Here is a 135,242-nt window from a genome sequence, read left to right as displayed (position 1 = left end):
GATTTATTGATAGTTCTTTTGCTTCTGTCCATCTCATGTTTCCAAATCTTGATTTTTCTTTCACCTTTTTTATGCCTACTAAGTGGGTGAGTATAGCCAATAAAGACCAGTCTCTCCCTTTAGATGGAGTTCAGTGTTCCAGCCTACATCTTGTAAGTGCTTATTAATACTAAAAAACTGACCCAGCCACATAAACTTCAGAATACTTTGGTGTACATAATTTCAAGTTATCAGAGACCAAGCCCGTATTGATATTTTTCTCGCCGTGTTTTAGGATAATGAGCAATCCAGAAACCTGGGATATTGGCTTAACACTAGCAGAAGAAAACAAACCTACCGCCCCACTCTCTGGATCTCCACTCCCAGGAAAGATCGACATGGACACATTCCCTGTTCTATTGGAGCATCCTTATTCAATACAAGAGCAGGGTAAGCTAAATGAACATAAGAACTTAACATCCCAGCCATTATAACTTTGGAAAAAAGTCCAACATGGGCCCACACATTCCTAAGTGGAATTTCAATAAACTAGCGTGTATGATTTTATAAAGTTGGTGCCACCACAGTGAGGAGAGTAAGTACTTTGAATGTGTTTCTGAAACTATGGATAGTGTTGTGCTGACCCATTGCCACTCTTTTTCTCTTAGCCTCAAGTCCACAGATACAAAATATCTCAGGGGACAAAGGGGTAGCTTTTAACCATGGGACATACGTGAGAAGTTGTATAATGTGAAAGAAAGAACCTAGGTTTTGAAGTCTGGTCAACTTGGATTGGATTATATCTGTGACCTTGGGAGAGTCACTGAACATCCCTGGTTTATAAAATGGTGTAACAATAATGCCCTTCTATGGTTGATATGGGGTTGTAGAATTTAATGGTTAAGAGAGAAAGCTCACTGGAAACTGATTGGAAGCAAATTCTGGAGACAAGTTGGTTCAAATCTCAGTAATGTACTCAATTTCTTAAAGTCCCAGTTTCTTCGTGTAATGCATCTTAATTTCTTAATGTATTGATGAGAACAATACAAGCATAATTAAATTTTTAGTTTCTGAGATTAGAATAAGGTAGAGTTGTTGGCAGAGTATCTGATGTATGGAATATGCTTAATTTATTTATTTAGCTGTTAATTAACTTAGCTGTCACTGAGTATTATGTAAGATGATGCATATAAATATCTGGAAAAGGGTAGGAAATAAAAAAATTATCCACTGTGAACTGAACCCATCATTTGCCCTGAAGATACTATACTTTTCCTGATCTTTTGGTATCTCTTGTGTTAGTGTAGGAAGAGTTGGGATGCATGGCAAGTGAGGTTCTGAGGGTTGTCTAGACAGAGAGACAGTGGAAGTCCGAACCAGAACCAGAAGCAGCTTCAGGAATGGATCACAACTCTTTCAATGTATGAAACTCTACAGTTAAAATGGTCATGCCTTACTCATTAAGGGGATGGGGAGGGGGAGAAAGACAGTTTAAAAAAAAATTAAAACCCTAAAACGTCACTTGGGTGATGTTAAGTTGTTGTTAAGTTAAAACAAGAACTGGAGTAAAAGAAAGAGGATTGCAGAGGGGTAAAGGCAAAGCTAGGTTTGGACATCTGAGACTTGACAAAGTGTCCAGGCAGCAAAGTCCAGTGCACAGTGAGATATGGGGAGCTCAACTTTTGCAGAGAAAGTAGGACAAAACAGATATGGGAAGCATCTGTTTCAACCCAATAGCAGGAATCAAGGAAGTTGATGACTTGCAAGAAGGAGAACAAAGAGGTGGAAAGAGCCTGGATGGCAATCTTGTGGGCAACACATATTTTTCAGTAAAGGAGAGGAGAAGGAGGACCAGAAAATATTATCACTAAGAAGAACAATTAGGAGAATTCAGAGAATAGGAAGAGAGAACTCTAAGAAGGTCAGTTTATAAAGGTTGTAGAGGTACTAAAATGGTTAAAGGATTGAGGTAAACCTTTAATACTTAAGAGTGAGCAATTTCTGAAGGATGTAGAAGGCATATGCAAGAGAGAGTGTGGTTCCCTGCTGGGCTGGTGGGATGTGGCAGAGGGAGTTAGTGGCTATTCCTTATCTACTCTCCCCTCCCTAGTCTCCCTAGCCCCTAGAGTTTCCCCCTGGGGCTCCATTTCTCAGCCTGAGTGTACCCCAGCACTGGATCTGGCAGCTGGAATAACCATCTGACTAATTAAGTTCTCTTCAGGGGGATGAGAGACATGATACATTCTATTTTCCCACCTGCCGTCAGAACAGAGAGCCATACACTCCCCTGTCCAGCTCCCTTCCTAGTAGCTGGGTAACAGACATGGCCCCCAGAGCCGGAACAGCCATCTCGAGCCCAGGGATGGAAGCTCCATGTCAAGGATGGCCATCCTATAAAAGGTGCCTGGGTCCTTGCCAGTCCCCGATAGTCAAATCATTCCTTGACTGCTTCATTTCAGATGATTAAGTGAGGGGGAAATAAAACACCCATCTCACCTTTTGCTATTCACGGTCGTTGTTAGAACAGCAGAAGCCTTTATTCTAACTACTATACTGATTGTAGTCTCTACAAACAAAAGCTACGGTTGACACACTTTCTTCTACTGTGTCTAGGACAAAAATCAACATATTTACGTAAAATCAGAGAGCAGATCTTTACTAACTGACCTGGGGAAAGTAGTATGGTGACCTCCTTCTATTTTTTGACTCTCTGGCTATTATGGGTTGAATCATGTCCCCTAAAACAGTGTGTTGAAGTCCTAACCCCTAGTATGTCAAATGGGACCTTATTTGGAGATGAGGTCATTCACTGCAAATGTAATTAGCTAAGGTGAGGTCATAGTAGAATAGAGTAGGTCCCTAACCCAATATGACTTGTATCTTTATTTAAAAAATGCTGTGTAAAGAGATGCACACAAGGATAACGCAATGTGAGCAGGAAAGCAGAGACCTACGAGCCAAGGAATCCCAAAGACTGCCAGTAAACCACCAGAATCAAGTAGAGAGGCACGGAGCAGATTCTCCCTCGCAGCCCTCAGAACAAACGAACCTATTTATTCTTTGGTCTTGGGCTTCTAGCCTTCAGAACAGAGAGCCAACAGATTACTGTTGTTTAAACCACCCAATGTGTGGCATTTGTTATGGCAGTCCTGGGTAATAATACACTGGCCAATGGATTAGTTTCCAGACCCATAGACACCCACCAAAAGAGATTCTTGGGTGCCATCCAGTTTAGATGACACAGTAATTATGTCTGTTCTTTACTCTTTTGGACAACATGGTCATTTTATGGCAAGTGGTCTCATCCGTCTTTGGTTGCCTATGAGTGTCATCTATCACTGTCAAGGACTATTGTAAATTCTAAAACTAATTTACATATCATAAAAAGCCAAATGAATCAGCAATGATGTAGCTCTAACTAAAATTTTATGGAGAATAAACATTCCATAATTTTGGGAATTGATCTTTTATGGGTTGTGGGTGAGACTATCTTTATCTATTATATATATCTATAAGATGACAGAATCAGGACAACAAATGTAATTATGCATGTTTATTCTCTGTTCTTATTGAACTAAATTGGTTTTTTCCCCCTCTCCAGTGTATTATGCAAGTATTATAAGCTCTGCAGCAAATGAAGTACATGTCAGTATGGGGTCTATCTTGCTGCTTACATGGAGGCAAAGATAGAAAGGAGTCCTAATATACTTTAGGAATTTGGCAGTGCCAGTTTTAAATCAAGACTGGAGATGCTTGCTTCCGTGTATTAGAGAGGTATTGCAAGAAGTACTAGCAGTGAGTTTTTTCTCTCTATGAATAATTAATGTTTACGTAAATGAATATTTTCTAGTTCAAGAAATGCTTTTGCGAGTAAGAGAAGGCTTTAAAGGTTATTGAAGAGAAATCTCATTTTGGGAGGGTTGTTATTTTCTTTGAATTAACTAAGTATATCTCAATGTCTATTTTTTGCATAAAATTTATGGGGGTCTTGTGGGAAATATGCTGTTTCCTCCTGGTTGGGTGCCGTGAAGCCCACCCAGAGGAGTCTGATAATCTTCTCCTATAGGTATCATCCATCCTGTGTCTCCACCATGGTAGGGACGTCATGAAAATGCCATTGTGATTCCAAGCTTAGACTGTCATTGAACTTCTTGAGACCTTAGAAAGAAAATTATTATGAAAAATGTGAAACTTACAAATATGCAGGATAGTACAATAATTGCTGTATATTTTGTCATTCAGCTTCAGAAAGTATAAACAGCTTGCCAATTGTGTGTCATCTCTTCCTTTACATTCTATGGGGTGGAGGTGGGGTTGAGCCGGACTATTTCTCTTATAAAACTTTTTAGCATATTTCTCTGACACATGGAAATGTTTTTTCTTCTATGTAACCAGAAGTTCACTCTCATATCTAACAAAATTTACCATAACCTCTTAATTTCATCTAATACTCAATCCATGTTCCTGATTGTCTAAAAAGTACCTTTTCACCATGAGTTTGTTGAATCTTGAATCAGGGTCCAAACAAATTCTGTACATAGCATTTGGTTTATTAACCTCTTTAAAAAAAAAGATTTTATTTACATACGAGAGAGAAAGAGCTGTGGGAGGGGAGGGGCAAAGGAAGAGGGAGAAGGAGAAGCAGACCCCCCACTGAGCAGGGCGCTCGCTGTGGTGCTGGATCTTAGGACCCCGGGATCATGACCTGAGCTGAAGGCAGACATTTAACTGACTGAGCTGCCCTCGTGCCCCTGGTTTATTAACCTCTTAGTTACACTTAATATGTAACAGTTCTCCTCAAATCACACCCCTTTCCAGGATGGATATCTGTTTAAGAAACCATGGATCTGATAGATTTTCCTACCTACGACCTTTGCTTCTTCAGGACGGGCTTTTATTTATTCTTCTACCCTTACCGTTTCTTGGAAACATTAGCTCTAAACCCTTGATTAGATTCAGGTTAATGTTTTTTTTTTTCTTTTGGCAAGAATACTTTGTCCTTTGTTTTCTATTTCATAAAACAGGAAATACATAATAACTGGTTGCCTCATTTCGGTTAAGATTGACCTGACATTCAGGGGTCATCAACCTGATGCATTCATTAGAAAAGTTCCTGTCAACCTTTGATCTTTGGTTTTCGCAGCCAAAATGACTGTTAATTAGGCTCATCATTTCTTTTTAATCACTATTAAAAAATAGTGATTTTCTTTTTTCAGCTTTATTGAGGTATAATTGACAAATACTTTTATAATGTCTGTATATTTTGAAAGAATTCCCACCGTTGAGTTCATTTACACACCCATCACCTCACACTTGTATATATTTTTCTCTTTTTTGGTGAAGATACTTACATTATACTCTGAGCAGATTTCAACCCTGCAACACAGTACTATCAACTATCATCACCATGTTATTCATTAGATCCTCAGACTTTGTTTATAACTTGTAACTACCATCCTATAGTCTGTTTCTGTGTTTTTTTTCTTTTTAAGATTCCATGTATAAGTGATACCATGTGGTATTTGTCTTTCTGTGTCTGACTTATTTCACTTGGAGCAATGCTCTCCAAGTCCATCCTTGTCAACAATGGCAGGATTTCCTTCTTTTTCGTGGTTGAATAATATTCCATTGTATATTTATACCACATCTTATTTATCCCTTCATCCATTGATGATGGACACTTGGGTTTTTTCCATATCTTAGTTATTGTGAGTAATGTCACAATGAACATGAGAGTGCACTTATCTTTGTGATATGTTTTCACTTCTTTCGGACATATACTCAGAAGTATGATTGCAGGACCATATGGTAGTTCTATTTTTAATTTTTTGAGGATCCCCTCATACTAGGATCCACAGTGGCTGTACTGGTTTGTATTCCTACCAACAGTGCACACAGGTTCCCTCTTCTGTACATCTTTGTTACCACATTATCTATTGTTTTTTTGATGGTAGCCATTCTGACTGGTGTGAGATGATATCTTGTGTGTGTATGTGTGTGTGTAGATTTTATTTATTTACTTGAGAGAGAGAGAGAGAGAGAGTATATGTGGGAAGGAGAGGTAGAGGGAGAGTAAGAAGCAGACTTCCTGATGAGCTGGGAGCCTGACATGGGACTCAGTCTCAGGATCCTAAGATCATGACCTGAGCCAAAGGCAGATGCCCAAATGACTGAGCCACCCAGGTGCCCCTTTGTCGTGGTTTTGATTTGCATTTCCTTGGTAATTAGTGATGGTGAGTATCTTTTCATGTATCTCTTGGCCATCTGTATGTCTTCTTTGGAAAAATGTCTACTCAGTTCCTCTACCCGTTTTTAAATTAAATTGTTTTTGTTGTTGATGATGAGTTATATGAGTGTCTATATATTTTGGATATTAACCCTTTATCGGATACATGGTTTGTAAATATATCCCATTCTGGAGGTTGCCTTTTCATTTTCTTGATGGCTTATTTTGCTGTCTAGAAGCCGTTTGATTTAGTCCCATATATTTGTTTTTACTTTTGTACCTTATGCTTTTGGTGTCAGAACTAAATAATCATTGTCAAGACTAATGTCAAAGAGCTTATTGTCAATGTGTTACATTTCTGTACATCAATAATGAAAACAGCAGAAAGAGAAGTTAAGAAAGAAGTTAAGAAAACAGTCCCATTTACAATCGCACCATATATAATCAGATCCCTAAGAATAAACCTAACCAAAGTGGTGATGAAAGACCTGTACTCTGAAAACTACAAAACACTGATGAAAGACATTGAAGACAACACAAACAAATGGAAAGACATTCTATACTCATGGATTGGAAGAACAAATATTGTTAAAATGTCTCTACTACTCAAAGCAACCTGCCCGTTTAATGCAATCTCTATCAAAATACCCACAGCATCTTTCACAGAACAAGAACAAACAATCCTAAAATTTGTATGAACAACAGAAGACCCTGAATGTCAAAGCAATCTTGAAAAAGAAAAGCTAGGCTGAAGGCTTCCAAACATCAAGGTATAGTACAAATCTATAGTAATCAAAACAGTATGATACTGGCACAAAAATGGACACATAAATGGATGGAACAGAATAGAAAGCCCAGAAATTAACCCACAATTATATGGTCATCTAATCTTTGATAAACCAGGAAAAAATATGCAATGGGGAGAGGATAGTCTTTTCAACAAATGGTGTTAGGAAAACTAGACAGCAACATGCAAAAGAATGAAACAGAACCACTTTTTTTACATCACACAAAAATAAATTCGAAATGCATGAAAGACCTAAAATCATAAAAATCCTAGAAGAGACACAGGTAGTGACTTCTCTGACATTGGCCTTAGTGATTTTTCCTATATATGTCTCTTGGGGCAAGGGTTATAAAAAAATAAACTATTGGGACTTCATCAAAATATAAAGCTTCTGCACAACAAAGAAAATAATCAACAAAACTGAAAGGCAACCAATGGGATGAGAGAGATACTGCAAATGACATATGAGATAGAGGGTTAGTATCCAAAATGTATAAGGAACTCTTACAACTCAACATTCCGAAAATGAATAATCCAATTATAAATGGGCAGAAGACACGGATAGACATTTCTCCAAACAAGACATACAGATGGCCAGTGGGCACACGAAAAGAGGTTCATCATCACTTACCTTCAGGGAAACGCAAATCAAAATCACAATCACCTCACACCTGTCAAAGTGGCTAAATTCAACGACACAAGAAACAACGGGTACTGGCAAGGATGTAGAGGAAAAGGAACCCTCGTGCACTGTTGGTGCACTGCAAACTGGTGCAGCCACTCTGGAGAACAGTATGGAGGGTCCTCAAAAAGTTAAAAATAGAGCTACAATCAGCTACTAGGATCCAATAATCGCACTACTGACTATTTATCCAAAGAAGACAAGAACACTAAATCAAGGGGATTACACGCACCCTTAGGCTTATAAGCAGGATTATTTACAAAAGCCAAGATCTGGAAGCAACCCAAGTGTCCATTAATAGATGGATGGATAAAGAAGATGTGGTGTACATATACAATGGAATATTATTCAATCATAAGAATATGATTGTCGTTTGCAACAACATGGATATATCTAGAGGGCATAATGCTAAGTGAAATAAGTCAGTCAGAGAGAGACAAATATTATTTCACTTGAATGTGGAACTTAAACAAATGAAGAGAAGAAGAGACAAAAACCAGGCTCTTATCTATAGAGAACAAGCTGATGGGTACAGAGAGAGGGTCAGTGGAGAGATGGGGGAAGTAAGTGAAGGGGGTTATGAGTTCACTTGTCATACTGAGCACTGAGTAATGCACAGACTTGCCGAATCACTATTGTACACTAATGTAACATTACTGAGGTGAATATGACACTATATGTTGACTACACAGAAGTTAAAATAAAAATTAAAAAGTTAAAGTTTATTTTAAAATAAAAAATAGAAACACCTGCAGTAATAATGGGAAAACACGACTTGCTAGAGGTCAATGGTGGATACATGGCGGTCCCTTATGTTGTTATACTTTTGGTCTCTCCCATATGACTGACATCCTGCACTGACATTTGTAAAAGGAGTGGATGCAGAACAGATGGGGGTGAGCAGGACTGTGAGCATGGGCTGAGAGAAGGAGGAGGTTGAGAAGGGCTGAGATTTCAGGGTGTCAGGAGAATCGCAGTGCCTTGAAGAGCTGCACTTGCCACGTAGAAGTCAGGAATGAGCCGGAGGCTGATAGCACCACTTTGGGTGCATGATAGTTTAAAACTCTGGCTGGATTTCATCTCCAAGTGCCCCCGAGCCCACTAGAGATGCTCATTCTGCATCGTCAGTGGTTTTGAGAAGTAGCAGGATGTAGTTTACATGCTTCATACTCAACTTCCCAAAGCACTTTATTTTTTTAGCTGTTGAATATGTTATTTATTTATTTGAGAGAGAGAGAGAGAGAGAAAAAGTAAGCACAAGTGAGTGGAGGGGCAGAGGGAGAAGCAGGGAGCCCGATGCAGGACTTGATCCCAGGACCCCGCGATCATGACCTGGGCCATGGCAGACGCTTCACCAACTGGGCCACCTGGTCACCCCTTCTGTAAGCACTTTAGAGCAACAAATTCAAAGCTGAAAAACCATAGAGAAAAAAACATACAAAACCGTACAAGATTCCTAAGAAAACAATATTAATGAAGGGACTGGCCATTGAGCTCAAGATTGGACCTGACTGCCTTCAAAGCCAAGGGGTAAGGTGCCTGGGCAGGTGGAGGTGGTGGGCTCGGGGCAGGAGCATCCAGAGGGCTGGGCCGTTCTGGGCCCGCAGAGCAGGCCTTGCTTCTCCAAGGTAAGGCCGGCCTGCTGGGCGACGTGCGCTAACAGCACAGCCCCTCACGGGCAGTTCTGGACTGAACTTGTGCCTCCCCTGCCCCTGCCCCTTCTCCAAATGAGGAAGGGGACACTTGACCGCAGCCGGACCCCTGGTGCTCCCTCGTCTGGGCCTGTCCTCAGGCTTTCTGCTTAGATAATCCGACTCCCAGCAGTAGAGGCTTGGTCTCCCTCGGGAGGCAGAAGGCCTGGGTCCCTGGCCTGGTACCATCATTTATGATGGTCTGGTGAGTCTGGGATACGTTTGTCACCACCTCCGATTCTTGTCAAGGGCTTGACCTTCCAAGTCTCAGAACCATGTGGACTTCATGGGGCATCGCCGTCGACTAGGAGCCACACGGGAGCGGCCGGAGGAGCGTGTGGGAAGATGGAGAGCTGTGCTCTGGTTCACTAGCTCTGGCCAACGCGGGGGGGCCAGCGGCTGACTGACGGCCCTGCCTCTGCCCTTCCTACCCTCTGGAGCTCTACAGGCCCACCTCTTCTTACTCTTTCTTCCTCTCTTTCTTTTTTGATCTTATTTATTCGTGAGACACACAGAGGGAGGCAGAGACCCAGGCAGAGGGAGAAGCAGGCTCCATGCAGGGAGCCCGACATGGGACTCGATCCCAGGACCCCGGGGTCACACCCTGGGCTGAAAGCAGATGCTCAACCACTGAGCCACCAGGTGCCCCATATCCCCCCTTTGCAGGGGGATTAGATCCACAGGTAGAGTTTGGCTGGGAGGAGGGCAGGGGGACAGAGACCATTCTGGGTGCTTCACCCTCTTGTCCTTCCAGCAAAATAGACAAGTTGCTCTGGGTTGACGGGACATCAGAGGTGACAGGGGGGAAGGAACAGACGGGTCCTTCACGGCTGGAATGAATCCACCTGGACGCGGGGATTTTCTCTACGCTGAATCTGCAGCGCCACCTGTCGCAGCGGCTGGGAAACCACGTCAGGCCTGCAGGGTGCCGAGGGGCCACCTGAGAGGAAGTCTTTGCTTTTTCACATGGTTTAGTCTCAAGACTGGGCTGCGAGGATGTCGCAGTATTTTACTAGAGGAGTCCTTCGGAGAAGCTTAGAGCGCTGTGAATCCAGTACGATCGATTGTCAGTAGGTTGTCAATACAGGAGGGATTGTTGATTCATGTTTAAAAACGATGATTTTAGGTGATTAATTGAAGATTTAAAACTCCAATCCCTTGGGGGGGGGGGCGCTGGGTGTCTCAGTCGGTGAAGCATCTGCCTTTGGCTCAGGTCATGATCTCAGGGTCCTGGGGTCGAGCCCTGTGTTGGGCTCTGCACTCTGCACGGAGTCTGCTTCTCCTTCTCCCTCTCCCCCTGCTTGTGCTCTCTCTCTCAAACAAATAAATAACATCTTTAATCCCCCCCCCCCAAACTCCTTTTGTACACTTCTGATGTCCTTATAATCTTACGGACATTGGTTTTAGGAGGTAAATAAGCCTGGGAAGAAGAAGCAAAAGGCAAGTGATGTTTGCCAAGCGTCTACTATATTTTTCTCCAAACCACTATTCCCAGGGATGAGAACTACTATGTACTAGTCCCTTTCTCACCGACTCACAACACACTAGCATAGTAGAGGTTTTTAGATTCCCTGATGGCAAGAAATCTATTTCTAATTCAACGTTCCCTAAATTTAGTGAAAAATGACTTATTTTAAATGATTTCAGCTATGGGGCCCTCACACGCCAGACACAGGGGTAGGGGCCTGGCATAGGTGAGCTGGTTTAGCCTCATTACAGCCTGTGATTGTTTTGCAGAGGAAGTTGCGGAGGGCTGAGGGGACTTTTGCAGTGCACATCGTGAGCGGCAGTGCTGCAATGGGAGGCCAGGCCTGCCTGACTCAGCTTCGACTGCCCCCAACTGCGCCACAGCTTCTTGACAGGCCACTGCACTTTCCACATGGCTGAGGGCCGTGTCTGCTGCTTGGCCAGGCGAGGGGTGGTCCCAAGAACTCCCATTTTTCAGTTGGCCTGTCCCTGGGATAGAGACGCTTCAAAGGCTCCTCTTGGAGAAGAAGCAAGCGATCTGCTTCTGCACGTTAGACGGTGCGGCCCGCCTGCGACAGATTCCCTGTGGCCCTCTTCGTGAACTCAGCGGTCTCCTTCCAGAGCTGGCCTTGTTTTGCAGGGTGTCTGGAGAGAGGCGGTGCCTCTGGGGAATGCGGCATTTGTGCAACACACACCAGGCCTGCAGGAGGCTTGGGTTTCTTAGCCTGGAAAGCAGGGTTTACAGGCAGGTAAACCTGCGTGTCTCACCCACATTGCAAGAAATATTCTAGATCCCCCTGCCACTTCATTTTTTTATTTTTTATTTTTTAAAATATTTTACTTATTTATTCATGAGAGACACACACACACACACACACACACACACACACAGAGAAAGAGAGAGAGAGAGGCAGAGAGAGAAGCAGAGAGAGAAGCAGGCTCCACGCAGGGAGCCCGACATGGGACTCGATCCTGGGACCCAAGGATCACACCCTGGGTCGAAGGCAGGCGCCAGACCACTGAGCCACCCAGGGATCCCCCCCCCCCCTTTTAAAGACCCTGCCACTTCTCTAAATGGTGGAGTAAAAAGGAGGTGAATTTAAGAAGTTCAAGGAGACAGGAGGAAATCCAGACTTCACGTGGGTCAGACATACGATGATGGCACATCACGGAAAGGAATTTGTATCCCATGAGTGATGCATGTGTATTGTGTTCTGTCCTGAATTTTTTTTCTTCCCCTCCCTCTGCCCCTTCCACTGGGCTCGCTCTCTGACTCTCTCTCTCTCAATCTTAAATAAATAAATAAATAAATAAATATTTTAAAAAGTCACCTATTACATGTGATGGCATATTATGCAACCCAAACACAAAGAAAAGCAGGAAACCCTGCTGTTTGCAACAATGTAGATGGACCTTGAAGGCTTTACCCTTAAGTGAAATAAGCCAGACAGAGAAAGACAAATCCCGTCGGATCTCATTCACATATGGAACTCACAGACACGAGAACAGATGGGCGGTGGCCAGAGGTGGAGGGTGGGCGTGGTGGGCTTGAACGACCCCCTCCAGGTATAAGACGGACGAGGTCTAGGGGGTCCCAAGTACAGCAGAGTGACTCTGGTTAGTAATATTGTTTTGTGTGTTCGAAAGTTGCTAAGACATTGGCTCGCAAAAGTTCCCATCGCGAGAAAAGATTATAATGACACGAGGTGATGGATGGTAACGAGACCTACCGCGGTGATGATTTCACAATATACACATGCGCCAAGTCATTGGATTGTACGCCTTGCACTCATGTCACCTTATAGGTCAAAAAAAAAAAAGGTCATCTGGATGATGCCCTCCCCACCCCCAAGGACGTCGGTGTCCTGGTCCCTGGAACCTGCCCACAGTTACCTTCCTTGGCAAAGGGGAGTCCCAGCCAAGGCTGAGGGCCCGAGTTTAAGGCCAAGGCTGGGGAGAGGGAGTCCTCAGGGTGGGCCCGGGGGTCCCTGCTAGAGGGAAGTGCTGCGAGGCTCCCGAGGCTCGGAGGCCCACGCAGGGGGTGCAAGCCCTCTGGAAGCTGGCCAAGCCAAGGCAACGGTGTGCCCCTGGTCCCTAGAGGGAAGGGGGCGGTGCCGAGGCCTTGGTTCCTGCCTGCAAGCTCCCCTCTGCGCTTCGGCTCTCTGCGGCCGTACCCCCTGAGAGTTGGGGTGTTTGGGCCGCTACCCTTTGCATGATGTGCTACAGCAGCGGAGAGCATGCAGCCACCGCCGTGAGTTGGCCCCTTCCTTAGGGACCTGTGCCAGGCCACCAGGGCGCCAGGGTGCCAAGGCCTCCGTGGTGCCCTCTGCCCTCCCCAGCCTCACACTGGCCCCTGGAAGCAGCGCTCACACAGTCCGACCCCAGGGGTTCTCCTCCCGCTTCTGCTCCTGTTTACTGGTAGTTTAGGTTTTTTGTTTTCAATATTTTCTTTATTATTCATGAGAGCCCCAGAGAGAGGCAGAGACCCAGGCAGAGGGAGAAGCAGGATCCCTGGGGGAGCCCGACACAGGACTCGATCCCAGGACCCCGGGGTCACGCCCTGGGCTGAAGGCAGATGCTCAACCCCTGATCCTCCCTGGGCACCCCTGTGCAGGGCAATTTTTGCCATTCCTTCTGGGGGTATAACGTTCCTCCCCTTTCAGCCCCAGCGTGGCCAAAGCTGAGTTCTGCTGGATTTGAGGCTTTCTGTTGGCCTGGCCGCCAGGAGAGGAGGTGGGAGCGTGGCCTTAGGGGGACGTCCATTGCCTTGTGCAAGAGAAGCTTCCCAGTATCTCCCCACAGAGGGGGAAACGCTCATACTTCTGTGGAGGTGGGGGGCACTTCTGCAAGCTTTTGGTGCTGGGCAGCGGCGAGGGGATCTGTAGAGCCAACCTTGGGGGTATCCACCCAGATGTCTTCATCCCATATTCCGGGGTCCCATCCAGAGACATGGCTTTTACTCAACTGACCTATTTGGGGTGAGGATTTGAATGTAGGATTCCAAGGACGGCACCGCACAAGCCAGCAAAATGGTGTAGTGGGCGTAGTGGACTCACTAAGCATCTGAGGTGAAGGGGACGAGGGGACGCCCTACAACATTCCGTGAGCAGTAGATACTCTCAGAGAAAAGATGAGGGCAGATTATTCTGGAGCCACCAATCCTGCTTTATTATTGAGATGTCTCCGGAGTTGTGCAACTCTAAGAATGGGGTTCAGAATACTCCCCTCCATGGTTTGCTTTTCCCCTGCAAGAGACACGATACTGATGAGGCCCTCGGGTTCCCTCAGCCCCTGGCTGTCTGTCCACCACCCTCAGATGCACACCGTCCTTCTGTGCAGCGTTAATACGACCTGGTGATGACCAACCCACTCCCCTGTCTTCATAAGACGTGTTCCCCAATATCCTTCAAATGCCCAAGTCGTTGTACTGTTGAAGGCATTGCCTCCCACCACGGCATTTCCCCCGAGGGGTAATGCCAGGGAAATCTCCCTCGAGTAGGCCACCACCTGTGCCAGCGGCGCTCCAGGCCCTACGTTCCATCAAGGATGGAGTCGTCCCCACCCGTTGGGTCACGATCGCACCAGTGCTGAAACCTCACGGTGTTGGCACGCGGAAGGGGCACCCAAATGGCAGGCAAGCACATCCACAGAGCAGTGATCTTTCTTGGACCCCTTCTGGGATCACCTGCGTCACCCAAGAAGCAGATGCCCGAGGAGATTAGACGCACAAGAGATCATCTGCTGGGGTTAGAAAAGCTTCAGACTGCACTTGTGGAAGGAGAGGCGGGGAAGGAACGATGGCATCCGAGATCCTCGGGCTGATGGCGACTCTCTGAACGAAGCTTGCTTGACGGGTGACTCCCATGACTTTCCTAGGCCCGTGGCCTTCGATCACCATCTGGGAGCAGCCCAAGGAGAGTGTGGCCCCGCCGTGCGCCCCGTGGTAGATCCGGCCTGGCCGCCGCTCCCTTCCAGGAGGTCTGAGTGGCATCCCTCCGTGGCCCCCCTGTGCTTAACACCCTCCATTCGGGAGTGAAGCTGCAGGGCTTGAAACCTGACAGTGCCACTGAGGAGCCACGGGATGGGTTTCTGTAGGCCCTACCGTCACCCGCTGGACCGCGAGGGTCAGAGCACCTGTCTCTCAGGCACGCGGTGAGGCTGACAGGAGTGCATAGGTGTAAAAGGTGCAGAAGCAGCTGGGCACACAGAGGGTAGTGTAAGAGTAGCTGTCGTAAGTTGTGGCTGAACCAGTCAAACAAACAGGGTCGGTAGCTCGAGAACCTGTGTTTTTGCTTTGCGTCTACCTACCTAGCGCTCTAGGAAATTCAGTAGGGTGTCCGCTCTATTCCTCTTTGTGTATTTGACAGATAATTTTGCAGAGTCCCCTGTGCAGGTCACAGGACTTTGCTGATCCTGTGGTGCCATCTCAAAGTTCACTCGGAAGAGTTCTGTGAATTCTCCGAAACCCTCATAAACTCAAAATGTGTGGCTACTGCGGGGTCGCTTTCATCTCATTCCCCTTGTTTCAGGGAACTCCGGTTCTAACTGGGAGATACATTTATAAGACAAATAATTGAAATATAAGGAGAATCTCTGGCCGGAGGTGGAGAGAGATGTCGCATGGCTCTATTCCCAGACTCAGTTCCAGGGTTGAGAATGAGGCAAACCCAAGCCAGCCCTCAACACAAGCTATTTACACAGAAAATGTTACTCTCATCGTTTTGGATGTTAAATCTTTCTAAACTAGATGACACATTTCCCGATTTGATTAAGCCTAGGACTATAAGAAAAATTTAATTGTTCTTTTTTTTTTTTAATTTAATTGTTCTTAATGCTCGGGGTCATCTTTACGGACATTAATCATCAAGCCGGGTTATATAGAGTGAAACATCTGGACTTTAACGTGTGTCAGACCTTTTGCCCCTGCGCTAAGGGGATTACCTACCCATTCCAGTTTCTTAAAATGGTTGTTATTGATTCTCGTTCGTGTCCTCTCTGCCGCCAGCTCTTGATATGAAGTGGTTGGTAAGCTTGCTGCTCAGGCCACCTGGCAGGGCGGGGGTTCGTCTTTGAAGTAAAGTAAAGGGTCTTTGTGGTCAGTCTGTGCTTCAGAAGCCTGGGTGGAGCTAAAGGATGTTTCCCATATGAACAGTTGATTATGGGAAAATTAATAGGTGGATCTTCTGCAAGATCTGGTTTCTAGGCTCAGCCCTCTCCCCAAGTAGATGATATCTTGGCATCACTTCACCTTTGTCAGACTAATTGCCACATTTCAAAACTGGACATTTGGAAACCAGAAGTCCCAGAGTGATGGATGCAGCGCGATGGATTTGGGCAGCAGGCCGTGTTTATGATCTCCGTGTTGTGAATTGGCAAGGTAGCTGGGCAAGTTACTTAACTCCTTTGCATCTTTTCTGTCTCCTTATCCGTTTCGGTGGCTAGCGACATAGGTGTCACAGTTGCGGTGGAGTGTGGGTAGGACTCACATGGGAGGCTTTGCTCACAGGGTCTGGCCAGCAAGTAGAGAACACTTCCTTTGAATTCAGTGCCTGCAAGGTCAGAATTCCCTAGGCTGGTCCAAAGTCTCTGAGTGTCATTAGCCAAGCAGACCACTGGATGTCACACTTGATCTAAGTTAGCACACACCCACTGTCCCCCGCACCTTGGCTTGGACCCTCGCAGGCTTGTAGAGGTGGAGTAAGCCATAGGGATCTTTGAAACCAGGCTCGACTGCAGGGCCACAGCCAACGTTTCGTCTCACGTGCATTTTATTCTTTTCAGTTTCCATGAACCTTGAATGCATCGAGGCTCCGTCCTATTCCCCCACGGTCCTCCTTGGGTCCTTCCCTCGTGTGGGTTACCCACCGGGTTCCCCGAGGCGATCAGGTGAGGAGCACCCAATCTCATTTTACAGAGGTGGAGACTCACTACCTGACACTGTCGCAGGTTAACCAAGGACACAGGCTCCAAGTTCAGAGTAAATGTGGGACTAGAAGTCCTGTCCCTGGACTCCCAGGTTGGCCCCTGGCATAGAGCCAGGCACTTTAGACAGAAATCGAGATTAGGTATGCTTAGGACGTTTCCGTCGTGCAGAAGCAGATGCGAAGCATCACTATCTGACCGAAGCTCTGTCCTAGGCTCTGTCCCATGACAAGCTTCGGAATATTTTGGCTGTCACGTTGGCTTTGGATTGAACGCTTCATCTCAGGAATTTGGTTGGGGCGACGGGGGAGATGGACATTGCAGCAGGTTTTGGCTGTTGCAGTGTGTTTCCCAAGGCACTTAGCAGAGATACTTTAGGCTAACAATAAAGTCCACAACCTCTAACAGGAAACCAGTAAAACAAGGCAAGGGTCATGAATTATCCCAGCTCTTATCAGAAAAAGCAAGCCGTCGGAGCTCAGTACAGGCACTAATAAGTTACAGTGTAACCACACACGCACGTTTACATTTTCCCAACTGCCAGATGGAGGATAAGCCAAGGGTGCACACGCCACCCGCTGCGTTTGGAGAGAGCAGGTCGGGGAGGGTAATTCTCTCTCGGCGTTAGGTTTCCCTGGCTGTGGAGGGCCGCAGAAGGTTATTTCTGGGTTTATGTCAGCAGAATCGCCTGCAGGAGCTACGAGATAAGAGCAAATCAGGCTTCCATTGAGGACGTTTTTACTGGTTTTACTGTGGGGGGCCCTGGGCCCACACGGCGTGGGGAGCTAGAGTCTCTTCCCTGGGGATCGGAAATGCGGGGGGTGAGCCACCCCTGGCTTGTTAGTCCACGGGAATTTTGGAGGTTCGGAGGGAAAGCACACAGGCCGCGTCTTTAAAGCCTGTTTTGGAGAATCCTGAGGTCAGGGAGTCAAGATAGCAGAGCCTCTAGAACAGTTATTAAAGAGCATCGCGTCCCTTCACGTTGCAGAACCAGAAATGCGGGGCCCAGAGGTGATAGGTTGCAATTCGCTGAACCAATATTTTTCCTTTTTTTTCTTTTTCTGCTAATATACTTTCTTGTACCCAGATCACCAGAGTCGTCACCCCTTGACCTCTGTAGTGACTCTGTCCCTTGTACTCTTTTACTATTTATACACATTTGTTTGTTATTTTTTCTGTTTATTTTTATATTGAGTCTTGCTGACACCCTAAACCACACATCACAAAACCGTACAAGTGTTGATGTTTTGATATGTCTATACTCACGAAGTCCCCACTGCAGCTAAGATGCTGAGCGCAGCCCCCCGCCCCAGAGGGTGCCGCTGCTGCTGGGGGACCCCTCCCTCTGCCCTCTGCCCCACACCCCTGCTCTGCTTTCCCTCCCTGGAGGAGGCTCTGCATACTCTGGGATTTTACATAAAGGGAATCACACAGTGGGCACTCTCCTTGTCTGCCTTCCTTCATGTAGGGTCCTTATTTTGAGATTCATCTATGTCCCAGCACGCATGGAGAGTTCATTTTACCTACTGCTGAGCAGCATTCCTTGGATAAAGGTATTGCAATTTATTTGTTTATTCAACTGTTGATAAATGTTTGGGGTTTTCCCAGTTATTGGCTATTTCGAATAGAGCAGCTGTGAACATTCACGTTCGGGTCTTGTATTTCTGTCTTAATGTACTGGCGGGAAACCCCAGCTCAGCATTGAAGGGACATGGAGACTGGATCTGTCCTCATGAGGAAAGCCGAGAGAGTTTCACCATTAGCATGAGAGTTAGCTGTCGGGAGCCTGGGTGGCTCAGTTGGTTAAACCTGTGCCTTTGGTTGTGATCTCACGGTCCTGGGATCCGGTCCCATGTCGGGGTCCCTGCTTCTCCCTCTCCCTCTGCCTGCTGCTCCCTATGCTTGTGCCCTCTCTCTGTCAAATAAATAAATAAAATCTTTAATATATCCTAAATATATATTTCATATTAATGTTCTAATTATTAATTTATTAATATTTTAATTAATTATAATTATATATAATTAATATTAATTATTATTAAATATAAACATATAATTACATATAAAATCTATAAATAATATTATATGAATTACACAATTTAATTAAATATAAATTATAATTATATTAACATACAATTAATTATAATTAATATTTTAATTAATATCAATATATTTTAATATTACTATATTTTATATTGATAGAAATATTAAATATATAACCACACACACATATAGATGGTTATATATAAATATGGTTAGCTGTAGATTTTTTGGTAGCTGCCCTTCATCATTTTGAGGAAGTTCTCTTTAATCCAATGGGGTTACACATTATTATAATCATAAGGGTCTGAAGTTTCTTTGTTTGATATTGGGGTAAAGCTGGCTTCATAGAATAAGCAGGAAAATATTCCTTCCTTTTCAATTTTCCAGAAGAGTTTGCATAGAATTGGTATTTCTCACTTAAATATCTGATAGACTTCACCAGCGAAGCCATGTAGACATGAAGTTTTCTTTGTGGGGATGTTTTTATCTTCAAGCTTAATCTCTTTAATAGCCGGTGGACTAGGAGCTCCTGGGTGGCTCAGTGGTTGAGCATCTGCCTTCGGCTCAGGGTGTGACCCCGGGGACCCGGGATCTAGTCCCACATTGGCTCCCTGTACGGAGCCTGCTTCTCCCTCTGCCTGTGTCTCTGCCTCTCTGTGTCTCTTATGAATAAATAAATAAAATCTTAAAAGAATAAAGTAGCCGTTGGACTACTCACGTTCTCTATTTCTTCTTGATTAGGCTTTTGTAATCTGTGCCTTTCAAGGAATTTGCACATTTTTTAAACTGTGGAATTTCTTTTTTTTTTTTTTTTTTTGGAATTTCTTTTAACACATTTGTTCATAACACATTCCTCTATTACCTTTTTAGTATCTGCAGAATCTGTGGTGTCTTAGTTAATTTGCTGTCTTTTCTTCTCTTTTTCCTGATCAGTTTGGCTACCGGCTTACAAATATTATCGATCTTATCAAAGAACTACCTTTTGGTTTCATTGATTTCCTTTATTGTTTTCCTGGTTTTTATTTTATCGATTCCCATTCTCATCTTTATTATTTATTTCCTTCCGCATGCTTTAGTTTGCCCTTTTTCTACATTAAGAAATAATTGGAGACCTTCTTTCTAATATATGTGTGTAGGGCTCTACCTTCCTCCCTAAGTACTTTGGTGGTATCTCAGATACGTTGGTATGTTGAATTTTCGTTTTCATTCAGTTCAACATATATTCTAATTTTTTCCTTTGGATCTTTTATTTTTAATAAAAATTAAAGTATATTACTTAGCATCCAAATATTTGGGTATTTTCTAGATACCTTTCTTTTTTTGACGGGGGTGGGGGGGTGGGGGGAGTGGTTTGGTGCTTTTTTTTGTTGTTCTGTTTGTTTTTAAACCAGGCTCCACACCCTATGTGGGGCTTGAACTCCCAACCTTGAGATCAAGGATCACATGCTCTACTGAGTGAACGAGCCAGGTGCCCCTTCCAGATATCTTTCTTTCACCGATTTTAAGTTTTGATTCTATTGATCAGAATCTGTATGACTGGAAATCTTTGAAATTCACTGAGATTTCTTTTACAGCCTCACATATGGTCTATCCAGGTGAATACTCTCTGTGCATTTGAAAAGAATATATATTCTGCTGTTGGCCGGTGGAGCAGTCTATGACTGTTACATCTAATTAGCAGGTGGTATTTGTCAAATCTTTCATGTTTTCACGGATTTTCCTATTTGTCCCATAGATCACTGAGAGTGATATTTCAATCTGCAACACAATCGTGCATTTCTCTAGTCCTCCTGTCAATCTCCTCGGTCTTTGCTTCCCGTGCTGTGAGGCTCAACTAGTGAAGTTGTCAACATTTAGGATTGTTCTGTCTTCTTTAAACAAACTCTTTTATCATTCTGGAATAGACGTCTTTATTCCTGGCCATAATCTTTAATGTGTCTTTTTAATTTTTTTCTGAGTATGTGTAGCCTGGTGGGGTGAACCTGGAATTATGTACATTAATACACAGATTGAGGAATTTCCCCTCCCCAGGATCCCTTTCTGGGATTTTTCTTATGTTCTGTCTCCAGGGACTCCTTTGCCTCTTCCCTTTGGCTAAGAGGACGTGCTTCTGAGTGTTGTCTTCCCGTGTGTCCTCCTGAAGCTCTACACTACAGGCTCTGACCTCCGGGCACGGAGGCAAGAGAACATGGTTCAAATGAGGGTTGACTCCAGACTCTTGCTCCTCTGCAGGAAGGAGGAGGCTTCTCTGGGTTGGGGTGGGGTGGGGGCATCTCTGTGCTGCTTCATCCTGGCAAGGAGCTCAGGGGTGGGCAGGACTGGGAGAGGAGGAAAAAAAAAGAAAAGAAAACACAAAGACAACGCTGCCCCCTCGCCTGCACTGCTTGGTTCTTCCTTTCCTGGGCCTCTGGTTGCAAAGGGGGCCTTCTCTTGGAGGTTTTAGTGCTCTTACTTGTAAAATTTTGTGACTCAGGTCACCCTCAGGTTACATCCCAAGGAAATAAAGGAGAAAATAACAACAATAACAGAAAAGTCACTACCATTATGGATCAGTCTTCAAGTTTTGCCTTTCGCTCTCGAGCTCTTGCTAGAATTTCTTGCTGTAATCCGTGGGGGCAAGAGACAGTTGGATTACTTGTATGGACAGCATTGGGAGCCCCGGAGCCTGATTTCCCCTTGTTTCTTAGAGAAGTGAGCCTGGAAGTTTCCATCAGAACCCGACATCCTCTCTATAGCACTTTGTGTAAAACGTTTTTTAATGTGCATTTGGTGCCAACTTTTTTCTAGAGCTGTATCAAAAACGAGAAACCTGTACTCACATCACAATGTAGTTTTGATAGGGGTGTTTTGTTTTTACAAGATAGGATTGGGTATAACCATTGAATTAAACGTAGCAAATATGTCCTCAAAAAAAAAAAAAAAGACATCTCTTTATTTGGTTTTCGCCACGTCCGACGCTGGGCAGAGCGCTCTAATGTGCACGATCTCCACGCATTCTTACCCCAGCCCTCTGGAAGAGATATTACAATTTCTCTTTAATAGATGAGGAAACAGAATCACATAGTTCAGGTTTCTCCCAGGCTTCCAGCAGTTAGTAATTGGCCGCCGGGTGCCCTCTGGCCGGCTCGCAGGCCTGTGCTCTGGCCCCTCCATGGGGTCGCGTGGGATTCCATAGAACCATTGGAACCATGTCGAGGTGGACCTTAGATGCCATTTTTCCATAATTGAGTTAAAAAAATTTTTTTTTTCGTAACTGATTTTTGACTGAGCTCCCATCCAATGGGGCAGGGACGGGCAAAAACTTGCCAAGCTTGGTGGCCCCCTTCTTGAGGCGGTGCTGCAGTCTTCGGCACCCTACACAGCAGTGGGAGGGGATCCAGATCTCCTGTGTTCTTGGATCTTTGGGTCTCTTTCTCCTCTCTCCCCTCCCCGTTCTGTCTGGGGGACGAGGTGCAGGCATTCTTCCCCTTGCTTTTCCATGATACTCAGTCTCTACCATCAATCACTCTCTCCTGCTCTTTGACCTCCTCCAGAAACCCCGTAAATTCTTTGAATTGCTAAAGTGTTTGGAAAACCAGAGCCAGGAAGGCTGCACACAGTCTGTCTGATGTTTGGCCAGATGCCTTCACTGCAGCAGTGATAGATGGGCTCGCTGGGAACCGGGGCGAATGCGGCGAGGACTAAGTTAGCCTCTTCCCTCCCCTCCCTCTTCTCTGCTCCCCTGCATCCCTTCCTTTCTCATTCATCCCTCCCTTCCTTTCTTCTTTCTCCTCAGTCAGCATTTTTGAGCAACTCCTACGAGGTATATACAACTTCCCTAGCTTTTATTCTTCTTAGTACTGGGCCTATGCTCCTGGATCCTGACAATAACAGGTCATTCAGAAATTTGGAAATTGGGTTGGCTTCACAGGGTAACGTATAGAAGTGTTGGGTGACTCCGTTGTGCACCTGACACTAATGTAACACAGGATGTTAACTAAGTAGTGGGATGAAAATAAAAACTTAAAAAAAAATTAAATTAGGGCAGCCCCGGTGGCGCAGTGGTTTAGCACTGCCTTTGGCCCAGGGCATGATCCTGGAGACCCAGGATTGAGCCCCATGTCGGGCTCCCTGCATGGAGCCTGCTTCTTCCTCTGCCTGTTTCTCTCTCTCTCTCTCTCTCTCTCTCTCTCTCTGTCTGTCTCTTATGAATAAATAAATAAAATCTTTTAAAAAACCTTAAAAAAAATTGGGTTGGTTTCTGTGATTCTGCAGAATAGCTCCGGTGACTCTGCTGCTAAACCCACTTGTGTTCACTGTAACTTTATAACTTTTTACTCTTGTATCCGTTCGTTATCCATTGTTCACAGCAAATTATCCCCAAACCCAGTAATTGAAAACACTTATGATGCCACAGCTTCATAGGGTGGACATCCGAGTGTCCCAGAGCTCTGTCCTGTGCTCCAGGCCCTCTCCTCCTCTCAGCCACCGTGTGGACCCAGGCTGTGGTCCATCAAGGCTCCACTGAGACCGCACCTGCTTCCAGAGCTCGGTCACCTGGCTGGGGGCAGCCCTGGGTTCCTCACAGGCCGTCGGCTGTCGGCTGCCTTGGGGTCCTTGTCCCACGTGCCTTTGCACAGCACAGGTCACGCCCCAGCAGCTGGCTTCATCACAGTGAGGGAGCAAGGCCAGAGAGCTGGGAAGCATACTCTGTTATAACCTCATCTCAGACGTGCTATCCGATTCTATCCATCAGAGGCCAGCCCCCAGACGCAGCCTGCCTTCGGGGGAGGAGGTTATGCAGCGGGGTCAAGACCAGGCGGTGGGACCCAGGGCACTGTCCCTACCACAAATGTGCCTTCAACGGGTGACTAGACTCCGAGAAATTCTGAGACAAACTGACAGCTTCCTTCTAGTTGGGGAAGGAAGGGGGTGCCACGCCCAGGGCCTGCTGACCTCAGGTGCTTTGGTTCATCTCACCCTCATGTCTTTCCTGGGGCAGGGGTTGTGACAGGCACTGTTGTTGCCCTGCAGTACCCATTATTCCATTCCTCCCCAGCAGAAGTGTTCCTTATGGTCACCCAGATGAGGACCACCTTCCACATCTTGTCCCTGGGCATGGCCCTTGCTGGGCTCTGCCGGGAGAGGGGATGGAAGCCCCTGGGAAGTGTGGCACCTGGTGGTCGGTCTCCTTAAGGGAGAGCTAGCTAAGGCTCCTTCCCTCTCCCCTCTTACCCTTCCTCTGTCCTTGTATTTGGAATGCACAGGCCATCATCTTAGCCCTGAGGTCAGATCCTACAGGGAAGGAAGACCTTCTGTTCCTAACGCCCTGAAGCGTTATACCCGCATCCTACTACCTTTTGGGACTTTTGGGGGCCAGCGAATAGCTACCTTATGCAAGCCACTGCCACTGCTGTCCCTGGCAGCCAGACCCAGTCCTAGCTAACTCGGAATTTAGTACTTAGAAGTGGGGGGTTACCTGCAATAGAAGCAGAAATATGCGGGGTTGGCCTGGTGCAGGGTTTGGGGGAACTTGTTGCAAAAGGCCAGGTGGTAAATATTTTAGACCTCATGGGCCACCTAGGGTCTTGTCACAGATTTTTCCTTTATGTTTAAAGCTTTTTTTTTTTTGTTTGTTTGTTCTTATTGAAGTTCGATTTGTCAACATATAGTATAACACCCAGTGCTCATCCCATCAATTGCCCTCCTCAGTGCCCGTCACCCACCCAGTCACCCCTTAAGCTTGCCCACCTCCCCTTCCAGGACCCTTTGTTTCCCAGAGTTAGGAGTCTCTCCTGGTTTGTCTTCCTTTATGTTTAAATGACCTTTTAAAATGTAAAAGATGTCTTGGCTCAGTCCTTTGAAAAGATCACAACCATTCCTTGCTCAAGGACCAACAGAACACATAGCAGTGGGTTCAGGGGCTGGAGGGCTGGTTTCTGATCTGGGTTCTTGTCCATTAGGGATGGGCCAATGTTGGCCTCAGAGCCCACAGACCTTGCTGGAGTCATGCTTTCTCACTATCTGCACTTTCTGAGTACTTCTCTTGTTTTCTTTATTGACTGGGAAATAATGCGCCTGATTATTAAACGTTACCTCTACCCTCAGGAGAGGCACAGAGGGCACTTTCATAAAAGATGCAAATGTAAAGAAATGGCCAAAAAAATACCTGCAATGTTAGGTCATTAATATTTAAGTATTTACTCCAAAGGAGTAAAACTATAGCACTCAGGAAAGAAGAAAAAGAAATCAGCAACTCACATTGGTACTTTTAAAACTTTATAATGTTACTTGAAAATTCAACTGAAACCACTTTGTCATCTTGAAATTACACGAGTCATCACAATACTGCATTACCTTTCATTTCATGTGATTTATGATCCTGTGGTACCATTATGTTTACATCTTCCAAACCAATGATCATTTTCCCAATGAACGGATGTTGTAATTTTACTTAGTACATTTAGACCGACCAGAGTTCTATAAAATACTGTACTCAGAGTACAAAAATAAGTGCCTTTTGCACCTTCTTTAATACTGTTTTTAATCTCTCTCTCTCTTTTGGTACCTCAGCTAACTAATGTCACATAAATAAAGTCATTAATAACAAAAAAGGACAAGAAGCAAGAGATGGTTAAACACCTGGAAAAGAGAAATGCATATTGCCGACAGTATTATTTTAGTTGGCAGGGAATAATGATACCTGGCTCTACTGCAGGCAGAAAAGTAGGAAAAAAAAAAAGTCATGAAGGAATAGAAACAAAATTACCAATAATCACATCAAACATTTAAACCCCTGATAACGATAGATTGATTTCAATACACTTATCTGTGGCTCTTATCCTACCATCCCCCAAATCTCTTAGGAATTACAGTGGAAAGTGCCAAATTTCAAAATAAAATGTACATCTGAATAGAACATGTATACTTCATTGCAGGTCATTTATTGCAAAACATATAGATGAGGCTTGTTAAGAAGATTTTTGAATTTTATAAACACGAGTATATTTAGAAAACAAAAAAAGAAAAAAAAAACGAAAAAAGACCCCCAAATAATTAATAACCAAAATGTGTTCAAGAGAACAGCCAAGCTTGAGTACCTGGTCTTTAACATCACGAATCAGCATGCGAACTTGTCAGTCGCGTGTTTTAAAGCTTCTGGACCTCTAATAAAAATCGTTCCTTCTTTTTTTTATTTTTTACACTACCTTTTGTATTTCTCCTGGGGAACATACTTGAAGACTCATTTTACTTGAACAGCAGTAATAATAGGTGAAGAGTTAAAATGAATCTCTAAAAGGACTTACAGTGTCCAGCTAGTATTTGGCAATAATAATTGAATCTTAAAATTTAGAACAGAGTTTGATTTCATGGTGGGGATTCTAAGTGAAACGAGCTGCCAACTGGTGAACCTAAGTGCAATCATATTCAGTTTATAAAAACGCAGACCGCAGACCGGTCTGGATCGCCAGACCGCGTACCCCGTTGTGGAAATAGGTGCACACCGCACACACGTTCATAGTTCCTGGCGTTAGAGAAGGTGCGTAGTGAATACAGAATAATCATACACCCTAGGGGGTAGAGCTTGTGGGTTTATAGCAATAGAAGATTAGGATTCGCTTAGTTCTTAATATTAGCGAAGAAAATAAAAGAGTAAGAAAAGAAGTACAGAAACAGGAAGATACCTGGCAGTATTATTTTCCATTAAGAAATATTTGAAACTTCATATGAGATCATCTGAGGATTTGGTCAAGTTCATGGGCAAGCGTAATGGAAGGGGAGAACAAGTGTCGGAGCAAATCTGCAAAACACGGAAGGGAAATGACAATGTGCCTTGTAAGATGAAGGTTTAGGTTGCGAGTCCTTTCTGGCGTGCGGTGTGAGGGGCTTGGTTTACGGAGGAAGCAAATCCTCTGAAGACCCTCCTTAGGCCCTGGCTCTCTGGGCCTCTGTCCCACGTGGCCCCAGGGTTGGGGGGCGCTCGCTCTGTCCACTGAAGGCACAACTGGGGACCGAGAGTCCGGGAACTGGGAAGGACTATAGGACCAGGAAGGGGTTGTGTATGGGGTCCCTGGACAGGCAGTGGCCAGAGGGTGACCACCAAGGAGAAGATGACACGTTCCTGTCTATTCACTAGGCTCTCAGCCCCATCAGAAGGAAGTCATTGGGACCTTTTGCTTATTGGAGAAGAGACAGCCAGTTCTACAAGATTAAGAAAGAAAGAAAAGAAAAGAAAAGAAAGAAAAGAAAAGAAAAGAAAAGCAGGAAAAGAAAAGAAGGAAAAGAAAAGAAAAGAAAAGAAAAGGAAAAGAAAAGAAGGGAGCCATAAAAATGGGGTCACGGCACATTGTCTACATTCAGGTGCACTTGTGACACGAAGGCTTGTGGTGCACAAGGGCAAAGCAGGCTGCCCAGCCAGTGGGGACGTGCCGTCACCCACACAGCACTAAACCCAGAGTGGGGCTGATGTTCTTCTGCGTATCCAAGAGCTTCCTGCTGGCAGCTGACTTTTTTTTAAAGGCCCGTTTCTTGGCATCTCCCCTCCCCTTAGACAAGATAACACATGTGAAGAGAGGACGAGGCATCATAGTCTTTTTCTCGACTTCTCTCCCAAAATGAGAGAACGGTGAGAGAGGGAGAAGCAGGAGGGTTCTCAGTGTCATTCCGGGCACGGTTGAATGAACGGAGGCTGCTGGTTTCCCGAAGAATAAGTGAATTAGTTTTCACTTCTAGACAGCTTACTCATTTCTCCTCACTATTAGCTGAAGCTTCAGGTGTTCTCTCATCTTCTCTGCAAAGCTCAGGGCACCTGGAGACGCATAAAGCCCGCATGCTCCCCTAAATGAGTGTGTGTGTCCGAGGTGTGCACTGCTGTCCCTCTTAAACGCACACATTCTACTCTGTAAGAAAAAGCTGGCTTTTAAAACGGACATTTTGGGAGCAACAGACTATCCTGTACCCATGTTTTTATTGAATGAAATTTCTAAAAAAATGTTTTACTCCATAAGTAAAGTGATAGGGCATGGGGGTCTGAAAGTCTCCTTTGACTTACTGTAGCAGGACTTGCTTTGCTTTGCTCTAATGTTGGCGAATATAAACATATATCCTGGTGGATGCATCCCGTTGTCTAAGGCTATGTTCTTACAAAGCTCAAAGCATGTCTGGACATCACTGGGATGAAGTAAAATCTCGGCATCAGATTTGGCGGTGGGTTCAACGAAACACAGTAAATCACTATTGCCTGTCAGGTAGGAATGTTGGTTGCCCTGTTTCTCTGTCTTTCCATGGTACATTAAAATTCCTAAATTACGCTATTAATATGAATATTTTCTTTCAATGGGATCACAAAGTTCACTAAAAGTGTCACAGTTGAAGCTTAGTTTCATCTCGAACAGATTGTATCTCCGATACATAAAAATGTATCCGGAAGATATATGAAAAAGTACCAGGTCTCCAGGTTGAGTTGCAGGTTACCTTTCATCTCCTGGGAATTTCTGTATGGATGCAAGGAGGGGATAATTCATATTATCTTGGGGGTCATTGTTCACGTTTAGTTGTAGGTTGCTTATGGAACATCTTGGGTAGGCCTGGAGTCGCGCAGCAGTGATACATTTTATCAGACTTCGTAGCTTTGCGTACAAGGACAATTTACTTGCAATACTTTCTTGACTGACCCTTATTCCGGAGAACCGCCCCGTCCCCCATGGATTCACATTGTGACCCTGTGAGCCAAGACTGAACTATAAAATAGTTATTGAAAAATAGCGTGAAAATGAATATACGTCGGACGTTATTGGAGGTGATATTTATGGAAAACTAAGAAGTCTATGTGATTGGAAGAACGTATGTATTTTTTCTTTTAAACTTTTAAGTAAAACTAAAACTAATTTCCTGAGTAACTATTGTCAAGACATAGCTATAGTGTGATTTCCATCCATCATTAAAAAGTCAAAGAACTGTGGTTGCTTAGGGATTTCTCGAAGTCAATGTTTTCTTAACACGAGGTAGCTTTCTAGCAGCATTTTGGGTGCTTTTACCCAAACACGGTGTGGTTTGCCGTGATACCAGGTTTGGGTAGGGGTGGGACTTAAAGATGGTCTTTTAGTGATAGGAATGGGGTGGGAAGCAAGCACAGCAATTTGAGAATAGGCAGCATTTTTACAGGTAAGAAAATAAGTGTCTCATCTCACAGTTGATTTTTAATTTTCACTAAGCTTTTCATTACCAAAATTTAGAAGCTCAATTCTAACTTACTAGATGCTTCTAAATTATTGGTTTGGGTATTCTGTTATCACTTGGTTGGTTGACTCATTTTATTTTTATTTTTATTTTTGGTTGGCTGACTCATTTGAATTTCCTCTATAAAGAGTTTTTTCCCCCCCCTAGGAAGCAATAAAGTAAGAAATAACAACAAAAAAATAGATGTCGATGCACAAGAATTTCCAAAGTCCAAAAACATAAACATCACGCAAAATAAGCCTTTGGTTCCACACATGATTTTTAACAATCCTATTTTTTGAAGTTTCAAACTCGTTAGAGCCGTATAATGAGTTTGTGGAGCTCTGTAGTTGCTCTCCGTTACTTAATTTGGACACAGTAAATACACACGGATGGCACAGTAGACACATTGATACTTCCTATGAGTATGTTCTAATGGAATTCAGAATATTTTCTAGATCTTACTAAAACCACTTCTACTCACTCGAATAAAATCAGTCCTTAGGAGGTTAGTGTACAAATACTTGTGTTTCCTTAAGCAAGGGTGTTCCCATAGCAATTTTCTTGATACTTTGCCGTTTTTGTATATTTAGGTTTCTGTTCTTAGTCTTAAAAAAAAATTTTGATGATTTAATCTGGAATAATGCTTCTTTTTTCTCGTAAGAGATTCCCATATTAACTAATTGTTCGTTCTGATTAAATTTAAACCTCCTCTGGATCAGACCTTTGACTTGGCACTGGCTGGACATGCAGAGCACTGTTTTCTATATTTGAAGATTTTAAAAGAACATTAAAACGTTCACTCTTGTAATCTGGAATGCTTTTTTGGACTAAGTAGGAACTTGCCTGCCCCAAGGTCATTACTCTTTCTGAGTATAAAAGCAGGTCTGTGCGGGAATGTAGATTTGGACCTCAGAACTGCTGATGGGAGAATTTTTCACTTTCTCATTTAAAAATATTCGTTTGGTCCAAGAGTTAGTTTGAAGCCAATTATATTCGAGTTTGTACTTCTTATGAGATGAATATTTGCAAAACTATGAGTTGGCTATCCGTTTTGCCTTAGACAGATTTTTTTCTTGCATTTTTCTGTTTAATGAAAGTGAAATAAATTAAAGAAAACATTAAGGGTTGGCTGGAAATGGACAGACCGGAGCCGTTCCCAAAGTGAGCTGCACATTGAAATCACCCAAGATCTTGAAACACCGAGGCCAGGCTCCTGCCCCATGGTACCCTACCTAATGGGTGCCAGGCGTCATCTTGGCATGGCGCTCTGCAAGGTAGTCCAGCTGTTTCGAATGCGCAGCCAAGCTCGGGAACCACTGGCCTCTGGAGTACGAGGAACAAAATGTAAAGCCAAAAGCACCAACCTTTCAGAGTGTGAGCTACGGCCTTGAGGTCTTTGATATCTGAATGGACTTAATGGAACTGAACAGTTACAAGGACTTGCAATGATTATTGGAATTGAGCCGATTTTGACTAGAATCTGGGCTGATGTTGAATCCCAGGAGTCCATTCAAGAGTTGACAAATTTTTCTGTCTTTGGGTTTATGTTTCCCTTTGAGTCCTGTAGAATTTTACCAGGGCCAAGGGATTTTTTTTCCCCCCGGAAATTCTGGTACCATATGTCTTAAACCACGAATGAGACAGAAGCAGTAGTGATAGGTGTTTGGAGTTCAGACCTCGATTGTTTCTGTTTTGAACAAAAAGCAGTCATTTACAAGAATGGCAAGAAAGTAGTGCCTCTGCTCCCTCCAATCCCAGTTTTTGTAGCACCTACATCCCCAGGAGATGTTTCTGCAGAGAGGCCCTAAACCCATGGGACTTTGGTGACTAACATCCTTGCTGGGAGTCTAAGAATCCGCTTCTAATCAGCAGTGGCAAGTTTAAGGTTTTCTGTGATGCCTTCAAGACCAAAGGACTCAGATATTGTAAAGCTGTCTGATACTTGTTGAAAACAGAAGGAAGGGAAGGCAGAGGATTTCTTGGCAGATTTAATATAAGGGGTTAGACAGTCCAAGGCCAGCCCCAACTGTCTCTGAATGCTGGATGCTGGTCTGGGTGCTGCAAGAAGACCAAAGAAATGAGAGTAGATCTTCACGTCTCTGTTTGAAATGACTTTTCAACTCATTTGCTGAATAGGAAAAAGCATCCTAGGGTATAGTTTGTATATTTGATGTGCTATTTTTTTTTTTTATGGCATGAGATACGAGCAAAATGAAACTGGTATGAAAACAAATCCATGTGGACGAGTCAAAATGTTTGAAATGAGAAGCCATTTTAAATTGGGATGACTACTGTGTTGGAGGATCCTTGGGAAGGGTAGGTGCTCCAGGGAAGAAGAGGTGTGGGCTGATGAGCTTAATAAACAGGCTTGGATTCGTTTTATCCTTATCTGTACCACATCACATTGAATTCCAGGAGGTCCCCAGGGGACGTGGGTGACAGGGCCTAGGATGGATAGAGGAGGTAGGATTTTGCACCTGAAGTGATGCTGGCCCCATCAAATCTTGGGCTGTCTTTCATAGGTTCTGACCTGAGATGGAGATGCCCATGCAGTGGGCAACGGGGTAGGCATTTCTGACAGCATCCTCCACCCTCCCCTTTCCTGTCTGTGACTTTGTGGATCACAAAAGCAGCTGTGAGCTGGGGTTAAGACTCTGGAGTTTACTTGCCTCCCTCTGTTGCTCCTGCCGGGCCAGGTCTGCTCAGCCCCCTGAACATTTGCTGGTTAAAAGATCTCTCTTCATGTTGATGCATGCCCACGTCACTCAGGAACCTGGGAGAAATAACTTTTGGGGGGCACTGGCTCTTAAGATTTCTGTCAGGCAAAAGGCTTCTTGACATCTCATTTCACCGGGAATATGTCCTCATGTCATGACTCTAGAATTAGCATAAGCTGCACGGTCTCAGGAAGGGCATCCCTTTAGAAAAAGTATGACTTCTGATCATAAGGAAACTCAGTGAGAGGTTTATTTCTTCTAGATAGAGTTTTGTGTGTCTTAAATTAAAAGAAAGATATCTTCAGAAGGCTCCATATCCATCCCCTCGGGCAGTCACTGCAAAAGTGGGGTAGACCTCATACGTCGTATATGCTAAGTCTTGTCCAAGGGTCACTGCTTGCTTGAGCTGGGCTGCGGACACAGGTGCCGTTGCATTGGGAACAGCATATCCTGGAGGAGGAGGCAGAGAAAACTTCATCGAAAGCCATTCACATTTGCTCCCTGTTGGCTTGTTGTCTACTTTTTTGGAATTTGAAAATTTAACACCACTTCAGGCCAAAAGTCAATATGGACATCTTAAAAAGTGAACTCGGGACATAGAACCTAGACTCATTGACTAGGGGACAGACAGCGTTCCTCAAAGTGAGGTCAGCCACGTGTGCCAGAACCACCGCATGCTTAGAAAATTGGAAACACTAGGGACGGAGTCCAAGAAACAGAAACCTAACAGGATGCCAAGCTGATTAAAGCTTGAGATTTTAGAACTTTTTCAGAGGCTCTCAGAGTTTATAAAGGAGGGGAGGCAATCGATGGGTTGGCAGGGCTGAGGGGTGGGGCTCTGGGGGTCGGCTTCTGTACACGCATCCCCACCTAAATGAAATGTTGAAAACCATTGCCCTTTCCCAAGAAGGACCTAGAAGGCCTGGGTAGACCAGTAGGAGAAATATGGCAAGTTTCAGTGCGCTTCTACACAGCACCCTGAAAGCAGATACTTGGCCTCTTTCCATGTAGACCCTACTGTGAAGGGCAAGACCATTTTGCTTCACCACCAAGTTGGTGAGGTGTGAGGTGTTTTCAGATGATGCTCGTCTTCGCCACCAGACAGCCAAGGGTCTGAGTGGTAAGGAGGGCATCATGTGCGGTCACACTAGGATCATGTCTGCCTGATTGCCATTCACTTTTACAGAAAAGGGCATAATAAGTGCTATTATATAAACGCAGTTGTTTCCGTGTTAACGTTTTAGGTCAAAATTAAGCCATTTCTGACATGATCCAAAAAATATGAAGATGACAAGAAAAAGAGGGAAATTTACTCAAGCAACAAATGGGGGACCTGATTAAAACAACAACAACAACAAAACCATACAAAAAAAAAAAAAACCTTGTCCATTTGGTTTATGTGCTGCGGCCGTCATCCCAACCCCAGACACATTGATTTCTTTCTGGTGGCTTCTCAGGAAGTGGTGGCAGGAAGCTGGCTGGACTATTTTTTAAAAAAATTAAATCCACTCCTTGGCTTGTGCACTTTGGCCAGTAATGCTGACTAATGCACTACTCAAGTATGGTATGTTTTCCAAGGATATGAGAAATGTGCTACCAATTACTTTCATAATTTTGGAAATAGCGTTTCTAAGTAAGCGAGAAAGAAATACACATCTGTAAGAGGGGTACGTGTGTGCCTGTGTGGTGTAGATTTTATCGTGGGGGGTTCTGCATTGTCTTCTTTCAGTTTGGCTACTTTCTTAAGTGCAAGAGTATTTGGATTCTCAACAGATTCTTCCCTAGGAGCCTATTATTCTTTGCTTGACTCCACAGCAACGTTACGAGAGAGGCTTTCCCAAGACAACTCTCATGCCCCGGATATTTTTTTTTTTTACTTCTTGGAGGAGCAAACAGAAGTGAGGACAAGACCAAACATTCGTAGGTGAAAGCAAATCCTTTCCAACGTGCAAGCGAACCGTAAAATTGTGACAGCGGCTTATGTGTTTTTATAGCACATTTGTGAGCTGTCTTTGGGGTGCAGCTTCCCGTGAGACAGGGGCTCTGGCTTCTCCAAGAACCAAGAAGCCTGGCCATGGGGTCCCTGCTAGATGGACATGTCAACACCCCGCTCTGTGGAAGGCCCAGAGGCCCTGCCCTTGGCGGTGGCACCTGTCGCCCTGGTAACCTCGCGGAGGTGCAGGGCCCAACTTCTCCGCGTTCTACGGATCAAAGCTGGAGTTGAGGTCGTGTCCGCGTGTGACCTGTGGTTACTTGCCAGAATGGAAAACGTGTTTGCAGTTTTTGAGAAACCCAAGAAAACGAGAGTAAGGGCCGGATGGGGGGGACACCGCGGCTGTCACGCCCGTGCGTGCCCAATATGGGCACCAGTGGATTGATTGAAGTGCCCCGTTTCGGGGTCCACTCAGATCTCTGAATTGGTCTAAAGGGAGGCAGGCCAACACAGTGACACGCCGGAGTGGCTGATTTCTCCCAAAGAAATGCGCTTTTCTTGCTAAAAAAGAATGGGGTTATTCAAACTAAAGGCTAAGGAAAAGTTTCCAAAACAAATCTCTTGTCCGGTCACTTTTAATCTCTAGAGGGTTCATTTTTTTTAAGTTATTAGCATTTATTGTAGGTACATAACAAATGGGGAAAAAAAGTCTTTTAAAAGCGGCCTTGGGGGATCCCTGGGTGGGCCAGCGGTTCAGTGCCTGCCTTTGGCCCAGGGCGCGCAATCCTGGAGTCCCGGGATCGAGTCTCATGTCGGGCTCCTGGTGCATGGAGCCTGCTTCTCCCTCTGCCTGGGTCTCTGCCTCTCTCTCTCTCTGTCTATCATGAATAAATAAATAAAATCTTAAAAAAAAAAAAAGTGGCCCTGAAGGCATGTCCACCTACAGATGGGCTTTGCGCGAATAGCCTGCGCTCTAGGCCAAAATCATGGGACAGATAGATGAGAGCTGATCATCCACATACTGAAAGGCTCTGTCTCTGTCTTTCTCTCTGTCTCTGTCTGTCTCTCTCTCTCTGTGTTGCTCTCTCTCACACAGTTTTTGACTTAAAACAATTTAAGAGGGCGCCTGGGTGGCCCAGTGGTTGAGCGTCCGCCTTTGGCTCAGGGCGTGACCCTGTGACCCCGGGGCTCCCCACATAGAGCCTGCTTCTCCCGCTGCCTGTGTCTCTGCCTCTCTCTGTGTGTCTCTCATGAACAAATAAATAAAATCTTTTAAAAAAAAACCAACATAAGAAAAATATGATGCACACATTTCTTTTAGAAAGCAAAGCAATAAAAGTCAAGTCGAGTCAAAGATGAGAATTGTGCAGGGAGTCCAAGGACTCCTTAAAAGTCAATTGACCTTGGCCACATTCCTTAGTAAGCATTTAGGTAAACAACTGCTAACAGGTAGTTCCAAACTCCCTTACTAAAAGTTAAAAACTCAACCCACCCAGACGCAGAGACTGGCCCTTTCAAGGTCACGCAGCTGCTGGAGCGGAGCTGAGACTAGGCCCCCTTCTGTTCCCTGCTCACTCCTCTCATCTCCCATCTCGATGCTTCACTCATCTGGCAAGTGCTTTTGGTCACAGATGGTGTAAATCTGTATTGTGGGTAGAGCTCAGAAACAGGTCCTGGAGGTCATGGTACCGAGGGAGGGTTTCCCAAACACTGTGGGCAGGGTGCCATCCGGGGCCCCACTTCCCCTACCTGGGAAGGCGGTGGCGGCGGCCGCAGTGGGGGCGTCGGCCCCCTCAGTGGGAATGCCCAGGGTCTGCAGGGTGTACTCTGCCGCGTAGGTCTTTGCTTCATCCACGTACGCACTTAGCTTCGGAGGCGTGAAGGGGTGGCTGGAAGGCACATGCAGGCATTATATTTGAGGTGCTGAGATGGGAGGAAACCTAAGGTGTTACTCGTGTGTTAAGATGAGCAGATGTTGGACTTTTATGTGGCTGGGTTGCATTCTCCTTGCATTTAAGACTTCCACATGTCTGTGCACAGAGGAGCATTCGTGACCTGCCCCAGGACACTAGCAGTGGATGGCACGTTCCTGAAACACACCTGCAACTCAACGCACAGGGGAAATAGGATGGTTCCTACAATGTGTAGGAATGCAGGCTGGGGGTGGTGATCCCCACCAACAGAGAGGATCTTTGACCCAAAATGTAAGTGGCCGGGCGTGGTGTTGTTTACACAAAATAGCTACTCCACAAGGTTCAACCTAAACACCGACACAGATAAAAGAGTGGGCTATAGTTTTCATCCCTGTTCCATTTTATGTTGGCAGTTTTTTTTATTTGTTGATAATACTACACACTCTTCATTGTGTGAAATCCGGGGCTCCCGAGATACCAGTTTCTCAGCTGGCATGGACACCACCCCAACTACACATCTCAACATTGGCGTTTAATGAAAAACGAGCAAGTAGTACATGGAAATGTCTCTCTTATTTGGATAGTGATAAGATACACTTAACTTCTAAGAAACTCTTATTTTAAAAAGCTTGAAGGATTAGAAATTTGGAGATGTTACCCACATTGTAGGATTCTGGTTGGCCAGGGCAGGAATGGTTATCTTGTATAAGAATAGTTGTCTCTGATCTTGTCCAATGGCCGAGTGCAGCTGATACACTGGCTGTCCCCAGTTGTTTTTCTGACAAATTTCTTCTAATATCTACAAGAGTGAAAAGAAGTGATTTCCCTTTCAAATGTCACATTTGCATTATTTCTCCAGCTTTCAGGGTCTTAAACTCGGATCTTCAGTATTTAAGCTAATGTAAGAAAAATATAAAATGCCACATGTTTTAATGACTCATAAAATTTAAGATGAACTCAACTTGAACTCCATTTAAAATGTGATGTAGATTAATTCATAAAAATCATTTTCACACCATTTATTCTAATATGTTTTAGTTTAGTCCATTAGCTGTAACTTTTTTTAACCAATAGTTTAAATTTATGATTTGTTTGATATATTTGTCCCATTAAAAAAAATGGACATTTTCAGCACCGTGTGGCTGGATTTCCTCATTACTACCCTCTACTCTTCTGTTTATAATGGTTTAGAGAAAATAACCTAAGAATATATTCTTACTTCATGTCATTTGCCATAGGATTTTAACTTCACATTTTCATAAAAAAGATCGAGTTAAAAAGTTTAATGGTTACTACTTACTGACGAGCATTAATAGATGGATGTTGACAGCTGCAATGTCTTTGTTCTGGCTAATTTTACAATGATCTGAATTTTAAAATTTTCCTGCGTGTTTTTTTTCTGCCTTTATTACTACTCCAAACTGAATCTTACCTAAAGGCACCCTTTTTATTTTTCATCCTGAAGCCATTTTTGGTGGCCCACCAGCCCTGATACTCCCATGAGTCAGAAGATTCAGGAAACTGTGCAAAACAGGGCATAATTCTGAAAGGAAGAAGACTTTGGGACAGGACAGTGCCCCCCTGGGCTGAGTTGATGGAGCTTCTTATCTCATCTGTTCCGACACTAATCTGCAATGGCAGAGCATTTTCCAGCTTATTAAATTTGTAGATTGCTCCTATCTCCTCTACTGACTTTTATCAGCTAATCCTCTTGGTTTTGTAGCATCTCTTGCCATCTACAAAGCATTCCCTAAGGTCCCTGGGCTCTAGTAGACTGCTTTAGTTGGCAGACAGTCTACCTGCCTGCTGGGCAGGGCTCAAGGAGGACAGACTCTTAACTCCTGACTCTGCTGGGCACCCTTGTCTTGCTGCTCTAGTTGGACATTCATGACTCCCCCATGGCATTGTTAAGGTTCCATATGCATTGGTTGGGGTTGTTGGCACAGCCTTTAAATTCTAAGCTGTGCTTGTAGAGATTCAGAGACAAATTAATTGAAGAACTTTTTCATCAGTTGAGAGAGGTGGTTACTTACCTATCACTATAAACCATGACCAATTTCTAACCTGGGTTTAATAGAAGAAGCAGAGATGATTCCTCACACTATGGCAGCTCTTTGAACTATTATATGGAATATATAATAATTATTATTTTTTATTTTCTTAAAAGATTTCTAAGTATTCTAGGTACTTAACAAGGTTCTTTATTTTGCATTTTAACTCAAGATAGACTAGATGACAAGCTTTTGTGTTTTCTGAGCAAAGCGCCACCAGGACACTTACTAGAGTTTATAATGATGATCTTTTTATGTGTCTCTATTATCTCCCTGGATCTCCATATGATTTTTTCCTGGCAAAGATTGCATTATATTCCCTTTTCCATGCCCAGCACCCAACACAATACTTGGTGCATGATGGATGCCCAAGAAATGGCTTTTGAACAAACAAGTGATTGCTGTTTACCACTCTGCTAGGCTTCCTTACTTTTGATTGCCTGGGTAGGGTGAGTAGAAACCTTAGATGAACTCATTTGTATGCATAAGAGAGCCATTGACCCTACAAAAATAATACTCACAATGAGCTTTTAGAAAGCCATGTTTCCTACTTGATTGCGATCATAAGGCTACCTCCATACATTTGGGGCTTGTGCTTTTGGGCCTGGAATAGGGACATTTCCTTGAGAGTCCTTAAACCGTACCTCAGAATGACTGGGTAAGATTTCTTCAGCCAGTATCTCAACAGAGAGCCTGGCATGTACCGCACACCCATAGAGAAGAGGCTAAGCGCTAACAGAGATCGTGTTTTATTTTATTTTTAACCCTGTTATTCACTTTCCACCCTGGAATAGCTTTTCATAACTCCCAATTTTCCAATAATAAAAACCACAGCTTCATGCAGAAACACGGAAACTTGGAGCTGGGGAATGAAAGCATTAAAACTTCACCATCATGCCCCTGCCTAAATTGTAATCATCGTAGGAGAACTGATTTGATATGAGTGATGGCATTTCACAGTTAATACAAGCAATAATATCACCATGGATAGTAAGGTGTCCTCTTTTTTTAAACACAAATAAAAGATATCCTAAGGGTCTATATGTTCCCTGTCATGAAGATCCTTCATTAACCAAATGATACACAGTATGCATTTATTTTGAATTAGGGTCTTTGCATCATTTTGTTTTCATTTAAGGTATTGGTTGATAATTCCTAATTGCTCTCAGGATCTTCACATTCCAGTTGTTCAGATTATTTAGGGTGTCAAACTTCATTTTTAAGAAAGAGGGTGATGGAACAGTGGCACTTAACAGCCAACATTCTCTCAGTGTACGTTATGTTGATTGGCCACTTTATTTAACAAAACCAAAGGCAATAGCCCAAGTTTGGATCAAATCAAATCATTTGATGAAAGGTGGATGATGTTGGTCTTTGGCTTAACTTAAGGAAACTATCTCTAGAATAGTATTACCTACCTGGGGAGCAAGCTTAATTCCTTGGGGTTTTAAAGTGACAGGATTCATTGGGGTGAGCTCCATCCCAGGTAAAAGGTCATAGAGTTTGTCTTCTCTCTTGTCTCCCTTGACCTGGTATCCACGACCCAGGCCTGTATAGGCCAAATAGCCACGGCCGGCCAGTCCTCTCACTCCCGCGGCCCCTACAGGTACATTCATGTAAATTTCTAGGAACGTAAGAAGGCATTAAACTGAATCAAACCACCAGAAAATCACCCTGAATCTTACTGTAATGGAAAAGTTAGCCCAAGTCACATTGATCATTGCCCTGAAGATGCATAGAAAACTCTAGGGTTTTAATGAAATGAAGCTCAACATAATGTAGGGTTCACTATAGGTGTCTTGCATTTTTTTTAAACTGTCTGTGGAAGAAAGCCATCCCCTCAAAGCTATCAATAAGTACATGAGCAACTTTAAAACTTTGGCACAGAACAAAATTTTGCAATTTCTGTCTTTGGTTGACCTTTTGTTGACATTTCTCTACAGACTCATGAACGTTGGGAAGGTATTTAAACATCCCAGGATGGTATGTCCACATGTATTAAAATAAGTCTTGCATTTTTATTATTGATCAGTAAATCAGAAATGAATTCTAGCTTCCTCAATAATTCCATCCCCAGTGATCAGTTGGGAAACATTTGAACATTTAGAAAATGTGTTTATAGGTTTGCTATTTTCTGTTTCACGTTCAGACAATGTGAGGCTTAAATTTCCATTGAGTTTCATTAATAGATTCCTTTTGATTTTTTGTTTTACCATGTTGCTACTTTGATTTCCTATTAGTGGTGTAAAGTGATAAAAAAATTAAATTGATTACCCATGAATATCATTCATTGATTCCTTTCTGGTTATAAAGTATTTTTTCCCTTGCAGTGGAGTTTGTTTTTTTCCTACATTACAACTGGTTGACAATTTATATTTAACGTACGAATTATTTAATAATATGATTTCAGAATATAAATGCAGAATATGTTAATGATATAATTTTCCATGACAAAGATAGGTTATCCTAGAGGAAAACCTGATGATTTCTTTTGCATTATAATTTTGGGTGGAATGATTTTATTATGATTATGGAACTTATAAGGCTCCTGATGACTAGAGATCCTAGGTTGGTCTATTCGGTTTTCCTGAAAACTAGTAAAACACAGTAAGATAATTGTTTTCCCAGTAATCTGGACATGCCCCTTTGCTTCAAAGTAAAACCCAAGAATAGAGTTAAATACACAGTTTGTTGTCAAATTGCCCAGAATGGTGTCAAACTTGAAGATAGAACTGGGATTCTTTTGGCATTAACTCTGTCCTAGCAGAACTATTCTGAAGTATCCCATTAGTCAGAGACAAACTAGTTTACTGGAAATAAAGAAATGCTGGAAAATTAACAAGGCAGGAAACAACAAATGTTGGAGAGGATGCGGAGAAAAGGGAACCCTCTTACACTGTTGGTGGGAATGTGAACTGGTGCAGCCACTCTGGAAAACTGTGTGGAGGTTCCTCAAAGAGTTTAAGGTTCCTTAAAGAGTTAAAAAAACTCTTTGAGAGTTCCTCAAAGAGTTAGGGCAGGTCTACGACCTGCCCTACGACCCAGCAATTGCACTGTTGGGGATTTACCCCAAAGATTCAGATGCAATGAAATGTCGGGACACCTGCACCCCGATGTTTCTATCAGTAATGGCCACAATAGCCAAACTGTGGAAGGAGCCTCCGTGTCCATCGAAAGATGAATGGATAAAGAAGATGTGGTTTATGTATACAATGGAATATTCCTCAGCAATTAGAAACGACAAATACCCACCATTTGCTTCAACGTGGATGGAACTGGAGGGTATTATGCTGAGTGAAGTAAGTCAATCGGAGAAGGACAAACAGTGTATGTTCTCATTCATTTGGGGAATATAAATAATAGTGAAAGGGAATATAAAGGAAGGGAAAAGAAATGTTGGGAAATATCAGGAAGGGAGACAGAACATAAAGACTCCTAACCCGGGGAAACGAACTAGGGGTGGTGGAAGGGGAGGAGGGCGGGTGTTGGAGGGGAATGGGTGACGGGCACTGAGGTGGACACTTGACGGGATGAGCACTGGGTGTTTTTCTGTATGTTGGTAAATTGAACACCAATAAAAATTAATTAAAAAAAAAAGAAATGCTCTCCTTGTCTATATTGAACTGAGCTGAGGAACTTCTTGAACATTAGGAATTTTTGTAGGATTACATAGGAAAGATGTATTGCTAGGTAGTTGGTCTTTTTTCCATTTGGACGTTACTATCTAGTTCCCCATAGCCTGGAGAAATAGGTTGATTTCTCAATGGTGTGGCTTTTTAGAAGGCATAGCATGCATTTCCTAGGGGAGGTCAGATGAGAGTATCTCAAATATCTGTTAGAATATGTTTCTGATAATCTGTGATTTATGTATGAATATGATGCCACTGAGTTACCATCAAATACACACATGCCTTGACATGCTTTTGCGATTTGAGATAATTCGTTTCCATTGAACCACCCTGCTCTCACTTGGAAGTTTTCTAATGAGTCACATATGACTGCAGTATGGTGCTCCAACGCAAGGGAGAAGCTAACTACTTAGTCTGCACAAATTTTGCAGGTCCGTGTAAGATCAAATGTACGCATTAGACTCAGTTCTGCTAGGTTCTGACCAAGTTTTTTCAATAACCAGTTGTAATGTGAAAAAAGATTTTTTATGGAAGAGCAACTATTGATAAAATAACACTTGATTTTTCTAAAACAATTTTCCAGTCCCTTTCTCCCGGTGGGCCTATCCAATTTGTCTAAGGCTATTGCAGTACAAATCATTTGAAATTGTAGAGTTATTCTAGGGCGAGAGCTGATGAGCATTACCTCTCACAGAAGGAGCTCGGATGATGGCCCTGTTGCCAAGGTGTCCTTTGGTGGCTGGGAAATGAAGGCTGGGAATTGCTGTATAGGCCTGAGGAGCATAGAAGACAGGAGCTCCAAGGTAGGTCGTGGTGGGATCATAAACATGGCCCAAAGAGTAGGTGTACTCTCCTTGTAGCATGCTGCCTCTTCCGCCCGTGCCTCGGGTGTACCTAACATAACTGTCTTTGTCCACTGGCTTGGCTAGGGTCACTTCAATGGGGGAACCATCCAGCATCTGTCATAGAGAACAAAGAAGAAGCCACATGAGAAGATATGAAGACAACCAAATGTGTCTGGTCTCTTGAGTCAGTCAATTTGTTGTTCTGTTCACTGACTGTGTCACTTATATGTATCCTGTCTCCCCATAGGTTCACATTTGTGTGCCAATTGAGTTTTCCTGAGTGGTTTTGTTGGGAAATTGCATATAATATGCAACAGGTTTGAGAGTAACAAATTGGCCACTTTCCACTGATGTACAAGGTTATAAATTATGTGATAGTCACTGTGACAGGACATTATGTGATATTTTATGCGATATATGTTTTAAGTTACATATTATAAAATTCTAAGAAATTTTAGGTTAATAATTGGTGGAATATAATGTCTACTACATAGTATAGCACAATGAAGGCAGAAGGGAACACTACGAAAATCTTACCGATTGTGAACACCATGGCATGGCTAGCTGCGTCAGGTCTCTCTGGCCACCAGCCCGCTAAAGGGTTTACTTCTTAAAGCAGCCATATTATAGGTAAGTTTTTATTGGAAGAGAAGAGAGGCTTAAAAGTGGGGCCCTATTTAAGAAGTGGAATCAAGGAGGCTACAGTGTTGTTCCCCACAGGTACCCGTGAAACGACATTTCGATCTGAACAGCTGGGAACTGGCAGGGATGGTAGGGGCAGTACTGCAATTTCTCAAGTCACGCACGTCTTAAAACTTGTCCTAAAGAATTATCAGAGACGTTTTTTTCTGATGCAAGTTTTTGACATTTTGCAAATAGATCCAGATACTGAAGATAATGGCTGTATGTAGAGCTACACGCGCAACCCACTTTTCCGTATTGCTTGCATACACCGGAGACAAGCGGGCTCTCAACAAGTGCTTGATGGATTGAGGTAATTCTTATCGATGGGACACAGTATTGTGAGGAAGCATTTGTAGCATCTTATGAATAACACTATCATAAGCCTATGTTTTTATAAAGGAAAAAATAATATAAAGAAAAAATAATATGAAGCATCCCCTCAAGAATTTCCTTTCACGACAGCTCGCCATTTTGTGAGTGCTTTGGTGGTTCTGTGATCATTGAAGTCTGCTGGACCAAGTTGTGCTTTCTGGTTGTCCTGACCATTTTGATTAGCCTTGGAGCATCATATTCCTAGTTTTACATATCTGCCTTTCTTTTTGGGAGCAGGAGCCATATCAAAGATGTTGGATGGAGTACACTGAGAGAGAGAATCCTGATGATATTCAACCATGTCACACTGGCCTTGATGTAATCAGAAGAAACAAACCTAAGTATCCAAAGGAATGGAGTGCTCTTAGATAGAGTATTTTTTTTTTCTTCAGTCCTGTCTTAAAGAAGGTCAGAGACCCAAACAGGTCTCTGCTTCTAGGCACTCCTGTATCAAGAGACATTTTTAGTGGAGTGATTCTTTACTGCAAAGTCAGATTCCATATAGTATATTTAGTCTTGCCTTCATCTGCCTCTGTAATAATAGTGTTTTATTTTATTTTTAAAAAGATTTTACTTATTTATTCATGAGAGATACAGAGAGAGAGGCAGAGACCCAGGCAGAGGCAGAGGGAGAAGCAGGATCCCTGAGGGAAGCCTGACATGGGACTTGATCCCAAGACCCCAGGATCACGACCTGAGCTGAGGGAAGATGCTCAACCACTGAACCACCCAGGTGTCCCTGTAATAGTGTTATAAATTCAGTTTTGATTTTTGTTATTCGGTCTAGATGTTTCAAGAGCTAGACAATATCTTATTAATCAGGATATTACCAAGCCCAGCAAAATTCCTTGCACATCACAGACATCCACAAGTATTTCTGGAATAGATGAACAATCAAATGCAAAGCTCAGTTCATCACTTTTCTCTCTAAATAGGTTTCCTATCCTGGCTTCCCTGCCCCTATCATCCTGGTCTCCCATATTGAAAACTGATGACTCTTGCTCATTCCAACATCCAATCAATTCCTGACATTTTGAGACTCCTCCAGAGCCCTCTCCTATTTCCTTGTTCAAACCCTATTTCCTCCCATTTGGGTGACTGTAATAGTTTTTCAAATAGTTCCAATATCACTTCTTTCCAACTCCATAAAATTGCATCTCTTAGGACATTCATTTCCTTAAATTCTAAATTCATTTCCTTAAATTCTAAGTGTGATCATTACTCTATTGCACAAAAAGCTTCAGAGTCTCACCTTGTCTCATAAGTTAACTATTTATATGCATATGTATATAGACTTAAAGCTTGCTTCGTTCCTAGGCAAACTTACTTTTGATTTTCCCATACCGCATTGTAGTTAAATATAATTATAATTTGGTATATATTTTAAAATATATATTTAACCTCATAATATGTATACATCACTATAAAACTAGCTATAAAAATTGGGGGCAATTTGTATTTTCTCCATTGTGATTATTTCAAGGTGACTATTTAGCAATTTAATTTATGGTAATTATTTTTAGCATTTATTTATTTATTTGTATTTTAGCATTTAATTTATGACTAACTCTTACTTCTCAGCAATCATCATGCATCCTCAAGAATGCTTTCTTTTTTAAGATTTTATTTATTTATTGAGAGAGAGAGTGCACACGAGTCAGGGGAGAGGCAGAGGGAGAAGCAGACTCCCCGTTGAGCAGGGAGTCCGACACAGGGATTGATCCCAAGGCTCTGAGATCATGACCTGAGCTGAAGTTAGATGCTTAATCTACTGAGCCACCCAGGCACCCTGTATGATTGTTTTCAAATCCAGAAATTAACCTACAAATTGTTTGCAAGGTCATAAAAGTTTTATGATACTAAATGCAATCATCAATAAAGATGAACTGATGTTTTGTTTCACGGACATGTACTTAAATTTGCATTCATTTTTGCTTTACAGTTTTCTTTTTGTGTTCTGGAGTATTTTTTTTTCCTCCAGGACTCAAACATGTGTAGGGGCCTCACATTGGCTCCTAAGCCCAGCCCCCACACCGTGACTGAAGGACTTACTCTGGGAGGTGCTCCCTTAGCCCAGGGCGTCCTTGCTGTGAGCCTTGGCTTCTCCACTGTCTCGATTCCCTTCCCCACACTCACCCTTCTGCACTTGGTCCCCTCACCACCTGTATGCTGTTAGGACTAACTGCAAAACCCAACAGGCGACATGGTCCTACGTGCATGATGGTCTAACATCTAATTGTTGTGCTTTCACTCTCCCTCAGTCACTTCTTGCTCTTTCCAAATTCCATGCCTCTGAGACTCCCTCCATTTCTGTGATTTTTCCTTTGGAAATTTTGCCCAGTGTTTATGGCTTCTCGTGGATACTATCTTCAGATCTCCATGAAGATTTTCTGATTCCTTATGGCTTGCTCCTCCTTCCTTTGGACTTTCTCACCACTATTTATGTATGGATATATTTTTAATGAACCTTGACTCAACTATGAAAGATGTTTGTGTTCTCATCTTATTTCTCTGCAGACTTCTAGTCTGTTGACAAGTATCTTTTTTTTTGTATCCCAGACATTATTTCATAAGACAAGTGATCTATAGAAGGGATTTCATGTTGGTTGGTTACATTGATAAGTAAATATGATACTAGTTTCTATGTACACATCAGGAGAAAGGGTTTTAGAAGTTCCCAGACCCCACTCTTGGCAAGAGGAAAAGATTCAGAGCCTTCCAAAGTAGGGAGAGCAAACTCTAAGGACAGAATGACAACAGAATTGACCTGTTTTCTGGTCATCAGCCTCCGAAATACTGCATTAACGAGGTGATAATCTCATAAAGTAATGAGGGAAAGCTGGACCTGAGAAGAACATCCTTGAAATAATGTCCTCCAGCCCCCCACTTTGTAAAGAAATTTAGGGCTTGTGACTTGTTCAAATCACCCCAAAATTAGAGCTAGAGCGAAACACAGGTGCCACATCTCCACTGTGTTTTCGATACTTCTGTTCATCTTCAATGGACCTGGGCAGCCTTGTCAGAGGTGGAGAAAGCCTGAGTGACACACTTACAGGATCGTTCTTTTGAATAAAATTTCTGCACCACACTTGGGTGAGTGTGTGTGTGTGTGTGTGTGTGTGTGTCTGTGGGGGGGTGTCCTACATTACCTTCCCATTTAAAGCTTTCATAGCCTCAACAGCATCTTCTCGATTACTGAAGTGCACAAAAGCATAGTCTCGGATCTTCTTTACCCTTTCCACAGCACCTGGAAACAGAAAGTTGGCCCCATTAGCAAACCGGAGAAAGCCCAGGGAATGATACACATTAGCATTTCACTTCCAGGGGTATTTGATTTTTTTTTTCTTTTTGGAGACTCATTATTTAGGTCAAAATCTCATCGAGAATATTTGGTGTGTCCAGGTTTACAATTCTACACATTCAACAGAAGCTTTTGTTTGTAATTTTTTATATCCCCTATAGTCTGCCTTATTATTAATTATGGATTTGTGTTTTCCACTTCCTAGATTATAGGATCTTCAAGGATAGAGGCAGTATCTTATTTGGTCTAGCATAAAATATAAAAGATAGTAACTTATAATTCAGTAAAATATTTGTTGAATTGGTTTGAACTTAACTATTGGCCATCCTATAAATCTATACTTAGGTGATTGGTTTTTAAATTTTTATGGCTTTTAGAAAAAATTTAATGGCTTTTTCCCCCCAGAAAAATATTGTGTCTCTTGATTTATATAATAAAACTTTAGGATTAGGAGACACTTTAGCAATGATTTAAGTTTTTAAAAAATTCATTTGACCTTAATGTATTTATTTTTAACTTAAAGATTAGGAATCTGGGTTCTGACAAGGGAAGTAAGATTCATGAGTTGACACAGCTAGGAACTAGAATGCAAACCTTTAAACTGCTTATCTGAGATTCTTTTGATTTAAAAGAAGAAAGTAGTTTCTGAAAGAACATGGGAAAACCAAGATAGTTCCTTATCAAGGTGTTCATAATATCTAAATGTTGGAAACAATGTAGGTATCCACTAAGTCTACCTTGTGGAATGTCTCCTACAGAAGCCCTCCTATTTGCAAAAGGACCATGTATGAGGACATTAACTCTACCACTGTTGAAAACTCCACCACTGCGAAAGTCCATTCCCATGAGATTGATGAGACCTAGTACATTTTTACCCAATAAAATGTCTTTAAAGAGAACAAGTAGACCTACATATACTTACATGGAAAGATTTAAGACTGTATTATCAAATTTAAAAAGTTGTGAAATCATGAGGATAATACTATCACATTTAGTTTTTTTTTTAAGATTTTTATTTATTTATTCATGAGAGACACACACACACACACACACAGAGAGAGAGAGAGAGAGAGAGAGAGGCAGAGACACAGGAAGAGAAAGAAGTAGGCTCCCTGCGGGGAGCTCGATGTGATCCTGGGACTCGAGGATTATGCCCTGGGCTGAAGGTAGATGCTTAACCGCTGAGCCACCCAGGCACCCCTACACATTTAGGTTTTCAAAATCCCACCCACATCTGTCCATGCATAAATATGAATATAGACAGAGAAAGGGAAATGGAAAGATACCAACCAAACTGTTAAGAGAGGTTACTTTAGGAGTGGGGAGAAAATTCGGAGAGAATAAAGGGAGATTTCATATTTTAATTTTCATTCTTTGGTATTTGCAAATATTTGCAATGTTCATTGATATTAATTGTGTAATTAAAAAATAACAAATCAACCTAACCTAATTTTATATCAAGGAACTGCGTATGTTGATGGTAATATAGAAAAATAATTTAAAAAAAGGTTTAGCAAAATAGTTGAACTTTGTATTTTATGTTTTATTACTAAAATGTTGCTAGAGAATATTGCTGATGACTCAACATGAAAGAGAAGCTTTTCCTGGAATGAAGGTAAAACGGACACCTGTGTAACTTGTTAGCAGTTTGCTAACAGGTTAGCGTTGCCAGCTGTCCTCTTTTGGTGACACTCACTAGGGTGTCCTGGAGAGACTGGGTTTCTTCCATCCTGGTTGCCCGACCTAACCTATGATGGGACCTTTCCCAGGGAGGACCAGAAGGGGAGATGAGGGTTCTTCTCTGTCTTCTCCCTATCGAGATTCAGTTATCGACCCTCTTAGATTCAAGGTCACAAAAGCAATTAGACTTTTCACTCTACCACGTGGTTCCACGCACTGTAAGTTGTCTTCTTTTGGAATAACGGCGGGGCTTAATGTGAGGATCCTTTGAAGACATTGTCATACTTCTCTCTCTTCTTTCAGCTTCCCACCCTTGGCTTCTCATGGCAACGGTTGTCCAGAGCAAAATCGTCTGGTGAGGCTGAGGTGTTTGAGACTGTGAAGCATGGACATTAACGGAACCAATTCATTGAGTTAACGAGTAATTAACTGAACTTCCTGCATGGTCTCCGTGTGCCTTCAGTGTAGGTGTATCACCTATGGTGACATAGCCCCACGGCTTGTTCGGGTGATTTAGAGGTGAAAGGGGTGCCATTGAGGGTCTCTGTTGTTCCAGTCTTGGCTCCATTTGTTCTTCAGCCCCGTCCTTCTTCTGGGCTCCGCTCGACTAGATGAAGAGGACCTATTTCAGGGGCATCATGGTATTGTCTTCACCCAGGGCCTCCTAGTAGGTTGTGCATAGATCTAGGCTGCTCTATAAATATACACGGAGCGAGCAAACACCACCAGTCAATTCACACTCCAGCTTCTCTCACTCACATTCATTAGGCGGCATTTCAGACGGTGATGGGTCTAAATGTCCTCTAATGCCGCTCACAGATAAATACACCGGCTTGCACTTTTAAGCAACATTGTTCAGCTGCACCTGGTTTTGGAAATCTTAAGGAACGAAGATGTAGCCTCATAAAACAGGTTAGAAAATGAGAGTTTGGTCTTCTGTACAATAGGATTCACCACGTGGCTTATTGTCCTATGTCGCTGCTTTAATCTCCAGGAGTTTGTTCACTGATTGATCATTGTTTGGCAGAGGGCGGAGGCAATGTCAGTGGTGATCATCGTGTTGATGCAAAGGACTCCGAAGTCATAATACAGGGAATTGGGAAAATACTGCTCTATTCATGATCAACTTGTTAGCAGTGCATCCATGACCCGAAGAGAAACACACCTGCAAGCCGCAGGGAAGCTCATCTGGGGGCCATGGTTCTCCAAGTGGGGTCCTCAGGCCGGCAGCAGCTTCCCCAGGAACTTCAGAGAAATGCCAGTGCTCGGACCCACCCTCGACGCACTGAATCACCAACTCCTGGGATGCAGCCCACAGGCTGTTTTAAGCCTTCCCGGGGATTCGGATGGACAGGAAACTGTTTTAGGGAGATCAGATTTTGTAGCACGAGTGTAATTGGAATTTCAGCAGATAGCCTGAAGCTATACTGGGGAAGAACCTACATTTTTCAGCCCATTTCTATTCTGATTGTCATTTATTTCTCTGAGTGGCAGTAGGATATTTTCAGGTTAATCAGGGTTACAACCATAGGGTGAGAGATTTGCTGGGAATATTCGGGCTCCTCTGAGGGATCTAAACTTCCAGTAGGATTTTTAAAGAGTTATTTTCCTGTTTCTCTCTGTAAATTTTCCCAGAGAAGTATAAACACACCCTTTCCACTGGAAAATAAACTCGTTGGCCCTGATTTTTCCTTCCTAATACAGCAAATGTCTGCTGGTCCTCCACCCTCTTTTGTGGAGTGCCAAGAGGCAGCCACACATCACTGTAGAGCTCCAAGTTGTGCCACCAGAGGGAGAGAGGAGAGAGGGAGAGAGCGAGCCAGCATTTACTATTTTCATTATAACCAGGAGGACACGAGCTCATGTCTCTCTTTAATGCGACAAGCTGATAACCGGTGACCAGGAAAGGAAGCAGCCTTTTAGGTGTTTCCCATTCCAGCCCTTTCCAAAGAGCAAAAACAAAACAAGAAGGTAAGGTCTTACTTAGATAAAAGGAAGAACTATATCGTGCAACTGGCACCACCGTGCATTTCTAGAACCTCTTCATGAACTCAAACTCAAGGCCTGTAACTAGTAAGCATTTCTGAGTCCTTTCCCCCGCCCTGGGTAGCCACCGCTCTGCTCTGTCTCGGTGACTGAGCCTACCTAAGGAACCTCGGATACCTGGCACCTGTTACGTCCTGCTGACTGTCTTGTGTCATTGCACTCGTGTCTCCGAGGTGCATCCATGCCGTGTGCTGTGAGCCTGGTAGACAAGTATCTGTGCAGGTCCCTGCTTTTCCTTATTTTGCGTGTATGCCCTGAAGTGGAATTGTTGGATTACATGGTGATTATATGTTTTTTGGAACCCAGTGTACAGTTTCCCACAGCGGCTACATTATTTTGTGTTTCTGTTTATATGGCACATGGTTCTAATTGCTCCACAGCTTCCCCCAACATCTCTGTCATCTTCTTTGATTACTACTACTACTACTACTACTACTACTACTACTACTACTATTGGTATCTTGGCAAGTGGAAATGGTTTGGGGTTGTATTTCCCTGGTGAATAGTGAGTGATGCTGAACATCTCTTAATGTGCGTGTTGACCATGTGTGTGTGGCAAGTGGACAATATCGATCATTGGACAAATACACATTTCTATTTTTACTTAATCTTTGGTTGATGTATTGTTTGCAGACATTTTCTCTTGTTCTGTGGGTTGCTGTTTTAGTGTCGCAAATGTCCTCTGATGCAGTTTTTAATTTGGGTGTAGTTCAATTACTCTATTTTTAATTCATCGCCTGTACTTTTAATACCATCCAAGAGTTTATTGCCAAATCCAATGTCATGAAGCTTTACCTATATATTCCTCTAGTGATTTTTAAAAATGATATTAGTTTTCTTTTTGTTAGTCCCTGATCCATTTTCAGCTAACTTTACCAATTCTATAAATCCAGCCCCACTTTATTATTTGCATGTGGGCATGCCATTCTCAATACAGTTTATTGAAAAGATTGAAAAAAAGGAAGTATCAAAAATAAGGTGGGAAGTTAACACAAAGTGGAATGTGGTGGAGCGACATCTACATGCACACATGTCATTCCTCTGCCCACAGATGCATCAACATTCAGATCTCAGCTCACATGTCACTTCTCCTAAACATGAGTCTTGTCTGTACCCCAAGGGTAGGCTGTCATGGCTTTGATTTTTCTGGAGCATCTTTTTTTGGTGGGGAGGGGTGGAGGGAGAGAGAGAGAGAGAGAATCTCAAGCAGGCTCCCCACCAAGCAAGAAGCCGGATTCTGGGCTCCATCTCATGCCCCTGAGATCATGTCCTGAGTTGAAATCAAGAGTCAGACACTTAAGCAGCTGAGCCACCAGGTGTCCCTCTTCTGGAGCATCTTAAACTCCTTCCACACGCACGTCACACCTGTTTGCTCCTCCCACAGTGCCTGGCACATGGGAGCTACTGAAGTAATGACAGCTGAACGAGTGAGTGAGTGAGTGAGTGAGTGAGTGGAATAAGGATGGGAGCTGGAGGTGGAAGGGGATAATTATTACTGTTAAGCATGTGGTTTTGCCCAGACCTGGATTTGAATCTGTGATTTACCACTGGTTAGTTGTGTGACCCTGAGCAAGCAACTTATCTGCTCCAGGTCCTGGTATTCTCACCTTTACAATCACGGAAGTGATACAGTGACCTGCGTCCCAGGGTTGTGGTACTGAGGAGGTGACACCTGCTGAGAAAGTGCCGAGGGCAAGCCTGGCACAGTCACTTGCAGCCTCTGTGTTAGTGATGGGCTCACAGCTGGTGCTGCGGGGTCACACATTGCACTAGAATGTCAGGAAGGTGGGGTTCCTAAAGCCTGGAGGACAAAGCTGGTGCATCTCCAAAAACGGGGAAGTGGCATCCTTACTAGTCACCTGTGCAACAAATCATCAGCTTATTCCGTTACACCTGACCCAGCACCCGGAGCTGGCCATGTGACCAATGGAGGGGAGTATTCTCAGGCCGAGTTGACATGATGGCACCATCATGTCACGTCCACATGGCTCGTGCTTATCAGCAAGGTAGAGGGATACTCCCTAGAGTCAGAAAAACCCTGGTTTATGGAAAGATGTTACCACAGTGATAAATTTAGGCCAGAGTGTGTTCCAAAACCTGCTAATTCCACAAGATGGCTGGCCAAAAAATGAGATCCCTGGTCCAGAAATTTGGGAAGCCATCCTACATCTCCTTTTGGAGACTTTCAGAGCATATTAGAAGGTTAAGGACTCTGGTAAGTCCTGCAATAAAAAAAAAATCTGTTTAATTTTCCTGAATCTGGTGTTTATAGATTTACTTGATCAAGGACCCCTTCTATCAGTAGCTTCTACTAACCATCCACAGAATTAATGTTCTGCAGAACTGGCTTTGGGAAATGTTTGTTTGGACATTCTTCCCTGACATATTTTACCTGTCTCACTGTTGTAGTTCCTATAGGAGAAAAGAGCAGTGAGGCCTGAATCTCATGGTATAAAACTGATACTGCAAAGTATTGACAAGATGAGCAATAATAATTATCCCCCGCCACCTCCCTCTGTTCCTTTCCCTTCCACTTTACCCAAATGAGTTTCCTAGGATTAATTCCCACCTTCCTACGTATGTACCTGATATTGTAGTCATATTCCATTTGATCAGTGGTTCTCAATGGAGGGCAATTTTGCCCTGAAGGGCAAATGTCTGGGGATATTTTGGGGTAGTATGTCTTGGGGGTTGCTACTGGCATCCAGTCGGTAGGGGTGTGGGATGCTGTTAAAATTCCTATATTGCTCGGCAGAGACCCCCCTGCCACAACCAAGAATTATCTGACCGAAAATATTAAGATCCCTGAGGCTGAGAAACCCTACCTGAGATTATAGCTCTGGCCGTTCATTCATCAACAGAGTAAATATTTATTGAGCGCCTACCATGAGCCAGGTACAGAGACAGGGGCTGAGGAGATGATCGAAGCCAAAAACCCCTCATGAAATTTATAGTTTAGTGAAGAAAATCTGCATTAATGAAGTAACCACATGGGTAATGGTAGAGTCATACTGCCGATAAATGTTGTAGGGCCATGTGTCCCTTCTTCGCTAATCCCAGGGTCGGAATATGGTTGTTGTAGTCCGCCTGCGATTCTAAGAATGCAGAATGAAAGCTATTCTGTTTGTAGCCATGGGAAGTCATCTCAGGCGTAAGGGTTTTTAAAGCACAGCTGGAAAACGGAATCTACTACGGCATGTCCTACCTGGTTTAATATTGTTGAATTCTTTCTCAATCATCTCTTCGGAGGTAGACAGCATCAGATTTCTCACGTACAAGATTTTCACCGACGACATCGTGTCCTCATCAACCTCTACTTCTGGTTCTGCCCAGTCTACGGCGATAGGATGTCCCCATAACTGAATCCTTCCTGTCCAAAGGGATCACAAGTATGATTAGTTACGCAGAAATCAGGACAACATCATCTCAGTTCGCTGAGATGGCCTCTTAAATTCAACCGATGCTTTGAGGTCTTGATCGAGCAAGAAGGCGGCTGTTACAGGAGGCGATTATTGATCTTAAGAAGCCTTCCAGATAAATGGAAGAGCTGTCTAGGAGGGCGTTCTCATGACAGACGGCTTGTTGTAATGACTCAGCACAAGGAGAACGAGGATGTGGTTGGAAATGGATCAGAAATGAGGCAGCAACGGGCAGGTTTGGGTCTTCGAGCAGCTGTCACAGGGGGAGGTAGTCATTGCAAGGGAAACAGCAGAAGAGGAGAAAGGAACATATGGATTGAGGGCTCGGACAGAGAGCGACCTCATGAAGCCTCATAAAGGTCATTGGGAGGTAGGTCTGCTGCTGTTGGGATCTGCGTCACCAGGTGCCACCACCGAGCTGTCTGACAACTGGTATGCGGGCAAGAGTGAGCAGGCCTCAGGCACCCCTCATTTGTTCTCCGTCCCTTACACCTGGTCAGCTGTGTCCCCTGATCAGCTGACCCCTCCGATCAGCCACATCCCTTTCTACTTCTCTTCTCAACTTTGGAGTCTGCAGAAAAAAAATTTGTATCCCTATTAAGAAGACAAAGAGCAATGGAAGGGTCTGTGATGAGAAACTGAGCTCTTTGGGGACGGGGTAGTTGTCACCCATGACCATGATGACATGTATTTGTGTATTTCTATAGTGGCAATTTATTGAGGGCATAACCTGTTTTCCATTTGCTACCTCAGTTTCTGCTCATAGTCACTCCATGGGGAGGAGACGGACTTTCTCGATTTCATGGAAGAGGAAATGAGCTTTAGAGGCACGAGTGACTTGCCCAGACCCACCTCACTTCTCCGTGGCTCCGCTTTCTTCTCTGCTTACACAGTCCTGTACCCCTACCCGGTGCGGAGCTGAGCTGAAGGGGTAGTGGGGGGGGGGAATCAACTCAATTCCTACATTTGATTGGGAATCTTGTGTGCTTTTTATTAGTTGTTTTGGAAGAGCCTAAAGAAATACCCAACCTGAGGGGGCCAAGCATCTGCTTTTGGCTCAGGGCATGATCCCAGGATCCTGGGATTGAGCCCCATGTTGGACTTCCTGCTCAGTGGGGAGTCTGCTTCTCCCTCTGCCTCTGCCCCTCCGCTGCTCATGCTCTCTTGCTTTCTATCTCTCATAAATAAATAAATAAATAAATAAATAAATAAATAAATAAATAAATAAATAAATAAATAAAATCTTAAAAAAAAAAAAAGCACCCAACCTGAGCCCCCCTCACTGGTATGCTGCACCCAATTCCTTTCCACTTGCAACACCAGATTGTTAAATTTTCAGAATTATGTGAGCCAGTTGGTGTCATCTTGGTAGCTTGAAATCGGCCACCACCGTGGTAGCATCAATACCATGGGGACCTGCCCGTGTTACACGGGGCTTGGATTACCCCTGGGAGGCAATCCCAGGACTCTCCTTCCCAATTTTGATACGAGTGGTCCAGGCCTCCTGAGGCTTCTTAAAAGCACTTCAGTTAATGCAGCCCCTAATGGAGAACAGGTGCCGTCCGTTGGCCTTTGCCCTCCTGGCCTGGGACCACAGGAAGCCGCCGGCTACCTGAAGACCTGCAGAAGGCTGAAGGGGACAGCATTGGAGGAAGTAGGGTGGGCAGTGGTCTCCCCAAGCATCCTCGTGGCGGTCAGGGTGGCAGGTGGATTCGGGAACATGGGCTTTGAAACCAGACACATCCACATGTCAGATTACGGGCCTGGCTGGGAAGCGACCTAAACCTCAATCTCCTCATCTATAAAATTGGAATCATAAAAGTCGCGAGCTGGTGCTGCTGTAGAAATAAAAGATGATACACGTGAGGGACATGATCACGTTCCACTGAGGCAGTCTCCCCTTGAGTGTTTTGGGGTTTTGGGGGGATCTCTTTTCCTGCGTGTGTGGTTTCTTCGGAGCACTCTTTGGGTGCAATAGAGAGATTTGTTGTTTTTGTTCTGTTTTTTAAAAGAATTTCCTTGGGAAGAGACCAAAGCCCATCGTAGGTGCTGAGGAAATGTTTCCACACTGCGTGGCGGGCAGGTGTTCCTGCTGACCTCTCCCACGGGGCAGGGCCGGCCTCCAGCCTCAGCCGGTGGCAATGCTGTGGATCACAGAATTGGCCGCACAGCAAAATCACCAGGGAAACTTAAAACACCGGGGCCCAGCTCTGTGCCCCAGAGCAGCAGACTCAGCTGATTGGGGGTCGGTTCAGTCTGTGGTGTTGTTTAGAAACCTCCTCGGGTTATTCGGATCTGGGGCCCCCGAGGGGCGGCGGCTGACTTATGCCGCAGGTTCTCAAACTTGGGTCTGGGATAGCGGAGCAGCCCGGGAACTGACTATAGATGCAAAGGAGCAGGTGCCACGGCAGGTGTATGGACTCGGACTCTGGCCCCCCCGCCCCGCGGTGCCACTTTCCCACGCCCTCCAGGTGACCCCGCGCAGGCTGATGCTGGGGCCACGTGAGAGCTCCCCAGAGCGTCCTCGGAGCTGGGCGCCGGCCCGTGTCCACGCACACCTGGGGAGGGAGCGGCCGCCGTCCACGGGGAGGGAGGTGGCTGGGCGGAGGGTCACGCAAGGCCGCGATTTTCTCTCTGCCTCCAAGTCTGGGTCAGTTAGGAAGGGAGAGCTCGTGGCCCTCGCCTGTCACGCGTGCTGAAGACCGCCTTCTCTCACGAGAGGCTCTCGGGGGATGCGGCCCTAAGCCTCTACCCTGGGGAGGCCTACGGTGAGGCAGCAGGTGGTGCGTCCAAGCGCGTGGAGGCCTGGCCCCAGGTGCCAAGAAGGAGCAGTTGGCTCGGGCCTGTCCGTGGTGCGGCTGCTGGGGGCATGGCCACGCGCTCTGTGGAGGGCTGCCTGGGGAGGTGAGGGCCGCTGCCCGCCCAGGCCCGCTGCACCCCGAGACACAGGCTCTGCCGGGCCACGCGCGCTTTCCTTGGTGGAGGGCGGGTGCTCTGGGAACTCGGGTCTGGCCCCCGGAAACTCTTTTTCTCCCCTTCCGGAGCCTCTCTCACTGTGACCCTTCCTGGCTCCCCAGAAGCTTGCATGTATCTGGTGGCGCAGGTGACAGAGAGAGGCAGCTGGCGTGAGCTGCCACGGGCCCAGGCTGGGCCCTGAAGGCCGGGGCGGCGCGGGGGGCAGGGTACGGGTCGCTCCAGCGGGGACGCAGCTTTCGGAGCAAACAAGATGAGAATCAGCATGGCCTAAACCACAGGGGGGTCTGTCCCGCTGCAAAGAAGGGGCTTGCTGGGAAGTGGCAGGTGGCAGGTACAGCTGGGAGGGACTGGAGCCTTGAGGAACGGCCGCAGAGTCCAGTTCCCTCCGCAGCGAGCAGTGGGCGAGCAGCACCATTCAGCCCCTCGGCACACAGCGATCAGGTTCCTACTGCTTGCCCTAATCCTGGAAAGGATGACGTGAGATTTGGGGGAACATGAGTAATCTGGTGGTGACGGTTGGGACGGAGCAGGTGAACAGTGGGGTACCTCCAAAAGAGAGCAGGGCTCGGAGAATAACCTGGAATTTTTTAAAAGAGTCTACGTTCAGCAATATATGTTTTTAGACTCCACCATAGTCTGACATCAGGATGGACACAGGGGACTTCTTCATGGCAGAAAAGAGGGCACCAAAGGGGGGCTTGCCGAGGGGCTCAGGACGCCTGCTGAGGAGCATCAGGGGTACTCTGCACCTGCGCAGCTCAGGGTCTGCCCACGGAAGCATCCTCCTTAAAAATACCCATCTCGGTAATGGATCCGGCAATCTGGGTGGGGGGGTGGGGGCTGTCTCCTGCCCTCTCACTTTAGCTGCTTTCATGAAAATATTAATAAGATCTCTCCCGAGGCACCTGGGTGGCTCGGTCGGGTGACCCCTGACTGTTGGTTTCTGCTCAGGTCATGATCTCAGGGGCCGGAGCTCAAGACCCGGGTCTGGCTCCCTGCTCAGGGCTGAGTCTGCTCCACACTCTCTCCCTCTTCCTTCCCCTCTGCCCCTCCCCCCATCAATAGATAAATCTCTAAAAAAAAAAAAAGTCATTCCCATCTTCCAATTTTGAAAACTTCTAGCCTCTGAGTTAAAAAAAAATTTTTTTTTATGGTTTAAAGTAGAGTCAACGCACACTTTACCTTCGTGTCAGGGGCACGACGTGGCGACTGGACAACTGTATGCGTTACGCTGTGCTCCCCACGAGAGTTGCTACCACCTGTGACCATACAGCACTATTGTGATCCCACTGTGTTCCCTACGCTGCGCCTTCCATCCCCATGACTTGCTCAGTTTGGTTCGTTTTTAAGAATGTGTATGGGGCGGGGGCTGGGGGGCACCTGGATGGCTGCAGTTGAGCATCTGCCTTGGCTCATGGCGTGACCCCCCTAGTCCCGGGATCGAGTCCCGCATCAGGCCTGCTGCTCCCTCTGCCTGTGCCTCTGCCTCTCTCATGAATAAATGCATAAAACCTCAAAGAAAAACAAGAACATGTACGGGGACACTATAGGTAGTGTTGGTTTTGTCTCTAATTCTGGCGGCTCTTCCATGGTGCTCGGGAGAGGAGTTGATTCCACTGTCTCCCATTCCGTCATTCTCGAAATCCCCTTGTTTTAATATTGATTTGACTTAATACCTTACTTTGTGTGAGTTTTAGTGACTGTTTGAGAACGAGCAGAGGATTTTCAACAATTTCCCGAGGCCGGCCTGACCGAGGCAGGGCCCTGGGGTGGGGGCCTTTACACACAGGGGTTGATGGTCATTGCCCAGATGGGGCCCACCCCGTGGTGGTAGCACCCAGCAGGTGCCTGCCATTGGAGGGCCACAGGCCTAAGTGTTAGCCACGGCAGAGTCGCCGGGGCAGCGTCACCGTCAGGCTCATCCTCCACGGTGAGGGACACCAGGCTCCAGTTCTAGCAGGCCTGCTAGCAGCCGCGCGGACCACCCAGGCACATGCTCACTTTTGAGGCCATCCTCCACTGTGACGCTTCACGACAGGGTCAGGCTCGTGGCTTGGGGTCTCCCCAGTGCACACGTGTTACACTCCACGCATGGTTTTCAAAACCTCATGGGTGAAAGCTCCGGGGGCCCGAGTGTACCGTGACCTAGGTGACGGGAGGGCTTGGAAGCCCACGGAAGCCCCTCGGGAGCCCACGCGGCAGCCAGCGCCCGTGTCCCCGCCCGGTGCCCGGCGCTCGCGGCAGGTGGGGCTCCCTGGGGACGGGGTGCCCACCTGGCAGCAGCTTCCTTCGGGCCATGGCAGCCGTGCGATGACTCTCATACTCCACGAAGGCGAAGCCCCGGTTTCGGGTCTTATCTGCGGCGCTCGGGTAGACGATGACGTCGACGACGCCTTCGGTGACCTTCTTCATCTCTGCTAAGATCTCTTCTCTTTTCTTGGTCTTCGGGATGCCCCCCACAAACAGTCGACAGTTGTCCACGCTGGCACACACCCCGAGGAGGCGCCCGTTTCTGCAAAAATAAAACAAAACCGGAGGCAGGCACTCTTTCTGCTCGGCAGGGACCCCCGCGTGAGTGGGGCTCCCGCCGGAGGTGGCAAAGCCTGTGACTGCGGACCCGACGTGGGGTGTGCTCACGTTTCCTGGCCCGGGGCTCCCTTCTTTCCCAGCCAAGTAGGGAAGGGAAGACTTCCGACACGACTGCCCCTAATAATTGTCCCTTATGGGGCACCCGGGGGCTCCGTGGGCCAAGGTCTGCCTTCAGCTCAGGCCATGACCCCGGGGTCTTGGGATGGGGCCCCACGTCGGGCTCCCTGCTCAGCGGGGCGGCTGCCTCTCCCTCTCCCTTTCCCCCTCCCTCCTGGCTGGTGTGTGCTCTCTTTCAGATAAATAAATAAAATCTTTTTTTTTAAAAAAGAAATGATCCCTTATGCTGGGCAGGTTTTCCCGTATTATCTCATTTGATCTAGCTGAGGAAGGTGGGCAGGCAGGTGCTGGAGGAAGGCTGGAGGCCCCGAGAAACTCAACGACCTGCTTAAGGTTTTGTAGACGGGGAGGGCTGGGGTTCACCTGCAGACTCTCGGGTCCCTCCCATCCCTTCCACGCGGGCCCGCCGAGGGCACGTGCATGGATTCCTCCACCGGCAGGTGCAGAGGAAGCTCTTGGGAAGCGGGGTTGCTCAGGGAAAATGCATCAGAAACCTTTTGTGTATGATTTTGGGGCATATAGTGCCCCTTCTGGGAAAGTGTGTCTAGCCAAGAGATGAACACCAACAATGTTGTATCAGGACATTCGCTGCTATGATTTAAAATAGTCCCCAGATTGGAAATCAAAATATGCCCCCCTCCGGAACCCGTCTGATGCCTGGTGGCTGAGATGACGTTGACCCTGCGGCAGGGCCTTGCCCCCTCGTGCCCGTAGTCTGGCTGTAGCCTCGGTTCCCGGTGCACCACGAACTAACAGCCACCTACTGGGTCATCTAAGAATGCCTCTTCACCTTTGTACGTGTCCCCTGGGGTGGACGCTACTGCTCCGGCTGAGGCTCACTGCTAAATTAAAGATGAGCGTTTACACCGTAGACTGCTCAACAGCGCAGTAGCGTAGGAGAATATTTATTGGTTAAAACAGCAGCTCACACACACACACACAAAAATCAGCTCATGAGATGCTACTGGCTTAAAAAAAAAAAAAGACATCAAGATATGCATATGAGACCATGTTGATGAACGCTGTATCGAAACCTTAGGAAGACCATGCAAAGTAGAAAGCCCACATAGTGACTGTCTTGGGGGTAGTGGGATTGTGGATGGAAGGTGTGAACTTTTATTTGCTTTTTTTGGGCTGTTGTGTGGCTTTTGTAATAATAGGAAGTTAGTACAGTCATTAAAATGGGGAAAGCTCCTTTCACAGAAAGGACTTGCACGTCATGAATAGAAGCACTCCGCTTTCCTGGCACTGGCGGCCTCAGTGGGGTTGGGCCTCCGCCCGGCTCGCCCTCCCTGCCTCGCCGAGGACCTGGGGACCACGTGTCAGAGCTGCGACGCATCCCTTGCCATCCGCTGAACGTTGTCCAAGGAATGTGCTTTTCCTTGCAGGAAGGGAAGGGGGAGCTGAAGGAATATTTCAGGGTTTTTTTTTTTTAACTTAAAAAAAAAAAACTCCCTCTATTCCAAAATATTATTTCCTTAGCAATCCTGTTATTTTTTTTTAATTTTTATTTATGATAGTCACACACACACACACACAGAGAGGCAGAGACATAGGCAGAGGCAGAGAGGCAGGGACATAGGCAGACATGAAGCAGGCTCCATGCACCGGGAGCCCGAGGTGGGATTCGATCCCGGGTCTCCAGGATCCTGCCCTGGGCCAAAGGCAGGCGCCAAACCGCTGCGCCACCCAGGGATCCCCAATCCTGTTATTTTTGATGGAGGGCCCGCCAGGTGTCAGCGACCAGCAGGTGGAACCTGGAATCTCCGTGTCCTGGTTTTAAATTTGTGTGGTCGGTCGGGCGCGTTCCCAGGACAGCTTGGCGACCAACAGCCATCGCTCGCAGGCCGAGGGCACGCGTGGACGTCTCCAGAAGCCCGGCGTTTAGACAGAGCTCCGTGCATAGTTGATGATGAAGACGATGATAGGATGGCTCCGGGGCTTCTCCGGGGTGCGGGCCTTATCTACCCCAAGACGTAGCGGCTGAGAGCAAATCCAGGTCCGCCCCCCTCTCTGCAGGGAAGGTGCTCCCTGGCGGGACTGGTGGGGGCAGAGTAGACGTGGCTGGGATTGGCAGGCGGGGTCTCCGCTCCCCCCGCGGGTCCTGTGCACCCCGCACCTCGATGTGTAGTGCGCCTCTCAGCCTCCCCTCGCTTCTGGCATCCAGCCAGACTTTGACTGGAATGTGGCCCCCAGCTTGCTCCTTCCAGATGCTTTGTGATGTGTCCCCCCAACCCCGGTCCCTCCACCATAATCATCAGCGAACGTCCACGGCGCATGTGAGCTTTGCCTGCATCACCTATATTTTGGGAATGTCCAGGAGGGCGGCCCATCTTCATGTCTCGTAGACGCCGCCGCCGGAGTTAATTCACAGGGTGCCGTCGCACATCTCTGCCACACGTCACTGGTGTCCCCGTCTCACACCCTGTCCGTCCGCAGAGGCAGGGGCAGGCCCACGCGGAACGGAGCGTCAGCACACGCGGCCATCTGCGCGGCCTACCTGCGTGGCCGGTCTGCATCCGTTTTGAGAATGACCCTCGCGCTTAGGCTGCCGGGGCTCCACGTGGGACCAAGGAGCGGGGCCTCTTCTGATCCTCGCCGCCCTGCACCTGTCATACCAAAAGGCTACGTTGACCCAGGGCTTTCCGTGGCCCTTTCCCCAAACGCTTGTGTTTAGGTCGTCTCCACGCCAGACGCCCAGAGCGTGTGAGTAGTTAGGTGCTGACGGTAAAACCATTGCTGGAAGAAGTCCCAGGATTTAATCTGCTCTGGTCGCCTGGTTCCCACACCAGACAACCCCCCCACATACCAGACACAGCTCTCCTGGCTCCCTGGAGACCTGCGTGGGAGGGGAACTCCCAGGACTTCCCTCCAAAACTCTGCTCCACGATCTGACCCGCGGCCTGAGTGGCCAGGCCACGCTGGTTGCCAGTCCATTCTGTCTTTTTGTGACTAAGGGACTGAAGAAACATGACCCAGTAACTGGTTTACAGAATTCTAAGGACAATAATGCAGGACTTATTCAGGGCCTAGAGGGAGTGAGAGGAAATAAATGGCAGGAAAGCCCTCTGTATTCACGCTGAGGATGACATCAGTTTTGAGACGCAGAAACATATGAAAATTATTTTCTTAGAATTGCTGAATGTGCTAATATGTAAGAGGTCCATCATTCATCGACCCATTACTGTGTTCCAGACACCGGGGTAAACGTCTAAAAGTCTATAGTATCCCCGCCATCACCGCTCTGACGTGCGTCCTAGTAGTAGCCCCACTTTCGGGATGAGGACACTGAGGCTCGGGGAGGTAAAGCCACTCGCCGGCACTCGGGTGGAGCCTGTCCGACCCCAAAGCTGTTGCTTTTCAACCGCTGTACGGGTTTCTCTTCCAGGGGGCTCAGGGCTTCCTTTGAGAGATGATTTAGGACAATTCTGTCCGTAGGTGAAGCTTGTAGGACTCAGGCAATTTCATACGTTGGCCCCGTTTCCAGTTTAAAATCCAGTTAATTGACTGCACAGGGTCAATTATGCCCTGGAAGCTTCCACTGGTCCCATGATTTGCAATATCATCCAAGTCTGGCTGGCCCTGTGACCTCTCTCCTGGCTCCGACATCGTACATGCCGTCCCCTCTTCAACAGCTCGCCCGGGGAAGTCTCATGCGAATCTAAACTGTGACTTCCCCCAAACTGAGCTCCCCACGTCCCGGCTATTCCTCCGGTCTTCCCACCTCAAGGGCACCACCTCATCCACAGATGCTGGGACCAACATCCTCGCCTTCTTCCCTGAGTTCTAACACTGCTCACACTCTCTAAATCCAATGTTTAGCCAGTCTTGTCTGTTCAACCTCCGGGCCGGACTCCAGGCCCGACCCCTGCAGCACCTGCACCACCAGCCCCTGTGCACCTGCTGCAATCCCTTGTCTAGACCTAGACTACTCCCCGCTTTCCCTCTGGCTTCCCTGCTACAGTCCATGCTGCATCCAACAGCCAGAGTTCTGTTTTAAAAAGCATGAATCTAAAACAAAAACAAAAAACACATGAATCTCATGGAATGTTTTCCCTTTTTATCAGAACAGAAGGCAGATCTTGAATCATGGAGCATAAGGCTCTCAGACGACGCTGCCCTCAGGTCTCCTCTCTGTTTCTACCTCCTCGGCTTTGTTCTCCAACACATTGAACTTGTTCTCGTTTTGGGGGACTTGGCACTTGCTGTTCTTAATCTCCGGAATAATCCTCCTCCAGACCTGGCCATCCTGGCTGGATCTTTGCTTTCAAGTCTCAGGTAAAATTGTACTTTCGTGGAGAGTATTTTTTTTTCTTTTCAAAAAAGATTTTATTTATTTATCCACGAGAGAGGCAGAGACACAGGCCGAGGGAGAAGCAGGCTCCCTGTGGGGAGCCGGATGCGGGACTCGATCCCAGGACCCCGGGGTCACGGCCTGGGCCGAAGGCAGATTCTCCACCGCGGAGCCACCCAGGTGCCCCTGGAGAGTGTTTTCTTAAATGCACCAAGTTAGAGTGGCCACCTCCTCACAGGTGGTTTTCTTTTTTTATTCTTAATTTTTTTTTTTAAGTGTAGCTGACACACAACATGACATTCATTTCACAGTGATTCCACTTCTCTATTTTCCTCTGCTCAGCACCGTACAGCACTATTAAAATACCCTTGATTCCATGCCCTGTGCTGTGCCATTCGTCCCAGTGACTTACCCCATAACTGGAGGCTGTGTCTCCCCTCTCCCCTTCACCCATTTTGTCCAGCCTCCCTCCTCCCCCCTCTGGCAACCATGAGGTCATTCCCTGTATTTACAGGTCTGGTTCTGCTTTTCGTTGGTCTCATTTGCTTCTTTTAGAGTCCTCATGATTTTCATAGTCCTAAAAAATCTTCTATCTCCATTTGCTTACAACGAGGATAGGAAAAGGCATCTTGAAATTTCCAATATTTTGAACAGTGCCCATCACACGCACATTTGTGCAACAGATGAATTAATGATTTTTGTTTCTTTGAGCATTTCACAAAACTTAGCTTGGTACCTTAGGTAATGTTGACATTAAATAAACATTTTATCAAATTGATTTTCACCAAGGAAAAGACGCCTTTTTTTTTTTTTTAAATGTCCAGTCTGGCTGTCTTTTGCATAGACTGTATTAGATAAGTTTGATGGAGAACAGATACAGGTGCATTGTCTGCTTCACTTTTTAACCACAAGAGGTAGATCTTACCTAATTTCGTAGTTGTTAAGTTGCTTGATTGCATCCTTGGCTTCCTGTCTATTTGAGAAAGTTACAAATGCATACCCTCTATTGTTGCCATTAAAATCCATCATCATTCTCATTTCATAAATTTTACCAATCTACAAGTAAAAGAAAGAGAGAATCCATGTATGTCCATTTGTACTTCCAAATGAAAACACACACACACACACACACACACACACACATACACACTGTTTTCTGAAGTCTTATCTCTGCCATATTTGGCATTTGCATCCTGTGGGGAATGGTTTGCATATTTTCATGCTGGGTTCAGATCTGTTATCTGACTCATGGGCAAAGTCAAGTTAAATAAAGAAAGCGCGTACAAATGCATTTCAGCTTGACTTCGCAGAATATGTTTTCGATAGAGCAAATGGCCTTTCCTTTTTTTTAATAATAAATTTATTTTTTATTGGTGTTCAATTCGCCAACATACAGAATAACACCCAGTGCTCATCCCGTCAAGTGCAAATGGCCTTTCATCACACAATTATCTGTGGATTTATCCACTGTCCTGGGACCTAAAAATGCGTTTATCATCAGAAGCACAATTTCTTTTTTTCTTTTTTTCCTGTTTCTTTTTGAAAATTTATTCATGGAGAGAGAGAGAGAGGGAGAGAGAGAGAGAAGCAGAGACACAAACAGGCTCCATGCTGGGAGCCTGACATGGGACTCCATCCCGGGTCTCCAGGATCACGCCCTGGGCCAAAGGTGGTACTAAACCGCTGAGCCACCGGGGCTGCCCCAGAAGCACGATTTCTTGATAGATTTGTCCTTGCCTACTCCCTTGGCCTCTCAAGTTTCTGTAGTTTAATCTAGATTTGGTCATACTCTACCACTGATATTTAAAACAAAGACCCAGGATGCTCACTTGGAACCTTGCTGATTTCTTAGCTTTATCCCACCATGACCTCAAGATGCAAAGGGAAGATGTGTTTCAGAGGATGATCTGGGGATTCTTGTTTTATTTATTTTATTTTATTTTATTTTATTTTATTTTATTTTATTTTATTTTATTATTTTATTTTACTTTTTATATATATATTTTTTTTATCTGTAGGCTGAAGGTAGATGCTAGTTTTACATAACCAGCCCAAGGTCCGGACCTCCACAGAAGGCGGGCACTCATTCTATCCCTCTGACTCCAGCTCTTTTGTTTTGCCTAAGTACTGTTCCTTCCTGCTACCCCAAATGCTCTCCAGCAATCCAGACTCAATAATTTATTCTTGCTGGTGGCTGTAGGATGAGTGGCCCTAATAGATAGGAGAGGCATATGCAGGAAGAAGAGGTGTTATTAAATGTGTGCTATTACCTCAGTGCTTGGTTACCTCCTGACCCAGCCTCCCCCACCCCAGGGTACTCAGTGGTGGACGTTTATCTATCCCGGGCTCATTCAGAAAGAGTTCAAGCATGCTTCATCTGTTTCAGGTGTTTCGTGGTGCTCATTTTCAAGTTCAGTATATAAAATTCTTAAAGGATTAAATCCTTATAATTTGTGCATGTGCCAAGTGATGTCATTCATATAAAATTAGGAGCAGTTCTGAATCTGAGTTATACACATACGCACAACTGATTTTGGCATTTAGGGAAAGAAATAACCAGACTAGAATTTTTCTAAATTTTCCAGGAATGTGGTTGTTGAAACACAGCTTGGTAAAATATTGAAAATAAATTTTCATTTTCTGTTCTCCCTGTAACTTTGGGTTTAGTAACCATATGTGACTTGGAATTACAACTAAGGACATGTTCCTTAATTATATAATGACTTTGAGAAAGCACATTATTAATCTTATTGATGCACTAGGGCAGACAAATTCAAACTTGTAGAAGAAAATTTCATTCTGAGTCAGTGTCTAGGTACACCTTTGAGCCATGACAAACACACACACACACACACTCTTTGAATGGGAACATGGTACGCTTTAGGAAGCCATATTAAGAGGTCAAGTTGGAGCAATCTCTTATTCTGGAGAGGTTGTTGTATTATTATAGAATGGGATCTTGCCTCAAACTCAGTGCATCTCTACAGATCAAGGATCAGAATTTGAAAGTTAGCAGCAGCAGTAGTTCAAGCAATCAAATAACAGGAAGAGCTACATCTTCCTCTTATAGTGACAATAAGGGGACAGCCACTAACAGGAACGTTTTGACTCTGTCCATGTTGAGGAAGGGCAATTGGAAGAGAAGCCACCACCGACCAAGACGAATAAGTGCTAAACAAAGTGTGCAATATTTTTCCCTTGAAAGATAAGAAAATATATTAAATTTTGGACTCACTTTTTCACATAGTGGTATAAGTTCATCCTCAAAAAGGTCTCGGGGAAGTTTTCCAATAAAAATTTCACAGCCTCTTTCTGGGGGTGCAGCATCCCAGCCCGGTGGAGGGCCGCCATATTTTCTTTGTCCATTTTCCTGCAAATTCCAGGTGGATTGTATAAGGCAGAGAAGAAAACAATAAAGCCTTTAGTTCAAGTTCCTCAATTATTTTCAGGATCATGATAAGGAACCTATTTATCATTGACAGGTAATAGTGAACTGGTCAGAGGATAAAATCAAGTTCTCCTTTATGGGGATTTTAATACCATGCTCTGTGCTTCAGCAACTTGCTTGTGAGAAGTGTTGTGAAAACACATAAAGTGCTGGACAGATTAATTATTGTCATTCAAACTCACCAAAGCCTGATTATCAGAGGCTCTGACTGTGCTGTGAATCCAGGGCCCTGCTGTAACATGGAGTCTCTGCGGGGCGTCAGTAAGGGCTCTGGAGCTGGGCTGCCTGGCTCCATGACTCACTAGCTTTGGGGCTTTGGGCAAATGACTTCATTTCTTAGACCCTCAGTATTATCATAATCAAAGAGGGGATAGTATTGGCTTTTTGACTAAAGGAGATAATACATCAAATATGCATGGCACTGTTCTAGGCATGTGATATGCAGTCAATAGTTACTAGTTCTCTTCTTGGCCCCCTGGATTTGGGCTGTCTCATGTGCCAAGCAAGGCCATGTGAGCCCCTAAATAGAAACATTGTGAAGATGAACATCTGAAGAAGTGGACTGGCTCCTGTTGTGGGTAGCCAGTGAGGGACTTGAAATTAAATTTGTTTGCTTTTCTATGTGTATTCTTAAAAGTCATATGTTAGTTGTTTAAAGACATTGTTTTATATGATAGTTTGTTTAAAATCAAAGGTAGAGCAGCTTCCAGTTTCACTGTTAAATCTTTATATACAGCAACTTGGGACTTTTTCAATTATTTTAGAAGTATTAGCACAAAGGCTTTTGGTTCACAGTGTAAATTATGTCACAACTGGAGAGTTGTGATCATTTTTTTATTCTTAATTTATATCATATTGCTTTAAACTAAAAAAAGGTGTCAGAAAGGTATTCGACCTCAATTATTTTTTGCCTCCAAACAACTGGGTGTTTACTTATTTCACTAAATATTTTAATATTTGCCTCAAGAGCTTTTGCGTTTTTCCTTCCTCCTATATTCTTGTGGAATCATCTAGCAGCAACGATAACTTTTGTAACACTGAGAAATGAAATGTTTTATTCTTCCAGGGGAAGAAAAATGCCTTAAGGATTCAATGAGATCTATCTCAACCAAGAATTTTCTGAAAAAAATGAAGTTCATATTTTCAAAGATATATTAAAAGTCCTAGTTACTTATTTTCTCACCAAAACCTGTACGACATTTACCACTCACCAGACACTGTTGTCACTGTTCAACGGATTAAAGACTACTGCTGTTCTCATTTTACAGAAAACCCTGAAGCCCAAAGGGATTAAGTAATTTGCTGAGGTCACATAGTTGGGGAGAGGCAAAGCCAGGATTTGAACCTAGACAGTCTGGTTTCAGAGACCATCAGTTTAATCCCCACATCTGCCTTGTTATATGGAAGCCTAATTGTTTATAACAGATCCATACCTTTACATACTCATTCAGGAAAAAAAAAAAAAGATCATGTCATTAAATTGCAAACTCTCTGCTGCATTTAAAATCCTTTCCAATTTCCAATCATTCTATTACACACATTTTGGAAGGACATAGTTGATGTCCGTTGCTTATCAGGGGGGATATTTCTATTGCCGAACTAAAAATCCACCTGCGTTGTCTGACCCTGACCATTTTGTTGATGACGACCCCTCTGAGGCCATTTCTGTATGCTAAATGTCTAGAGGTCTATAAGTCTACTCAATGGATCACTGGAATAAATGTGTATAAATTTGGTAGTATTTTTATTCTTCAGTTTGAAAAAAACAAATTTTCATCCCATAATACTAAAGCAGCTATTCCAGAATTTCTGATTTGACAGGCTTTGTCTGATAGTTTCAAAGTAAATAGGCAACCAACAGACTGACCTTTTGAATTTTCCCTTCAACTTTCTTTCTTGCTAAAATTGCTAAAAATATCACCGAACTCTTTTGTGCACATCCTGTTAATAGGAGGATCATCTGCTTATGAGCCAAGAAGATTGGGCAGGAAAGCTTATTAATTGTCTTTCTGTGGTTTCTATAAACACTTGACAAAAATTCCCCAAGGGTATTTTTTTGGGGATTACAGAGTCTGGCTGGTTCAGAGACGCCCTGAAGTCCACTCACTGAAGTCCACTCACGGGGGGAATCTGCTCTACGAACCGCCCACTGGGCTTGGAATGCACCAGTGGTGGCAGCCCAGGCCAATTTAAGACAGTGCTGGGCGTTAGTCATGGAATTAGAATAGCTGTCCATTACTCAGAAAGGACAGTTGGGAGCTGGAGTGCTAGTATTTTTGGCCCTGTTTTTATAGTTGAGGAGTTTAAAATAGATAAAGCCCAGTTATAATGGCTCTTTCCCCTCCTGGCTGATGTCCTTCTCGTGGGATGCATTCCCCTAGTAGCACAAATGTATTAATAGCTCAGAGAGAAAGAATATAGGTTTTTGTTTCTCGTGAGAGAATGTTCGTTAAACTTTGGAAACTTTTATTTTTCTAATCAAACACTTGGAAACCATTTACTCCCTCTCCTAGCACATAAATAGATAGAAACTTTCAACTATGTAAATTAAACATTGCCGGTGTAATTCTAACTATAAATCCAGTGGGTGTGGGATCCCTGGGTGGCGCAGCGGTTTGGCGCCTGCCTTTGGCCCAGGGCGCGATCCTGGAGACCCGGGATCGAATCCCACATCAGGCTCCCGGTGCATGGAGCCTGCTTCTCCCTCCGCCTGTGTCTCTGCCTCTCTCTCTCTCTCTGTGACTATCATAAATAAATAAAAAATTAAAAAAAAAATTAAAAAAAAATCCAGTGGGTGTAATTCACATACTGGAGCCTACGCCTACCTAGTAACTCAGTTTATATATCAAGAGTATTTGAAAGTCCCTCTGGCACAGATATTTTAAGCCATTCACTATGGGATCATAGAGTCTTTAAGAAATGATGTACACCATCTTCTTGATGATGAATAAAACCACCCAAACTTCCATAAATGATTGTAAGCAATAAATCTTAGCATGAGATCAAATGGACTGAGTTCATTTTGGCCACCTGGCATCTGACCTTTTTATACATCCAGGGAATCTGAGCCAAACTGCATTTTTCTACAAGAGTTAAAAAAGGCCAAATACTTGCTATTCCAGCTTCTTTTGCAGCTCGGATAGTGATGGTTGCAATAAAGTAAAATCGAGTTCTGGTGCAGAAATCATAACGGTGCAAACTTCAGTGTTGAGCACCCCATGATACATTTTCTTATCATTCCTGATTTGCAATGTGGTTTCCTAAAAACCTTGAAAACCTTCCTGAACACTTACTCTTAAATCTAGTTCTCCAAATCAAAGTTTCCACAAACATTCAATGAACTCCTTTTCTGCATAATTGGCCAGAGTGGACTTCTGTTACTTACACGTAATAGTAACAGCAGCAAAAAACCAAAAAACAAAAAACAACCCCCCAAAATCCACAACAGTTAATTCTAATTGAGTCAGGGCCTTTTGATGTATTAACTCATTCAATTTCCTCAACAAAGCTGTGGGGATGATACTATTCATTCTATAGATGAGGAATCCAAGGCATAGACTGAGGCCAAAGTCACTCAAACTGTAAGTAACAAAGACAAAATCTGAATCCCAAGCCTACGCTTGTATTAATACTTTTCTTTGGTTCATATATTAACCCAGTATGCTCATTTTGCAGATAAGGAAACTGAGACCAGAGATATCATGTGACTTGCCTGCAGTCACACTGGTTTAATTTGTTGCATGAAACTAGACTGAAGGTCCTCTGATTCCCAGTGCGGTGAATTTCCTGGCGCACGTGCCATCCAAAGGCATGATGGCATTTTTCTCAGGCTTATGAGTCTCATAATTCTTTGTGTTGTGCTATGCCTACTTTTTACTTTCACCAGATATGGAGACCACATGGTTTGTTGTCTCCTCTAAGTGAGCCCATCTATAACCTGGAAGGAGATTAATTTTTTTTTTTTGAGATTAATTAATAAACCCCTATACAGTCTGGTTCTCTTAAGTTTCCTGAGCAGTAATTTCCATTCCTTGAATGACTCTTTGGAAATTATCTGTAATCCACTTTGTGGTTCTCTTTGGTCCTTTGTTTTTTCTTGCCAAGGGGAAGAAGTTGTGTACATTCCCTTCTTAAACTGCTTTCAGATGCTCTCTTGCCATTTTCCAACCAGCTATGTTTCTCTTTATTTCTGTTCCTCTTAGCTCGGGTGCTAGACAATCCACTTGTGCTCGGTGGCATCCGTCGCCTTTGCAAGCATGGCGAGCACCAGGGCCATGCCCAGGACATTGGTTCTGTGGCCAGACTCTTGGAGACTGTTTTCAACAGCCGATGTCTGTGTATTGAGAATGTGTGTCAGGACTGTGTCTTTTGTTTTTTGTTTTTTTGTTTTTTTTATTTATGATAGTCACACAGAGAGAGAGAGAGAGAGGCAGAGACACAGGCAGAGGGAGAAGCAGGCTCCATGCACCGGGAGCCCGACGTGGGATTCGATCCCGGGTTTCCAAGATCGCGCCCTGGGCCAAAGGCAGGCGCCAAACCGCTGCGCCACCCAGGGATCCCGGACTGTGTCTTTTGAAGTTTGTGACTTAATACCATGTTTTCCCAGTTATTGATTTGTGAGATTGGATAAAGTTCTTTATTAGACATTATTTCTATTCCCCCTATATACCACCTATAGATCTCATGTGTCATAGACTTCAGGGTGAATCTAAGAGTACTTAGATGAACCAAAAGGGTCCTCTTAGATGTGATTTTACCATTGGTCTGTTAAGAAACGTTTGTCCCATGAGGCCAACAGACAGTGCTCTGGGGAACACTCATTTTGTTAATTCTGAAGATAATGATCTATCTTGCGTATTTTTATTCACCTTCACCATCATAAGATCAGTGACCTCAGGTTGGCCACCTCTATTTTAGGCTGGGAAATTTTTAAAAAATAGGGTTTCTCTAACTTATATGCTGTGGAATTTGACCTTACCCTTACTAGCTCTATTTTTTTACAGCACTTACAAAGCATAGCCAATAGGCATGTTAGGTATTATTTTTCTAAAAATAGGAGGAACAATAATAATCGTGATATAAAGGCTGAGTAAATAGGATGTTAAAATTTATAGAGATGTGAGACTACATCTGGAAACTAGGAAGGAAAAACTAAAGCATGAACATAATAGGTAAATATAAATTTAGGTTTATCCTGATATAGTTTAGTGTTTCTGAAAGTACAGTGTGTGAGATATTAGGTGGTTTATAGGCCATTGGTTTATCTTAATAGGTATGCATTTTATTGTACATTAGAAAACATGTAACTACCATATAAAACCTGTGGCTTTTCCACTTCTGTAAGCGAGAAAAAGTTTACCTTTAGAATTAACTTGAATAGAAATAGCTGATTTAATGGATTCTGAATAGTATTATTGGTGGCATGTGTTTATAGCAAAAAATAACAAAAAAAATGTATGTAGATTTGGTTCTTGACAATTATTTGTTTCACTTTCCACAGAGCCCTTACATTTGATCTTAAGGAAAAAAAATGTTCAATGTGGTTCTTCCATGAAAATGACTTTCAGCAAATTAGGAATCATGTTCTCATTTCACTTTGGAAAGCTGACAACTGAAACCCTATTCCCTAGCAAAATATTCCTAATAGCATCTCAGGTTGTTCACTGTCTTACAGAGGCAGAACTAATTTATGATATCAGATGATGTATTTAATAATCTGTAATATGTGCCCTTTCCCTTAAAGCATTATGTGCTGCAAACTACTCTTTCAGAATTCAGTATCTCACTATTTGAAGTATTCAAAAGCAAACAGCCTTAAGTGTAGCTTATCTTTCGTAAAGCTTTTCATAATACTCGTTTTTGACCAATGCATGGGAATATTAGATTCAAGGGTATCCTGACACAAAATTCAAAATCAGAAACACTTTTTGGAGTGTGCTTGTTTTTACAAAAGAGGAAGAATGAAATGCCAACTCACTTCTAAGACCCTGCATTCCCATTTTGCAATGAAGTCCACCTTACGAGGAACTGCACAGCACCTATTTGCATGAGATCAGATTTGCTGTGTTCACGCTCCCTTTTGGCTCTGCGTGTGTGTGTTGACACACTCCTGCAGTGTTCAGGGCCTCTCCATTCCATTCCAGAAATAACTGGGTGAAAGCTTTGGTGACTCCTTTATCCATTTGGGACTTTTACCTTTCAGCACGTGTAATTTATTCAAGAGGCCCATCCAACTTTTTATTATAGATAAAATTTGCCTTTTTGAGTTGAGTAATGTAATAGTAGATGGAAATCTGGTTAAATTATATAAAGCTGTTCACATACAAATGAAGACATTTGTCCCTGTGCAGAAGAAGAACGTTGGTTTGGGTGATTGCCCTCCTGTCCTGTCCTACTGTCCTATGTTCTCAACATAGGCCCAAAAGAATTCTACCTAATGCACTTGTTTTTTTTTTTTTTTTTTAGCATGAGAGGATTTTATGCAGTGATTATTCTCCTAACCAAATCCCCCATGAGTTTTAGGTTCTGACAAGCTGAGGGATTTGGCAAGGTGCTTAGCCTTTCCTGACTTTAAAGTCTTCGTTTATAGAGGGACGGGGCTGACCGGGTTATGATAGCAAAGGTCTCAATGTAAGGGGGTCGGATGCTTGTGAAAGGGAGGCTGCCCTTCCCCCCACAGTTGATGGCGGGAAGATGTTCAGAGACCGTTTCATGAGTTAGTCAAAAAGGACCCTTAAAAAGGGAATGTTGTAGGGATTTTAAAAATCAGTGTGTCTCCGGTTGCATGTCTGCTTGACACCTGTTCTATTACTAATTGACTTTCTTTGCACTGATTTCCCTTCTTAAAGATATCTTTATCTATATAAAATATAAATCATTTTTATAAGCACAGTATCAGGATCCTTTCCCACGCCTGGAAGGTGACTATAAAAACAATTGCAAAGCGGGAAATTGTGACCCCATTCCAGCTAGGCTTGTTGCCTTCTAAAGCCTCTAAGCCGGAGTACCGTTCTCTGTGTTTAAGAAGATGGGCAGGGGCTGGGGAGGTGTTCAAGACCTTCCTCCCACAACTAACTTTTCTCATCAGAAAGTTTGAAAGAGAATCCAAAATGCTGTTGATCCTTGAACAACACATATTTGAACTCTACAGGCCCATTTACGTGCATTTTTTTGTTTTTGTTTTTTTAACAGAGCTGTAAAAATATTTTCTCTTAGGATTTTCTTAGCGTCTCTCTGGCTTTATTGTAGGAAAGCAGGATATATAATACAACATACTAACTGTGTGCTAATCAGCTGTGCTTGTTATCAGTGAGGCTTCTGGTCGGCAGTGGGCTAATAGTGATTCTGGTTTTGGGGGAGGTCAAAAGTTAATAGGCAGAGTTTTGAACTGTGGGGGCTGGGTCAGCACCCCAATCCCCACTGTTCAAGGGTCAGCCATAGAATAATTCTTACTCTGAGATTCAAAGTGATTTAATGCGATGCCATTGTCCCCTTCAGCATCTTCTCTACTCTCTCTCTCTCTCTCTCTCTCTCTCTCTCTCTCTCTCGTACCTCTGACACGATGTTAAAAAGAAGCACAACTGCTGAAATCCTGTGCAAATCTCACGATTGGATAGCATTGCGATCCGACTGCTTTTGTCCTCACCTATGTTACCTCGCTAGCTTTGAATCCCATGGGAGGGTTTTAGGTTCTGAAGAGGAAGAGTCACTTATATTTGGTTCATTACTAAACAGACTTATTTGGATAATGCTTAATACTTATTTTGATCAGTATTAAATAGCAATTTCAGAAATGCTGACTTTGCCTGCAAGCAAACTCCACAGCCCCCGAGAGCCGTCCTTGCTTCTATATGCCTGAGTCATGAAGCTCCCACCTATTTTTAAATGGAAAACCCTGCATGCTTCTCGTTGAAGGGAAAATGCTCTCAAAGTGTGCAAAGATTTTGAACCTTCCACGGAAGAGCTTATCTATAACCAATTCTCTACTAGGCTGTTTGAGGAGAAATAGCTTCGGGAATACATTTCTATTTCTTGGGATCCTGAATTTCCCGTCACCTGTCAGGCCCACAGGCCTACATTTTCCACAAAAAGGGTCACAGAACTGTTCCTTCATTTGGAGTCTTCCACGCCATGCTTTGGCATTCCTGGCTAGTAGAAGCAAAGGCTTCTTAGGAGTTTTAAAGCTGGTCTGTGGGTGGCTGGGCTGATAAGCTGAGGGAAACACGTGTCTGTGATGACCTACGGGCCCCATCCTGTTCTCATGCTTAGTCTACCTATTTAAAGAATTAATGTCAACACACTTGGTGAATGAAGTTCTTGGCTAGCAGGGACGTGAGCAGGTGCTATCAGGCAATGGAAGTAAAAGTAGGACTTGGGAAGCTATATTTTACTATGAAGTCAAACTCCTATTTCTGCTCCTAGGATTTTTGTGCGGTGGTTGGAAAAGAATGTCGATGCCACAGTCTTCTTTCATCTGCTTCTCACTGTGCTCATCTAGATGAAGCCGGTTATAAACACTGGGGCGCTAAGTGGCGTATTTTCATTGCATTATTCATAAGAAACAAATTGCCGCTTGAGAACTCCCCAAGTAAAATGATTGAAGCCCTTTGTACAAAACCAGAGAGATGAAGGGAGTTAATCTGGGGGCACACCTAGGAGAAGGGTGGTATCCTAATTCCATGCATATGGATCTAGCACCATCCTTTCTGCCTTATGACTTGCACATATTTGTTGAAGAGATAAGCAAACTCTAATTAAAATCTGTGGTCGTATTGAAATTCCACATAAGAGAACATGCACAGCAAGCAGAGTTTGAGGAGTGGGAATTAAGCTGTATTTTGTTTTTCGCTGGAGGGAACCGTTTCCGGGATCCCAGCCTCAAGGCTGATTAATAGAAGAAGGGGGAGGATGGAGCCCACTCACTTCTCTTATTTATCTGGTGGAATCTTACTGGGTCTTAAAAATTAAGACATACTAATGTCTTTACTACTCAAAAATGCTGTGCATCTTAGAAATAATTCTGTTACGCGTACCGCCCAGGTGGCCGCCTCTGCTACGGACACTGTTTTGTCTCTGACTCCTTATAGGGTTCATTTTTGTGCTCATCCTCCAAGTGCCAGCATCAGTGTCCTCTTGCTTGAAAAGGGTCACCTGCTTTCTCTGTCACACCACCCGATTTATGATACTCATGGCACTGACCATGAACTGGGATTTTGGGGTTCCTCTACTAGATTATTTTCTGCCTCCCCTTGAGGATAATCTTCATGAAGGCAGGAACCGTGTCCCTTTTTGTGGAGTCAGCGGAGGGCTGAGTGAACGAGGGCTCAGGCTTGAGCTGCAGGAGTGGTTGGAACCAAGAGGGCGTACCTGCTTCTAGAAGGGAGTTTAAACCCTCATTCATGCTGTGAGGACTTTGCATTAGAAACTGTGGATTAGCTTCTCAAACAAAGTACTAGCATAAGCACCAGAGTTGAGGTCAGCAAACTTTTTTCTGTAAAGGGCCAGGTAGTTGATATTTTTGGCTTGTTAAAAGACAACTCTTTAAAAATGTGAAAAATTACTTGTAGCCTACAGTCAACAAAAACCTGCAGTGGCCAAATTGGAGTCCTGGCTCCCTTGGTTGGCCTCCGGCTCGTATCTCTACAAAATTGTATAACCCTGGGACTAGTTTTCTGACTGCAGAATGAAAAGGTTGGACGATATCAATATTAAGCAAATGTCAAATCATTACAAAGATTTGAAAGACCAGCCTTTCAAAGACCAGGGACCTGTCCTGTACCTTCAGCAATGAGGTTTTCTCCATGAAAGTTTCCCAATTTTTTGACTGCTGACTGAATGCCACTTAAGAACAGTTTCCACTTCATGAGATGTTTTTTCCCTTATAATAAAAATAGTCCATACTCATTATAGAAAGTTTGGGGAAAAAGAGCATCAAGCAAGAAAAACCACTCTAATCAGTACTTATGTTTTATTATTTTCCAGTAGTTTTACTGTGTGTAAAGAATTTCTCAGAATATTATCTAGAAGCTATATACAGTTTTACATTCCCATTTTTAGGTGAACATTCTTGTTTGGATGTTTCTCTATGTCTTTCCTTGAAAAAGAAAGTTCTACGTGTCTATATAATTGGGAAATAGGAAGGTGACCATATTTTATGTGACGAGTAATATTTTATTGGAACTTTAGGATATATCTAATTTTTGACATTATAAATTCCATTCTGATAGACATCCTTATGTCTAAATATTTGTCTCCACTCATTAGGTCAGGGCATGGTCAGTTTTATGGCTCCATACAGAAAGGGGGCACTCACAGCGGTATTGCTCACTTAATGGGTCTTATGTCACCATTTTTAATTTTGGATAAACTCACTTTCATCCCAACTACTTTGTATGCATTTTAGGGCAGATGCTACATCTTATACTTCTATAATCCCAAGGCTTTCCACTAACACATTGTGTTCAATAAGAGGGACTAAAGAAACAAAACAGAAAAATAAAAAATCCTTTATGCATACTAAAGACAACGGGACTGTCATACTTCATAAAACTTTGTGTCATAGTGATTTTTAGAAAATTATCAGGGTAATGGGACAACAGTGCTAATACACACCATATTTTAAATTATTTAGAAATAATATGTAAGTATGGTAAATACATGATACATATGATAAATATTTTAAAATAACGTGACCAAGTATCCTACTTTTAAAAATATTTGGACTACTTGAGGGTGATCTTTATTAAATATATTTCTAGTTTTAGTGTTACTAGAATTAAAATTGATGTAAACTCATCACACTTTGGGTGGGAAGTTTTTTGAAAATGCTCATCTGTGAAAATGTGTTTTTCTGGCATTAAGGAGAAAATTCCAGATGGAATGATCATCATAGGTCAGAGCCTATGACCCACATCGTTAACGCATTCTTGGAGAAGGGATTAGCATAATCTGATTTTTTTCTCTTTGACTCTCAAAACTATATTTGTTTTAGGAAACCTGGCAAGTTCAGTTAAGAATGAAAAAGTAGGGGGAAAAAGCACCACACACAATTCCATTGTCTGGAAACAAAGACTGTTGACAAAGTAATATCGCAGCATACTTCCTTCGAAAATATGGCTATGTGGCGCTGATGCAAGTATGAAGCTGAAGGTTTAACTTGTCAACATTACACACTTTTTATCATTATTTATTGAGTGTCGACTAAACACAGGGTATGGCATTAACTTGCTTTTATTCTCCAAGGTTCTTCGGTAAAATTTCCAGCTATCAATATCCAAAGATGTACTTGATGATATATATCTTTTAAAAATAATTCAAACCCTCACAGGCACCAAGTGTTGCATCAGTTGGCATATAAAACTGGCTCACGTTATTAAGTAACCTGCAAAATTCTATTTTTGACGGCTGTATTTGTCCTGCTAGTGATAAGAGAGCACAAATGAGTTACTCTCTGGTTTTCAAATTCTTGTTTTGCAAGTATTCATGGTCAGTCTCAGAGGCTGTGAAGATCCAACAAAAATAGATCCTTCAAAACCTAATTTAGCAAATACCATAAGATTTTTTTTTTTCCATAAGATTTTAAATGGTCTTTTTATGGGTATGCTCCCTGAATTGTCTTAAGATGTTTCTTTAACTTTTTGTGCAGAGATTTTTTAGTATATGGGCTGCCGAAGTGAGCACTATGCAGAGATTTTTTAAAAAGGAAACCTGATGCTGCCCTCCTTTTGAAGGCTGATGTTGTATGGAAAAGGCTGAAGAGTCTCCCCTAAATCCCCAAACACTGGGGCTGTACCTCCCACGTGCTCTTCTCTTTGAGCCAGTTAATCCAGGCTGCTGACCAGAGACTAGATTGAGCAGATACCAGGATTGCAACACCATGACTAGTAGAGTGGGGGTAGGACCTTGCCAGTATTCTGGAAATTAAGGGTGAGAGGGGTTAAGGTACATGTTGAAGATCATACAACTTGCCTGTGGCAAAAGCAGGCTAACCCACAGGTCTCCAATTTGAAGTCCTGGGTGACTTCCTGTACTCTGCAGCCGAATCAGGAAGGATTTTTTCAATTCATTCAAAATGATTGAGTTGTTTATGTATTTAGATCTTGATTAGAGGCATTAGATCTGGATAGCTAGGTTTTAGAATTCTAGGTTTTACATTATGGAAGAATTTCTGACCCAATTAGTCATTCTGGTAGCAAAGAAATAGTGCTACTCAAAGTGAATCCTGTTAAAAGTTTAGGCTCACAAAATATTTTTTGCATGTCCTGTCATGCTAATCTCTAAAATTTCAATAATAAAGATCGTATTGTAATAGCTCTTAGTTTTGTAAATCTTGCTGGAAGTTCTGGCCAGTAGCAGTGTAATTATAGCCTGTAAATCCTGGGCAAGGTACCTAACCTCCTTGTGCCTTGTTTTTCTTATCTGGAAACTGGAGATGATTGGTGGTATTGTAAGGATTAAATGAATGAATTTATACAAACTAGTTAGAATAGAGGTGCCCACTAAATGTTTACTATTACTTAGTTGCTATTAACTTGTGGTTTCATCATTAACATTTTCTGAATGTAATTGAATATATAAGTTCAAAGTAATATGCAGATCGATCATATATTTTTGGGGCTATTTTATTGGGAAACATTTTTAATTATGAAAGTAAAATAGTCCTATTGGTTTCTCTTCCTCTATAGTGCAAATGTTCTTAACTCCTAGTGTTTGGTTTGTAAAATTATCTCCACTGCTATGTGAGTCTTTAAAAAATATACTATTTGTAAACTTTGTACATAGCTATAATAATATATTACAGTTCTCTGACCTGCAGAGTTTTTTTTTTTTTTTTAATGATCACTTAATGGCCGAATACTATTTTGTTTGCAACGGGACTTTAAGATGGATGGGACTCTTTTTGGCCTCTGGTTTGGATATGAAACTAAACCCCTGGACCACCAAGCAGGATGAGAAGGTAGCAAGAAGCTGCTATAATTGCTTAACATTCTTGACTGAACACCTCCTCCCCGCTCCCTGTCCTTGAGTTTAGGAAAGCAATGGAGGAATTTGAGAGGAGTTTTTGGAGTTCATCTAAATGATGAATGGTGGTGAATTGTGGATCCTAATTTCCACCAAGTGAGAGGAATTGTGAGGTGCATCTCAGTTTACTTGAGGCAGCAGAAATAAGGAAATCACTCAGAGAGCTTGATAGGCATTCCCTGTGTTTGGGAACACATTTAGGCTGGTGTGGTGTTTCAGTCTTGAAATTCCCAATGGTGAGAGCAATGGGTTCTGCTGCTTTGATGTTGGTGAGAAGGAGAGGTGGTTGCTTTTTGGCAACTGTACTTCCGGTTTTACTGGTCAGAGAATGTGTGAATACTTCTAGAGGACTAGAGTTTGGCCACATGTAGGAGCCAAGGGGTATCTTCTGTCTTCCCCAAGAGGGCTGCTTGGTGTGTCAAAAAGAGCTGTGTAGAAGGAGTTGGAGGCCCAGGGAAGTGGCCGGGTAGAGGAGAGCGGAGCCAGGTGGGAGATGCCCAACAATGGAATTAAGGATGTCTCTGATGAGTCTACCTGCTGGGCCCAGAGAGTCCAGTACTGACTATAGGTCAAGCACACCCTGCCTCCTCTCCTTCGCTTTGATCCCTTCCTTCTACTTGAGCTTTGAGTCAGAAAGTATAGTTAGCAGACTGGCATGGAAATTGTGCTTCTGAAAGCATAAAGGACGAAACTAGAAATCCCCCTCTACTCTCACATATTTGGAAAAGTAAATAGCTATAACTTTGAAGTTTCTATTATCCTGCACTAGACATATTATTATTTAGTGGAAGATTTTTTTAATTTTATTTATTTTTTTACCTGAATGTTACTAGAAAAGTCATGAGACTTCCCCTGAATTTCATTTGGGGGAAAAGGAAGAGCGTGCTTAGAATAAAATTAAACAGACAATTTACATTGTTTTGTGGTTAATTCTCATCAAGTTCTGCTTGTTGAATGTGATGATTATATATTCATAGCTTACTTAATAATGTTCTTTTATACATTTAGGTTGGTGATCTTGAGTTACTATAAATAATGCCACACTAGATAGGTTTATATGTGTCCCTATCATTATATTTCGGACCATTCCAGATTTATTTCCAGAAGGCAAACATCTTTGTATATAAATATTAATAAATTGCTTTTCAAAGGGTTTAAATGCTTTCTACTACCACTGTTTCTGCTTGAGTGTTTCAGATAAAAAGAAGGTAAAAAGAAAAATTCAATTATTTTTGGCAAAATTTCTAACATAATGTTACACTTTGTAACAATCTGACAAAGGATGCTGTATGTTTTATAGTTATCCAAATGAAATTTGTATTTGTAATAGCATATGGGTTTGGTTAAGTTCAAAAAGTATATGTGAAAGACTATAGCTGGGAATGAAAATACTTTGTCTTAACTGTAAAAAGGGGAACAATATTTCTTCAAGTAAGATCGTTAATATGCCTAATACTAGCTTTATTTTTAATGTGTTATAACCTCTCCAAAGGAGACTTCCATAGAAACAGCAAAAATATATGTATAATTCTTAACAACCAATGTCTATGAATAGTCAGTTTTAGGACTTTTTCCTTTTTAAAAATACTGAACATGGAGAGAAATTCTTATGGATAACAAACTTAGCTGGGTCGGTATTACAAGAAAACATCAGGGAATAGGTAGGGTGACCAAATGGTCATTCCTGGGATCCCACATCTGGAAGTCTTCCTGCTTCTACAGTAGGGAATGTCTCTGGAAACTAAGGCTAGTTCCAGGATAGTTTGTTCTCTGCTGATTCTTGAAACAGTAGCATGGTTCTATGCCATAGAACCACTTTGGGTAGTGAATTCCAATTGCCTTCTCATATACCAAAGCAGTCTTTTAAAGCTACGATAGTCTCTATGACTGTGAACATGGATTCTGTTTTCAAATGACCAGTTAAGGTTAAGCTGATAACCCAGAGTAGAAAGAACATCACCTGTAGGGTCACCTACAACACAGAAATGATGTGACTTCTTCCTCCCTCCCCCCCCCCCCCCCCCCCAGGAAAGAACATCCATTGAGAGTTACACAGCAGACCATTCATATTTTGCATCTTGGGACCATGAATATTCCCACCATCCAGCGAATTCAGTGGTGGATCTCAGCAGATGTCACAAGAAGTTCCTACCTGGACCAAGCTATATCCTGTGCGCTGGACCAGTGCGCGGAGGGCTGCTTCCTTCTGGGTGCCGCTCAATCCATCCCCGGATTTGTGATTTGATTCCATTGAGAGTGATTATCAGCAAAAAATCAGGTTAATTAGGGTTGCTCACTGAAACCAAATTTGAGATAAATTAAGTAAATTACTGTTGCCACATCCAAACTTGTCCTTCTCATGAAGGACACCTTCAGGAAACATTCTCTATAAATAAGTTGTTAAGGTTAGAGCAACAAACAGCCACACACAAACACGGCTGGTGAAATGTCCTCATTAAAAAAGAGTTTTTTTAAAAAAATGTTCAATTTTAGTTGAAATTTAGAAGTAAAAAACAAGCAATACTTCTTCTCCAATTAGAATGCAGATCAGTCTCAATCCAATTATTTTAGAATGTCACCAAATGCTCAAAAACAAATTAGCTCATGTCAATTAAAAATATGCAGAACGGTCCTTGCAGATGTGGGAAGAGAGCATGGTTACTAAATCAAACCAACTAGGATAAAGTATTAAAATCTTGAGAGACTGAGCTTTATTTATCTACTTAATGTGTCACCTAAAACATTTATCTACTTATTCTCCGAAGATAAAATTTCTAGAACGGACTGTGCTGGTGTGAGAGATACAGGCGCCCTCATGCAAACTAGTCTGTATAATAAAGAGGTCACATAGGCTTTAATAAAACAAGAACGATAGATTTTTTTTTAAGTGGTGCTAGAAGGGCCTACTAATATCAGGATCATCTATCACTTAGAATACCCAGGAGAGGACAGTAAGCCCTTTGCAAAAAAGAAAAAAAAAAACCTAAGGAACTCTAGATTTGCACATCTCCATGCTTGTGTAGATAAGAAGATGCAGTTTCAGCATTTTATCGGCTGTACTTCTTATTTGGGAACATAATTTGAACCCTACTGCAAATAGGATAATTGCTTCTAGTGCAGAGGGGCGTATGCTGACCTGCTCCCTGAGTGTGAGGACTCAGGAAGGTTCCGCGCTGAGCTTTCACTCTGCCTACTGTGCTCTGTCAACCAAGCCAGAAGTGTGTTTTACAGTGATTTGAATCACATGCAGATTGAGTGCCTTTCAACATAGGCGCTTTGAAAACTTTCTGTGCCATGCACTGAGATTTCCTATACAACTTTTGGGGGCCATTTAAAGATTCTGAATGAATGGGCCATTAATAATATAGAAAACAGGTAAAAAATTGGGTGAATTTGCTTCAACGTGGATGGAACTGGAGGGTATTATGCTGAGTGAAGTAAGTCAATCGGAGAAGGACAAACAGTGTATGTTCTCATTCATTTGGGGAATATGAATAATAGTGAAAGGGAATATAAAGGAAGGGAAAAGAAATGTTGGGAAATATCAGGAAGGGAGACAGAACATAAAGACTCCTAACTCGGGGAAATGAACTAGGGGTGGTGGAAGGGGAGGAGGGCGGGTGTTGGAGGGGAATGGGTGACGGGCACTGAGGTGGACACTTGACGGGATGAGCACTGGGTGTTTTTCTGTATGTTGGTAAATTGAACACCAATAAAAGTTAATTAAAAAAAAATTGGGTGAAATGTAAAGCTGAGGTGATCATGCCAATAGAAGATTCAAAGCGTTCTATTAAGGTAATAAATAATAGACAAACTATTGGACAGATGGACAGACAAACTGATGGACAACCATCATCTAGCATTGTCTAGAAAGTAATATTTTCAATAGAATACAGGAAACAAGCGAAGATTTCGGAGAGACTATTCATCAGCTATTATAGGGACAGAACAATTTCATGCTTCACATACAAGCATGGCCACTCCTGCCCTTGACTGTTCTAATAATTCTTGCCTGCTGCTAAGCCTGGACAATTCCATTTTTACGCATTCATTCTCTCAAGTAGTATTAGTCAGTGCTGTCTTCATGCCAGCTTCTCCTTGTCCTGCCCTAAGCATTGTGTGGTGGAGACAGTCAGCTAAGTCCATTAAGTTAATGTACCAGGTTCAGTTGCTGCCCTTTGCAAAAGGCAGTGATTTTTTATTTTCTAACTTTGTATCTTGCCTAAGACAAATTTTCCTGATGGTGCTGTTTTGATAGACCTGTAGCATCCAGGTCGGGACATGTGGCTTTACTGATATCTTTATAATGTAAACAATCTTTCTAGGGATGCTACAGGGTAGGGGGTAAAAGGAGACCTGTATTCAGCTTGTAATGCTAACTGGTGCTTATAGAAATTATAACTAATTTCTGAGTTATAGAAATCTCTATGAAACAATAGAAGTCCTCTTAAAAAGTAAAACTACGAAAAGGCATTTGGAAGATTTCCAAAGAAAACTAGCCTTTTTGCACAAAATGTAACTCTTGCACTTTCCCCAAATGTTGCTAAAATTGTCTTTTCATCAGGACCCTCTCAAACACCCCCTCTCCCCCGGTCTAGCCCATTACCCCCTCCCCGCACCAGGGCTGGGGCTGGATTTAACCTGCCAAAGCAGGGTGGCCAAGGATGGACTGGGGTCTGGTGGTTAGTTCTGTCAGTCATCATGTGTCTTACAGATGTTTGAAGGCAAAGTCTATTGTCTTTTGGCCGAGTTGTGGGTTTATTCTTTGCTGAGCTTCACCTTTTCCAGCAAAAAATAACAGTTCATGGTGAAACGACAAGTTTTATTTGCAAGACCTACCTTTGGTTTTAGTTAATGATTTGTAAAGATAATTGAAAACACTTTTATGTAGGAAAGGTCTTTTGATCGCAGAAACTCACCCTGCCATTGTTGAGGAAATCTCTAGAACCTCTCAAAGTAATGTCAGGTCATTAGAAATGGAGGTATAGCAGGAAGATTCAGAATTTGCTACAAGAGATACCTGAGCTTTGATGCTTGTTTCTCAAGTACAATCCCCTCTCCCAACATTGACCTAACCTGAAGGATGAACTTGGATCCCAGATAAATATTTTTTTAAGCAAGTTAAACTTCTGTTAAATTTGGTCAATTTGGGAGAGAGATTGTGCAATACATTTTCTAATTTAACATCCCATAATTGTTCAGACCTGAGACCACTGCGTTTTGAAAGACTGGTTCCCAGTGTAACTTATGTAGGCAACAGGATTTAAGACCTATACAAAGCAGCCATTAGGAACATTGGTGCCCCAGGAGAACACCCGTGAGTGGTTAAGCATATGAACATACTTCTCAGTGAGTATCGGTTATTCTTTAAGAACATATACTGAGTACCTAATACCATTCTAGAATTCTTTGAGACATTGGGGGAGTAGCAGAGAACAAAACAAACCCCTCTCTGTGCAAAAACCATGGAGTTTTCTAGAGGATGAGAGAGAGACCATAAGCAAGTAAAATACATAGGTGCTAATGTTAATTTCTGAGGAGAAAAAAAAAAATAAAGAGGAACATGAAGTGTGTGCGGGAGGAGGGAGTGAAATGTTAGACAGGTGTGATCCTGATGGGGTGAATTTGGGAAGAGACCTGGTGACGCAAGAGATGTGTCTGGGGGAAACCATTCTAGGCAGAGGGCCTGCAGCCGTAAGGGCCCTGAGGTGGGAGCTTGGTGATGGAATAGGGAGCAGGCCTGTGGGGAGGGCCCAGAGCTGGGCTAGTGAGGTCAGAAGTAGGAGTTATCAGAGAGATAGTGGTGGCCCCGGCCATAAAGGATCTTGCAGGTCATGGTGAGGACTTTGGCTTTTGGCTTTTGCTCTGAGATGTCAAGCCAGAGGATCAACAAGGTGTTTAACAAGATCACTCTGACACTGAAAGGAGTCAGGCAGGGCTGGGACTGAGGTGAGTCATGCAAACGCTCTAGTCATGTGTTCACTATCGACTTTGCTGTTTTGTGCATTTTTATGTTTTTTTTTTTTGCATGGATTCTGATTTTTTAAAATGTTGCATGAAAGCACCACTTGTCTTGATTCCTGAGTTTCTTGATGCTTCTACATGCTGCATTGGAGGCAGGGCCTCGCTCATCTCTGACCTCACTCTAGTCAGCAGACGGCTCATGAGGTGAAGTAGGGAGACCAGTCAGAAACCATTGCACCTTCTGGACAAGAAGTAGTAGTGATGAACTGGGGGTGGTGAAAAGCAGGTATTGTGGATAAACTCTACAGATGAATTGGACGCATCATGAGATAAAAAGTGAGGAGTTAAGGATGACATCAGTTTTCTGGCCCAGGCAACTAGAAGAGTGGAACTGCTGTTAGCTCAGATGGGGAAGAGCCGGAGCTCCACGGTGGGCATGCTGGTTTTGAGATGCCTATTAATAGCCACATGGAGAGCCTGAGTGCGCAGTTAGGTCCACGAGCTGGGATTTCCTGGGAGTGTTCCAGGCCGGAGGTACTAGTTGGAAAGCTATCTGCCGAGAGATGATATTTAAGCTATGAAATTGGGTGAGATCATCTATGAGCTGAGTGTAGAAAGTAGGTCCAAGGACTGAGCTTGGGGGGGCGGGGCGCACTCCAACTCTCGGAAGTCAGGGAGACGGAGGAGAATGAGCTGGAATAGTCAGAAAGGCAGGAGGAGAACCGGGTGAAGGAGGTGAATGAAAGCCAAGTGGAGAAGGGATTTTGAGAACAAATGAGTGATGAGATGAGCATGTCCTATCATGTCAAGTAAGATGAAGCCTGAATAGGGATGCAGACCTTGGAGCTAGACACCTGGATTCCAATCCTCCTTCTGGTTCTTACTGTGTCCCTGGAAAGTTCCTGAACCTCTTGATGTCCATACATCCTCAACTCTGGAAGCAGGAGTATTTCTCCTAGAGCCGTTGTATTATATGAGTAAATATGTTGAGAGAGCTTTGAGAGCATTCCTGGCACAGAGTGAGTGCTAGGTGGGTGGTAGGCCCAGGTATCTATGACTAAAACAAAAGGAGAAAGGGAGACACAGCATAATCACCGAGCACCCCACCTTCTCAGGTTCTGCAGGAAGACATTCCATGGTTTCGGGGAAAAGGACTGTTACCTGGATGAGAATGGCTGAGTGAAGAAAGTGTGCGTTTTCTTAGGGAAGGGATGCTTTGTTCAAATGGACGCTCATCAGCAAACCTGCTAGGTGAAGACGTTCCCCGCTCCTGTTGCTCTGCCTCCCTTCGCTCTAGTGGAGACCCTGAGTCTCCATTTCCTTACCTAGAAAGTGTTAGGACAGTAAGAGTTCCTACTTCATAGAGTTGTTTCAAGGATTAAATATGAAGAGATTTAAAATATTTAAAGTGGTTCCTGGCATTTAATAACTGCCCATTGAGGGTTACCTATTATTTTAATTATTATTAATTATTATTATAAGTAATCTCTAGTTCCGAGGGGTAACATTTCAAAATCACTTTCTGGGAAGATGAAGTCTCACGCGCTTAGCATGATCCATTGTCCCTCCAGGACTGGATTCCCTTCCGGTGTTCTCACTCCTTTCCCTGCCCCCTTGGGCCACCAGGTTTTCTTACACTTGTCCACTCTCTACTTGGACTGCTGTTCCCTTCCCTTCCCACATCTAACCTTCACCACCTTGGTCCTGTTATCTTTCCAAATTGGATCAAAATGTCTGCTCTGGGGGATCCCTGGGTGGCGCAGCGGTTTGGCGCTTGCCTTTGGCCCAGGGCGCGATCCTGGAGACCTGGAATCGAATCCCACATCGGGCTCCCGGTGCATGGAGCCTGCTTCTCCCTCTGCCTATGTCTCTGTCTCTCTCTCTCTCTCTCTGTGACTATCATAAAAAAAAAAAAAAAATGTCTGCTCTGTGAGCCTTCCTTTGATACCCTCCCTGGGTAACATTAGGAGCCACGTCCTTAACACTCTCAAGAGAGCCTGAGATCCCATGTACTATTGCATATAATATTGGAATTATCTGCTTACACGGCTGTCTTTCTGACCACACCGTGAACTCCTTGAGTGTGGGGACTGTGCTGGACTCTTCTCTCTTTGCCCAGAAGGCTTAGCCTGATATTATGCTAAGTGTTCGATAAATAACTTGGAGAAAAAAACGAAAGACCTTGGACTAGCATTTTATAAATGATGGTAACTTACGCCCGATCTGAAGTAAACGGAATCTGCATCTAATCTCCTACTATTTACTATTCTTTTTGCTCCAACCACTTCTAGAAAGTTCAATCCTGGAGTGAATTTACATTTTGTGAGAAATGGATGTCAGTGGTTTCCCTGCATTTACAAATATGTTCTTGTATTTCGGGGAGAGACAAGAGGAGTCAAATTTTGAATGCAAAGCGATCGACAAATAGGATTGACATTTGAATTCACTTTTCTTCTTTTCAATGCCTTTCTGGTTTTATATTTGCAACATCATGCCTATTTCTTTGGAAAAAGAAGGACCCAGAAGTTATTGAGGGTTCAAGATTTCTGCCTTTCTGAAAGTCACAGTGGATTGGAGTGAACATCTCACCTCCTCACTTGGTTGAGACCTTTCAGTAAAAATTTCCAGAGTTCTCTGTTGGGTAAGGTTAGAGCTGCTGTTCCTGACCCTTGACCCTGATTGCCTCGGGTACCAGTGGGTCCTGGCTCAGGGAAGATGCCAGGGATACAAATACAGGAAGGAGGCAAGAGAGAAGCAAGTGGGGGAGCACCTGCTGACTTTCCTTGCCTCTACAGCCGTGAGGGGGATACTGTATGCTGCCCTTTCTTCATAGCCCAAGTCCATAAAGAAGAAAAGCATATGGAAAAATTGTACATGTAAATTGAGTTCACCAGATGTGGATGGAAAACAAAGAGAGGATTTTCTGTGATATTTATTTGGATTTGCCTAAAGTTAGGCAGTGTTGGCAGATTAGCACCCTAGCAGAGGATAAGTTGGCAGCTATGGCAACAGAGAAAGAGGGAAAACAAGTTGTTATTTTTTTTTAAATAGTAAACCAGGCAAGACAGACAAAAGTAAGAGGTGCATGATGGAAGGCACACAAAATGTGTGCAGGAAAAGTAGCTTGGAAGAGTTAAAGCAGGCGCAGTAGTGTGTGTGAGGCTGAGGAGAACAAGACGGAGAGGAAGGATGAAGACAGAGATTCAAGTGATCAGCCTCCTTGGTTTAAACACAAAACAATTATTCTCAACTTTAACAGAAGATCCACAGGTATTAAAGGAATATCTGCTACATGCTCAGCAATGTGCTAGATGATTTAGCCAGGAGATAGAGTAGTTTTGTTAATGTGAGGGTTTCTGTATGTATTTTATGGACTTTTTCCAAAGAGGAGGAATAAGGACACTGAGTGGAGGGAAACATTGGTTCTGACTTGCTAAGCAGAGGGGAGGTGTTCCTTTGTAACCAAGCAGGGGACACTGGGGCCTATGTGAGCAAGGTTGGTGGTAGCATCTAGTGCCACCAGGATCCCTCCAGATCCAACCCAGGCTTCTCCAGCATTCATGAGCCCATGTTGCATGACGTAGGCTGGATGTAACTCTAACACAGCATGCAAGTTGTACAAGTGGTTTTATTGTTAGTTCCAAGCATTTAGTATCTCCTGGGAATTTTACACAGAAGGACTTCTAGTTGAATTGACATGGTCTGTGAAGGATTGATGACCAAAGTTTATGCATTTGCCTAATGATGCTAAGTCAATATTACTATGCGTTACTTGATAAAGAAATATAAACTAGCTCCAGCGGTCTCCTTAGAAATGTTTACAATTGGTCTTAAGTTTATTTTGGAAGTGAATCCATGTGATAGCTCTATAGTTGGCCGTGTGTCATGAACCATGGCAAAATTAACAGAGGATATGCACACATAAAATTCCACGGGTGCACCTGGGTGGCTCAGTGGTTAAGTGTCTGCCTTTGGCCCAGGGTGTGATCCTGGGGTCCCGGGATCAAATCCCACATCGGGCTCCCTGCATGGAGCCTGCTTCTCCCTCTGCCTGTGTTTCTGCCTCTCTCTCTGTGTCTCTCATGAATAAATAAATAAAATCTTAAAAAAATAAAATTCCAAAACGTAGCCATAAAAACATCCCACCAACTCCCAATATGCAGTGTCTTATTTTTAAAAACCGATATATTATTAGCCAAAAAAATTAAGTTAGTCAGAATCCCTTCTATATTCATAAGGCATTAGAAATGAATCCTATGTTAATTTGGGCCTGGTCAATTTGAACCTAGACAAGGCTTAAAATAAAGAAAAATTAAAGTTGTTCATAGTAGATACATTAACTTATAATTATTGAAAAAATCCTTCTATAGTAGGTTGCACTTCTCTGAGAAAGACAAGCTTGCATTGAAATTTACATCCTGCCACCATGATTTTAACTTTTCTAAGACCCTGGTTCTAAGAACAGGAGCACTGATGGGATCCCTGGGTGGCTCAGTGGTTGAGCATCTGCCTTGGGCCCAGGGCGTGACCCCGGGGTCCTGGGATTGAGTCCCATATCGGGCTCCCTGCGTGGAGCCTGCTTCTCCCTCTGCCTGTGTCTCTGCCTCTCTCTCTCTCTGTGTCTCTCATGAGTAAATAAAAAAATAAAGTATTAAAAAAAAATAAACAGGAGCACTGACACCTAACTCGAAGGAGGTTTTGTCTGTTTTTCTGTTTTTGTCTTATAGCAAAGGACAAAATAAATAAGATAATGGATAGGAAAGCACCTAATAAAGTTCTGGGCATACAGAAGATGCTCAATAAATATTTCTTTCCTGTTCTTTATCTGCTACCTTGGCTGACTCTTCTTAACATCATCTATGGTCATCTGCTAGGCTATTCTTTCTAGAAATTGTTCTAGGGAAAGAGAAACACAGTTTTGAATGTGTTATGTTGACTTCTTTCATGTTGCTTTAATAATTGACCTGATTGTTCATGTGTTTGTTGTCACTTCTCAGTAGGAAAAATCCAGAAGGTCTTCAGTGTATGTGTGTGTGTGTGTGTACATGTGTGTGTGTCAAAGAGCATGTTAATGTTGTGATGAGAATTAGACACGACCTAAATATCAGTGATTAATGAATATTTGAATAAGTTGCAGTACAGTGCAGCTAATAAAACTGCTGTTCTAGTAGGATATATAATTCAGACAGCTATTTGTGAATAGAATCAAGTCAAAAGAAAGCAGGCTAAAAATAGCAGGTGTAGTCTGATTTCCTTCATGTTAACTTTCATCTTCGTAAGGCGTTATGAAAGGCTAACTAGGTAAACAGATCAGTTTGTCATTTTCCTTCAGTTATTTTGAGTTTTCTATAATACATAGCCCTTACTCTAAAACTTTAAAAAGTTAAATGATGCTGACAAATGAATGCCAATGAGAACAAGTCATCAAAGACTAAGATGGGGGTCAAGATCCTATTCCGGGGAAACTGTTGATCATTAATTAGAAAAAAATACTGAAAATCACTACAAGGGCCCAGCTAAACAGGCCAGGAACAGAACAAAGTAGACGTAATGAAATCAGAAGGAATCAAACATAAATTAGTAAGACAGAAAAATCTGTAGACTTGACAAAGGCAGAAGCCAATTGAAAATTTGGCAAACTAGCACCTCTGGCCACTTTGACAAAGTAAAAAGGAGAAACTTATTCCAAAAACAGGTGGGAAAAATGGATGTAGCCACAGATGAGAGACTCTTGATCTTTTTATCAATATGTTGACAAATACAGATGCAGTGACTAGTTATCCAGAAAACTCAAGGGTAAAGTAAAAATTTGAATAAGCTAATAACCACACACTGTAATGAAAAAACTCACTGTTTTACTCCTAAATACCACAAGGTCCAGGTGGTTTTATTGGGAAAGTCTTACAAATCATTTAAAAAACAATTCTTAAAAAAATAAAAAATAAAAAAATAAAAATAAAATAAAAAACAATTCTTTCATTATAGAGAGCCTTTTGAAGTGTACAGAATAATGGAAAACTGATACTAAATCCACCAATAATTTCATATCTCTGATACAAAGCCAGACAAATACACCACAAAATAGAAAACTATACACCTCAATATCACATATAAGTCTAGATATGAACTACATACAGCAAATTATCAAAATACTGACATACAATGCATTTATCACCAAAATACAAAGACTATGCCACCTTAGGGATTCTATTCATTTAATTCATTTCAGTGATGAAGAAGAAAAAACATGATCACCCCCATAAATTAAAATTAGCACTTAATTCAGCAGCCACTATTGGTTTAGAAAAAAGATAGATTGTTATTAATAGACAAAAGCATCCTTAAATTGATGAAGATCATCAGAAACACACAGCAAACATACTTAATAGTGAAACATTGCAATCATCCATTCTCATTCAAGACAAGTAAATCAACTGTGCACAACAATTTGAATAAAGGAATACTACAAGAAAAGTAAAAACAAGTTCATCCTTGAAGAAGAAATGGCAGATGAAATGAGATCTAAACAATATAAACAAAACTTGTAAGAATAAATGTAATGTGAAGTATCCAAACTCTTTATGAAGAAAATGGTAAAATTACACTGAAGGATCTAAGGAAGGCCTGGATACATGGAAATGTTCTTATTGAAAAGTTTCCATTCTTCCCATATTATCAATCTAACGAAATGCCAATTTAAACCCCAATAAAATTATTTTTAAATTTGACAAATTAGGTCTAAAGTTCATCTGGTAGGAAAAACAGTCGGGAAATACCACAACATGTACTGAACGTATAGCATTCCCCGGGGACCAGCCTGATTAAAAGTTCAAATTAATACAACCATAGGAATAGACAGATTTTAATGGAAAGAAAAAAAGAAGTCTAGACTATAGTTTTGTTTATGCTGGAATTTGCTGATCGGTGTTATTTCAAAAGATAGATCATAGACACTTTGAGAAGAAAGTTGGCTTACCCTCTCATGGCATATACCAAAATTCTAAGTGGATTAATGAAAAAAACCTTTAAAAACACTGTGTAACTACTGAAAGAATATATGGGGGAACATTTTTGTTATCTTGTGAAGCAGAAGGGCTTCCTAACCAGGCATATCAACCACTAAAAATAAAAAGGCTAACAGATTTGGGGTGCCAGGGTGCCACAGTCAGTTAAGCATCTGACTCTTGGTTTCAGCTCAGGTTGTGATCTCAGAGTGCTGGGATCCAGCCCTATGTGGAGCTCTGTGCTCAGCAGGGAGTTTGCTTGGGGTTCTCCCTCTCTCCATGGCCCTCTGCCTCTCTGCCCATCACATGGACATGTGTGCGCTCTCTCTCTCTCTCTCAAATAAGTAAATCTTAAAAGAATTACACATATCTGTAATGGCACAACAAAGTTAAAAAGAAGCCACAGACAGGAAGAAAATGATTGCTACTTTTATAGGCTAGACCAAGAATCAGTATCTGTAATACACAAAGAATACTTTGATCAATAATGAAGACTGATTGAATAATAAGATTGATTTATCTGCTGATGTGGACAAATGAGCAAAGGGCATGAGCAGTCAATTCACAGAAAAAGGATATAAAAAAGAGTTTGTAAACTTACTTAAATACAGTCATCAGATGAGAAAAGGTAAAGTAAAACAAAACCCAAGATGCCTTGGCTTTGTCTATTATGTAGCAAAATTTGAAAAGATTTCAAAAAATAAACAGAGCTAACGATTCCTGAGCACTTATTATATGCTATGTGCTGGAAACTGTAAACCCAATTCATTTAATTCCATAAAAACTCAGTGGGGTTGGCATTATCATTCCTATGATGCAGGTCATAAATCAAGTTAGGGAGGTTGGTTAATGTGTCCAAAGTCACCCAGGTAACAAGTGGCAGACCCATAATTTGAATGCAGGTACCGTGGCGCCCGAGTCTGTGTTCCTCATTACTATATTCACCTTAAAAATGTAGGTGAATGGTGCCAAAGGAGTAGAGAGGTTATAATATCTATCCAGCTTTCCCTAAAGCGTTTTTGTGAGGAACCCCGTGATGCCACGATAAAACTGAAGAAGCTGACACTATGAGCCTGTGTCCTCTTCCATAGTGCCAGGTGGCTTGGGTCATCGGAAGCACTACAATGACTTAGACTCTTTGCTGGAAAGAAAACGAGCTATTATCATCTGAGTAGGCCTGTGGGCAGGCCCTACTCTGATGGGTTCACCTGGACACATTCAAGATCTGGCCCCCTTTGGACACGGTCCAGAATGGATACACGGTCATTGCCAGCTCTCTGCTATGCACCCGGTTATACCCCCGAAGCCTCATGCCCCCGAAGCCTCATACATTTATGGCAAAATGTGGAGCCTTCAGAGATGACCAGGGGATGTATCACTTGACAGGATGTGGCTTGGATTCCACGTGAATTTCTATTCTTACATCTAAAGTGTTGGTTCCTTCTTCCCATTGACCGTTAGCTCTTCTGGATTGGAGATAGCCAGAGAGGATGGAGCCAGCTATGGGTCAAACACCTGATGTGGTGCATTGCTAGTGGACACAAGTCCTCCCCATAGGCACCAAAAGCATCTATTTTGGGAGTGGGATCTCCTCTCTGTCCCTCTGTCTCTACCTTCCAATGTCCACAGAGTTCCTCTTTTCTGTGTTCTATTTCTTGCTCTCTCTAATCCTTTACTTTGCTCTCTCTCCTCCCTTGATGACAGCCCTGACTAGCGAAGTTGCCTATTCCACCTGGAAGGTATATCCTCTTCTTAAGGCAAGATGTTAACAGCTATAGAGAAGCAATACTGACGGATGAAATTTTGTCAAGAAACGGTTATTTTGCAAAGATGCTTTGGGCCAGCTGATAGTTTGATGACTGTGTGCTGATGTTTAAATCTATACACTGTCTTATTGGGAGTTGTTTAAAGTCCTAGATAGAATAACTTAAGATAGCAAAACCTAAGACACGATGGAAATTGATTGCACTGTTATCAAAATATCTATGGAGAAAATAAAGCTATACCAGAAAAAAATTCCATTGGAACTATGGACTTAAAATTATCAGAGAAGAACAAGCAGATGTATAACAGACAAATGACTGTATTGTGATTTTTGGGTGTGTCCTTATCTATGCAGACATGTATATGTATACGTATCGATATGCACACACACCCTTGGACTAAATCTCAGCATTGTAAACATGCAAGGAGTGAGAAGGTGTGTCTTTCTGATATTTTTGTCCTTTTTATTTTCTTTTAAGTACTGATTCAAAGTCAGGAATCAGATACAATCTCATCTGAAAAGAAAAAGCTATCTGAACTCTTGGGCAAGTTAAGCATGTCATCATTCTTGCAAGACAGTCCTGACATGGAAACATTCATTTTGTTTTGTTTGAGGGAAAAGTTAATTTCAAGTAGAACCATATATTTTCATGTAAAAAGTGTATCCAAAACCGCATAATTTGTGGCCCAATGGGAATGCCTCCTGCTTTTTAGCATATTCTTAAGTGGGTAGAGTAGGGTAGGAACATTTGATTTGCTTCAAAAGACATTTCCCATTTATTTGCTTAAAATGCCCTTTAAATATCAACGAGAAGCCATCAAATCCCTGGGATTTAGCTTGAAACTGTAAATTACACAAGGAAATGCAGGCGAGAAAGCATTAACCTACACGTGCTTTGTCAAAAGAGAACTTTGAGATTTAACTGCACGCATTCTTGGATTTTAGCAAGTCATAGTCCCTCTGTTAAATCTCCCCCTCCTCAATTTTTTTTTAGGATTTATTTATTTGAAAGAGAATAAGCATGAACAGGAAGTGGGGCTGGGTGGGAGAGGCCAAGGGAGAAGCAGACTCCTCCCTGAGGCCAGAACCCGAAGCCCCTGGATCCCAGGACCCCAAGGTTATGACCTGAGTCAAAGGCAGATGCTTCAACCACTGAGCCCCTGGGGTGCCCCTTGTATGCTCTGGAAGTCAACTTCACTGTAATATTCTGCTCAGAGGATGTGTCCGGTTTGAACGAATTCCTTAATTGTCACTTACCATGACTTCCTAAGCAGGACCCTATCCTAAACATTGTATCACTCTATGGCATATTCCAAACTAGCAAAAAAACAAAAACAAAAAAAGGAAAAATAATTTAAGGGCAGCCCGGGTGGCTCAGCGGTTTAGCGCCACCTTCAGCCCAGGGCCTGATCCTGGAGACCCAGGAATGAGTCCCGCATCGGGCTGGAGCCTGCTTCTCCCTCTGCTTGTGTCTCTGCCTCTCTCTCTCTCTCTGTGTCTCTCATGAATAAATAAATAAAATCTTAAAAAAAAAAAAAGAATAGCTTTGGTCGACATGAGCTGACGACAGGTAAGAGCTGCAGGAGCTAGGAGAAAGAGCAGACTCCCTGCCTGGCTTTACATTAGAGTCACCTGTCCTGGGGCAGCATCCTCGACTCCCTCCCCCCGCCCCCAGAGGGATTCAGAGTGACCTAGTCCGGGCTGGGGCCCCGGGAGATGGTTACGGTGTCAGCCTCCAAAGTGATCCTGGCTGGCCGCTGAGCTGAGAGCTGCTGACCGAAGCTCTAGTCTCTACATGTTGAGTGTCGAAACAGTGGACAGTGACTGAATTTGCCCCATGTGTCACATAGACGGGCTAGACACCATGTAAAGGAGGTTGTATTAAAGAGAAGAAAAGGCCTGTAAAAGGTAGACACGAGATGATAGGACAAAAGGGAGGATGATTCCATTTTTTCTCTAATAATTATTTACATTTTCAGCATTCCTATTGAGCAAATCTTTTCTTAATTGCTAGGGGCTAGAAATACCATAAAAAAATAATCACATTCTGACTAGAGTCTGGCTCAAGTGAGTTGTTTTCAACTCTGTTTCCACAAGGACCGACCAATAAGTAGTTTATATTCCTGCTGTGACTTGCTGCGGCCCCGCCGAGGGGGAGCAGGCGTGAGAGGAAGGATGGACGGTGGGCAGTGAGGAAGGCCAGCGTGGAGGAGAGACAGGCCCCAGTGTGGGGGGCAGTCGGCTCACATTGCCGGCGAAGCACCTCCCCGGGTCCGGGAGTCACAACTGCGGAAGCCCTTAAAGCCTCTGTATCGGAACAGCCTCCTCATGAAGTCTGATCTTGACCTTTATCCTGCGTTGTGTACACGTCTACTCTCACTTGTTGCTCCTCTTGAGATCCTACCCTCACCTCCCACCCCTTGTTCCGTCACTCAACTTAACCTGAGCTCACAGCGTAGAATGCAAGAGGCTCCGCACACGCCCGCTGGCTCAGTCTCCCTCATATGTCCCTTCCACTATCCTCCTGCCCCAACACCTTCATTGGCCTCATCAGTCACTACAAGGAACAGTCCATTTCCTTAGGCTGATATTCCGTGCCTGCCGTGAGCTGGCCCGGCCTCTACTCGCCTGGTCACGGTCCCTGCAAGTGTAGAGTATTTATTCCAGGTTTCTCCCAGACACACCAGTTACTTTGGAGACTATTTGATCTTCTTTCCTATTTGTCATGTGCCCAGTTCCCATACTTCCTTCCAGGCTCCCTGGGTGAGATAAACTGAAGCTGCTCCCTCCGGGTGTGTGGAGATTTATGGGTCTCTGAACGCCCATGCAAGCGCGTGTGGACATGAATATGTAGCTACACGCGGGTGTGAATCAACTCCAGGTGGCCAGTGTTGGTAGCATGAGATCACACGGGAGACTGCTCCACACGCCCCTTTCCCTCTGTAACTGGCTCTGACCCCACCAACTCCTTTACGAATCCTTCAGCCTCAGGTCAGCTCAGATACGACTATTGGAAACCATGAAAGCCCTTTTACGTGACCTATTGGTAACGCAGAAGATTGAGAGATGACCAAGTGTTTTAATCCAAAAATGATACGGGGAAACTTTAATAGCAGGTGGAAACTGTATGTGTTGCGTGAGGGGATAGGTGGTGGGGGAGAAATGCAGAGCTTTACGATTGGACCTCATAGGGACTCTACGTTCCATTAAGGTTCTGCGATGATGGCTAATTTTATGTGTCAACTGGACGGGGCCACAGGATGCCTGGAATTTTGGCCAAATATTAATCTGGGTGTGGTTGTAAAGGTCTTTCTGGATGAGGTTAACTCTAAATATAGACTGAGTAGGGCAGATCATTGTCCCCAAACGTTGGTGGGTCTCATCCAATCAGTTGAAGACTGGAGTAGAACAAAAAGGTCAAGTGAGGGAGAACTCTGTCTTCCCGGGAACGTCAATCTTTTCTGGACTTGAACTGAAACATTGACTCTTGCATCTCATTCCTGCTGCCCCTCAGACTGCCCCTCAGACTCTTGCATCTCATGCCTGCTGCCCCTCAGACTGGAAGCTGCCCCTCATCTGGCCTGGGTCTCCCGCTCACTAGCTTCAGGCTTTGGGGCTTCTCGGCCTCCGTAATCACGCGAGGCAACCCCTTACAATGCATCCCTTTAGACAGATATATTTGAGAGGTGCTGGTGGCTAGCACTGGTGCCTTGCAGACACTAGAACAGGGACAACAGCAAAACCATTTCTGTATATATACTGATGGGAATCCCAGTACCGTTTTTCCGGACAACCCTGTTGAGTGCGTATATGTACATGGTTTCGGTGCTGTCACGTTCCCGGTAACTGGAAGGGTCAGGCTACAGATGGCTGTTGTGTTCTCTTCACTTAGTAATGCTACCCAACTCTTCCCACCAGGCCCCACTCTCTTAAAGATATCCGGGGAAGAGAATTGGCCGAGGTTGGAAATTCTAGAATGGCATAGCTTGAGAAGACGGAATGCTTTTGCATGTATGTTTAATTTCTAAGTTGACTTACAAATTGGGAGCGTGTTAGTCACAGCATGCGACGTAGATGGTTTTCAGCCTAAAAGCAGATGTTTATTCAATAGCTCTGGGACCAATTATCTGTGTGGCAGGTTACAGGGACCTGATGAGCTGTGAGTGCTGTATTTCATTCATTCTTGGATTCATGTTGTGATGTCTCTTTTTTTTCTAGTAGAGACTATCCTTTTGAACCTATTGCTGCATCTGGTTTCCTCAGACCAACTTGGAAAAATTAGGTTGAACACTCAGTTCTCACCAAGACTGCCAACCACTGATTAATAAAATATGTTTGATCCTTGAGTGGAGTTTAACAAAAATCCAACTATCTGAAGCTCTATATCGTAGTAGCCCTGAGGCATTCGACACTTGGAATGAAAGACAGCACTGTGTTCCCTTTCAATAAAGCAGATGATGGAAGTTCTAATTTTATGCTAATTTACATGCCTTGGCATAAATTGTCCTCCGTAAGTCATTCCTCCTCATTTCTAGTCAGCCACTGACTTCCCACGGCCATTAATTATCACGTATGCAACCATCATTTCACACCTGGATTTTTGTCTTATGTTGACCTTTAGCCTTTTTTCAAACTCTAACGTCCTCTGTGTGAAGCTCGTTAATTTTCTCAACCATTTCCTTATGCTACTTTTCTATTAAAAGACTTTCCGTGGCCCCATATTGTACGACTCTGTCAACCAATGTCATCCCCTATCAAACACACCCAACTTTATATTAATTTCCAGCAGATAGCTTCTCTCTACCCAGACCTGTCCAGAGGCCTAGGAGTCAGGAGAAGAAGGGAGGCGGGGAGTCTGGGGGTACAGAGGTACAAGTGCAAACAGCGTGGATGGGGAGGTGGAGTATGGTTGGAAGGCCGAATGCAAGCGGAGCTGAGGGGATCGGGAGCGAGAGCAACAACAGGTAAGGCTAGTGAGGCAGGTGAATGACGTCAATCCTGGCATGATAGGGTGTTCCTGCTTTATTGTGAAGTCAGCATGGAAGAGCTCTAACAGGTCCCTGTGCCCTTCAGGAAGGCGACTCCAGGAGTGTGGCTAAGAATGTATTAGAGGCAGAAGGACTAGCTTAGGGACAGATGGGGACATGTAGAGAGGCAGGGCCATCTCCTCCCCAAGGACAGGCACTCATGTTTTCAGCTCTAGCCCCTCCACTACCACTTAGTAGACACTTCGTCATGTGTATTTGCTGGGCTGAATGGAGATTTCATACAGCCTCTCTGTCTACTCCAGAGTTCTGTTCTCTCCATCCTAATTTTGTAGTTCTACCACATAATAACAAAATACACAGACTTTTGCCCTTTGGTGTCCATTCTGGATTCCCAGGTGGGGAGAGTGGCCGGACAGGCACACAGCATCCAGTGTTAGAGGTCTGCCCTTAAGAACCTTGTAAACTTGCGCCAAGCTATTTAGCCAGATACCAGCGTCTTCATCTTGAAGTTGGGGAGCGTGATGCCTGCCTCACAGTATTGCCAGAGCGATGCAAAAAGATAGGACAAGTGCATGGCACGGGGTGGAGTACATGGCCCCCGACGATGTTCTTCTGGGCCTCTTCCACCTTCTGTCCTGCTCTCCCCAGTTGGCAGGCTCTGTTATTCAACAAGCAATAGTGGGCATCTGTTCTGTGCATAGCAAGGTGTTAGGTCTGTGCATTGAAAAGGAAATGGGGTAACTGTCTTGCCGTTCAGGAACCCCAATGTAGCAGAGTAAAATACTCATTTTCCAGCAAAGTGAGAGACTTTAGAGGAGAGAGAGATTGAACATCCTAAGACCGCAATGGGGACCCTGGGGAACGGGTCCCTTAAAGTTGAGGACAAAAGTGCAATACATCTTTGTATCCAACACAACGTTTAGAATAACGCTGAACTCAAGCACAGGATCCATCAAGCGGTCCCACTGGACAGATCAACACAGTAATCCCAAGAGATCCCCTTCCTACCCTTCTGTCCGGCTCCCTCACCCCCCAAAAAAGGAAATGGTGATCCCGAACCCCTTCCTCCTCAGTCCTGATGCTCTGCTTAGCTCCTCCCCCATAATTTTTTCTTCAGGGGTCTGTTGCCCGCCCTGTGCAGGGGATTGATTTGGGGACAGGTTGTATTACCTCCTGGCTGCACTTTTGTCCTGCCAATAGCCCTGCTATCTTCTATCTGCACCTTTTCAAGTGGCTGTGAGTCCTGAGGGGTCTTCTTTGTACCTGGGAAAATAACAGGGGCCTGAGAGGCTGGCACTCCCGTGTGAAGACCTGGATTTCCATTCTGCTTCCTTGCTGTGATGACCCAGGTTCCTTCAAATCATTTTACACTGACTTAATTAGGAGCCCCTGCCCTGCCTGTCTCTGTCTCGGAAAAACTGCAACGGTGTCAGGGAGAAACTCTTCCTAATTTGCTCCACAGGCCAGCCTTGGGGACGGTTCTCAGCCACCTGACCTCTCATTTTCTACGCCTTGACCTCATAGGCTCTCTGTCTCCAGCCATATCCTAACAGGAAAGCAACAAAGGAACGAGATGACGAGAAGGTATCAGCTAAGGTTCGCGCACTCTTGCTGCTGTTCTAAGCACTTCACGTGTAATTTCTGATCCACAAAATAACTTTGACTTTACAGAAGAGGAAACAGGCACAGAAAAGTTAGATAATCTGCTGAGGATCACACAGCTAGGAAGTGCTGGGGCCGGGATTCAAGCCCAGCCATGCGGGGTCTGGGGCCTCCCTGCCACACGCCATGCTGTGAATCCATCCTTTAGGCTGCCGTGCTTTAGGGGATCCTTGGGACTCGTGAGAGACTAAGTTCTTATTATAGGAAGCACTTGGCTTTATGGCTTGCTTTGAAAGGCAAGTGAAAACAAGGGTCTCTAGACATTATGGGTTTTTCTCCTGTCTTAAAATACCCTAAGGGGCCATGTGATAGCATCTTTGGCAGTTCCAGTTCTGGTTCAGGCACCTGGGTTAGGTGTCTGTTCTGTAGTGAAGGAGAGACTTGGAGGGATCTGGGAAGCGTGTTGCCCTAATGTCCTTAATAGTTGTTCAAAATCAATAAGTGAATTCTTCCTCAAAGATCAAACAAATAGCTGTCATTTGAACATGAAGACTCCTAACTCTGGGAAACGAACTAGGGGTGGTGGAAGGGGAGGAGGGCGGGGGGTGGGGGTGACTGGGTGACGAGCACTGAGGGGGGCACTTGATGGGATGAGCACTGGGTGTTATTCTGTGTGTTGGCAAATTGAACACCAATAAAAATTAAATTTATTATTAAAAAAAACCAAATAGCTGTCATTCAAATACCTAACCCTTCCCCTGCTTCCCTATGACACCCCCGTTGTTGGCTGTGCCTCTTCTCCAACATCTCTTCCCTACCATCGCAATTCCCTTGTCCTACACACCATCCTTGGAAGGCTTTGCCAGGCTAGTTAACGTGCTAAGGGATTCTAGGCTAGTGTGTTCTTGAATGTTAACACCTCCGAGTGTCCCTATCACTCACACCCTGTATCCCAACTAGCTCATATTTTAACGAGGAACTTCTGGAAACATCCTCTTATTATCCTAAATAAATAATCCCACTGAGGCTGGTGGAGCTGCTATTTGGGAACACCTGGGTCTCAATTTAAAGCTCCAAACGAGGGCAGTTTAAATATGGGGCTCCCTTAGCATTCATAGACCTGGCAGCCCAATTACTCTTTCCCGGGGAGAGGGGTGTGTCCTCCGAGTGGGAGGGGCTGTGTCTGCAGACACTAGTTGGGTTTGGGCACAAGGAAGCCAAGTCACTCAGGACCATTGCTCTGTGATTTTGGTGACGCCCCTGTGGCTGTGGTCCCCGGGCCTGGACATTTCTTCTGTGATCTGCACCTGGCACTCTCTCAAAGTCATGAAACAGGTCTCCTTCAACTGTGTTTCTGGCTGTGCCAGGAGGCATGCATCTGGGCAGAGTGCGGTGGGTGGGACTCCTCCTTCTGGGACAGAAGGGACCGTGGCCCCTAACCACAGGGGCCCTGCTGGCCTGGCACCCAGGATCTGTGCGGGGACTCAGGTTGAATTAGACGTGCTGTGCCCTGGGGGTGGTACCAGGGACAGGGCCTGCCCGAGGGCTGTGGGTCTGCACTGGGGTTCTTAACCTAACAACAACAACAACAACAACAACAACAACAACAAAATGTCTTTGGTCCTTGGGAAACTCATTTAGCTTTTGTCTGTCCAATAAAGGACCTCAAAATTGAGTTTCCAGGTCTAAGACTCAGAACTCAGACTGTTGGACCTCAGCGCCTCTCCACCACTCTTTAGCCGTGTGATCCTGGGCAGGTGTCTGCACGTTCCTAAGACTTGACCCCTTTATTGGAAAAATGGCATAGTAATAGCACCTGTTCCAGAGAATTCCACAGGGTTGAATGAATCTACGTGCCCAGCACATGGCAGGAGCTCCATCAGGACGGAGGAGCTATCACATGTACCACTGTCATCATCATCATCATCCTAGGTGCCGGTTCTGGTCAGTTGGCAGTAAGTGCCTGCATCATGGGGCGCTGCTGGGGATCTTTAGGAGACAGGATTCCTGACACGGTCCTGTCCACGGGCCAACACAGACTCCCGCTGCACGCATCAGTGTCTGATCTCTGACTTCCATACAAAGTAACCAGAGGTGTTAGGGTTTAAACAAATCTGAGAAGCCAATTTACGTCACGCAAGAGGCCCCAGCGGGAAAGCACTCAGCACAATCCTGGAGAGAAGAACACTGAAGGTGAGCTGAGAGGAAGGAGAAGCAGTGGCCTTGATACACAGAACCCTGCGGGTGCCCAGCCGGTGTTCTAGGACGCGGGGCAGTGTCACTCCCCTCACTTCTTTGCATGCAATGCTTGAAATCTCTAGGGTTGTTTCCTTCGGGGACACGTAGGGGACGAGTGTTCCTCCCACCTTCCCTGGGGATTCTCAGCCTCTCTTCCCAGTTTCATCGAACCTCTTAGATAACTCATCACCGGGTTCATTATGTCCAGCACAGTAGGGGAAGCCTCCCTACATAATCCGCCCTCTGCTACGTGAGCCCAGCTAGGCTTCTAAACTCTGGGTGAGCATCTTGCAGCTAACCAGCTTGGCACAACTGGAATGAGGTGTCGTGACTGAACTACCTTGAAGAGAATATACATGCTGAGCTGACTATGAAGAACTTTGGCATTGAAGAGGTCTGGGGGCACGTGGGTGGCCCTGTTCGTTAAGCTTCTGACTCTTGATTTTGGCTCAGGTCATGATGTCAAGGTGGTGAGACCGAGCCCTGCATGGGCCCCATGCTTAGCTTGGAGTCTGCTTCAGGGTCTTCCTCTGCCCCCTTCCACTCATGCTCTCTCTCTCACTCTCTCTCATAAATAAATAAATCTCTTTAAAAAAAAGTATAAAGGTGGGTTGCCTGGGTGGCTCAGTTGGTGAAGCATCTGTCTTCGGCTCAGGTCATGATCCCAGACTCCTGGGATGGAGCCCCACATTGGGCTGGCTCCCTGCTCAGCGTGGAACCTGCTTTTCCCTCTCCTCCCCACTCGTGCTGTCTCTCACTATCTCTGTCTTTCTCAAGTAAATAAAATCTTTAGAAAAAAAGTAAAAATATTTTTGTATAAAATGCTTTGTAAATGAGAATATTCTATAGCAATAAGGTATTAGCAGTAGTCAATTCCGCTGTGTTAAACGTTGTGCTCTTTGCATCAGTTGGGCGTCCCAAAACGATGATCATTTTAGCTGCTAGAAGAAGAGGAGACATTACTACATCACTGAAGGTGGAACCTTGTAGAATTGCAAACCAGTTCTCTCACTTAGTTCTTCCTTCTGGCCACGCTGCCATGTGCTAATTCTCGTAGCCATACTGTTGCTAGGGGGCAGGACACTGCGCATGATCTTGCAGAGGGAGCGGGTTATCCTCTTACTATTATTACCAGGGATGGAGCCCTTGTGGAATAAACAAACCTGGAACTATCTTCCACATGATCGTTAATACCTGCATATGCAAAATTCCACATATGTATCCACAGAAGGACAAAAAAAAAAAAAAAAGCTGAGTTTGCATATCTTTAAAAAAATCAAAATAAGGAGCTCAAGGCACCAGCACATTTAGGTAAGGGCAGCCATTCTTATAAAAGGAAATATTTAAAATTTTGGTCTGGATGAATCAAAAGGACTCAACACAAAATCTGAATTTATTAAATTAAAAACTCTAAGTAGTTCCTAAGACTAAGATTTTCACTGGATGAAGTTCCATGGACTAAAATGATAGATTAGCTCTCCTGATCCAATCGGCAGGAAACACTTGCTAGCAGCTGCCTGGATCCTACAGTATCAGGCCAAGGAGCAGATGGGATTTAAATTTCTCATAGGTAATGTCACCGCAGTGATGTTTCCTCTCTTCCAGATGCTTCCCTGGGGGTGGGGGGAGGTGTCGGGACCGCTCGAACTGCACTTTAGAGGATCCTGGTTACTGTTTCCATGAATAAGATCAAATGGTGTTTATCCTCCATCGATCAATACCGTCTTGTTTGAACTGATTGAGTCATTTAGAGACACATAAGGTAATGACAACAGTTGTGCAACAGTACCCAGCGTGCCTCCCTGCTTGCTCGGGGATGACAGTGTTTTAAAAGACAGTTATTGAAACAGATTAGTAACGTCGCCTGGCTCTGTGATGAAATGAACCCACCCCACACCGCAGGCCACCCCGCGGGTTTGAAGGACGGGGCGTTGGGTTTTTCACCGGGAGTTTCCTAGAGCACCGTTCTCTAAAATCAAAGTATACTGTGTTTTGTTGGGGCTGCTTCTGTGTCGTTAGAATTAAAGAAAAGTGAGAGGTTTTTTTTTTGTCTTTTCTGGATAAATGGTTATTCTTGGTGACCAATCAGGAGTTTATAATTTGTGTGTGGTTTTTGATTTAAACTGTCTCAGCATGGTTTTGGCAAAGAGCAGCTAGTGGGTAAGTTTGGGAAAAGGTCTCAGGAAACTTTTCTGGAGATTGTTACAGGTGGAGAAGTGGGAAGGGGGAGCGAGCTCTGCTGGACTCCTAGCAGGTGCCAGGGATGGTGCTTGAGCCATTTTGCTAGGTCATCTCACTGGATCGTCACGAAATCCTGCAGGCCACCCTGCCACCCTTGAGGAACTGAGAGTCAGGAAAGTTAAGAAGCGCACCCGGGCCACACAGCGCGGAGTCCGGGAGGGGGCCTTGCAGCCGGGCTCGGTCAGAGAGTCTGGTGTTCTTTCTCTAAGTGCTTTGGAAGTTGCCAAGACAGGCGTGGTCCTGTTTGGTGGAAGGGGGCTAGGCCATCGGGTACCTCCGACATCTTCAACTGGGCTGATTCCAGGTGGTTCTGGTTTTATGGAGCCTGGATGAGAACCCCAACAGTGATTTGTTCTTTCCTAATCTGTGCTCTGAGGGATGCCATTTCTGAGACATGTTAATAGATGTCCCTGAGGGATGTTCGGTTGTAAAGGAAGCTTAGGGAACAACACGTCTCACACTCAGAGATGCTCACAAGAAGTATATAAACGGACGCACACAGGACATCCCAGGCCCTGCGAGCACGACTACAATGGTTTCACGCTTGCGCTCTGGAGTAGGACCGCTTGGCTGAGGAACCTGGCTCTTCGTTTCCCAACTGGGTGATGGGGAGCCTCTTAGGCAACTAATCCCTGCTCGATTTTCTCATTAGTAAAACGTTACACTAGTATCTACCCTATGCGGGGGGTCTAAGAAGAATACAGATGAACGCATGGAAGGTGCTCCGGAGTGGACTTGGCCATTTAATGCACAATAAATGTTTGTCATTTTAAAGGATGACTCCAAACATCCACGTAGTAATAGTGCTCTACAGCACTATTAAGTAAGTCCTGCTCTACAGCGTCTGACTTCCTTCCCTCAACCTGCCAATAGGGTCACTTTTGGGGGGGCCACACATATTAACATTCACTGAATACAGTGTGGGGAATGTTGTATTTGAAACGACACAAAACAACTTGGTCTTAACCCAGTTAAAAATAATAACTCTATATTCGGTGTTTTCCTATCCATCATGTCGCTTTGTATTTGCCCACAAGGATTTTTTTTTCCTTTCTTTTTGCCAATTCTCTTTCCCCTTCCTTTATGCTGGATAAACAATAAATTGGAACAGCAAAGTGTGAGAATCATCTCAAGTGGACAGTATCAATATAATCCTGGAAAATATGGCCTGGAAATATGAACCAATAAGTCATTTGTCTATTATTCTGTATTATTCTGTATTTAGCACTTCAACAAGCGAGTGGTCTTATTCCAGTAATCCCTGGTAGCTCCAGACCGATGCTCCTACTGTAATCCCTCGGCAAAGATAATGATGGATGCTTTGGACCAGACCAATACACCTTTGAAGCTTCTAAATTATGACAAAACCCTCATCCTGCACAGGACACAAATAATGCTGTGTTCCTCACCTTCTTGAAGTCATGCTATACACCTCCGAGAAGTCCTACCATAAAGACACTTATCTCGGAGCCTGGTCTCCTTGGAATTCATTTTAATACTCATAGAACGAAAGTATTTCAACCAGAGTTTATGAGAATTCTGGTAGGAAAGGATATTCCTGGTAAGTGCTCTGACACCTTTCTTAAGACACAATCGTATCATATTTTGGTTATGAATCGTCTTTCTGGAGTGAACAAAATGACCATGTGACAATATACCCACTGTGGCACTGTTGCCCAAACCATCCCAAGAAAAAGATCTAATGATTAGCTAGCTCCAAGGTTGAGATTTAACACATTCAAAGCCAGTCATTTTCCACGTCTGTTTTTGTTTTTCCTTCCTTCCTTCCTTCCTTCCTTCCTTCCTTCCTTCCTTCCTTCCTTCCTTCCTTCCTTCCTTCTTTTTTTCTTTCTATTTTATTTTATAATTTTTTTATTGGAGTTCAATTTGCCAACATATAGCATAACACCCAGTGCTCATCCCATCAAGTGCCCCCCTTAATGCCTGTCACCCAGTCACCCCCACCCCCTGCCACTTCCCTTTTCTTTCTTTCTTTCTTTCTTTCTTTCTTTCTTTCTTTCTTTCTTTCTTTCTTCTTCCTTTCTTTTTCTTTTCTTTTCTTTCTTTCTTTCTTTCTTTCTTTCTTTCTTTCTTTCTTTTTTTCTTTCTCTCTCTCTCTCTCTTTCGTAAAGCGAACAGCTTAAGGCATTTCTCTGGTGAGTAGGATCTTGGCAAAAGAAATAGCAAGAATTCGCCAGGGTGATTTTGCATGGGGGCCTTTTCTGTGGGGTTTTGTGTTTCAGATTTTGGTTTTGGGTGATTGGGAAGGACAAAGGAGCTGGAAGGAGAAAGTTGAATCTACGAAATCCCAAGTAATGCTAGCAGTTATGACCTATATGGAGAAATCGGAATATGCCAGTGATGTTCATGCTATTCCTCTTGTAAGTACATTTTTTTATGTTCCCAGAGGTCTTAGGACTAGGACACAGTCAACCACCACTCCCCCAGCTGGCTGGCCACGGCTAAATAAACTTCTCAGAAGCACTGGCCCTGCTCTTGAACCCAAGGCGGCAAATCTACTTGTCAGCCCCAGACACGATTGAATCAAGTAGCAGAAGACGGCTGCCGTTGCATTCTGAGTGTGTATGATTATTCCAATATATTCTTTTGTTTTCAGATTGCTCCCTTAGTATAAAAACAGCCAGAAAGCGCCCTGTGTCAGGCTCTATGGTGTACAGAGCTGTTCTCACCGCATTCCCACTGAGCTGCACTGCACAGTTTCAGAGTTGAAGCAAGAAAAAGCAAAACACATGGACTGTACCTGAGTGATTTCAGAGATCCCCACCCGGAAAAGGGTTCCTTGATTATGGCGAGTTCAACGTGTCACTCCGGTTATGCTCTAATCAACATATCAAACTCCAAAGGTTCAGTGGCTTTAGGTTTGGTTTACAATTCCTGGGAGTTAAACTTTAACTCACCCTGTCCCTTGCGTCCATACAGCCCTTTGACCAGATAATTGGGTCACTACAGCTCCGCAGAATCTACATAACTGCCAGGGACTTCTGTTTACAACATTAAAATATGTTTTGCATTAAAACCTGTGGATGTGAATATTATTTTGAAGCTCTTTTTGCGAATTCCATATTTAAAAAGTAGAACTTACCGCAGCCTGGGTAACTACGGTTTTATTTATGTTAGATCCCTTGTTTTCTGTGCCGTCAAAAGGATATTGAGTCTAAGGTAAATTTGGGAGAGTCTCTCTTTCCTCCCATTTTAATGCTTTTTATATTATTGTATTGCAGGGAGCGAAGTGTGGAGTTTCAGGTCAGGTATTCAGTAGATGCTGGCTTACAAAAATAAAATACACAAAGCATTTATATAACCGAGTAAATAGGGTCAGATCAGGGTGGGGAATCAGGCTTCTTTTTATGCAAGCTACTCATTCAGATTTCAAGAGCATGTCCTTCCTGTGAGGGCATCACCGTCAGCTGTGGACTGGCTAATATGAGATCCGCAGCTAGTGTTCAAGGCTTGAAATCTCAGTGGTAACTGTGTTTCTTGAAGAATAAAGTGACATCTTCAAAGCTATAACCTCCAGATTCTAAGTTCCTTGGTACGAGCTCTAGTCCATAGAGGAAATTCTTCAAGGTACTAAAGCCCACTTGAAAACAACCCAAAGCCCTCCCAATTTTGACTAAATTTGGCTTATGGATTTATAAGCCATAGCCCCCCAAACTCGAATTAGAAGCTACCTTGCTTGGCTTCAGTTCAAGTAAGAGGACTCTAATTCTCTAGGAACCAGCTCTTGGCAGAAGCACGTTGGCCATGGAAGAGTGTGGAGTGAGCAATCCTTCCATGATATGGTCGTAGGGGAAGAGGGGTCACCCAAGTGCTTGGGTATCTAAAGCGCAGGACACAAAGCATGCTGCTGGGATGTTAGTTCTGCTTATGGTTTTTAGTTCTCAGATGCCTTGTTTGCCTCTGCTTCTCCCAAAGTGATGCATGGCCAGGTGAGACACAGCACTCATTTTGCCCTGAGACGTGCCCTGGGAGTGAGCCCTGGGGGAGCACTCACTACACAGTCGCGTGAGGGCCACATCCTGGACAACCGGACCCCCACGGAGAGGTTTCCCTGGAGAAAGTTCAGTCTAGGCTCAAATAGTTTCCACACATGTGATTCTGACCTTGACTTTGCCTGGTCCTGCAGAGAATGGTAAATATATATACATATATATATATATTTTACTTTTTGTAAAAAAGTATATAAAATAAAGTATAAAAAAGTATAAAATATTTATATATATAAATATATTTTACTTTTTATAAAAATATTTTTGTAAAAAATATATATTTTTTTACTTTTTGTATTTTTATTGAAAAATATATTTAAAAAAATACACAGGCATTTTACCATTTACAGATTGCAGATATAGATGCTCTAAAAGAGTTCACTCTATTTTGTTGTTTTATGATACCTCTTGCCCCTGATACCACAAACATTCCAGTCTTGTTGATATTAGTTTAGAAAGGGGGGCATGGGAGCGTGACCTGCAACATACCTGGTGAACAGAAAGACAAACTGTTCAATTATAAATTCTCTTTTATCTTCTGTACATTATTGCATTAGGGAGCCACAAAATTATGTAGCATCATTACAATGAAAACAGGTTAAAAATGAAGAAGATTATTACATAGAAATGCATGGATTCATTGTCTCCTTTAATATATTTATTATATATAAAAGAATACTATATATATATATATATATATATATATATATATATATATAAAAGATTTTATTTATTTATTTCTGAGAGACAGAGAAGAGACAGAGACACAGGCAGAGGGAGAAGCAGGCTCCCTGCAGGGATCCCAATGTGGGACTCGATCCTGGGACCCCGGAGACACGCCCTGAGCCAAAGGCAGACACCCAAACACTGGGCCTTCCTGGCGTCCCTGAGAATGGTTGGTATTTTAAGATTGTCAGTCCTGGGAGAGTTTTCCTTGTTGTTTTGTGTGGTAAGTGCTTGGATGGGGAGAAGTAGAGATGAGGAAAGAAAAGCTGGGATTTTAGGTGTCTGGTAGAAACAGAAAAAATGCAACAGGTAAAAGAAGGCATTTATTGACTAGTTATTAAAAAAATTGGTTTATTATATGAATGCTCCTGGCATTCAACAGGATAGGGCTCTACTCAACTTAAACCAAAGTGTTTGAAAATAAGTTAAAATAGCCCTAAAGTCTGCTCATTAAGTGGGACAATTGACATATAAATCATAAGAGCAAAGGCAATAATGAATTTGGTGTAATGATATTGCTGGAAGTTTTTTTCTTTATTTTCTAAATCCTTTATTTTTACAATAATAGGGTTATAACAGTTCACAGTAAACAGGGAAATAATGAACACTCTCTCTTGTGAATACATAAGGGGACAGACTGTGGCACTGGGACAAGGGGAAAATCACCCCATGGCCCTGATCCCATGAGTCCAGTCAAGGGAAGTAACCGTACCCAGAATGGCAGGGGTTGCCCTCCAGGGACCCATTCTCCTGGGAAGGACAAAGCCATAAACAGCCAACTGTTATTTAAACAAAAACAAATCATTTTAAATAGCGGCCGGTAAATATTTTTTCATTCATGTATTCTACAAACAATTACCAACGACCTACTATCTGCTGGACGCTGTGTCAGACGGGTAGTTATTTCAAATGCAGGTTGCCTCTCTTAGCGTAACACAAGTTAAGTAGGTTGTGGCTAACATCTTTAGAACAGAGTAGAAATTATGAAGTGAATTGCTTGGAAAAGGGGCATGTTCTCCAAAACTTTTCAGCTTTGTGTGTGCGTGTGTGCGCATGTGCGGGCAAACTGGTTATGATCTAAAGTTTATTGTGAAGCACAATTTGAAAAGCGTCAGAATAATATGCTAGTCTTCAGGGATTCAGCAGTTGACAACAGAGACACAGAGTAGACACATGAAGCAAATACTCTTCACAATACCCAAGTATGGTTGGAGTAAGTATCACGAAGGAGGAGTACAGGATGCTAAGCAAAGCACTCAGTGTAGGGACCTAAGCTAGTGTGGAGCTGGGAGGGAGTTGAAGAAAGTCTCCCAGAACATCTGACACCCTAAGGGGGGTGGGCGTCAAGGTGGGCATTACAGCAGGTGGAAATAGCACAGTGGGTGCCCTGAATCTGAAGAGTTTGGCACATTCAATCAACTGGGAGAAGGCCAGGTGTGGGGGGCAAGTGGGGGAAAGAGGCTGGCCCCAGCTGGTGAGGGCTCCGTGCCACGGCGCCACAGATTTCCAGTGCTATCGCCAAGCAATGGGAAGTCACTGGAAGGATTTTAAGAAAGTGAGCCACATGGTCTGTGTGTATATTTTGAGTGCAAGTTGAAGAATAAATTGTCATGGAATGGTATTACCTGCCTCTCTCCTTGTTTTTTTTTTTTTTTTTTTAAAAACCATATACTCTTAAGAGTTATTTACTCACATAGACATTCAAATAAGAGTTACTGATTTGGATTTGAGGCGGGCGAAGCCTTTGACAGACCAGTTAGAGAAGAGGTGGCAGGTGATGGTGGTCAAGATTAGGATGGGGGCATTGGAGCAAGGAAGAATGGATGGGGGAAGAAATATGCAGAGTGGTCCATCGTAAGTGCTCACTAAATGCTAGTTATCACCAGTTTGCATGTGAATTATTTAACTTATGGATTTTAACTAATCTGGCCTTAAATATCAAACTGACTTTGCCACCCATCAGAGCTGGCATATTTGGGTAAAAATAATTGATTATTGGGGATTCCCTGAGTGGCTCAGCAGTTTAGTGCCTGCCTTTGGCCCAGGGTGCGATCCTGGAGTCCCCAGATCGAGTCCCACGTCAGGTTCCTGGCATGGAGCCTGCTTCTTCCTCCTCCTGTGTCTCTGCCTCTCTCTCTCTCTCTCTCTCTCTCTCTCTCTCTCTCTCCCTATCATAAATAAATAAATAAATCTTTAAAAAACAGTTTTTAAAAAAAAATAATTGATTATTGATGGTTTAGGTAAAACCTAAAGCTCTAAGAAACTTCAACTTTAATTCAAAGCCAAAGATTGCCAAGAGCAAGAGGTTTTCCTTCCAGCCAAAGTCCTTCCTCTCCTACCTCAACAAAAGGTTTCTTCACCGTTTTCAATGTCTTATGAATTCAAAAATACATTTTGGGTATTTGATGGGGGGTATTTAATGAACCGAAATGTAGTGTTCTAGAAAATGAAAGGGCCATGCCAGACACACTACAATAGGGCAAACGTCTAATTCTCTCTCCTCGCCTGCGATCTAGAAAGAGCTCTGAGCCAGGAGCTGGTACTTGGAAAATCCAGTGCCAACATGATCACTTGTGAGCTATGTAACCTTGAGCAAGCTCCTGACCCTTGTGTGCGTCTCAGTGTCTCGCCTTTGACGAGGACAACGTCACCCTGGTGATTACGGAGAGGGTCAAATGAATTGGCATATGTGAGAGTGATTTGAAAATAATAGAGTACTGTCAGAGCACCGAGTGGAATAATTGCAGAGCAAATTAGACTTACATCCTCAAGGCTATGTCGGTGCAACGTTTTAATCTGTGAAATACGGACTTGTAGGGTTGAGGCCTGCTCTTTCAGGGGTGCACGGCATTTTGAACTTGAAAGCTTGGTGCTGTTCTCAATGCCTACGAGACTGGGGAAGAGAGCAGAATCTGATTCACAAGGTTAGAATCCATCTGGTCTCTGTCATCACATCTTAGGGTTTTAGACCTGTGAGACATATTGGTTTTGTAACTAGAGCCATCTAGTGTTGAATTGATTAAAACATGCACATGGGCACGCGTGTGTGCGTGTGCGCACATACACACACGCATGTCTGCACACACACATATACACATACACCCCCCCTTTGCTTTGTGCTCTAGGAAATAGTATTTGGTTCTCCTGACACCTTTGAATACTGTTTTCAATATGCCCTAATTGTAGGATAAAAAGACTTGAAGATTTATCCTGTCCAGGTTCCCTCTAAAAACCATGGCAGCAAGTGGGACACTCCACACTCTGTCCTTTAAACATGAATGGACTATCTCCCTCTTCTTGGTCCCTGTTCCTTCTCATAGTCATACTTGGGTTTAATGAATGATCTTGAAATTAGAGTTTCCAAATGTTGCATTTTTTTTAAGGAATATTATTAGTTCAACCCCAAAACAAAAGCAAATGCTGATTTTTGTCACAGAGCAATTTTAGGAAAAAAAATTGTACCAGTACCGATCTGTTATCTTCCTTTATTAACATTAGAAAACACTAATTTTGGGATCTTTAATCTGCATAATTTGCTGTGCTCTATTTTCTTTACTGTAAAAGAAAATTTCCCACAGAAAAATCTCTGCTAGCTTTCAGAGCGGTTAACACATCATCATCATCATCATCATCATCCTCTCTCTCTCTTTTGCCTTCTCTCTTTTTAAGTAGTTTCCATGGAGCCCAGTGTGGGGCTTAAACTCATGACCCTGGGATGAAGACCTGAGCTGAGATCAAGAGTTGGGCACTTGATTGAGCCACCCAAGCGCCCACAACATCTCTTCTTTAATGATCCTCCTATTATCTATTTCCTTGAGTTTATTTTTTAATTTTATGTTAAAAAATATATATCTGTGCATGCGTGCACCACACACACACATACCCTAGGCGAGACAGGGCCTAACCGTAATCTTCCCCCCATCACACAAATTTACTACTCCTCATGCTCATCTGATATTTTGAATTCTTCAGACTAACAAAGAACCTGGGAAGTTCTGTGTGGCAATCTATAGGGCATCTTGAATTTTTTTGCAATAAAACTACATCCGGCCAACTCAGAAACCTCAGGCTTTTCGCATCCAAGTGAGAAATCATTTATCAACGAACTAAAAAGGGACGATCTTTAAAAATTTTCTTGATAAATGCTGGAAGGACTTGGGGGTCGATAACAGAAGTAGAATAATAAAATGCTAATTGTATGCATTAATACCTTTTCAAATGAGAAGGCTGAACTCAATGGCAAGATCATTGCAAAGGGAACATTAACTTTTCAAACAAAAATGAGGTTGGGGTTATAACGGACCTAATTCCTAACTTCTGTTCATTGCGATTTATTCAAAAGGGAGCCTTACCCTTCAAGTGTACTTTTGCCATTTGCAAAGCACTTTGTCAGGTCTTCACGAGAACCAGGCCGTCTCGGGAGTGGGCGGAGTGTGATGTTTAATGACATGGACTTTGCCGTCCAGTCACTTGGGTAGAAATACCAACTAACCGGTCACTAGTAGCTAACCTCGTGTGTGTCTTCTAACGTCCCTGAGCCTCTGTGTTCAGGTCTGGAAATGGGGACAATAGGAACACCTGTCTCCCGGGTCCAGGTGAGGCTCCCAGGAGAAAAGGTGTAAAAAGCGCTTCGCCTGGAGCCAGATTCATAGAAAGTTTTCATCTATATTATTTTGATATTGCTCAGTTTTATAAGGAGTCTTGAAGGTTAATCCTTCTTCCATTATCCCAGCAAACAGGAAACTGAGCTCTTAGGAGACCTCAAAATGCACTGCTCTGAAAACTAGTGCCTCCCATGAGGAGCTCCAAGACCATCGACCAGGCACCAGTGGGGTTGACACTGGAGAGTCAGCAATGCGAATGCGCTTTGAGAATCAGATCTCTAGAGATTAGTCGTATGTATTTGTGTTTTTTTTTTTTTAATCCTTCTAGCAACTCTGGGAAGCAATTAGGGAGAAGGGCACTTTCCTCTTGTTCTGAGGGAGAGATAATGAGGTGACAAGGGGTTTAAGGTTTTGTGCAGAGGGGTCTCACACCGGGAAATAGCACAGAGGTGAGCAAAAGGAGTGGGTTTTTATTGTTTACTCGAGCAGCCTTGGAAGAAGTTTCCTTCATGCCTTTAAACATCAGTTTTCTCTCTGTGGGATGGGACGGATGATCTCTAGCTTACCCTACTTTATCTGGACCAACTGAGCCTTGTGTTTGTGCCATGCCCGGCACTTGGTAAGGTCCTTTTCTTCTCCAGGTCTCCGCGCTGTGGTCCATCCACCCTGGGCAGACCTGGCTTGCTGTGTGGCCTCCACTGCCAGATTTGCACACGGACTGCTCAAGAACCTTCTGTGTCCTGAATCTGGGGATGCAAGTCTTCCCTCATTTCTGTAACATTCTTGATCTTCATTTCTTTTTTTTTTATTTTGTATTTTTTTAAAATTTTATTTATTTATTCATGAGAAACATTTATTTATTCATGAGGAATAAAATAAAATTTTATTTATTTATTCATGAGAAACACAGACACACACACACACACACACACACACAGAGAGAGAGAGAGAGAGAGAGAGAGAGAGAGAGAGAGAGAGGGAGGCAGAGACACAGGCAGAGGAAGGAGCAGGCTCCATGCAGGGAGCCAGACGTGGGACTCGATCCCAGGTCTCTAGGATCATGCCCTGGGCACTAAACTGCTGAGCCACCCAGGCTGCCTTTTTTTTTTGTTTGTTTTTAATTGAGAGAGAGAGTGAGAGCAAGCACACACTCGGGGGTAGAGGGAGAAGCAGACTCCCCGCTGAGCAAGGAACCCAATGCGGGACTTGATCCCAGGACCCTGAGATCACACCCTGAGCCAAAGGCAGATGCTCAACCACTGAGCCACCCAGGTGCCCATATGTTCTTGATGCTCAATTTCCTTCTCTCTAAAATAGGGTATTTTGCGAATAACAATATAAAGTGCTTAACCATTGTCTGGCAGACTCTTAAGTATTCAGTGTGTGTTAGCTATAGATTATTGAAGCAAAACAAGAGATCCAATGATTTAGTTCACTGTCCAGAAAGATTTACTAATGCAGCAGGAAGGGAAGAGTTCCTTTATACTGTTATTTGACAGAAATATAAATGAGACAGTGTCAGGGCTCACAGCCTGTGCAGCTTGTGTGGGAACACACAGAGTGAGCCTGGTGTTCAGGGTGGCAGTCATCGTGCCCGAGGCCTGGGGTGAGAGGAGGCAGCTCATGGTGTAAAATGAAGAACAGGTTGTGTTTGCTTTGGCCAACTGGAATATTTTTGGATTTTGTTGCTGGAAATATTTTGGCCTGTCCACACAAATTACTTCTAACCCACTAATTTCACACAACAGAGCACCACTGAGCACAGAACAACCAAACCTTCCAACCTCCCCCAATTCTGTTCACTCAGTTGGAAAACGAGCTCCATGTAAATGGCAGTTACTTTGGAGTCGTTTGCTGCAAAAGGGACATTCAACCAAAACACCAATTAAAGGCCCATTTAATTCAGCAAGACCTACTTTGCTGAGTTCCTTCGAGTTCAAACATCTGACTGGCTGACGATGCCAGAGAAGTTGTTTTCTTTTCTTCTTCTTCTTCTTCTTCTTCTTCTTCTTCTTCTTCTTTCTTCTTTCTTCTTTCTTCTTTCTTCTTTCTTCTTTCTTCTTCTTTCTTCTTCTTTCTTCTTTTCTTTTCTTCTTCTTCTTCTTCTTCTGATTTTTAGCAGGAAAGTAGATTGACATTTTTACCGTCCTGTGAACCTTGTACATTCTCATATGACTGTAACTTAGGACAGGCCTTGAAAAATGATTTCATCTCATTAGGACTATCCTGTGTAGTGTAAAATAAACAATCATCCCAGGTCAGATAGAAAAAGTAGGGAGCCAACCCTGGCAGGTCTGCCACATAATTTTGGAAACTTAGTCTCCCCGTCTGTAAAATGGGGGTCTTCATTGCTTATCTTCAGATGCGCTATAAAAGAGTAAGGATTTTTTTGTTTGGGGACCTTACCCCCATGCTGAGCGCACCAGCATCTAATACACTTTAGTTTCCTTCATAGGCTGATGAAGGATTTTGGGCAAAACAGTCATGCTATGGGTGGGAGGCCGTCCCCTCCCCCAGGCAGTGGCTCGTGGCAAGCCTGACTCACCGAAGTCTCCTCCAGTAGTGAGCAGTATAGATTTCTGGCTAAGGAAGGAGAGCCTTTAAAACAAAAACAAAAACAAAAACAAACCAAACCCCAAAACCCAAAAAACAACCCAGAAGCAAAGCTTAGAACTAAAACATTAAAAAAATAATAATAAAAAAAATAAAACATTAGCTACTCTTTAATGAGCCCACCTTCAGCTTTTCCAATATTGCTTTGGGAAAACCGTTTATAAATGTGCAAAAACATAAGTCAGAAGTCCAATCTAGCAATTGCCTGCCCTGCTAGCTAGCTCCATGTGCCTCTCTTTAGGAGTGGTTTTTAAAAAGCTTTTAAAGGAATGATTATTGGAGTTTGGAACAAGTGTATTCCAAAATTTTTATGAATACTTCCTTAAAATAAACGTCATTTTTAGAACAGTTTTACATTTACAGAAACGTTGTGAAGACAGTGCCTTCCCATACATCTGGACCCCAGTTTTCTTCTTCTTTTTTTTATTATTCTTTTTCAGTTTTATTATTCTTAACATCTCCTATAGCACGTGTGTTACAGTTAATGAACCAATATTGATACATTATTTCTAATTAAATCAATACTTCATTCTGACCTACCTCCTTCAATTTTCCCTAATAGTCTCTCTGTCACAGGGTCTCCCCCCACGGATACCAAATGCATTTATTCATCATGTCTCAGGTTCTTGGCTGAGGTGGTTTCTCTAATTTTCCTCATTTTTGATGACACTGGCAATCTTGAGGGGTTGATACAGAATTTTGTAGAATGTCCCTCAGTGAGAATTCGCCTGAAGTGTTTCTCATGATTTGACTGGGGTGATGGGTTTTTAGGAAGGTCACGGAGGTAAAGTGCTGTTTTAAGCACGTCGCGTCAGGGTTGCATACTGTCAGCACACTTTGGGACTGTGGATGTTAATCTGATCCCCCGGCTGAAGTGTATTGATCGGGTTTGTCTACTGTGAAGCCACTCTTTATTTTCCCCTTTGCATGCATGCTGCACTCTTTGGAAGGAAGCCTTTATGCGCAGTCCGTACTCCAGGATCTGGGGCTAACTCCTGCAGGGTGGGGTATCTACTTAATTTATTTGGATATCTTTTTTTATAAGAAAGGATTTACAAAAAAAAATTTTATTTATTTATTTTAGAGGGAGAGAGAGAGAGAGTTACAGGGAGAGGTAAGGGGGAAAGTGGGGAGGGGAGCAGAGGGAGAGGAACAAGCAGACTCTATGCTGAGCCCAATGTGGGGCTCGATCCCAAAACACTGAGGTCACGACCTGAGCCAAAATCAAGAGTCGGTCGCTTAACCAGCTAAGCCACCCAGGTGCCCGGATTTGGAAATCTTCTGCATGGAAGATTTGTCTCTTCTCCCTTATTCACTCGTTCATTCGTTTATATCTGTATGGACTCATGAATATCCACTTTATACTTTGGGTTATAATCAGATACTGTTTTCTCGCTCCTATCATTCCAGCTTTGGCTGTTGGGAGCTCTTCGGTTGGTTGCTCTGTTGGAGCGTAGTTATCACGGTTATTTCCTTATTTAAGATCGTTTCCCTCACAGAACTGTGAACTCCATCAGGGCAGGGTATGCGTCTTATTTCGTCTTGTTGTTTACTGCTGGGTCCTTAGTACCCCGAGACATTCCTGAAACACAGGGTGTGCTCAGCGAATACAGCGGGAAGAGGCATCAATGACTGAGTGAAAGGATGGGTCAGGTGCTGCGTAAGGCACACCACACACGCTAGTCCTAAACTTCCAAAAGGAAGACCTTATCCCCTCTTTTATAGATACACCCAAGGTCACACAGCCAGCAAGCAAGAGCTTAGACCCAACATTCCTCACTTCACGCACACAGGCTGCCTGACCACTGCTCCTGAGAAAGATGGTAAGACTCTCCAAAAAGTCTAATTATGGGTTATGCCCATGTGTCGGTCATCACTGCCATCATGCATTCTCTCCTTGTTTCTTTTTCTTTTATACTTCCATACAACCAGGTGCTGTCTACTGTTGTCAGTGGAAACAAAAGAGTCAGTGGAAGTCTCAAGAAAATATTTAAATTTTGTCAATCCTTTCCTCAAGGTGTAAATTGTGCACCCTCCAATCATTTCGCACATATCCCAGTTTGCGTGAGGAATTCCAAAATTTGAGTAAGATTTCAATTGATGCAGGGGACTCCACTATACTGGGGAGAGTTGAATAAAGCACCCTTCTGATCTTCATTAAAGGCCCAGTTGGGACCCCTGGTTTTATTTTATCACCTTATAAGTTGGCGACAATGGGCAGTGGGGTGTACAGGTAAGCAAATAGGCTTGGGGATGGAAAGACTGGGTTTGACTCATCATGGCTCTGCCATTTCCCAGCTAGAGACCTCAGGCAGGTTCCCTAACACTTCCAAGCCTCAATGTTCTCTATAAAATGATGATACTCAAAGCACCCCCCTCATAAGTGAGGGTTAAGTGGGGGCATTGTGCGTTGAGGGCATAATACAATGCTTGTCACACAGAACTCAGGACCCAACAGTTTCTGTTATTATTGTCATTATTATCATTTCCTTTCTTCTCTGGAAATCAAAGTGTATTTGAGTGTTTTATTTTATTTTAATGGAGGCCTGATCTGGAATGTAGGGAGACTAACTGAGCACTCATTCACTGCACGTGACTGATTTTAGAGGACATTTGATTTCAAGATGAGTCTCTATTTTTCTTGCAAATATATTATTAACTTAAATATATTTATTCTTAAATATTTAATATATTACAAATATATAAATAATATATTTATTCATATTGGAGTCTAAGTTTTTAAAAGTTTTATTTATTCATGAGAGACACACAGAGAGAGGCAGAGACACAGGCCGAGGGAGAAGGAGGGTCCCTGTGGGGAGCCTGATTCGGGACTTGATCCCAGGACCCTGGGGTCACAACCTGAGCCAGAAGCAGGTGCTCAACCACTGAGCCCCCCCAGGTGCCCCTGTAGTCTAATTTATAAAGATCGCTTCCAGGCTCTGTTCAACTGGCACCCTTCATACTCTGATAAACACATCTTTTTTGGTGACTATGAACGCAGCCCATCACTCACTACACTGACTTAAGAATATTGTCTTCTAAGCCAGGGATGCCAAATTCCTCTTTGTATTACGGCAAATAATGGCAGACACTATTCAGTCAGGTTGAGTGTGTTGGACAATGAGTTATGAGGTTGGTATAATCTCTGCTGCCAGCCAGTTTCCGTGACCTTAAAGAATTGCTTTCTGATACAGTGTAAAGCTTCACCAACGATTCATCATTCAAGCAATAAATCACTGTTGCCTTACAGAACCACACAACTCCCACCCTCTTCTTGGCCCCACCTCTTTAGTTGTTTGGCCTGGTCATGAAACTGCAGTTGGCAGTCCATGACAGCAGGAAGTGGGGTGGCCTCTTGTGGTCATGTTCACCCAATGGCTAGGGTCCATTGCAATAATTAGGACATGAATTGGCACATATACTCTGTTTCAGTGACTTTAAGACACACGTTTTCTGTATTTTAATATTTTAATGTGTCCTACGATCACCGTTGGCCAGGTAGTCCATGGGATGTTGTCATTGCTCTACATGCATATCAACATTTGAAGAATGGGTGTCTCTGGGTTGGAGGAACCTCCTGGAGAGAGTAGTGGACCATTCCTTTCCAAAAAGCCATTGCCAGTGGCCATAATGGCACAGAAAAAAATGATATATGGAAAAACCTAGATCTAAGGAGAGCCAGACTAAGTGTGAAGTTTTGAGATGACCTTAAACTTGTTTTCCATATGCCCTCTTATTATGTATGAGAAAGAGATAGAATAAAAACCTATGCCCAAATAAGTCTAAAAGAGCTTTTTTAGTAACAGGGTTTTGAGAAAAATCTAAATGTAAGACAGCATTATGTCACGGGGATAGAGGTTTTTCTTAGTGGTGCATGAAATTGCATGAAATAATGGTGTATCCAAAATATGTCAATGGATGGCATATTAGTTTTGACAAAATATGGTAGCTGGATGTCTTCAGGTCGTGTAGGCTTCTGGTTTGTTTTAGAGCTTCTGGCTCCATTTTTCAGCCAACATCCTTGGTTTACTGTGTCAGCCTCATTATCATTAGGTTGGCTCAGGGCCTCACATCCCCACACAGTGAAATCCAGAGGAAGAGTGAGATCTTAATGGGCCTGCTCTTCAGTTAGCCTTTGTTTGTAGGGAAAAGCTGTCCACTGCATGTCTTACTTACGTCTGGTTTTATAAGCCAACTATTGGCAATACCTATGATTAAGAGTAATCAGGGTCAAATTTGAAAACCACATGGGATCATACTCAAAGGGGAAAAAATGGAAAATAGTCAAAAGGCTACTCTACAATGCTTTTCTTTTACTTTGCGTCAAAGTAATAGTGCCAAGGCACCTTTTTTTTTTTTTTATTTTGCAAGGCATATCTTTAAAGTTTAATACTATTGTTGAAACCAAAATCCCTTCCCATTACCTGATTCGACAAGCATTGAATTTTCTATTTAAGATTTTATTTATTTATTTGAAAGAGACAGAGATGGAGGGAGAGAATGGCCTGGTTCTGAAACTGCAGATGAAGCAGGGAGGAGCAGAGGGAGAGGGAGAAGCAGACTCTTTGCTGAGCAGGGAGCCTGGACGTGGGGCTTGATCCCAGGATTCCAGGCAGATGCTCAACCAACTGAGTGACCCAGATTCCCCAAGGAGCAAATTTTCTTATTTGTGCAAAATGAAATCTATTTGTAGTCATCACATATAAATACGGGCAAAGTTGTAAAACACTGTCTTGGAACAAACACGTATGGTGTATGCGGTTTGTTTGTTAAACTAGTCTTGAGCCCAAGTATTTCTATTGTCATCACAAATGATGTCAACATTTCAGAGAATCGGAACTGGGTGAGGATATTTGAGTGTAGTACCTGTGAAAACTAAACACTGCTCTTTGTAAGGTATTTGCCGAAAGTTGACTGGTATCGGCTGAGCGTCTTTCTAACTTGGGAGAGAGAAGAGTTGGGATCTCTTCTGTAAGCTAGGTGTGTGTTTTAACTTATAACCTGCTTTACTTCTGGGAAAAGGTTCGAGGAGATGCTCTTGGTGATTTGTAGATACAGATAAGCAGGTTTGTTTCTTTTTTTCCTAGAGATAAGATGATGGGATTTTTAAATTATGGACAAGATGGTCAATTTCTTTATTCATGAGAAGGACAGTTGAACCTTCTGGTGTTGGGGTGAAAAGTTAGGTTTTTTTTTTTTTCTCCACACCGTCGAATTGGGAGAAGGGGGTCAGAAATCCTAGGGAAATAAGGTCAAAGATCTCATTGGTGCCCAAAAAGGGGGAGTGGATGAATTCCACTCGGCTTTCCATGAAGCCATATTAGGTAAGAGCTGTCACGACAGTAGACTCTGGTTTTAGAGACACCTGCCATTTACTAGCTGTGTGACTCTCTCCTGATTTTGTCACCTCTGACCTTCGTTTCCTCATCTGTAAAGTAGGAATGATAGTTCCTCTCTCATTCTCGTTTGACGTGTTTCTTTCTTAACATATCCCAGTCATTCCCTATTTTATTGCATTTGTTGGTTTTACTTTTTTTTTTTTTTTTAAAAAGGTCTTATTTATTTATTCATGAGAGACACACAGAGAGAGGCAGAGACACAGGCAGAGGGAGAAGCAGGCTCCCCGTGGGGAGCCTGATGCAGGACTCAATCCCAGGACTCCGGGATCACGGCCTGAGCTGAAGACAGGTGCTCAACCACTGAGCCACCCAGGCATCCCTCATCTGTTGGTTTTACTTATTACCTGTCCCCCTGAAGATAACATAAACCCCATGGTTTGGGGCTCAACCTCTGTTTGACTCATTCACTGCCGTGCTTCCAGTACTTCACATGGTGAAGACAGATGAAAATAAAGATGTGACTTAAGGAATAATGTCCTTGACTGGACGAGAGGGAATGGAATCAAGGAGACAAACTGGAAAGGGTGGAAGGAAGAGGGGCATAGCTCAGTACTTCTCCAAATTCAGTGCACCCATGAGTCTTGTGGGATCTAGTTAACAGGACAGGTTCCGACTCAGTGGGGTTGAGGTGGTGCCTGAGGGTCTGAATTTCTGACAACTCCCAGGTGATGTCAAGCCGATGTTGTAGGGACTAGACTTTCACTAGAGAAATTATTGATTCAGACACTGTAAGGGATGGGATTAGGTGACTGTGTTTTTAATAAACTTCCCAGGTGGTTATGAGCCATATCAAAGTTAGAGGACGGTGGGGTTAATGAAGGAGGAAAGAGACCTTAGGAAGCACGGAGGGACTGGCTGGGTTGGAATCAAGTAAATCTCTAATGACAGTCAAAGAAACTAAGATTAACATACAGAATTAGTTAAATGGGATCTGGGGAATCCTCTCATATAAGTTTTCATTAGATTGAGAAAAACGAGGCCTTCAGCACGGATTCCAACCTCGCTAAGCTTTATATTGCTTAAAATGAGAACTTACATATCCCCCTCAATTGAATGCCTACATATTCTAGTTTCCTTAACTCGAACGCCTCCAAGCTTATTGGCAAACGCTGCAAACAAGTTGAAGAGCTTTCTAATACCTGGTGCCGTTTATAAAGAACCAATTCTGTCTAATAAATGAAATTTGCCTCCGTGGCAAAGTAATAGGAGATAATGAGAATGAAGTAGCCAGCGTATGTTGGCTTCAATAAGCTTTTCTTTGTCATATTCGTAAATTAAATTTCTTTGCAAGGTTCTATGTAGGCTGCACTATCAGTGGCTTAATATTAATAATGAAGAGGGGAAAGGAACATACTAGGTAATATTTTGCAGGTGTTTGGCCTCAGGCCATTGCTATATACTATTTTTTTTTTTTACATGGCTTTAATGATGAGAAAGAGAGCACAGTCATTAAAAAAGCCTTGACAGAACTGGTATCTCATGGGCAGAATCTAAAATTAAATTGTGTTTAAGGTGATGCAGAATATTAATATTTACCTAATAAGTGTTGCGCTGCCTGTTTGTATATCTATCAAATCTGAAAAGGACTTTGAGCAGATGGAACAGGTTTTTCAGTGTCTGGTGGGCGAAGGCCCTATGCTGGGTGTGGGGCGAGCACAGAAGGGCCTGAGCATGAACTTCAAGCTATTGGCAGCCCCAGGAAGAAGAAAGGGTGAGGGCCCAGGTAAGGGAAGCAAGGTAGGAGGCTTGCATCCTACCACATGTGTCAAGAGCAGCCCGGGGGCATTGTGGGAGGTGGCGAGAGCAGGGAATACAGATGTGATTTTGGAACTCAGCAACATGCCTCAAAATGTAAAATACGCACTTGGGCTCTGCTGTCACAATCTGCACCACATCCAGTTGCTGCTCCAGATTTTGTGGATCTTGAAATATATATGTATATTTCATTATAATTATAAAATTATATATAATGCATTATATATAATTTCATTATAATTATAAAATTATATATAAAATATAATATAATATAAATTATAAAATATTATATATTATATTATATAATTTATTATATTTTATAATATTTATATTATATTATTTATTTATATATTATTTATATTTAATATATTATATTATATTATATTATATTATATAAAATAATATAATTATAAAATTATATAAAATTATATATATATAAATATATATAATTTTGAGGTTCCCTCTTTATGGGAAAAAAATATACTAACAGGGCCCTGTAAGAGAAGGACCCTGAAGCTTGGGCTTCATTAGCTTCATTGTTAACCTGCCTCTGATTAGAGCTAGACGTCCGAATTAGCAGAATTTTTAGTGCCACAGGCTGAACGCATCACACTTTTTACTCGAGTACTGGTTGTGTGAGCTACAGTCGGCGTTGGAGCACAGCATTACACAGCGGCTGCAAAGGATGAGGGCGATCTGATCATACGTGTCGGCATAGAACAATCTCTAAGACACTCTCAGGTGACAAAAGCCAAGTGCAGAGCAGTGTCCGTAGTGAGCTGTTACTTATTTGAAAAGTGGGGACGTGTCTACACAGAGATAGAGATGCGGTGAATAGCTCTGAGCCTGGAAACCTGTGGCACTGTTGCCTCTCGGCAGGGGCGCGGAGAGGGGAGCCCTCGGCGTGGGGACACATGCTTTCCGCCTCCTGCCCTTTGCCGTTGTTCGGATGTTTACCACCCACGTGCACTGATAACATTTCTGAAAATACAGTTTAAAAGCTGCCACAACAACCCAAACAAGGCCTTGGAGGAACCGGCTGTTGCACAGGGTGAAGGTGGGGCCCAGGCAGGAGGAGCTCCCTCCCCAAGGTGTTGGGGGCCGTGGGTGTGGATATTCCAGGGAGCCCGTGGCTCCTGGGGTTCCTGGGAGGCATTTAAGGAGGCGCCGAGCGGTGTCGTGCAAGAGGATGGGTGTGCGAAACACTGGGCAGGTGGACACATCGAGTCAGGGAATGCACCCCTGCACCCTGTATGGAGGGACGTGATACAGAAAAGGGCCCCAGGACACAGAAGCAATAAGGCCAAGCTGGTTAGGAACCCAGGCGCCCAGCGGTGTGTCCTGAGTGGCTTTTCCATAGAAGGTTGGGGTGTGTGTCAGCTGTCGTGCAAGGTAGGACCCACGGGTGGGGGGCTCCTTTCCCCATCAGCCCTTCACAGCTTCACTGCCCGATGCCTCAGGGAAGTACAGGCCTCAAGGCTGGGGTGACAATCCCGGGGGCCTTCCCGGAGGCCGTGGCACCTCGTGCAGACGGGGAGGAGGGCATGAAGTCGCGGGAGCACAGAGGACTGAGGCCTTGCTCACTGGGCACCCCAGGGGAGCAGGGCGGGGGTCCCGGGCTGGGCCCATGGGCTGAGTGCCAGGCAAGCCTCTGTGCGCCCCGGGAACCGGGTCCCCATGCCTGCAGGCCTCCCCGCCTCCCTGCGCGCCTTTCACATTCTGTTAAAGATCAGGAAACAACAGGCCCAGTGGGAAATGACGACTTCTGTGGCCTGATGGGCCGGGTGGCCGCCCCAGAGGTGCTGGTGGCCGGGCAGGCTCTGTACCCGCACGGCGAGGCGGGGCCCCCCCGGGAGCCCCCGGCACCAGCCAGCTGCAAAATCAGGAAGGGCCTGGGAATTGGCATTTTGACAAAAGGCCCCTGGTGGCTCTCGAGGTGCTGCTGTCAGCTCCTCTGAGGACCCTTCTGTCCCCGAGCCCACCGGGCCGGGCCCCCATCGCGTGGCCCCATCTCCCTGTCCGCAGCCTGGCAAGCGCTCCCTGCGCCTCCTCTGCAGGCCGCGCACACTCAGGGGCCAGGGGGTGCTGCTTGCTGTCGTCCAGGCCCCTCTGCACTCGAGGCACCGGCCACCTCACCGAGGGCACGGGCGTCCTCCAGCGCGGAGCCCCGGCTTTCAAAACTGCCCAATGCAATCAGGTTGCTCATGGGGCTCTGGCTGCCCCCTGCCTCTTGTGTCCTCAGCAGGAACCTGGGCAGGTGCGCCAGCTGCTCCCCAGGGGCGTCCTGGGTCCTGGATCCTGGGTCCTGCGCTTGGCCTCCTGGGCTCCCCCACCCGCCACCCGGTCGTTGCCCACTCCTGATGACAAGGGGCACAGGCTGCGGTCTGCACGGTTCCCTGCATGGTCAGGGCCGGGATACAGAAGACGTGAAGCCCCAGTTTCACGCAAAAGTAACACCCTGGGCTCCCGCGACCCTTGCACCCGGGATGGGAAGACGGGTTGGCGGCAAATATAGGGTCTTGATTTAATCAGGAGCCTGGGAGCCCCCCCACCCCCCAGCTGCTGACGCCCAGAGCAGGGACAAAGCACCTCGGGGGGACTCCACACCCGGCCGCTGCTGCTCCTCGAACCGGGGACACAGGTGCCGACTAATTCTTCGAATTCATGTCCCTCTCCTTTGTTCCTGCGGGTGGCGGCGGCTCCCTGCCTGCCTCTCAGGCCCCAGCTGGCGGCTCCGCCCGTCCTGGCGGCAACTCCTTCCTTCCGTAGGTGCTTTGAGTGTCTGTGTCTGCTCTCCTGGGGCCCTGCGTCCCTTCTGGCCGTGGCCACCAGTCTGTGGACCCTTCTGCCCTGCTCGGGGAGCACCGAGGAGGTAGGCAGTACTCCGGGGATGCTCGGGGCCTGCGGGCCTGGCACCCAGACCTGGCACCCACCCTGCCACGTGGCTCCATCTCTCAGAGCAACTTTTTGTGGCCTGTTCTTTCCTTGCTTTGAGCTGCATTACCAAATACCCTTTTATTTTTTTATTTTTTAAAATATTTTTATTTATTTATTCATGAGAGACACAGAGAGAGGCAGAGACACAGGCAGAGGGAGAAGCAGGCTCCATGCAAGGAGCCCGGTGCGGGACTTGATCCCAGGACTCCGGGGTCACACCCTGAGCTGAAAGCAGATGCTCAACCACTGGGCCCCTCAGAGTTAAATTGGATTTTATGACAATTGGTTGAGGATTTCAGCTGAACCTGGTATTTTGTTCCAATTTTGGCATTTAGTAGCCGCCTTACTTTCAGTATTTTATTTACTGATGCTCAGCTATCCCAGGCTAGGGGTGGCTGCTAATAATAGTAGTTACGTCCCACTGTTTAAAGGTGTGTGATCAGGGCAGCCTGGGTGGCTCAGTGGTTTAGCGCCTGCCTTCAGCCCGGGCCGTGACCCTGGGGTCCTGGGATCGAGTCCCACATCGGGCTACTTGCATGGAGCCTGCTTCTCCCTCTGCCTGGGTCTCTCATGAATAAATAAAATATTTTAAAAAATAAAATAAAATAAAGGTGTGTGACCAGGTGCTAATTGAAGTTCGCTATGCGAGAGAATCACCTGGACAATGTGTTAAAACATGAGATTCCCAGACCGCATGCCCTGGCATGGTTCTGACCGGGCGGGCGGGTGGGCCTAAGAATGGACACGTCTGACAGGTGTGACGTGGCGTTGCTGACAGCGAACTTTGGAGGCCTCCTGGCAAAGTCACACATGACTCTGAAGCCAGTTCTCAGGCTTCCTTGTGAAGCAGGATCGTGTGCTCGTGTGCTCGTCTCAAGCACAGATCCCCAGGCTCTGCCTTCAGAGATGGGATGCTATCACCCCGGGAGGCCCCCCGAGCATCTCTATTGTTCATAAAACTCCCAGGAAAATCCCTGTTGTTGCTGTTATTGTCTCTAGCCTCCATGCTGCTGTTCGGTTTTTCACTAATTTTGGACTTACAGAAATGTCACCCAAACTGGACCTCCTGTATGCCCCTCAGCCAGCCTCTCCTGAGGCTGACAGTTCACCTAATCTTAAAATAATCACCAAAACGGGGAAATCAATGTGGCTACACTATTGTTACCTAAGCTACCCACTCCTTGAACAAGTCTGGCACAACCAATCTGTGTAGGAGTAACGGCCCCAAAGATGCCCACGTGTAAGCCCCAGACCCCGTGGAAGCCACCTTATATGGAAAAGTGGACCAAGTAAAGCTACTAAGTTAGAGACTGTGGGATGGAGAGTGTCCTGGATTATCTGGGTGGACCCGATGCGATCACACGGCCCTTAGTATCCTAAGGGACAAAAGAAAATTCAGTGTTGGGGAAGATATCGCACTGGTGGGAGCAGAGGGAAAATTGGCGTATTGATGCAGGATCATGAACCGAGGAATCAGGACAGGCTTTCGAGGCTGGAAAAGGCAAGAGGAGAGAACCAGCTGACCTCAACACCTGGATTTTGGCCCTATTATGACTCATTCTGGATTTCTGGCCTCCAGAACTGTAAGGAAAAAAACCTTGTATTGTTTAATGCCACTAAATTTGTGGGAATTTATTAGAGCAGCGATAGGAAACTAACGCAGGGCAGGGTGTGTGGCACTGAACCCCATCGGGGTGGTTGAGGGAATTAAAGAGAGCTTAAGCGAAAGCGACTGGCTTTATATTCACGCGTATACGGTAGGGGCTCGCTGACCGGTGGCCCGCAAAGGCAAACATTAGGATGTAGGCTTGCCTGACTGCCGGGCTGTTTGGGACAGAACATTAGCTTCATTGGGTAAGAAGGAAATAGATGATTGTCCCGGGGCGGGAAGGTGGGGTCAAGATGGACCTTGCTTTGCTCTTTGTCCCCGTGGCCTCTGTTCATGAAGACCACTCAAGACACTACACCTTCCTCTGTAGGCACTGCTCTGGTTTTTGCGGTTTCCTGGTCTCCACTGAGAATGGAGTTGCTTTTATTTAAAACACACCCACACATACACACACATGCACACACACACACACACACACACACACACACTTTGTAGAGCTTCGCATCCATTCCTATACTTTCCTATTTCGAATTAGAGTTTTTAAAGTTGGTGCTTCCTTTTGGGTTCAGGTTACCCCTTTGATCTCTATTTGGGAGCTTACGTTCCTTTCCGCTGTTCATTTTAATCCAATCTCTTGATTTCTTTTATCAGTTTGAATCTTTTATTTTTCTTTCACTAGATGATAACTGTACCAATCCCTGTTTTCTCTGTAATGATAATATTTTCCCCTCTTATTTTGTTCACTGTGTTTTTTTGATCAACAATGTTAGCCTACACTGAACTTACTATCTCTGTTTTGCTATAGCTCCCATTTGTGTTTCCCTTTAGTTTTATTTAATTTTGGAACCTGTTTTTATAACTGCAGCAGGAAGTCTGGTCTTTGGGGGCTGGGGAAACCACTCCACCGTCAATGGAGAATGTGTAGGCCTCTTTGCAGCCAATTCTGCAGGTGTCACTCTTAATAAGTCATATTCTACTCACTGTTGGTTCCTAAACACACACACACACACACACACACACACACACACACACACACCTCACTAGGCGTATGTCCAAAAACACTGTTGGAGGACAATCACAATTCTCCCTGAAGGAAGGCAATGAGAAATGAGTGTTTGCTGAAATCATAAATGACTGCTAATGGTATCCTAAAGTCTTTGGGGGGGCTGGTCTCAGGTTACTTCTGGGAGGACTGACTTCCTTTCCTCAGTGTCCTCAAAGGCTGATATTCCTCTCTTGGTAGGGCCAGAGGAATTGTAAAGTTCCAGATGTCCTTTAAATGCTTCAGCTGTTCTTTCAAATTCTATTTTCACAAGTTTGTATGAATTCTAGACTTTTGAAATCCCATTTCTTCACATTCAAGATTTTGATTCTATGTCAGTTGGGTGTCTTGGTTATGATAAACAAAAGCAGGGTATGCCTGCCAAAACCAGAAAACAATATTTTTGAGATACATTGGGGATAGCTCCTAGAAGCTTTTGGAAGGACCGGGCTCAAAATGCAGGCAGAACCAAGGACGTTGGGAATTCATATGCAAGTTCACACCACAGATGTAGTCCAGGTGGAGAGTCACCACTGGTGATAAGTTCACTGCCCTGTCAAGGCCAAGGACGCAGATGTCAGTAGCTTTAGTACTGCCTTTTGCACCCGTCATCCCCACTTCCTGAGATTCAGAATTTTGTGTAGGAGCATTCAGCTGGGTAGGCCTTGGCCATCTCCTCTTACTCTGGCAGCCAGGGATAGGAAGAGAGTGAATTTCCCTTGAACTTCCATCGTGGGAGGCATATTCCTGAAATAGGAAGGGTGTTCAAATGATGGGCAGTCAAAATATTACAGATACTCACTTACAGATGCTCCTTCCCCCAACCAAGGTATGAAGGCAGTGGGAGATGTTTGGGGTGAGCTTGTGTCTGTGTTTTTCAAGGCACAGCCTATCAGAAACTCTTTGCTCTCAACGTCTATAAGTCTGGTATTGCTTTCTGAAGTCTCTTCACTATGGATCCTTAAAATCAAGACTTGGAGTTTATCAATTAGGAGCACAACTTTCCTTGTCTCTTATCTGATCATACATTGTTAAAGTTGGAAGGGTTCTTAGAGACACAGGCCATCTATTCAGTAAGGATTTTTTTTAGCTGCAAGTAATGGAATGCCCAAGTGAAAATGGCTGAGAATAGAATGAGAAGAAATTATTTAATAACTTCGAGGGTTGGTAATTCTGTAGCTCATAAGTGGCAGGGCTCTGGATCAGCTTCTATATAATCCTTTTCTGTGCCTTGTTATCGCATCACGATGGCTACCATGGCTCAGGGCAGGAGAGCTTTCACAGGCATATAGAAGGGAAATATATTTTCAGTAATAAGGAGCTTCTTTCCCAGAGACCCCCAGGCAGAAGGATCAGTTTCCTTTGGCCAGGACTGGTTAGATGCTCACGCCCCAGCTACAGAGTCGGCTGGAGAAGTGAGATGGTCATTTTTAGCCTCTATTGTGGGAGATGAGCTCCACCAGAAAGAATGGGGTGTGGGGGGGAATGACTCCTGGTAACCAGCAGTGTTTGACTTAGCATCCAACTCAGCACATGATTTTCAAGGAAACTGACCTGCAGCAGGAGTTGGATAATTTGTCCAAAGTCACAAGATTAGCCAAAAATAGGTCCAATAATAGAACCAGGGAACTTGGTCGAGTACCTTCTACTCTGTTTAACATTCTTCTCTTTTCTTTTTTTTAGATTATTTTTATGCAAAAATTCTGTGTTAGGTTTCTCCATATGGTATATGATTGATATAATTATTTATTTATTATTTATTTTTATTTTTTTGATATAATTTTTTAAATTTGTTTTTATTGAAGTTCGATTTGCCAACATATAGTATAACACCCAGTGCACATCCCATCAAGTTACATTTGATATAATTTAAACAACTATTAATATTTAAATACATATTTTCTATCAAATGACCCCATAATAACAAAACTAATTTTTGTGTATTTTACGATAGGGGAGAAAAAGATGACCATCATTGTTAGAAATCATCATCAAAATTAATCTTACTAGAAATTAAAAGGTTTTATCTTTCTTTTTATTATTTATTTATTTATTTATTTATTTTTTAAAAGACATCATTTTATTTTTTATTTTTTTTATTTATTTATGATAGTCACACACAGAGAGAGAGAGAGGCAGAGACACAGGCAGAGGGAGAAGCAGGCTCCATGCACCGGGAGCCCGATGTGGGATTCGATCCTGGGTCTCCAGGATCGTGCCCTGGGCCAAAGGCAGGCGCCAAACCGCTGCGCCACCCAGGGATCCCTTTATCTTTCTTTTTAAAATTTAAATTCAATTAATTAACATATAATGTATGATTGGTTTCAGAGGTAGAGGTCAGTGATTCATCAGTCTTATGTAACACCCAGTGTTCATTATATCAAGTGCCCTCCTTAATGTCCATCACCCAGTTACCCTGTACCCCAACTCCCCTCCCCTCTAGTGACCCTCAGTTTGTTGATTAAGAATCTCTTATGGTTTGTCTCTTCTCTGATTTCATCTTATTTTATTTTCTCCTCTCTTCCCCTATGATCTGCTGTTTTGTATTCTTCTAATATCCAAGGGACTCCCATTTATCAAAAAGTCATGTCTGAAGGAAAGAAAAATGATGTTTACGTTGTAAGTTTTCCACGCCATCAAATACATCACTATTACCTGATGTTTGTGAGGTCACCAAAGGATAGTTGAATCTGTAGAATAATGGAGCATTTTAGAATGGAGTTTTATGTCAGGGGAGATTTTATTTTGGGGAAGATTTTATTTTCTGTCTTCCATGGTATAGTTTTTCTGGCCACTGTATTGTGTGCAAGTGGAGAATTTGCCATCAGCTGCAAATTCTTTCTCCCCTCCTCAATAGCTGAGATTAGGGCTAACATATTGGGAGGAGGGAGAGAAAGACAAAGGGAGAGAGGGACTTAAAGAGGTCCTGTAGGCATAAAAAAGAAACCAAATTATCCTGTTGAGAGGCAGGGTCAGTCTAATCTTGTGAGCTGAAAAGAGGGCAATGCAGAGACCTCTGGGCTCCTCTCTGGATCCATTGTGAAGGGACATCCAGTTCTCTTTGCCCACTTGTCTTGATGGTACTCAGTGTTAGGGCCGCAGTGTGCCAGGGCAGATGGGGATGGTCTGAGCACCTTCTATCATGATTGCTATAGAAGTGGGCAATCACAGTCGCTGGGTGATCCATGTGGATTTTGTTCCATTTCAATACTAAGTACGTTCTGAAGGTTGAGGGCCTCTAGTAAAGGAGAACAAAAGAGATGTGGGAGGCAAGCAAATGAGATGGAGTTGAATAACAACAGAAAGTCTGTAATAATTGGAAAGGTGAAAGAGAGGAGGGGCTGAGCCTAGTTTGTAACAACCTGCAGATTTTTCATGGTAGGAGCACAGAGGCCAGGTCCTCTGAAGGATGTCTCATTCCCTGCTCCCATCCAGACTTCTTGAACATTGTGCCCATCCAGATCCCATGTAGACAGCCCTACATACTCCGTGATCTTGATACTTTCTGGGTCCAGATAATTGGGTTAGAAGTGAATACCTTACCCGATGTCTGCGGGCATGTTGATTAGTCAGCAACTCTATAGCTTGGCTTGACGAGATGCATCAGATCTGCTTGGCCCAGTCAGATCTGCTTGGCCCAGTCAGATTCTGACTCATATATTTCCTCCCTGTTTTCCTCCTTCATATTTAGATTGAGTAACTAAGACTGACAATAGTTGGTGATGGGTAGAGGAGCTGAAACTGTACGGAGCTGGGCCTGCCGGCCGCATGGAGCCATGTGCAAGGTGCATTGGAAGAAGAGGCTGGTTGAGGACAGAAGATGGACCAAACTCAGGGGAACAGGAGTTCGAAATCCTATCATCCCTGAGGGAGAAAAAGAGGGGTGGAGAATGATAATTGCCTTTGATCCTTCCAGTTTTCAGTTACAATGCCATCAAATGGCCATCTATTCTATACTTTCTGCTCTTGGTTCATGGAGTACCTGTACTTATGAACTGTACTTTGTGTTGACATTAGTATATTTCTACTTCTTGTAACTGGAAAAGGTGAAAGACACCAGGTAGCTAGGTGCCCCATTGCCTGAATGTTCTTTGCTGGATGCTTCTATCTTGAGCTAAACTTTATCCTCTCTGGGGATCTTCTTTAAAAAGTGTCATGCTTGAAATGCAATACTCATATATTACTATATTTCTGCCATAATGGTAAATGCTTAATCTATTGGGGAAGATGGATTGCAGGTAAAGAGAAGGGAGAAGTAAAAAAAAAAAAAAAAAAAAAAAAAGAGAAGGGAGAAGTTAGTGAGGGATTTACTCATATAAATATGAACTGTTTTCCCTTTCAAGATTTTATTTACTTACTTGAGAGAGAGAGAACATGAGCTAAGGGGAGAGGCAGAGGGAGAAGCAGGCTACCTACTGAGCAACAAGCGCACCACAGGGCTTGACCCCAGGATCCTGAGATCATGACCTGAGCCGAAGGCAGACACTTAACTAACTGAGCCAACCAGGTGCCCCAAATATGAGCTATTTTCCAAATAATGTTTTAGAACTGAGCCTTTGGAGACAGTAGAGCACTGAGAGGAGGGTGGAAGGACTCTAGCAGCAGATAATGATGGATTAGTCATCCTAAATAGGGGCACTGGTCACAACAAGCATGCTCTAAGACTGGGTTCTCGTCTGGGGAATAGGAATGGGGTCAACTTTCCCCTCAG

The 135,242-nt window shown here is 43.8% G+C and overlaps 1 protein-coding gene across 5 annotated transcripts; it reads right to left on the bottom strand.

Annotated features, from left to right (window-relative positions):
- Window positions 1-31,942: 31,942 nt before the first annotated feature.
- Window positions 31,943-108,731, bottom strand: A1CF (APOBEC1 complementation factor). Of its 5 annotated transcripts, XM_041728964.1 has the most exons (13): window positions 108,595-108,636; window positions 100,923-101,015; window positions 82,184-82,327; window positions 66,799-66,933; window positions 64,489-64,619; window positions 58,837-59,075; window positions 53,374-53,538; window positions 46,291-46,388; window positions 41,926-42,199; window positions 39,030-39,235; window positions 36,223-36,359; window positions 35,397-35,536; window positions 31,943-32,164 (listed from the first exon to the last, which is right to left on the bottom strand). In XM_041728964.1, exons 3-13 carry the CDS (start codon window positions 82,280-82,282, stop codon window positions 32,016-32,018), a joined length of 1,773 nt encoding a protein of 590 aa, XP_041584898.1. In that variant the 5' UTR covers window positions 82,283-82,327; window positions 100,923-101,015; window positions 108,595-108,636; the 3' UTR covers window positions 31,943-32,015. The 5 variants fall into 5 exon arrangements, with proteins under 5 accessions (XP_041584898.1, XP_041584897.1, XP_041584900.1 ...); XM_041728963.1 differs by lacking the exon at window positions 100,923-101,015 and having other exon boundaries at window positions 108,595-108,731; XM_041728966.1 differs by lacking the exon at window positions 100,923-101,015 and having other exon boundaries at window positions 39,030-39,211; window positions 108,595-108,731.
- Between the last annotated feature and the right edge of the window lie 26,511 nt (window positions 108,732-135,242).

Source organism: Vulpes lagopus, chromosome 14, assembly GCF_018345385.1.
Source record: "Vulpes lagopus strain Blue_001 chromosome 14, ASM1834538v1, whole genome shotgun sequence".
Classification (NCBI taxonomy): Eukaryota; Metazoa; Chordata; class Mammalia; order Carnivora; family Canidae; genus Vulpes; species Vulpes lagopus.
This window is presented reverse-complemented; position numbering and strand designations above follow the sequence as displayed.

Bases quoted from the DNA above. Each gene is read 5' to 3' on its own strand.
- A1CF (XM_041728963.1), bottom strand. From the start codon at position 82,282: ATGGAATCAAATCACAAATCCGGGGATGGATTGAGCGGCACCCAGAAG. The intron at 53,539-58,836 runs GTGGGCACCCCG...CCCTTTGGACAG, and splicing joins CCGAAGGAAGCTGCTGCCAG to GAAGGATTCAGTTATGGGGA. The intron at 32,165-35,396 runs GTAGGGGAAGTG...CTCCTCCTCCAG, and splicing joins CGCCGCCACCGCCTTCCCAG to GATATGCTGTTCCCAATGCA.